Source organism: Hermetia illucens, chromosome 2, assembly GCF_905115235.1.
Source record: "Hermetia illucens chromosome 2, iHerIll2.2.curated.20191125, whole genome shotgun sequence".
Lineage (NCBI taxonomy): Eukaryota > Metazoa > Arthropoda > Insecta > Diptera > Stratiomyidae > Hermetia > Hermetia illucens.
The window spans coordinates 181,685,865-181,830,043 of record NC_051850.1 but is presented as its reverse complement, the minus strand read 5'-3'; the positions used below and the strand labels follow the sequence as shown (position 1 = coordinate 181,830,043).

Below are 144,179 nucleotides of genomic sequence, written 5' to 3'. Positions count from 1 at the left end.
GATTACCATCTCTGTACTTGCGAAAGGTGGTTACACCTGGGTATCAGCTCATAGCTCTGCGACGTAGAGCAGAACATACTGCGTAGCAATGTGTGCCAGTAGCTGATTTATGAACGAAACTCTGCTTAGATTTGCTTGGAAAAGCTCATCTTTAAGTCGAGCGTCAATCCAAGATACTTAACTGTTTTCTTTTGACTTTATTATCGCCGATCGATATGGGACGCAGTTCGACATTCTCTTTTTGGTCTCTGGTATTTCTGTTTATTTTTTCAGCGCAAGGCAATCATCCATCCGTCTTCCCTTCTTATCATGATTGCGAGTCTACTTTGCGCGTGATCAATAGTGTATCTGGCAACAACAGCCTTACTATCATCTCTATAATTAACCGGGCACACCTTTTCTGGTAAGTTGAGTCTTAGCAGACAATCGTAAGAAGCTTTTCAGAGGTCTTTGGAGGGTTCTTTGTACTACCCCCAACGTTTTCTTCATCTTCCTCTGGTCCTCTAGAAAGGGGTGGGAGGAGTGGTGGACTTGGCTCCAGAGGCAATGCTCTCTGGCAAGTGTTCTGCCATGGCGACGGTGGATGTAAAAAATGCATTCCGCCAACTGGGGCCGCATTAAGGAGTCATTGACCAATATTAATGCACCTGGTTACTTAGCTAAGCTAATCGAGAGTTACCTGTCCGGCAGAGCTCTCTGGTACGGGACGGACGACGGGCCTAAGGAATACATTATTACAGCGGGGGTACCACAAAGTTCGGTGTTGGGCCTTCTGTTCTGGAAAGTGATGTATAACGGGGTGCGTTTACTTTCCGTTGCCCGTAGGAGGCTGCAAAGGCCACCACAGCTCTTGCCAGGATGATGCCAAATGTAGGTTGGTTAAAACAGTGTAGTAGGTTGCTGTGAGGGGGGGGGAGGGGTCGTGCGGTCCATATTATTGTTCGCGTCGCCTGTGTGGGCGGAGGTTTTGGACAACACACAGACAACATACAGAACTGTAGGAAGATAAATTCTGCCTATCGTCTGATTACACTGAAGGTGGGATCCCAGAGGACCTGGAGCATGTAGTGTTTGAGTGCCTGAGATTCCGGGAGGAAGAGAAGAAGTCTGACTGAGACCCTGGGAATCGGCGCGACCCCCAAAACTTAATACGGGAAATGCTTAGGTCAGAGGAAAACTGGACTTCGGTCATCCACCTAATTGTGCGGATGCAAACCCAGCTCCTGAGAGAAGCATGCGTAAGAAAAGCGTAAAGAAATGAAGAGTCTGTACCCTAAAGGCAGAATGGAGCTGCTGAAGAAAGCCAAGAAGAGGAAGTCTATAGATGTGGAAACATGAAGGCCTAGGGAAGGGAAGCCCACCCCGCGAAGCAATGCCTAAATGGTGGTCCCGTGGGGCAAGGGCAGGAGAGAGGTAGGGGTGTTCTTTTAGTGGGTGCGAATCCCACACTACATCCTTATCAGCTTTGAGGAAAGCTGAAAAGGATGTGTCTTTCTAAGATTTTTTAACAGCTCCGTGGATTAAAAAAAAATCTAGCCATGTTAGTCTCTATGTCTGCTTCCTGTACTAAGGACTTTTCCGTATGGTTTAAGAATTTGTCGGCGGTTATATTTTTGAATTTTTAGAGCTCCGGCATAAGAACTTCTTTCTTGGTCAATCAAGTTTTGTTGACATTCCCCCTCACTTGGTAAAATCCACATTTGCCTTAACTCTTCAGGGAATATTGGGATATCACCCTTCACTTCGTTTGGAGATGATGATTACTTCCCGGCGTATTTCAATCTTATATTTTCTTCTCTTAGATTCCACGTTTCTACAGGTTTCCGCGTCTTCCCTTCTTAGGTACTGGGGCTGCATATACTCGTTTCGTCTGCAATTTCAACTGCTTTCCTCACCTGTTCTCTTAGTTGTGATTTGAGTCCTCGCTTTTTTAGAGCAAGCGATTCACGTAGTCCTTTTCTCGGTTGGTTTCGAATGGGTGTATGGAAGGCTCTTGATTTGTCAATGCATCTTGCGTAGCTTACCAGAATTTCCTTTTTTCGGTTGCACTGTTGGGAGGGAGAAGCACTGTCAATCGTGGGACTGCTGCCCGTAATTGGGTTAGTATGAAGGGTTGAATATCCTCTGAACGCGCCCACCGACGGAATCAGTTTTACTATTTGTCGAGCCCTTGCATTATTAGCAAAGACGTCTATTACTGAAGTATTCGCTTCGATAAACATCGGCGACCTTAGTTTCTCTATCATCACACTAAATGATATGGAAGCGATAAGGCTACAACAATGGGACATCCATGACCAATCCAGATTCCACCCCGAGGTAACTTAAGAGGGATGATGACTTCCAATACATTCGGCCATTGGCTAGTGAGATAATACAAGGAAGATATGAATGGCAAGGACTCTGCCCAGTTTTTGAAGTAACAAACAATAAGGTCCATTGCAAATCTTATCAGATATCCCAGTATCCATTTTTATGGTTTTGAGGTATAGGAATTCTTTTGAAGCCACTATAGAAGTGGTCTTGGTCCTTACTTATCCACAATTCCTGGCGCATATCTGAGGAGGGAGACTTTCTCACATCCCCTGCACTGAAACTCTGGTAAGCCATTTAAATTGCTTATAGCCTGCAGAAGTGCCAAGTAAATGGATGACCCAAGATTTCCATATTCTGCAGAAACCATTAAAAACGTTGACACTTTTTAAGAGCAATCCCATGGACTGGAGACCATGAATATGTTCACATATGCAACTGGCTATATCCGAATATATTCCATCAAATTGAATACTCGCCGGCTCAGTCAAAAGAAAACCGAAGCGAAAAATCCCCTTAGCATAAATATATTATTCACCTTGAAATTGAAAAGGGTCGAAAATTTTTACCATTTTGTCCGTAGAAACGAACTCTTCAATTATCATATCAAGTTGACAACGTTATTCACAGAATTTTCTTTCTTTCCTAAACATCTCACGCATTTCAGATATCCAATGATGAATGATATTATGTGGCTGTTGGGCTCGAATTCAATTCTATCGGAGGCAGACATGCAGTGAAATATCCCAAGTTAATCTGGGTCAACCTAATTTGTCTACGCCCAATCGATTGTTATGTTAGATCTGAATTTTATCAAAAATTGCCACTTGTCATTGCAGTGATTTCACCATTTCGATGTTGTGTATTATTCAAATGACCCGCCCTGAAAATATTATAGTAATTTATGTTGCAGTCGAGATAGCCGTGAAAAGTGGACCTGGAGGCATTAACGAGGTCAAAGTTTAAAGTCATATGTGACAATGATAGAGGTCAGCTATCGGCGGGTATTGTGGCTCAATTTATTTTTAAATTTTGTTGTCAAACGTTTTTGATATTCAATAAAATTCATATTTTCGAACAATGCCTATTCGTGAATAACTTTTGAGTGAGTAAGATTGTCAGTGTCAATAGATAGTTCGCTTGAGTTTCTGCAGGCGAAAAAGCTCAAAGTATCTTTTATAAATGTTTTTTTTCGAAATGCCTGATGGTTTGCATAACTCATATTTGTATTGGACAAATTGGGTGCCAGGCGGTCTTTACGACATCGTGCTGACATGCAATACATGCATTTCATATACGTCGATTGGTTGCACTGTAGGTCAGACTGACGTTTAAGGATTAGACTCCTTTAAGTATCAACTCCTCTAAGCATGGACTCAAAGAGTACGTCAAACTTTTCAAAGGTTCAAAAAGTGGATGACCAATTGCAAGTAGCCTTCTGAAAGTTATTTGAGTTTTCACAGTATCCATAAACACAGTTAAGGTCACAGGAGACAGGAAACTCTGAAAACCAGGAAACTCTGAAAACCAGCATTAATAGCTCTGAAGGAGGAAAGCGTACAGCGAATGCAGAAAAGTTGACCAGTGTTGCGAAGCCCAAGACGAACGGAAACGATGGATAAACTAAGGTGACGAGCAAAAAAGCGAAAGGAAAAGCAAAAATGCCAACCCGTCCAGAGGCGGTTTTTATCTCCAGTAAGGGCAATCTGTCCTACGCGGAGATACTCAGAAAGGTCAAAGCGGATCCCGACCTAAAAGATCTGAGGGAAAATGTGGATCGAATACGAAGAACCTAGAAAGGGGATCTCATGTTCTAGCTAAAAAGATCCAGCGTGGGCAAGGCTGATGACTTTCGCACTCGGGTGAAGGGCTCACTTGGCGAGAATGCCGCAGTGCGTGCCCGAAACAATGTAAGGATCTCTATGAAATAACATCGAAAGGAGAAATTTGTACTGCTCTGAAGGAGCAATTCAAGTTGGAAGAACTTGCCGAGGAGTCTGTTGTGAGTTTACGAAAAGCCTATGCCGGTACTCAAACGGCCACAATACGAGTACCAGCGAAGACAGCGCAGAAGTTGTTGGCGGCCGGAAAAGTTCGGATTGGATGGGTTGTCTGTCGTTGAAGAGAACAGACTTTACTAAAGAGGTGCTTTAAATGCCTCATGTTTGGGCACTTCACCAAGGTATGCACCAACAGCATTGATCGATCCGATCGATGCAGAAAGTGTGGGGAGAAGGGCCATATTGCCAGAGAGTGCTTGATAATCTTGTTCTCAATGCAAGGGGACGAAGTCCAAAGGTGATTGCCGGTGATTTCAATGCTTGGGCCTTAGAGTGGGGTAGCAGAGAATCAAATGCTAGGGGGCGCAGTTTAATAGAAGCTTTTGCGCAGATGGACATAGTTTTGGCTAACGAAGGTGCTGTAAACACCTTCCAGATAGGGGGGTCAAGCTCAGTTGTAGACCTGACCTTTGTCAGCCCGTCGCTGGCGCGTAGTATGTCCTGGTGCGTCAGCGAACGCGTCAACCCTCAAGCTCGCCACCCAGCGAAGCAAGAGGAAATGCTTTAAGGAGCTCTGCTCAGAAGGGAACGTAAACCCGTGGGGAAGAGCTTATGGAATCTTGATGGGACGATTCAGAGGCTGCTCATCTCCGCAGATCACGTGTATTCCCCCAGCAAGAGGAGACCACCGACACATTCCAACCACCTCTGAATGTGACGGCAATCCAGCCAGTCACGAAAGACGAGCTGCTGGGGATATGCAGTAGAATAGGAGACAATAAAGCGCCGGGCCTGGATGGAGTACCGAATAGGGCCCTTAAGCTTGCCGTGAAATCCAGGCCGGATATGTTCGCTAAGTTGTTCGAAGCGTGCATGTCCGAGGGAATATTTCCAGCGGCATGGAAGCGACAAAAGTTGGTACTTCTGCCTAAGCCTGGTAAACCTCCAGGTGAAATATCGCCATACCGACCCATATGTCTTTTGGACACGGTGGGGAAAATGTTAGAGCGGGTAATCTATAATAGATTACTCCCTGTTGTTGAGAGCCAAGGCGGCCTTTCAAATCGGCAGTATGGGTTCCGAAAAGTCAGATCAACCATTGATGCCATCAAATTGGTTACTGGCTTGGCTGAAGATGCAATTCACGGAAAGGGTAATACCAGCAAATATTGCGTGGCAGTAATCCTGGATGTGAAAAATGCATTCGATTCGGCCAATTGGAATCTAATTCGCAAATTCCTAGCGAAGGTTGGTATTCCCGCCTATCTTGCTGCTATCGCCGATAGTTACTTAACTGAAAGGAGGCTCTGGTATGACACCTATGACGGACCCCGGGAGTACGTTGTTTCCACGGGTGTTCCACAGGGCTCCGTATTGGGCCCACTACTGTGGAACATGATGTGGTGGGTTACGCTGACGACATAGCTTTGGTTGTTGTCGCAAAGCATCTCGAAGATGGTGAGTTATACTCAAGCGAGGAAATTTGTGCTGTCAAATGCTGGTTAGAGAGCTCTGGTCTGACGCTTGCGGAGGAAAAAAAAGAACCGGTCTTCATCACGAAGCGCCGGAAGAGAAATTGCGCTTGTGTTAGAATCGGGAATCATATCATCGCTTCGAGGCCGACCATCAAATACTTGGGGGTGGTGATAGACAGGAAGCTCAGCTATAAGCAACACGTACAGTATGTTTGTGATAAATCATCCTGGCGAGATCGATTCCGAACGTGGGAGGGCCACGGCATACCTCTAGGTTGCTTATAGCCAGGGTGGCGACCTCGATCATGCTCTATGCGACCCCAGCTTGGAGCGAGGCAATGCGGATGTCAGTTTACACCAGCAAGCTGAATGCAGTCTACAGGAGGACAGCTCTGAGGGTATGCTCTGCCTTTAGGATTGTCTCAGATGATGCAGCATTCATCATCTCTGGAATGATGCCGATTGACATCATGGCAGATGAGATGGCGAATATATACCATGCAAAGCCAATCTCTCCCTTATTGCAGACGAAGAAGGCTGAGAGGGAGACATCCATAAATAGATGGCAAGAGCGGTGAGAACGCTCGGGAAAGGGTGGGTGGACTCACAGATGCCATCGAGGAGTGGTTGGAGAGACGACACGGTGAGATTAATTATAATCTCACCCAGTTTCTCATGGGACATGGAGGATATTTCCAATACCTTCACAGGTTTAAATTGGAGACCTCACCCGACTGTCCAAATTGTGATGGTGTCCCAGAGGACCCAGAGCATGTATTCTTCCACTGTCCGAGATTTGTGGAAGAAAAGAGAAATCTAGAGGAGACTCTAGGAGAGGTGCTGGTATCAGGAAATCTGGTGCCGAGAATGCGGTCAACTCCATGATCGCATCTATTCAAGATAAATTGCGAAAGACAGAGGAAAGGAGAAAAACGTGGTCACGTGCGACGCGTATAGAAGAAATGGGATTAAGGTAGAGTGAGCTGACTCCGCCCCGTGATGTAATACCTTATGGTGGTTCCGCGGAGCAGGGAGGGAGTCTGGGGTGGTTTTAGTGGGTAAAAATCCGACACGCTGGTGTGTCCAGACCAGTGTCTTTTGAAGATTTCCACCTTCACAAAAAACAAAAAAAAAAGATAAGGTCACCCTTACCAAAATTATGCGCATACTAGAAGTACCAACAGCAGCAGAGCTTATTGCAGTCTATATAAGAAGCTGTAGAATCCACAAATTATAACACCCTTTCAAAACCCAATGCTAAAAGATGGAATCAGTAGTGAGCAGGTAGTGGATGAAATGAACTGAGGATATGCGGTTACAACGCTAAGGGTAGGTACGACATAACACCACTTCTTGTTGTACCAAGGATTTATCGAACGTTTCCTTCAATACGCGCAGGTGGCTGTAAAGTGGGTTTCAGATCGGCAGTGGTTTAGCATTTGCAGTGACCCAATTTCAGGAAGCATGTGTGGCACGAGGTCGTAGCAGAAGTGAGTCGATGAGGGCAGAAGGGGTACTTTTTTACTGTCAGACTGCAGTCTCCTGGAAGATCATTTCTACAACGTATGCTCCTTTCGACTAAGCAAAAGTATTATTTTGAGCGAACTTGAAAGCTTTATTAGGTTGACTTTTCAAGGCCGAAACTCTGCTTTTCCATATACTGCTATGCATTTCCAGAAGTTTTTATCTAATTATTGCGGGAGCTGCTATTACCTTCAAAAACTCTGAACCTAGCCATGATTCCTCCCTTATATGATTGCCATTCACTCTTAGTGTATTAAATATGAAAATGCATCATTGTTCGCGGCACACTGAAGCGTCTTTCAGGACTATCCGGACTCTACTATTCACCAAGTGCTCTTGGAGTAACCTACTCGTCAGCCATTTGGGAGAGGGCCCTCCTATGACCTATCCACTGCCACTTCTATCTTCTGATCACATCGATCACGGGTAACTGGTCGAGTTCTTTGTTGGGAATAGAATCAGGCCACCAAACCCAGATAGTACGACGTAGACAGGTGTTGACAAACGCTTGGAGCATTTGAGTAACAGTAGGAGTCACATTCTATGTGTTATTCCCATTAGCACAGGACAGTCTCGACTTAATTTTCGTGTTGAGATCCATCATATGACGTTTTGATAATAGCTATTAGTTTCTCCAGAATGACCCTCCTGCGTAGGACACTCTAGATACACTCCCTTTTCAGGTTATTGAAAGCTTCCTCGAAATCAGTGAAAAGCAGGTGCAGCAAAGATCTATACTCGGTGCACTGTTCCAAAATGATTCATAGGGTGTTGATGTGGTGAATCCAGAAGGATCCAGAGCGGAAAGCAGCCTGCTCTCTGCCGCTTTTGAGATGTTCTTTTATGCGTTCCAGGATTAGTTGAGCAATTATCTTTGCAACGGCAGGGAGCACGTAGATATCCCTCGAATTGTCATACTCAAAACGGGTCTTCTTCTTTGGAATTTTGACGACCACCCTCTTCTTCCACTCTCTGGAAAAAGTCGCAGATTCCTTAGATATAGGTACGAGTGGAAGCAGAAGTCTTTAGGGGAAGAGTATCAGGCACGGATCAAAAAGTAAGAGATTGTCATACATTGTAAAGGCATGGAGGGGAACAAGGAAGCCTGTGAAGCTCTAAAAAATAACTTGATTCACTCGGTTTGCAGGGACAGGTTAATGTCCAATAGTCGGTTTGATATATGTGAATACCACTTTGGTGAAAAGGACGGTGTGTACTATATTCATAGCGATTGTCAGGCAATTTTAATGTAGAACCATATGGTGGGGTGCATTCTCAGGGGTCGGAGTTGAAAATCATGGTTGGTGTGAAAAGGGTATGCGTTTGTAGAGATGAAATTGGGATGGCATAATCCTGACTTGTGGTCTCAGCCGAAGTGGCATAAATAGTGAGGGGCATTATAGGAGCATGCGAAGGCCAATTAATATTGGTTGAATGAAGTTGCGTTGTTTCGAGCAGGACGAGTCTGCCACACTCGTTTCCAGTCCGCGAGCAATTGGGTACTGTGGCAGTTAATCTTTCTGTGTTTATGCTTAAGCAACACTTTCATGAACTTATGTCTGCTGACAGTTCCAAGACCCATCCCATTTGCGTTGCCACGCAACTCAGACCTTCCCGCATTCCTGCGTCCTGGGATCATGCCTGCCAGCATCAGTACTGGCTCATTCGACATGCTTCTGAAACCACTGCAAACCTTCAGAGCTATCTGCCGGTGAACCGAATTCAGCTGTTTTCTTCTCAGAGAGTTTTCAGAAGCCTGCGCCCGTCCTTTCTACAGTGTTTGGCCCCAACACAAAATTTTTGGATGTATCTTAGTGGCGCTATCTGCCTTTTGATATGCATATTCTAGGTGCTCCCTGGAGCTCCATTTGGCACCAATTATCTCCCCCTGTATTTGGATTAAAGGTGACCGTATGACCACCAACTTGCGCCCTTACAGCGCTTTTCTCATCCATCAGGATAAGCCGGCCTTTTCCAGTCAAACCTTTACCACTTTCACCGTCTCTGCCGCGTAGACTTTCATATCCTTTGGGTGGGCATAATCTTTTGGACACGCTGTGAAAAGCTTTAAAGCGCTGTTAGCAATGCTGTCCAAACCTTATTGTCATCGACTCTATCACATATTTCCCACAGCTCTTCGTCTGTAGAGATATTACGCATTCGCTGACCGACCGTCCATCGTTTGTAACGCTGGCTGGAGTAAACGCTGTATTCCTTTCACCTTCGCTCTGACGAATCCTACCTCCAGGTTATCCTGGGAGGGTTGTTATCCCCAAGCGTATAGTGGTGCTTGGACTGTTAGTTCATTAACCTAAATACCGCTACCGGGATTTCGATTTGGCTCACTTATTAGGGTCACGTTTATATATTTCTCGCGGATGGTTTGGAAGACTAACATCTGCGCTGGCTGGAAGTGGTTCAGGTTGATTGGAATTAACCTTATCCGCGATTTGTATTTAGAACTCTCCTGTATTCGGAGCACTTGCGGCTGCCTGCAGCGCACCGATGGTTCAAGCTCTTCTTTCCTTTGCATAGTAGGCAATTCGGGTCTGCTGGCCTTTCGCTTCGAGCTATCATCCTCCTTGGTGCAGGTTTTCGCGGTGTGACCGAAGCCGAGGTAACTACTGCACCATTTCAGTGCCACTCGTTACCCAAGACGACACATGACCCAGCTTATTTTTATTTTTCTTTCATCCAATAGTTTGAGTGCTGCTTCCACTGGAAGGTCTCGGGAACCTCAGCTAACTGTCCTAAGGACTTTCTAATGTAGTTTAAGAATTTGTTAGTAGTTACATCCGTGGGTTTCTTGAGTTCTAACGTAAGGTCTCCTTTCTGGAATGCCATAACATTATCTCCCAAACTGGCCAGACCTAATCTTCTGGGGAACATGAAGAAACTGAGAGTAGTTACTTCACTAAGCTTCAGGGAAAGGACACTTTGTTAGATAAGGGTGATTGACCTAACCAGCCTTGATTCTTCTCATGACGAGTGTGATGTATGTAGATTAGGATCCTTGCCCGGTGTTAAAACAGGGTACGATAATAGCTTTTTCAGATGATTGAATTATGGTTCCCGTTGCAAAACAACATGTAGATTAGAGGACCTGCGGTTTCTTCCAGAACATAGGCGCCTTTGGGGGTAAAATATCTTAAAGAGTTGCAACGTGCAAAGAAAGAGTTTGTTGATCTCATGAAACAAGGTATCTGCAGACTTTCCAATAGGTGTTGGTCATCTCCACTCCATATGGTCCCAAACCAAACGGCAAATGGAGATTGCAGGCATTTGAATGCTCAGACAATTTCAAGCCGATACCACTCATCCATCCTTTGGGTATTCACTGACAAACTACTATGTTTTCACGAACTTGGATCTAGACAAAGCGTATCACCAAATCCTTGCTGTTTCCGAAGACATGTCGAAAACGTCGATCTGCACATCTTTCGGAATCTTCGAGCTCACCAGAATGACATTTGCCCTGCGCTCTGCCTTACGAGACTTGGACATCTGTTTCGCTTACATGAATGATGTTTTGGTCGCCTCCTGTAAACGTTGACAAATGCAAATTCTACAACAGCAGTTGAAATTTCTCGGCGACACGATCACCCCTGACGGAATTCAACCAGACACAGAAAACGTTGAAGCAATCGAAAACTTTTCCTTGCCAACCACGGTGAAGGATCTGCATGGTAAATTTCTATCGCCGTTTTCTGGCCAAGGACGCCCATCACCAAGTGATCCTCAACGCAAGGTTGCGTGGACTACTGAGACCTGCCGGGCGTTTGAAAATTATACGGTAATCCCCAAGGCACTTCAGAGCCTGAGGGCAAACTCCTGATGCAAATTCCAGGAGTTTCGTATTTTCGGCTTAAACTCTTACTTACTCTGCGAGACCTCAGATAAGGTCATTTATTTCGGCTGATTTTCGCAAGGGAGTATTTCACGCAGTAGATGATCTTGCGCATCCAGGCATCAGGAAGACGAATCGGTTAGTCACCGGAAAATACTTCTGGCCGTTCACGAAGAATAACGTAAATTCTTGGGCCAGACAGTGCATCGCGTGCTAGTACTGTAAGATAAAGAAGCATGTAGAAAAGGAAGGAGACATATTCCCTCGGTCGACCAAGCGCTTCCACACTATTCACCTTGACATCATTGGCCTTTTGCGAGATTTGCTTGGATACAAGTATTGCCTCACAATCATCGCCATTACGGCACAATCATGTGCCGAGGCCCTCTGTCGAGAATGGATTCCGCGCTCTGGTGTACCATCCGGAATCAGTAATGTAATTTGAGTCTACTCTTTCCTCAGTGTTAGGCAAGTACCTGGCTTTTCAACGATCCAGGACCAATGCAAAGGTTGCCTTAATGGCTCGTGACAAACTGTCGTGGTCACAGTCCTTGCCTTTCGTTCTACTCGGCTTTTGCACAGCTCATCGAGAGGAGTTCACGGCTAGCTCCGCGGAGATGGTGTGCGGGGAGAATTTGCGCCTCCCAGCCGACCCTGTGATAGATATCAGAGCAGGGTTTAGGGACTCGGGTTGACTCTTCTTTTCGGGCAGATGACGCTGGAGGCCGACACCTCCAGGGACCTGGAGACATGGTCCTAGGTCCTCATTAGGGTGGACGCTCTTTGGTGGTCGGTGCACCCCCTACGAGAGCGCCTTTACAGTCCTAAAACGGCAGGAGCACTCCTTCAAACTCGAGTTCATGGCGAGCCCAAGTGGGTCTCCCTGTCGAGGCTGAAGGCTTTTTCCGGGTAACGCTCCAAAAGCACGTCCGCGAAGCGTCATGTTGCTGAACAGTTTCTGATCTGAATATATGTAATAAGGGGGTAAGTAACACCTTATAAAATTGGGTGTTCGCTCAAAACAGAGGAGCCTGTGGACCGAAAATAGTAGGAGAAAATTACACAACAATTTGTCCGGTCTACCGTCAAGTGGATGATCCAAAAATGTAAACCTGAAGATTTTGAAGCGTACGCAAACGTGCAAACGTGGAGATCGTCGAGCTTAACCTAGCGGAATGAAGCATTGGAGCGGTGTTTAGGTTGGTCATGTACTTGGGGTGATGATTGCCACGATCATGGCGCCTGAACGACGCCTGAGAGGAAGTAACAAATACAAGCGAATCGCAAATTCGGATGGTGTCTAAGATTGTAGCTCAGAGATACAGCTGCAAATTATGTTTGGCCGAAGTGTTGCGCTCTGAACTATATTGAACCTATTTAGGAGTCCACACTCCAGTAGCGAGGAGAGCACGGAGGATGGCAAATACGTGGTGCCGATTGGTAGCTCTGAGGGCATGCAACGCCTTCAGGATAACCTGAGGCTAGGAAGTCTGTATACTGAGTTCAGGTGCCACTGAAAAACTGGTAATAACCATGGAATGATTCGCCGAGGGGTTGCTCAACCTATACAGTGATTCCTCGTGTTGAGAAGTGGATTTACCGTCAACATGGTGAAATTAAATACCACCTGGCACAATTCCGAGGAAGTGTCGATTCCGATATAGTTTGGGTGATTTTCCTTTTTATCCTGACTGTGATTGCACATGTGAGGACCAGGAGCATGTCAGTTCTACTCTCCGCAATTTCGCTCAAAGAGTAGGAGCCTGGAGGACTCTCTGAAAATCCCCATAAACCTACAGAACTTTGTTCGTTAATGCTGAAGTCAGAGAGAAACTGGCATGAACTCCAAAATAAAGAGGATTCAGGTTGAACTTGGAAAGCGGAGCGCACAAGGAAGGATTCAAGATTTGTGGTAGCTTAGAGTGGAATCATCTTCGTAAAGTAATGCTTTGCATTGGTTCCGTGGGAAAGCAAAAAGAAGAAAATAGGAGTGGATTCACTGGGTAAGAACCCTACTTCCAAGATTATCACCTCCAAGCCTTAAAAATCAACTCTCTATCGTCCTATGTCAATATTTCTGGCGCATTACGTAGAGAAGAATTTATTCAGGAGTATTCGTCAATGGCAACATATCTGATGCTATTTCTGTAAAATTAGGAAAACATTATTTCCGCAATGTCAAATTTTTGATGCTTCCTAATCCTTGAACATTTCCCTATCAAATTTTGGGATGAATTGATTGTGGCACGGGGCTTGTGCTAGTAATAATTTCTAGTCCAGCAACACACAAATAAATTCTAGGCTATTGGTTCCCAGTGTAGTTTATTAAAGTAGGAGTTTGAGGACATTCATGGAGGACCAACTCCATTCAAATCGTCGAACCATTTATCATATAGACATGGATATCCGCATTTAGGCCTTGAATACACCAACAAGAAGCAAATAAATTGAATATGTACCACCCACAGAGAATTACTACGTTCAAGGCAGATAGAAATTATCCTAAAACTGGAAAGCTGGGTAGTGATTGGTAATAGACTCATCTATTTTTTTATATCTGGTATTTTTCTTTCGATTTCACTCAAGCTTGTCAGCAGCAGAGACCAGTTCTTTAAATGGAATGCTGCGAAGAGTCCTTTCAGCTCTACCTGGAACTGCTAAGAGTCCTCATATTATTGCTTTCAGTCTAGCTGGGACTGGGATATCATTTTATCAAGAAACTTCCTTTCTATTTATTGTTCAAATTTCGGCTGCAGTGCTGCTTTCCAGCATCTTTCTGAAGTTCAGATACCTTTGGAAGATTTCGACAATCTTTAGTTTTCTGTCCTTATTGAAAAATTGTCTTAAAGTTTAACCAGGTTTGAGTTAAGTGGCATCAAGTATGATATATTTACTTTCATCTCTCTCATACCTGGCAAGAGAAGGACATGACTATTTTGATATCCTTGCCTGCACAGATTCCCAATATTTTTTCAGATTGTTGGGTTTTTGAGTATTTTCAATTTCAAGAAATCGTCCTTGAGAGAAGGGTTGGTCGCCTATTTATTTTTCTCCGTTATTTACGATGGGTTCAGTATTTACACTCATCTCTCCAGGGGTCCTATCCCATTAACCATTTTCTGACTCAGGAATCATCTGGTACGATGTGTATCTATATTCTCCACATTAGAATAGACACATGGTATCTATCGATAAGGCTCGGAATGGGAACTGCTTCCAGATTTTTTTATAATGCCAATTGCGGTGAATCAATATCTTTTCCTGGTTCTTACCACCAAGAGGACTTCATAAGTGCCTGACAAGTGTAATTTTTACCTCCTTCCTTTCGTGCAAGAATAAAGTATGTAGGTGTATCCCACTGCGTTTCCGGAGATAACTTCCCTTTTCCACCCCAAGTTCATGCACGTGTTACTCGTATTATTTTCTTTGTTGCCGGAAGGTCTTCCGAATCTTTAATACATTCAGTTGGGAACAGCCTCAGATGAGTTTAAAAAGTTGCTTCCAAGTCAAAGGAATGTGGAATTCATGGTAAAATTTGATTTGCAATTTTTGCCATGTGCCTTGCCCAGCTCTTCTTTGGAGTTCTTTGGAAATTTTAACTCCCACCATATTTGCCGCCATGTCGCTGCTGATATTATTGAGGATGTCCGAATATCTATTGGAAATCGCAACATGTGTTTGGATTAGGTATCTGGATTTTATGCATGCTTGGCTATGGACCAAAAGATGTGATTAGCATTTTCATCGATTATTGAGATGCTTCCTCAAGCAAGTTGGGCGGATTATGGAACGAGGTGGTATCAATCATTAACATTTTCTGCAAAAATAAATCCTTATTGAGATCGATTCATTATTTCTCTGTCTGTCTATCCACGTTGGTGCTCAGAGGTGGCGGCGAGGAAGATGGGGAGGCAACCCTATCAGCCAAACCAAAACCAAGTGGCCGAGGAGAACCTCCATAGTGGTGGCACCGGGAGACGCTGTAATCACTTTGGTTTGCCGGCCGTGATTCAGTAGGCGAATGCTCCAAATGCCTAATCAGGGCGATCAGACCCGAGTCTGCACGGGGACTCATCTTAAGTGGCAAATTGGTCACGCAACTTTACCAGGGGTATACCGGTACCATGGGAACCGGGAAAGCCCCTGGATTCACATACTTCGGGTGAACTCCTGTTGTATGTGAGGACAGCTCGGTTATTTGCGGTTGGCCCCCCTAGTGGGAGTTTCATGGTGGTTGTAGTTGTGCTCCAGCGAGAAGAGACCTTCGAGCCTCGACGTGGTGTTGCGTATCAACATGGGTGCCGTACTCCATAGTTCGGTAGAGATTTAGGTAATTCTTGCATCCACCAGTATGAATGCTAAGCCATGCACTTGGCCTAGACTGGTACCGTTGTTGCTTGTCTCAGCGAGTGTGGTCACAAAATCAATCCGTGTCTTAAGAGGACCGTGGGATTAAGTCTCACGACAGGTGCCTACGTAAAACACTATGGGCTTCACTGTCTATCCACGTTTATTTCAATAATAGGAAGCTGGAAATGTTCAAAACTTCTAAATAGAGCCTCTTTTAAGGCTATGTGAGACTCTTCCATATTTACTCCTTCCTCTTCGTTTAATTCCTGGAAATGTTTAATGCTAAGGCCCACACCGGGGCTGCATAAAGCAGGACAAGGCTAACAAACCCTTGAGATGAATAGCCGATGTTGGCTTTGGTACCTGTGTTTGGTAACATTGTAACAAAGACAAAATCTTGACGCTTTTATCGGAGGAGGCCTGGATGCTATAGTAGGCCTTATATATGTGACCGCAGCTTTATCCAGAAGACTTGTTTGGTAAGTCAATGAGGACTATACTCATAGTGACCACCAGGAAAACCAGGAACACCAGGAAAAGGGCGAATTGACCTCGAACAAGATTTTTCGCAGAAAGCAGGGGTTTTGGTCGGATAAACGGCGAAACCTTTTGAGAAGGACCATTTCCTGCGGCGCAGGCTATCTAAATGGTGCGGTTACCTAAATTACCAGGGTCAAACAGTGCACTGGGGCCAACCTATCTCTGAGAGTGGATAGTTGAGTGGATAGTTTGCAGTTGCGGGTAACTACTGCATCCGAACGGACCCTCACTGTTACCTGGTCGCCTCAATGAGTAAGTTTGAACTTACCGTACTACAACTACAACCAAACAAGCGGAGCCTCATTCCCCACGTAAACTGGTCAACCAGGCGTAGGCACATTTCCGAAACACTGAGAACCAGGCGATTATACGCAAGAAGGGACGTCAAGCAGTAGAGCTAATGTCAACATTGGTATACTGCGAGGACAACAACTAAGAAAGACCACTGCTCAAAAAGCAGGGACAAGCAAAAGTAGGTCTGAGATCAATATATCAGACGTCAGGAAAAGGTAGGTCTCAGTGGCGAAGGTGTTAAATGGTACCTGTGTTTTCCGAATGAAGGCCTGAAACAAGAAGAGACCCTTAAGATGGCTCAGGACAGACCTAAGCCATCTTTATTGGAGCCAAGAAAGCGGGGAGCAACGGAAACTAGCCCCCATGAGGAGAATGCTACAAAAAAACCCAAAACCTGAACCCAAGAGAGGAAAGACCCAGGTATGTCTGGGGTGAAGGCAGGAATCAGGAAGCCATTCATTAGCTATCCTAGTGGGGTTAAGGGCATTCGACTGATCATACCGCCAAATACGTTTCCCGAGCAAATATTGGCTTGTGAGGAGAAGGAAACTATCGAACTTGTCGTCAAGTAGGTGTGCAATGGATGAACTATGCAACTTATGTTCACCAGGACACAATTCCAACTATGCGGCGGAGGACACTGCAGAGCGGCTTAAGACCACAGCTCTCAAATTTCCAGGGTGGGAAGAAGCAGAACTATCGATATGGCCTGGAGATGATATCCCAGGAGTACATATGGTGATAGTGTTTCTTCCGAAAGCCGCAACAACGGAGAAGCAATGGAGACGGAAGATCCCATGGGTCTCCTGAACGCTCAGAATGAAGTTCTCCATACGCAATTATGGAGTGCCGTCAGAAGCAAAATGAAGGGCAAGGGTAGATGACCGATTTCTGGAGGTAATCAAACGTCATAGTTCCCATATTGACTATCGATTTGGCAACCGACCTACGAACGTGCACAGGGAAAAGCCGAGGAAAAACATTTCGGGGGATACATCGGGTGGAAAACTTATCGAGGTCCCCGAAGGAAATTCGGAGGCGATAGAGGCAGAAAGGGCTGTATCAGTCAGGGAGGTAGGTCTGTTCCGTAGTGAAGAGCAGAGGATGGAGGACTTAGACATAGATCTTCTAGAGCTTAGGGTTAACAGCGACGTGCAGGAAAGCGTAATGTCGAAAGAGCAGGGTGATACTCCGACAGTGAAGAGGAGCTCCAAACAATGACAGAGCCAATGGCCAGTATTAAGAGCCCAGATAAACCTCTACCATGCGAAAGTTGCACCTGCGGGAATTGCAGGAGCAAGTTCCAAGGAGGATATTGGAATAGTACCGACTCAGGAGCCCTGGGTGAACCGGGGGCAGATTTGCGGTCTGACCGGCACCCTTGTGACCGTGCATCGGGTTACTTCCCAGGAGGCAACATCCGGATCCCACCGGAGCCAGTCGCTAAAATGGTGAAGTGCTGTGAGAGGAGGGCGCTACTATTGCCCATCGGCTACGATGTCAACGCCCAGCACGAAGCAACAACACCAATCGAAGAGGTGAGTACCTTCTTGAATTTATTTTGAGTAAGTAAAGTTAGAAATATATAACATAGGAAACACTCCGGAAATTGCAGGGGGGTCAGATGAGGTCTCTATGTCTGATCACAGAATAATCAGATTCGACATCGAGGGCAACTTTAAAATAAAAGGAATAATAAGGAATTCCAGGGGAACGAATTGGGATTGTTTGTGTGGGTCTGTGTTTGAGGTGGGGGAGAGCCTCTGAGTACTCAGACCTTAGTGGTCGATTGTACTCGATTCCCCCGTCTAACGAAATATCCCGGATTCGTTTATGTATCGCAGGATTTCTGTTAGTGCATGTGATGCTATCCGCTGAAGTTGGAGCACATCACCACCAAAAATTTTACGTCTGATGCGTCCGTAAGCGGGACACTCACGTAGAAAATGTTCCGTGGATTCCGCTTCCTCATTACAGGATGGGCACGTATCATCTTGGATAATTCCTATTCTGAACATATGCCCAGCTAGTGAATTATGGCCAGTCAGAATGCCCACAATATTTCTGCAAGTCTTCCTGCTTTTCGACAGGACAAACTTTGCAGTATATTTGTTTGGTTGTGACAGGAAGAGTTTGGTCTATCTAGCAGCATTAAGGCTTCGCCACCTGTCATTATGGGAAGGTTGTACCAGTTTTTGATAGCAACGTCAGCCACGAATTGGGATTACTATGTAACGCACCTGATCAACAACATGAGTCACCTTCAAGGGGGCGGCGTCATTAGGAGCGAACTGGAACTAGAACCAGTGGTGGAAAACCTCAACAAAGTCGCCATTAATGCATATGAGGCTAGCTGTTCGGCTAAAACAGTTAAGCTATCAAGGGATTTACCCTGGTGAAGTAGGAACCTAGCTAGAATGAGAACAGAGATATGAAAAGTCTTTAACCGGGCAAAACAAACCGGAGGCTGGCCGAGGAACAAAATGAACTGACTGCGAATTGCAACGCGATCAGGGAAGCAAAACGGAAAATCTTCCAAGTTTACGTGGTCGACATTATTAGGGGCAAATATGAGGATACCCTATGAGACAGAATCCAACCTAGATTAAGGGTTACTAGTGTCTGGTAGAGGAAGACGGGACTGTGTATCAATCCAGCCAAAATCACCATAGTACCATCCAGCAGAAAACTAGCGTATCGCATTGAGCTAGACCAAAATTACTCTGGAAGACACATGTCGGAAACGCTTTTCGGAAGACTGGTGACTTGTAGGGCCCTAGCAGGAAAAAAATGGAGTTGCACCCTGAAGATGCTACTTTGGATTTACACGCACCCTCTCCATTTGCATATAGAGATAACCCCTTTCCATCTACACATAGAGATACAGGCAAGTAGGGCAATCTTCAGGATGGTCGGGAGTATCAGTGAGGCGGGGAACTGCCTAAATCGGAGGAAGATTGATATTCTTTCTAAGTGGTACCCCGATTTATTGACACCAGGATATAACATGACAACGAGGTTTCACTTCGATAAGAAGTTTGAAAAACGTTGGAGTAACAGGGAAAACTGAGAGAGCGTGGCTGTGATATACGGCTTAAGTCAGTAACTGATTACTGATACCGATATGAACTTGGATCCAATGGGTAACCACACTAGCATATTCCAGGCGGAAATATACGCCATAGACAGATGTGCCTTTTTTAATCTCCAAAGGAACTGCAGGGAGCAGGATATTGCTATTCTGGCTGACAGCCAAGCAGCGATCGAGGCACTTAGGTGTAACCAGGACTGGTATGGGAATACCTTGAGAGACTGAATGCACCCGGCTCGGATGATAAAATCTGCATACTCTGGGTTCCTGGCCATGTTGAGTTGAAAAGCAATGAGGCAGCGGACGAACTGGCCCAGAAGGGAGTAGGGGCGCCTCTACATGGGCCAGAACCCTTCTGTGGAATCTGAAACGGGTTCATGGAATGAAGAGGAACGGCTGAGGGAACTTATTCTGGGCGAGCCTAACAGGAATGGAGCAGCCCAGGGTGCTTACTGGGAGATACGAATCCAAGGAATATTTAAACCTTACCAAGGAGAACCTTCGAGTTATATTGGTCATTAAAACTACGACTAGACGACCAAACTATCACCTAGGGAAGCTAAGGATGTCTACGGACACTGTCTGCAGGTTCTGTGCGTAGCGTGTTGAAACGTACACGTTCTGGACGTTCTTGCAAAGTAGGCCGAGGCACTTGGGAGAACACTTGATACCAGGTCCAAAGTTGAGTTTGGAAGTAGAGAATATACTAAAGTTTTTAACGGATATAGGCTTGTTTGACGTATTGTAGTTAATAGGTACACTATAATCAGTAAAAGGGGCACAATAGTTCTTTAAGGACGCGGTGCGTTGGTTAAGACAACTTCCACCGCCTGTTCGATCGTAGATTTTTGAGTTGTCTTCTGGAAAAAGGACATATTGCCAATGAGTGCAATAGAGACCCCAAATGCATTTTCTGCGAAGGAATGGAGGGACGGGATAACCGGCATGTTGCCGGAAGTAGTAAATGTTCGGAATTTAGGAAGGCGTTAACTGCAGTGGAAAGATGAGGTTAATACAAATAAACCTCAATCATTGTAGGGTCGCACAAGATTTGTTTGCGAAGACCACTTACGAATCCGCGATGGAGATTGCTATCATTAGTGAGCCGTACAGAAATCTTGACGTTGGTGTAGGGGTCACAGATTTGACTGGTGGAGCAGCGATATGGGTGTGCGGTCGTCAAGCCATACAATATAGCACGGATCAAGCGGCTATTGCATTTTGTGCTGCTCCGCCTCACCGAGCCTCACATTGTCTGAGTTTGAAGACCTGTTAGGCGATTTTGTTCACGACGCAAGGGGACGAAGTCCAAAGGAGATAAGCCGGTGACTTTAATAGGTGGGCCATCGATTGGAGCAGCAAAGTGACTAACGGAAGGGGGCGGTGCTTATTAGAAGCATTCGCCCAGTTGCATGTAGTTCTAGCCAACGAAGGTGATGTAAGCACTTATCGGAAATAGGGATTTGGTTCAATTGTAAATCTGACTTTTCTCAGTTCTGCGTTGGCATGTGACATGTCCAGTTAGCGAGGACTTTACGTACAACGACCACCAGGCAACCTTTGAACTAAGGACGGAGCCACAAGGCAGAAGACACACACCCCGGAAGCCGAAATACAAAAGAACACCAGGATGGTCTGCAAAACCGATGGATGAGCAAACATTCATGGAGGTATGGTTAGACCTGCCTAGCAAAGCAGGCACCTCTAAAGTATGTGACGCGTTAATGCCTAGGATATGCTCATTCCCCTCTAGAAGACCCAATTATTGGTGGAATAGTGAACTTGCCAGCCTTTAATCGATTTGTCACAGAGCCAGACGAATGACTCAGAGAGCAATAAGTAGAATCGATCAAGGGCACAAGGAGCACGCCTATGGGGAAGCTCGCAAGAACCTCATGCTCGCTATCTAGTGGAGTAAAAGGGAATGTTTTAAGGAACTCTGTTTCGAAGTTGACATAAATCCGTGGAGTAGCGCCTACAAAATGGTGACAGGACGATTCAGAGGCCGATCATCTCCACAGATCACGCGCCCTACGCTCTTGTTGAAAATAATCAAGGAGTTATTTCCCTAGCAAGAGTGTGGTACTGACCGCTGTCAGCGCCCTTTGAATGTGGCAATGATTCCACCAGTTACCAGGTACGAGCTGCTAGAAATCTGCAGTCGAATAGGCGATAGCAAAGCTCCGGATCTGGACGGCATACCGAATAAGGCCCTCAAACTTACCGTCAAACGTAGACCGGATATGTTCGCTGGGCTATTCGAAACGTGTATGTCCGAGGGTATCTTCCCTGCACTATTGAAGTGGAAGTTTGTGCTACTGTTTAAGGCTGGCAAACCTCCAGGGGAACCGTCTTCCTATAGACCCGTATGCCTTCTAGACACTATGTGTAAAATGTTGGAGCTGGTAATTTATAATAGGTTACTGCCAGTCGTCGAGAGCCAAGGGGGCCTTTCAGATAGGCAGTATGGGTTCCAACCAACCAACCAATAACATCAAACTGCACTGGTCAGAATAAAGATGGGAGACTACAACTTTGAGACCGTTGATAATTTCTCCTATTTACGGTCGAAAATCACAACCGATAACAGCTACGATGATGAAATCTGCGCACGGTTGTTGGCAGCCAACAGAGCCTATTTCAGCTTACAAAAACTGTTCCACTTGAAACGTCTCACTATAGGGTCAAAGCTCTTACTGTACAGGACAATGATTTTGCCAGTCCTCATGTGTTCCTCAGAGACTAGGGTTCTTAGCAAGAAATATTGCGAACCCTTGGCCGCGTTCGAGAGACGAATCCTTCGAAGAATTTTTGGCTCCCTACATGAGGATGAACGATGCCGTAGCCTACATAAGGATGAAATCTATGAGCGATATCACGACGTCAGGTTGTGGATAAAATCAGGCTCAATGAGTTACGTATGGATGAGATGATAGAACCTGGAAAGTGTATAAGGGCAATAACTATGGTAGGAAAAGAAGACGAGGTGCACCCTGCCTGAGATGGAGCGATGACGTAGGCATAGGGATATCGAATTCGTGGCGCAAAACCGGGATGTCTGATATTACTTATTAAGGCAGGCCTAGAACGGACACCGCTTTTTGCGCAGTTGATGATGATGATGAAAAGCTCGTCCCGTGATTTTGTGGAGCGGAAAATTTTCCCTTTTGGGTTTCTGACTTCAAATCGCACTTTAGTAGATTGCAGTGCTTCCAGGCACTGTCCACTTTCAAGCTGTAAGAAATGGACGATATTGCTCTTATTCAGGAAGATGTTCGGCAACCAGAGGCGATCCACTGGTTTTCTGGGAATCTGGCTATATATGGCAACTTTAAGCTTTACGCTTTCTTAGGCCTTTCCTGACCTTAGCGACACATAAATTGAGAAGCACCCTGGGGAATTGGCCCTCGTATGTTTCGACGTCAAACCCACGGATCTCCTAAAGGGAATTAAAGCACCGTATGGCCTGTGAGTTGGAGCTCTTCCATGCTTGTTGTAAGTGGCGACTAAGAGGAATAGAAATTTGTGGACTAGCAACTAGTAAATTTTGAAACTCTACTGCTACCGAAAGGTCAATAACACCTCGGATAGGAGCTAACCTTTCGGCAACGACCTTTAGCTATCCAAAAAATTGGACACCTAATTGTCCAAATTGCGACGGGGTCCCAGAGGACCTAAAGCACGTATTCTTCCAATGTCCTAGGTTCGTGGAAGAAAGGAGGAACCTAGAGGAAACTCTAGGTGAAGTGTTATCACCGGAAAATTTTGTCTGGGGAATGGTAGCCAGGGGGGCTAGGATGCGATCAATTCCATGATCGCAGTAATCCACGATAATTGCGAAAAACAGAAGAAATGAGGAAGGCGCGTTTACAAACCCCGCGGGTAGACGGAAAGAGACCAAGCTGAAGTAAGCTAACTCCGCCCGTGATGTAATATTTAAGGGTGATTTTATTGGATAAAAACCGCTCCCTGCTCAGGCCAGACTCTTCTGAAGATGTCTACCTCCTTGTAAGATCGCTGCTTCTCTTCCTGGTCAACCTGCTCTTTGGCCCGATGGACGTCGATAGAAGATCAGACAATTCACTTTTCCACCAGCAATTGGTCCTTCAACTGGGGAAAGTATAATGTCTAGGCATCTATGTGTCGCATGCCGTTGCGATACATTCCGTGATGTGGAAAACTCCTTCCGAGGGTGTGCTGGTATAGTGTCCTTTCCCAACCACAGATCTACGGATGTTTGCTCGTCAATTGCTTTCGCAGACAAGCCTGATGTTCCCCTCATTCTTGGACGAGGAGATTTCCAACCTCTTCAGGTCAACGACTATTGCCTGGTGATCACTGTGGGTACAATGTTGACTGGCGTTCCAGGACATATCGTGAGTTAGTGAAGGATTGATAAAAGTCAGATCCACAGCCGACTTGGATCACCCCGGTAAGTGTTAACCTGGCTGTCGTTGGACAATATGTTATCTAACTGTGCGAAAGTCTCCAAGAAATAACGCCCGTTTGCATTCGTCAGTGAACTTCCTCAATCTGTTGCCCATGCATTGAAGTCACTGACGATGACTTTTGGTCTCTGTCCTTTTGCGTCCAAGACAAATCTGACCAACATGTCCCTGAATTCAGCCAATGTCACACATTATTGTTCGGGTTTCTATAGGGTTTGCTTATTGTAGTCACTTGGACCTTTGATTCATGAGTGGGGTGCACGAGGAGGTTTTGAGCGACCAATGCATGCAACAGGGGGCGTAAATTTTTTTCCCAGAATATGGTCGTGTGGGGTATCATATGAAAGGGCTTGATTAGTACTTTTTGAAACTAGCCTTATTTCTCATATTAGGGGGTTTATATGTTGGGGAAACATAGGGGACTGAGGGCTCAAAATATATGCCTGGAAAAGTGTAACAGGTCTCGCTATCAGAAGCTATCCAAGGGAAAAATCTTTAAACAATTTGCGGATACAAACCACACTTTCTAACAAAGGAATGAAGACACTGTCCACCGAGCTATAACGCTTGACAATGGTCTCCCAGCGGTTCTGGATTACGGTGAAATAGTGTACAGATTTCACCATTTCTTTGCTTATAAAGAGGCCTCTAACTGACGGTATCTATGTATCTATTTTTATATTGTGGGTTAACACTTGTGCTTTAAATATCAGTAAAATTTGAATTTATCTTGAAAGTAACTCTAAATAACTGAAATTGGCAAATAGCTCTACACGAAATACCCCGCAATGCAAGTAACCTTCAGATAATAACGTTATTAAATCGGAAATGGACGACAACTGACTTAACTCCAAATTCCAACATATAAAATTGAGTGTTTAGCATAATTTTCGTAAAATTTGAAAACCATCAAGATTTCATTGCTCTTCGAAGATAATTTGAATAAAATGCATTGAAACATGTTTGAATCTTCATCCTCCCTCCCCCATGTCATCTGAAAAGATGTTCCACTGAAACGTTTTAGTGTCAACAATCACGTCCACAATTGTATCTTATGACTTGGTAGTGTATCTTAACTTTGTTTCTCAGGCAAGATGTGCGTCTTGTTTGGGGGCGACAAAAATTTGAACTGAGAAAAGATCATCTGAAAACGCGTGGATTCACCTGGAAAGGTGGTTGTGGTAGACAAAAAATATAAGATTTTGCACAGACTGGGCGAGGAGGCTGTTGGTGGAAATGAGAAAATGATCGAGAGTATCTGTGGCGCTCTGTTCACTTGTAGTAGTTTGCTCGTTTGGCGGATTGTCGTGAGTGGTAGCGTTTTAGAAGAATATGATGCTGGTGATCATCACTGATCATTGACAACATTTTTAATGTCATTTATTTATTTATTTTCGGGTTTTTCTACCCATACCCCGTATGAATGAGAATCTATCACATACAGATACTGTACACCAGTCATATCGAATCAAAGCGGTCTTGCTGCATAGGTGTAAGGTTATTAGCCATATCAAAAAGATACAGAGACAGTCTTGCTAACTGATTTTTTGTTTCGAATGTTGTATCTCATATATAGGAGAGGATTAGCAATAAAGATAGTTTAGTAGGCCTCACGGATCGCCATTTAAATTGAAAACTTTTGCAAACTTCGTCTTCAGTTGCTTAAGATCGGCCGAAATGAAACGGTCGCTTTTTTAGTTACTTCTGTGGAGTAAATAATATTAAGTAATTCTTGCTGGGATACCGGGTTGAAAGGATACCGGACGGATTTAGATTTGGACTATACTTTTTTCGACGTCCGTCAGTGGTGGACTGATATTCGTTGTGATTGGTTGGATCAAAAAGGATTAAGTGATCAAGAGTGACTATTTTCAAATTTTTTATTTTTTCGAGTAATTACTTAGTTGGAGTAACGGCTGTGATTAAGTGACAAAAGCGATCAAACTATCTTTAAAATGCGGATTCATGCCGTTTTGTGCATGGTGAGTGATTTTTGGAAATTTTAACCTGATTTCGTAGTTAGGATGGATGTGAATAATTTTTGGTGATTTTTTTGGAATCTGGCGATTTTTTATTGAATTTATTTGAATGAAAGGACAGTTCTTATTATTAAAAATTAAAATAAATTAAATTAAAAATGTGCTGAAATGTCAAACCAGGAATAGATAAATTTCACCGAATAGTGCAAAATACATTCGAGGATATAACATCGATTTGCTGATCAAACAAAAATAGTTTACGTGAATTTAGTGAAATAATTTTAAATCAGGACTATCTTTTGAGGACTTTCATTCAGAAAAGGACACATAATTAACCAATTTAGAGTGGATATCAATGATGCTGATTTTTAATGAAATAAATAATGTGAAGCATTTGATAGAAATGGATGATCATGCGCATCACAATGAGATCCTTGAAAAATTTTAGATCCTTTCGCCTAATAAGGCCCTTTTTACATATTCCCTTGCTTCGTTCAGGCTTACAATGAGTTAGATTGGGGAGTTCTGGAATTGCATCCAGAACTGGTTATTCCAACAAAGCTAGATATATTACCTTAGTCCTGCCCTCATTTATGAACCCTAAAATTGTTATATCTATTTTAAGAAATTAACAAAACTATCCATTCAATCTCGTGCATAATTAATTCATTCCTGAGACGCATGCATCCAATCAACATTTCCCCCATAAATGATATATATAAAAACAATTCATTTTCCTATATATTCCCCATGTGAGCTTGAAATAAACATTATCAACATTACGCAACAATTTGCATATTCGATTATCTAAATACTCGCAAATATCTTGGTGGGTTTTTTATTTGCACTTTGAATCTGAGCCTACGATGAATGGGAGACTGGTCAATAGTAAGATGACTTTCCAATGACGAGTTCATAGTACTTTTAGGAGGTGAGGTTAACTCTTGATGATGCTTGCTAACGTCAATCCGCTCATATTGTCATGTACATATTTATGGATGGTTTTTGTATCTTAAGTGATTCGATCTGAACCGATAATTGAGACGTGAGCAATTTGTAGCTCCTTTGAAGGCTTTATGAATTTTTGCATATTAATGAAAAGTCTTGGACATATCGATGCAAGGCGAGCTTAGATGTGGTAAGCAACAATATTGTTGATTGAAGGAGAGAATGTGGATGATTTCAAATTTGTTTTTCTAGACAGAAAGTGAAAGTTGATACTAACGTATTGTGCTTTGAATTTGAGATACTTCTATGTTCTCAATGTGCTTAATCAAAGTGCATGTAATTGTCCGCTGCTCATAGTTATGAGCCTAACAATCAACTCAAAATATCACTTCTGAATTTAAAGATCAGAATCTCAACCTAATTCTATTGAATCAGTTCCGGTTAAGATGGACTTTTTGCATTTCTTTTGACCATAAATGCATATATGTATTTATTTTTCATATTTATGAATGCATTCATTAAATTGGGAATGCACCCAAGACAATATTTTATGGAACTGTGTTATTGCTCCTTATTTGTAAGAATCAAGTATATTAGGAACAAGTAAACGACAAATACAAACCACTTTCCCTTTTTGTTGTTTATTAATATCCACAGATTCGCGGAAAGACAAGTGGTTTTGCATGTTGAGTGACATCACCGTTAAAGAATTGAAATTTAAAAGGAGAAAATACCTTTTTTTTGGGAAATTTAAATTGAGCCATACTTAAAATAATAAAATTACAAAAAAAAAACAAAAATAATTCCATAATGATGCAACTTCCTAAGGGTTTTATTACAGATTATTTTCATACATATATATATATATATATAAAATTGATTGTATAATATAATTGTGTGGATAGCATAGGTCAACATTCTGAGTTCTGATCATTTGCTATTGGGATAGTCTTGCAAGAATTCACGTCATTCTTTCATTGGCTTGATATGTAGCTTATTAAAAAGTTTGGGACCTGCATTTGGTCCCCACCATTAACACCGCATATTCAATCTGTACCTGGAATTTGAATACTTTATATGCCCTAAGGATTTTTTAGGGTTTTTCTCTATATCAGTATCTGGCTAATTTTAAGACTGCTGACATTGGGAAGGTTGCCAATTTAAGAAAAAAGTTTGATGCTTTCAAAACTATTTAGTTCTCCCATTCACAACACACAAAAAGTACTTGTGATCAAGCACACAATGGTAGCAGCAAGGGTATATAGCTCTAAATTTTAAGATTTTGTGGAAAGCACTGTCACCGTCTATCTGTCTATCCTCACACATACTATTCTCAGAAACGGATATACCTATTAATACGAAATCTAGTGGAAAGATTGCAGCTGTGAACCCACACATATGCAATGAAAGACATCATTCTATGTTCAACTTAAGGCAGGAGGGTCGCCATACATACGAAAGAAGGGAGGGGTGCATTTTGTTCACGGAATATAGCCACGTGGGGTATCACATCAAAGGTTTCGATTAGTACTTTCCAAATAGGCTCTTAACGTTGACGCAATTTTAACAGAGTGCGGTGAGAGGGTCAGAAAAGGGTCACTAAATTAAGGGGCTATTCTCAAAAAATGCCATGGTGAAAATCATAAAAAACAAGTCGGAATGCGGGAAGCTGTGTTAAAGGCTCTCCTGTATTCCGGGCACCTGCTGCTGCCTGCAATGTGTCGATGATCCACACCTTACTTCCCTTTACACATTAGGCAATTTGGGCTAGCTCCGCAGTCCTTGTTTTTATGGCCTTCACTCCGCATCCCCTGCATTGCTTTGACCTGTCATTTGGACTAGCGCATGCTTTCAAAATTTGACTGAAGCCGGACAGCATCGCTTCAGCGCCACCTATTCCCTAAGACGACACATAACCCAGCCTATTCTCACTCTTACTGCTGCTAACAATTTGAGTGCTGTCTTTATTGGTATGCTGATGATGGCGGTTTGTGTCCCATCGTAGGCTTTCCTCATCGATTTCACCGCTGATTGTTATAGTCAGGCAAGATCGAACTGCTTCTCCAACGCTTTGCGAACCTCCCCCTTCGTCGTGATTTCATCTATATCTTTGCAGATAATAGTGATCTTCGGCCTGCTAGCCCTTATGTCGGCTTCCTGTTTTAACGATTTTCCGATTTGACTCAAGAATTTGTCAACAGTTTCGCTGGCAACTTTATTCGTAGTTCTAATATGCTCCGCCTTTTTGGGTCTTTTCGGGGCTTGCTGCCTGTTGAGTCGTTCAGTTTTTTGCGCAGTCTCTTCCCCGGTTTCTCCCCTTTGGTATTTCGATCAGGCGTTACTTGGGTCACCTGATTCACTTTTTCAATCAACGGCTTTCCCGTTTTGAATTGGGTTGAAAAATTATGAATTTGACTACCAAAGCCTATATATACAATACGAACCTAATATAAAGGGAACAGTTGAGCATCCAAAATTCGTACATAAAAAAATCAAAAAAGCCTTTTGTACCTACAGCGCCAATCCGTCATTCAATTTGTTTTAATTATATTGCAAAAACCTTTCATGTATCAAAGGGCGCCATTCGTGCTTACACTATGCTTACTTCCTTTTCGAGAAAATAATTATTCATGGTGGCTGCTGTAAAATGTTTAACTATATGGAGACAATACAGGTTTTTCTATGGATGTTGCGCCTGCCTAACCACAAGTCATCTGGTATAAAGAATTCTGACCTCCAATCACAATGGATGAAATACCAAATTTCAAAAACTTTTGGTATATTTTCTCAGCAATTGAAATTCTTACAGAGTCTACTGAACCTTCGTTATCAGTCTGGTATTGTCGGATAAAGAAAAGATCTTTGTAGGATCTGAGTTATTTGGTCTGCTTTTGACAGTGCGTAATATACATGCCAGAGATTAAGGACACTATGGTTTGGATATGACACCAAAAAATCAGATTGAGAGTATGTTTTTCATCTTTTCTAAGTTCAATAAACTGATTACCCATGATCCAAAAATTATTTTCTAAATATTTTTCTTGAGAGCTGGGTACCAGGTCAACTGTACCATAGTTCTGCTACCAGATGTGCTGTTGTCTATTAGTCAGTGGTTTTGTAAACTTTGCATGTTTTCCTACTTCATATTGTTCTATCTTTTCATGTGTCCAAAGTAATCAGAGATATATGACTTGCGCTTTCTCAGAGAGGATCTCTGGACAGGGCAATGAAGTGTTATGCAAAGAACTGGAACGCTAGAGTCACTCATTCGACTTACTGACGTTACTTTAATATAGTGTCATATTAAGCCAGTTGGTTTCGGGATACGAAAATCCTGGCAAGATTTTTCAATGGATAAATTGTCACATGGATGAAGTTAGAGTGGTAGTTTTATCTATGTACCCAATACAAGGAAGAGACGATCCTGCAGTTTATATGAAGTTTCCGAGCTTTGTGAAGTGACAGATGAAGATACCTGGGCGGAATTTTTTCATTGAATCTGCGGCTTTGTGCATAGGAAGCTGTCTGATCAGCTGAGAACTTAGACAAAAGGGGTCGACAGAAATGAGTTCAGGGTATACGTCCTCCGAACTCATCCTCAGGTCTAAGGTATCCTTTCTTGTTGGGGTTAGGTTAGGTCTAAGAAAGCCGGGTAGCCTTTCCTCTTTGCGTAGAGGGAGATTGCTAATCCGAAGACGTCGACTAAAAAGCCAAGACCATGTAAATTCTTCTTTGAAGAAAATTGGACAATTACTTCACAAACTTGCGCATATAAAGCAGTTTCTGAGAAGTTCTACAACCTTCTGATAAGGGTCAGAAGAATGAGTGATCATTTCTTTGTTTTTCAAATGAAAAGAGAAGGACTTTGTTCTCCTTGGGTTCTTCTCGGTGTAATGAAATCTTCCCGAAACCTTCATTAACGCTTAATTTTTGTTGCTGATTGATTGGTTTCGAGGGCCATTCTGTACACATACCCCTTTGAGGACATTTGTGTGTACGAGGTCTGGTGTGTGATACGATTTTTAGCTTTTGTATAAGATTGAGCAAGCTCTAGCTAAATACCAAAATAAGTAGCAGACAACCGGTGAACTAGGTGAAAGAGTATAATACATAGGCTGCCTACCCCTATCCTTCCCAATCGTGCATCATTTCATCCCTCGTAACTTCTATTTAACTAGAAAGTGTGTCAATTACTCCTAGAAACCTGAAAGATTGATGAAGCATTGCATGACGTAAAAGAAGTTATCCTAAAAGACATAACAAAAAACTAAGCTTGCTTATGCGGATGTGGATGATAGTTTCCGCTATTTATAAGGCGGAGTAAATCCTTTTTCAGGTAAAATGGCGAAACCAAAGTTGAAAAAGTTTGCTTCTTTAGACTTGCCTAATGATTCGCAGAGCGCCCCTTAATTTTATGGTTTGGCAGTTATCCTTTCAGTTTCATAATAAAATGAACAAACCCCTAAAAGAATATCTTAAGGAGTATAATGACATATGTGAATAGGATAGCGTGAATACCATTTTAAGTGGTCGAAGTGCTCCGCTAACACGTGCTTGTACACCTCAGTGTCAGCCAGGCTCTTCAATTCCGCACGTGTCATTTTGCAAAAAATCAAAGGTCCTTTCCGATGCGTGGGTCCGCGGCGGATTCTGAAAAATTAACAAAAAGGAGATTCACGCGGGCCTACCAGACCTACTTAGAATGAAAATAGAAAAAAAAATACCGGGTCTAGAGCGCGCGTAGAACCGTAAAACTCCGGACCCGAGTGCCGTGAACAAAAAGGAGGATTCACATCGAATCACATCCCCCATCAATGTTTTCCCTGCCTAGGATGTATTGTAAGGCACAGCCTTCGAGGTTCTCTCACTACCTTGGCGTCCTCAGGCCGTTTTATTCGAGGATGCCACTGTTTATTTATTGGGACCCATGCTTCGGAAAGGACATGCAAATTTTTGTCAAATGATGCGTGAGGAATCGAAGCTTTCAAAGGACCCATCCCCTTCACATTACCGGGCCTGGCTAGAAGAAATGTGTGCAAGCACGTGTCGACGAAGCACTTGGAGCGAGCTTCAGTAGTTACGGGCCGATCTTCATGGTCAATTTCGCTGTGTTTTTAGGTTTTTGGGACAACTCTCCCCTAGTCGTCGCCGCCCACTAAGGATGGGCTTTGACCATCTTAATTCCATTTTGTCATCACAGGAGTTTGCCACATATGGCGCTTTTGACCGTTGCATAAGCCAGTTTTATTGACAACAGTTTTGATCACTCTCTATTAAATTTACACTGTGAGTGTCGCAGCGACCTAAACCATATCAGTATGAGACGGCAATGGACCTCTTAAAACGTGTTGGCATCTGGCTCCCTGTTTATATTTTTCCACGATTTTGGTAGGGGTCAAATTTTTGGTCCCCCCCTCTTTGAGCGGATAACGTTCTTGCTTGATACCTCGTTTTTACTGCTGACATTGACCAAAGGCCTCTGGGGCCCTCACTCTACCTTGGAAACTCTCGGCCTAAAATATAGAGTTGTAAATCAGGATTTTACTCGTGGTTGCGAGGAAGATAAGGATAGGGTTTAAAAATCAAAATCAAAATGAACCGAAAAAATAAAGCTGAAATCAAAATAAATTTTTTAAGTACAACTCAGGAATCTCAGTAAAAAGAGGGATAGAAAAGCACTGGGATTAAAAAAAAATGAATAAGGAGACGGAGATGAGAAAAATTTGATCTCATGCCGTTTAGCTAAAAGAAATCTGTATCGTAGTTATCCGTAGCTTCTATCAATTCTTTCCCAGTGCCATCAACCTTACGATATTATGGCTCCATAATTACCAAAAATCCTGACCGATGCCATCGCTCTATCTGAGGAAGGGTCTGCCACGTCTTTAATTTTAAAAGTTATCATACCTGAATATCGCTCCCTATCTGGATGAAGAATTGTAGTTTAGTTATCATAAAATGGTAAAACTTTAAGATATGTACGGGGAGCTCATGGGTCGGAATAGGTTCTTCTCCCAAGGATTGTTTAACTTCGCGGGCTGATATCGTGGTTCATATTAATGATCAGATTGAAAACCACGAAAGGCAAGCGGACTTATAGAAGCTGGATTCTGGAATTGTAGCGTCAAGGGCGGAGACGGGAGAGAAATTGGTACCTTCATTCGGGCCTGGAATTTTCTCGAGGCTTGGAATACATACTTTCCCGAAATTGGATGGAAGTTTTGGTAATATAAAAGGGCCCTAGTTCTCTATGGTTCTAATAATGTATAAATATTTTGCGAACGCATGCAAAGGGTGTTGGTCGGTCCGGTTCAGACATGTTGGGGGTATTAGCAACAGGTACGAAACAAGCTCAAATTCAACATGAACATCTGGTCGTCAAAAAAGTTCAAATTGGGTGAGGAAGTTTTATGTTAGCTTTAGTAGGTGACGTATATGTACTGCTGCTCCTGCTCCAAGAAAGCACAGTTCAGTGTTAGGTTTTGTACAGTTGGCCATGGTACTAACCAACCAAAATGATATGAATAAGTATCGAAAAAGTGGTTCCAGTTGTCCGACTAACATTCAGCGGGTCATAACATATCTCACCACTTTCGTGGAGCCTATGTTTACAGTAGTCATTAGAAAATTTTAGGAAGGAGACTGCCCACGCCCAAAGTGGGGAGAACTTCGAGCTATTTACCGAAAGCGATAGATCAGCACAGTTTTGAAGAAGTACTGTAAGAAGACTACATACAGGAGGAGTAAATCCTGACTCTAGGCGGTACAGAATGTTATTGGAAAGTTAGGTACGAAATAGCTATCTGCCGGGTGCGACGATGACGTCTAGATAGTTTTCTTGTATATATTTCCCCATCCGAAGCCAATCACGACGAGCCGATCCCGCTTGTGAACGGGACAAAGGCTGAAGAAAAAGAAGAAGATTTCCCCATCCGAAACATCAGATATACTAACATCGTCAAAAAGATGCGTGAAATCCATTACTCGTAAGTGGTTGAAGACCGTCGAACATGTGCAATGCTTTTACTCCATCATATAAATTCAAGCAATGCGCCGGGAAGTGAGTCTCCAGTATGTAGTCTTCTTGAAGTGCTGTTGAATCATTTCTACAGAATAAAATTCAACTAAAAGTTGAAATGATACACACTGCAGAAACCCAAATATTGGTGAAGTTGGGTCACCATCGAACGGAACAATTGCCTAGAGGGCGACAGGTCTGGTTGAGGAAGATAAGATACGAATAAGCCTATAAAGTTGTCTATAAAAACGTCAAGTTTTTTGTGCACTGTATTGTGGGAGACTCGTGAAAATACTCTGTTCAACGACGAATACAAGGTTTTGCAGGGTTTCTAAGACTGGTAAACTCAAAAACTTTACGAGGGACCATATGCGCTTATTTTGTTATTTTTTCGGGGTTATACCTTCAGCAGGACTCCAGCCTCATGCCATAAGAGATTTGGAAGAGTAGTAATCAGAGAAGGGATACTGAACATTTTCAGTAGAACATTGGGAAAGAGGGCTTCCGGTCCAGAAGGCGGACCTAATAATGCCGGATATGCTTGTGAAGTTGTACGAAGCAGTTCCCAGCATTATCGGAGTGATAAAAGCTTGAGTTGGTGCCTATCATCTTACTATCCCAAACATATTTTAAGCTCTTTTGGGACATTGCTGAAGCGGGTCATGATTTCTCTGGGTAGTCGATGGTCTGGAAACATTTTAGATTTGCAATCTAATTTTCGTGAAGCGATTTCGATACTGAATGATTTGATATTGACGTAGATGAAAATGTATGGATGTGAGAAATGCATCAAAGACAATCAATTGGTACAGAAGCGAGAGGTTCTTTATGGCGTTTGTTAGCGATTTCCCGGAGCAAGATAGTTCTGATACGACACTGAGGATGGCCTCAAGGACAATTAGTCTGGTTAAGCTGGTCGATATTTGAGAACGGTGATAAGCGCAATGTTAAATTTTGGTTATATCCTGTATTTTGCTCGTTATAAAACATATAGTGACCGTGTGACCCAGAATGGTGTGTTGAAGGTATGCGGTATGGTTTTAGATTGCTCAGGTTTGAGAAGAGTTGAGAACAAGCACTGATAGAGAATTTCCTCGGAGCCCGGAATTGAGTCTCATACGTATAACTTGGATCCTGGGTCCAGATTTTTTCCCTATAATCCTGCTGCTAGGAAACTGCAGTTGTCTTTCGTGCGGACGTTTTTAGGGTGCATAAGCCCATTTTTAAGTTCCAGTATTTTGAATTGTACTAATTTATCAAAGGACCTTTTACTAGAGAGAAAATCGAAAACTTTGGTGAGTTCCAAATTACATTTTGCTAAGTTTTAATCTAACAGTTTTTCATTTCATCTGGGTAATTTTAGTAAGGGTTGTGTTTGGACTAAAAATAAGCTTCAATTTAGGAAAAGCGAGGAAAAACTGTGAAGGTCGGTGGAGCTTTATCGAAAAGGCTGCATAATGTTAACTTTGCTCGCTAGAAGCTCAAGGTGACCTTAAATTGGAAATGCTTCGTTTTTCGTTTGGAAAACCAAGCACAATGAAAATTCTCTACAAACCTCTGGGTGGAATATGCAATATTTGCACTTCAAACTAGTTAGCAGCTTAAAGAAAGCAACAAATCGGTCTGTCTGCATTCGTGACTAGCCATTACCCTTGCCATGCCTGTTAATTGCTATAATTTATGAATTACAATCGCTCAGAACGACTCCTACATGAATATGCGTCCGAAGCAATGCAACTATTTACACCTCAGAGGTGGCGCACTTTATTGTTTCATTCATGTTACCCTTCTAACACCAACAATCGAAATTATCTATTTTTTGAGCTCTCAGTTTTTCGGCCCCCAGTCCCAACCTTATTTTGGTCTTACAAATTGACTGAAGTTTTCAGGGCATATCATAATCTTTGTTTTATTTTGATATCAACCTCTCTCGGCCATTGGAAAATTGTTTATTGAACTTTATTGTAAAGCCATTGCTGATAAGCTAAATGTACATTTGAAAATGGAGAGACCAAAATAAGTTAAGATTGGCGAGTGGACAGAATAGCATGACAAGTGGTGTCATGTGCAAAAGTAAAAGTCCTCAAAGAAAACAAAAATTTAAAAATAAATTCGAAATGGTAAATTGGAATTGATGTATTGTGCGCCATCGGCAAGGTATTCCATTTTTATTGAGTCCGTCTAAGTGCTCGTGGAGGCACTTTTGTCCATACTATGGATTATAAAATAACAATCATTTACTCAACCTTTGAAGCTGGTAACGAGCGCATTTTGTACTTGATGGCTTACAAATGATGTTATTTTTGATGCAAGCTATTCAGGCGAATATTTGGATGTCCAATTGGCCGAAGGCACTTATTTTGGTGATTTTATTCTATTTTGGTGCCTGGAGTTGATGGGATGACGATGGTTGTTCGATCCATTTTGGCTGCTTTCGGCTGTGGGAGTCTGAATTAAGCTACGTAATAGATAGGTCTGGAAGCATACTGTGGTGAGCCTCTCACTATGATACCATCCTTACTTTATCCTTCCTATAATGAATACCTCGAAGGCAGATACATATGACCTAAATTTGTCCCCAAGCCCCGGGGCTGAAAAATAAACTATTCATGATATTTTGATCTTTGCCTTGAATACAATAATTTACTTAATTCGCCAGAATACTTGTATCTCGCAGATATTCATGAAAAAGGGAAATTGCCCTGTTCTATCAAATCATATTCATAAGCATCAATAAAAGTCTGGGTACCCATTGAGATTGTCTCTCTAAAATGCCTTTAAATAAACTCTTACAGCAAATTATGTATGTGTCGTACACGTTAGACGTAGCGATTTTCACAGTCTGGTAGTCATTATGAATGAAAAGATAATAAATTTCTGGGGAATAGGGACTACATGAAAGAAGTTTATCTTAAGACAATCTTAACCTGTTGATATGCGAGATACTCCGTGGCAGCATCTTTCGTATGTGCATATTTAGCTTTTGCTACCGCTGGCGCTGTTTCTACCAAGCCTTCTCAACATTAGACCTTGAATGACTCCGGTAAATTGTGTTTTCTTGAGGTGAGAAGGCCGCGAAAATGATGATGTGTTAAGTTCAAAGCGTTTACTTACAAAATAGCTGTAGAACCTACGAAAATCGGGCAAGGAATGAGTAATAATACGAATGGGAATTGGAATTTAATGTACGGGGTGGGTCCCTTGGTTTGAATAAAATGTAATTGGAAGCATTTTATTGGGAGTTTTATGTGAAGTAATATTACAATAAATTGAGTATCTGAATTGGCTTGAATAATTTTCATGGAAAATATGATCGATGATCGTAAATACGTCAACAGATATTACGCAATTGTCAGTTGCCACTTATCCCTGTCGTTCAAGTAGAAGGAAAATTCTATAGTCAAAGAAAGATACATATTTCGAAGTTGTTCGCAGGACTATCTGTTGATCCTAGTAGGTAATAGCGGTGTGATGACCGAGGGGGCTGAGAGTCAGCCTTTCAATCCGTGTGCCCCCGGGTTCAATCCCAGGTGTGGTCATTGTTTTTTATGTTCGGCAATCGTTATGATAAGGAAACTGAACCGGTCCTGTATTCCCCAATGATGGGATCAGTTAAATTACTTTTTTCAGGGAAACATATAACAGCGAAAATTTCATTAGGTTCTTTTTCATTTTTGGATGATTTTATTTCGGTTCTTCGTTCGCCCGGAATGGTTTTTAAAATTTCTTCACATCATCCACGTTAACCACATCTGAGCGTTATCGCTGTCGATTCCTGACAATATGTCTCACCTCTCACCAGAGTCCTGACAATATTCTTTACCTCTCCCCAGAGTTTTCCCAGAAGTGAAGGGTGACACTCTCTGGCCAGTCAAGGATATAGTTTTCTATTGCAAGTTATGGATTTTTTTGCCCTTTCTTAACATGTGACCTATCCACTGCTGCTTTCACTTTCTGATCGACACGGCCACGGGTATCTGACTCTACATCATCCAAATTTTTCAATTGTTGTATATGGACATGGAGAACATGGGGTAGAAATGAGTTGATGAAAGTTTGAAGTTTTTGAGTAACAGTGTTGGCCAGTTTCCATATACTACCTCAATATGACAGCACAGAGAGAACATTGGCGCGGAACCGTCACAACTCGATGTTAGTGTTGAGATAGTTGCATTTCCAGATTCCGGACAAAAGAGCGAAAGTCAATTTAGCGTTCGGCGAATACAACGCGGTCTAGATATACCAATTGTTGGATGTCTTCAAATAGCAAATAAGAAGAGTGCCATGACCAGTAAGGGTAAGGATCTTGATCTTGTTGGTAGATAATTTCAACCGACTCTGCTCGTCCCCTTGTCTATTTCCAGAGCTATTTGACTAAGATCCATGACTCAGCAAGCGAGCAAGCAAATGGCACGAAAGAGATGACATAGTGCACTAAAACCCACCACCTTTCCTACAGGACTCAGATTTAGACATGATGACAAGTTGAAAAACAGTCTGACTCTCCGCTGATCAAGTGTTCGAAGTATTCCTTGACGCATTCCAGTATAATTTTAGCTATTGATTTCGTGACGGCAAAAAGCACGTATATACCCGTCCAGTCATCGTTCTCAAGATGTCCTTTCTCTGAATCTTCGCGGCCATTTGCATCTTCCACAGATTTTGGCAGACCTCAGGACTGCCAGGACTTAAGAGTGAGTGGAGGTTACAATTGTGCAAGGCCTGCAGTGTTGGCTGTATCAATGATGATGAAACCAGGTACTTCCAACAACAACTTCGTGTGACACTGCTAATTGAATAATCCGCAGTCGGCTATCCTTGATATCCTTATGTAAGCTATCGGAGCCGCCTCTATTTAGCTATTAAACCACCAAGTATGATTTTGATATCATACCTGAGACAGTCTTCGAGATTTCATTCTACTGCCTCGTAGGAGGTATCCTTCTCCTACTCTGCAGTCTCCTCTGTAGGGGCGTGAATGTTAATGAGGGTTATACTTTAAAATTGCCTCGCAAGCCCAGAATGGATAGCCGTTCGATTATGTTGGCTCTTATTGTGGCTTCGAAACAATTTGTTTTCCGTCCTACCCAACCCCCAACCTGCAGGACCAGGTAGTACAATTTGTCCCGTTTTTAGGCGCGGGAGACTTGCTTTCATCCTTGTCCGCCTGCAGCTTTTCGTTAAGAAAGAGCTCCCAGCGGTTACCACGTGGAGGTCGAGATAGTATTTGGTGTTGGTTCAGCAGGCATTTCCCAGGTTTTATGCTCCATCGTGGGTACAAATCCACGTTTCGCCCCGGGACCTATACTACCTTTTGACCACCTACACATGTAAAATGTAAAAGCGAAAATTTCACCGAGTCCCTTTTCGTCTTCGGCGGAATTTTATTTCTGCTTCTCCTCAGTGAATTGTCCGGAAAGTTTTTTTTTTAAATTTCTCCAGGTATTCGTTGATATGTGGTAAATATTTGCGCGGTTGCCATGAACATCCATACAGGACATAGTGCGTCAAATACGTCTAGCCGCTAACGCTTTCGGATTCTGTGTGCTTTACGTCGCCCCAGCACCTTTCGAGAAGCTTGCACTCCTTTTCCATTGCTCTCCGACACGTAGGTCCATGATGATCCGCTCCTTGGTTATCCCAGGATATAAGTTTCCAATGCAGGCACAAGTTGCAGTAGAATTATTGCCCTTTTTATGAAATGTGACCTATCCACTGTTGCTTTCACTTTCAGATTACCACGCCCATGGGTATCTGACCCTACGCCAATGAAGTTCTTCATTTGTTGTTGAGACAAACTAAAATATGCCTATGACATGAGGTAGACATGAGTTGATGAAAGCTTGGAGTTTTTGAGTAACAGTGTTGGTGAGAGATTAGATTTTCTTCTGCTACTTGCAGTTTAGCCTTAAATGAATAGACAAGGGATAGCTTCTTCTAAACTACTTTAGCTACTTTAGCTTGGTCCTGAAGAAATTGTAGTTTGGAGGAACCTACCCCTTGTCTACTAATTTTAGTGTTGGCCATTTTTCGTTTGGGGTAGTACAGTGAAAGCGACCAGCAGAAGAGCAGAGAGCATTGGCAGGAGACAGTCATAAGTCGATGTTAATGTCGAGATAGTGGTATTTCCAGATTTCGGGCAAAATACCGAAAGCAAATCATCGTTTTTAATACGTTTAGCAACATTGAATATGTTGCTGGCTTTCTGGTAGATACATTGCAACCTAGATATATGAATTGTTCGACTCCTTCAATGTTCTGTTCCTTGATGCAATTAGGAACAGTGCGATCACCAGTCCCACTGAGAATCTTGATCTTGTTGATAGATAATTTCAGCCCATTCTGCTTCCCTCCTACTCAATGTCTAGAGCTATTTAACCAAGATCCATGATTCAGAAAGCGAGCAGGCAAATGTTATGAGTCCACTGGAACCCACCATTTTTTCGTGACCACCCTGAAACTTACATTTAGGCTTCATTTTTCCATGAGGCAACTTATGATATTTTGTTTTGTCACATGGCATCCAGGTTGAAAAAGAGCCTGCTCACTGCTTATCAAGCTTTCGAAGTATTACTTGATGTATTCCAGTATAATTTTAACCAATGACTTCGTGACGGCGAAAAGCACGCAAATACTCAAGACGAAATCTTTGCGGCTATCTCCGTCTTGTCCACTAATTGGGAAAGATCTAAGATTGCCTGGACGTAAGAGTGAGTGGAAATAACAACCCTGGAGAGGCTGGAGGTTCTGCACGGAAGAATTTCGCAACGGGATTATCAAGCTCGGAGGCTCTGAGCCGGTTGATGGTCAAGATAATTTTGGGTTTGGAGGAGCAGTTGACACCCACGTGTCATGGTGGCTTGCCAGAAGATATGAAGCTTCACTGGTTATTATACTATTTAAAATCGTGGTGAAATACTTTTCACGTTTTCGACTGCTCTTGACCGTGGGCGAGAAACCTACCACTAATGTCTCCAACCGAACTATTGAAAGACGTAGGACCACCCGCAAGCTATTTCGTGATGCGGTATACGGTGACGAAATCGTTCTTTTGGCAGTCTCTGCTTACCTCGCAGACCGAATAACACAATGGTGGGTTAGTGTTTGTTTTACCGTGCATTGCACTCCAATTTCCGCATTTTTTAACTATAAAAAGACTTCAGCATCGTATGCTGACTTCCGTCTGTTACTATTAACAGAGAGCTAACCTCTTTAAGCTAATTGATCTACCTCCACGCTTCCGCAGTCACTAAAGTCTTGCTTTTGTGGACGTGGTCCTTAAATCCATTTGCAGAGGTGAAGGCAACTTCATAAAAATCCAGTATTCACTAATATTATCGAGGGGGTTGTTTAAGCTTTGTGCTATTTACCCAGTAAAAAAGGTTCTGTTACTGGTGGATAACAGCCGAATTGCTGAAGCGACCCATTCTGGATTTGATAGCCGAAACTCCATTTCCTTACGAGCAGATGTAGTTCGCTACTGCTTGCTGTATGGCGTCCTGATCTACGCCATCGTTCCATTTCACGCAGGGTCTGTCTCCTCTTCCTTTTATACCATAGAAATCAACTCCATGGACTTTCCGGGCTGGATCATCTCCTTCACATATTTCATCTGGCCTTAATTGATGTGCAGCCCAGCCTTGCTCGGGTCGTTTCTCCCATGATATCGATATCGCCAGCATTGCCAGTAGTTGGGTGGACTCAGAGGATGGTGCCGCTCGCAATAATCTAAGCATTACGGATCACTTTTTCCAGGGCCAGGTTGAAGAGGACGCATGATAGGGCATCCCCCTTGTCCCTTGTCCCCCCCCCCCTTGTCTTAGACCGTTGTTGCTTTTATCTGGCCTCGCACATTAGTCAGGGTCATCCTAGTCAGTCTTATTAATTTCGTCGGGATACCGAATTCTCTTATGGCTGTGTAGTTTTACCCTGACTATGCTATCAAAGGAGGCTTTAACTGCGTTATATCTTCTTTTTTATGTTTGGGACAAATCATGCCTCGTTGCCAGTCGTCATTCAATGATTCGCTGCCCTAAACTTTACGAATCAGTTGATGAACCACATGGTGTAATTGGTCGCCTCCATATTTAACCAATTCGGCTGTAATTCCATCGGCTCCTGGCGACTTATTGTTTTTGAACAGGTGGATTGCACGGATGGTTTCTTCTATGCTTGATGGTGCCAGTATTTGTCCCTCGTTTTCGTCGGTGGGACCTCCAACTCGCCGATATTTTGGTTGTTGAGCAGTTCATCAAATTACTCAACCTATTGCTCCAATATGCCCATTCTGCCGGAAATCAGATTTCCCTCTTTGCCTCGGCAGGATGAGCATCTCTCTGTGAGTGCCCGCGTTCTTTGAGAATGCAACATTACTCGGTATTCTTCTGTTCCCTTGATAGCTTACATTCATCGTCGAACCAGCCGTTCTGACTTTTCTTACGGCTGGGGCCATCTGCCTTATATTGGGACAGAGTATCGGCTAGCTGCTGAGCAACATTTGGTCTGTATAGGGAACGCAATTTGTCCCGTTTTTAGGCGTGGGGACTTCATCCTTCTTCCTTTTCTTTAAGAAACTCCCAGCTATCATCACGCGGAAGTGGAGATGGGATTTGGTAGTAGAACTGTTGGTGTTTGTTCAGTAGGCGTTTCCCAGGTTTTATGCTCCATTGTGGGTACCAATAAATGCGGGAAAATCCCTTCTGGGTCAATGGTGTTCCTTTTTGTATCATCAGATCTTCGTTCATTTTCGCAGTGATGAGGATCTATTTTTTTTTGTTGGCGTTGTCTTTACTTAATAGGTCCATGTACATCCGATAAATGTTGGAATTAAAAGTAGTCATTTATGGAATCCATGAATGATTGGAAGTTATTGCCTTCCTATTCTTGTTCATTATTTGAATGCCAAGCAGGAGCTCTTGAGGTTCTCTCGTAATATTTCATCCTGAAAATAAGTTTCGTTCCTACACGGGGGGGGGGGGGGGGTGGCTAATTTCATACATTGGCGAACTTCTTTCTTCCACGTATACGAGCCTTCTATCCTTTTAAGGAGTTTTTCCTCGAGGTTGTACAACTTCTGTAGGGAGAACCCCAAGAACGGAGTAGTTTTCAAATGCAACAATACTAGCCTCATGTCGTTTGCTATTTCCTTCATTTTCTCGGAGACCGTCATAACGATTGACACCAAATTTTCTAGGAAGGTGGGAGCTGTGAGTGCTTACGCATCCAGTGAGTTCCATCATTCTATGTTGAACTTAAGGGGGGTCCCTATAGATGCAAAAGGAGTTTCCGAAGCCGGTCTTAGTATTGACAGTTGTTGGAAAGTTGGAGATTGCTGGGAGTCGAAAATGATGATTTCGTTAACGGATCGATTCTTAGAAAGTATTCAACCGAAAAATCAGAAAAAAAATCAGACGGCTGACACTATATGGTGCCTAGGCTCCTCTATATCAATATCTGCTCAAGTAAAGTTCATCTTAGCACCACAAATTTCGAGAGAATCACACTTTTTCTCCAAACACTTTCTTTTTTCTATTATCCTTTGGGCTTTGAGTGGCCTGAGTCTTACTCCATTTAACAGTGACCAGCACAAACCGTGATGAAAGTCCCACTTTATTTTTGGGGAAGGGTAGGACCAAGAGGACGGATTAGATCGTAACTCACCGATGATTTGGAAGTGACGTGATCACAAGTCGCCAGATAACTTTTTTTATTAATTCGGAAAGACGCCATACTGGAAAATTAAATGCATCCCGCGGCTGCTACTGGGCAGATTTTAATTGACTAGCCACCGTCCCTTTTTGGATTTAGAGAGCCCTTACTTCGAATCTATTTAATGCTGAACGTGGAGGCAGATATCTATTAGGTTTTATTACGATAAGCCAATGGAAGATGACCTCTTTCCGCTCTTCCATTCCTAACTTCATTTTGATGTGTTGAGTAGAAAGGTATTAGCTCATTAACGATGTGCTCGGCTAGCTCAGCCGGTAGAATCTCAAGGTCCTGGGTTCGTCTTTAAATTAGGCGGCATGTATACTGGATCATGGATTTTAAAATGGACAAAATGTCGCACATGTTGACCAAGATCAATTATGTGTGCTAAAATCACACATGTCCTTTAATCTAATGCGCCGGACTGCACTGGGACCTGAAATTCAAAAAGGTAGTATCACCATCATCATCACCAACGGCGCAACAACCGGTATCCGGTCTAGCTCTGCCTTAATAAAGAACTCCAGATATCCGGGTTTTGCGCCGAGGTCCACATATTCGTCTGTCTGGCGCCTGGCCTATGTCATCGCTCCATCTCAGGCAGGGTCTTTTTTGTCTTCTTTTTCCACCATAGATATTGTCCTTACAGACTTTCCGGGTTGGATCATTCCCATCCATACGGATTAAGTGACCCGCCCACCGTAACCTATTGAGCCGGATTTTATTCATAACCTGACGGTCATGGTATCGCCCATAGATTTCGTTCTTCTGTAAGCTACGGAATCGTCCATCCTCATGTAGGGGGCAAATATTTTTCAGAGGATTCTTCTTTCGAATGCGGCCAAGAGTTCGCAATTCTTCTTGCTAAGAACCCAAGTCTCCGAGGAATACATGAGGACTGGCAAGATCATCGTCTTGTACAGTAAGAGCTTTGACCCTATGGTGAGATGTTTCGAGGTAGGTAGTATCGCGTTAAGTTAGTGTAAAACCGACAAATGACAAGGTAATTTTATAGAAAATACTCGCTAAACATTCTTTTGGTTTATATTTAAGTTTTTTTGTTGATCTTCTATTTGACTCAATTAAGTTTGAATTGGCTGTGGCTTCGCAGCGGAAGCGGGTTTTCATTTGCCTTTTCCGGGATTAATTTGTATTGGGTAACTTAAATTTCGCCGCATATTGGACATTATTTAATGCAGTCGGGCGAATTGATCGTGACAAAGGGGAATGATTTGCTGCATCCGTCAACGCTACTGCGAATGTAACTGACAATATGAACACTAGAAGTTCGATGTCAGGTTTGGCGAGACCGGCTGATCGAGAGACCGCAGATGGGCAGAGGAGATCAGTTTTGGCTGTTGATGAGGAGGAGGATTTCAACCACGAGAAATCACACTTGGAAGTGAACGAAATTGGGAAATTTTATTGAGAGATAACTTCCCGAAAAAATGAGAGATCGAAACCGCTAAATTTCGGTATAAGGAGATATTTATTTCGGATCGCTAGGGAGCCGGTTGCTTGTTATCCATTGAGAAGTCGAGCTCTTCGGTTTCTAGCGGTGTCGCAACTGAAGCGGAAACCGAACTCCAAACGGTCGACTAGGCCAGTCGTAGTGTTTGGATGTTCAGCAATATATAAGGATGTGGGAAAAACAAGAAAATGAATAGAGAGGCTAGTGAAAAGAAAGGAGAGTTGGTTTGCATATCCATCGATAAGTTTGTTTTGCTAAAAGTTTTCAAATAAATTTTCGGGTTTATTGCGTAAATCTGATTATACAGTACAATGGAACACCGAGTGTATCTCAAGAACTGAGTAGATATTATGCCTCGCCTCCATTGGTTACCATTGGTTGAAATAATCGTGCAGGCCCAGTGTGTCGGCTGATTGTAGTATTTATAATAACAAAAATGGAGTTTTGAACATTCATTTGTAGGAACGTAAACACAACAAGACACAGAGCTCTGGGGGAATCCGTTTTTATTTTTTCTTAAAGTTTTCTTACCTATCCTTCTTAGCACCGCAAAAACTAACACATTATAGGGACATCCTCCTGAATAATGGCCGGATGGTGTCAAAAAAGAGAGGGAACTTCAGAACGTCTAACACAGATGAAACAGGGATCGACACTGTGATCCGTTGTGGATCTTCCGTCTCGATCGGGACACTCAGAGATTCACAGCTCGGTGCGTGTAATCGAGCCCTTTGTTTTTTTTATTTCCATTTTTCAGGTTTGGTTTACCTCGTTAGGCTTAGGCGATTCCTTATGTTCGTGCGATTATTTTCAAGATCCGGTGCGGACCCACGCACTGGTATAGGCACGTGAATTTTGAATAATAACACGTGAGGGATCATAGGGTTGAAAGGACCCCCCCCCCCACATTCCCGACTCTGATTAGAACAGAAACGTGCAAGCACATCTCTACCCAGCGCTTCGATGCACCTTCAGAGTCAATTTCACCAACTTTTTAAGCTTTTTGGGGTAGCTTTTTCTTCTAGGTCATTTTCAGCCACTCATGATGATCGTTTGGCTATCACAATACGCTTTAGTTCATTATAAACTGCTAACTCGGTCCTCAGTGCTATTATTAACTCGTTATCTATTAGGCTCAAAATTGAGCCAGTCTATTGATTTAGGTGTTTTTTTATTTAGTATGCACCAAGACAGTTTTTTGACTGAATGCCTATCTATGATTTGGGTAGTGAGCGAATAGAAATATGGAGGAAGATTTGTGACTCTAGCGCAACGCTCTGATCATATTTGACACAGGATTGCATATTGTATTTTGTGGCAAAAATTATGAGGAAATATTTTCGAGTTGAAAATGGTAGATTGAGCCAGAATAAACCTAATATCTGATAAGGGATTCTAGGTATTATGTATTGATGGGACGAACAAATCAAGGAAGGAAGAGTCATTTTTACTTTGCAGTAAGAAAGGTTATAATCTAGAGTACCATATCGGAAAGTTTGGTGGAAACACTTTCCTTATTAGCAAAGTTTTTATAGGTCTACTTTGCCGCTTTCGCCTGAAACTATTGCAATTTAAGGCATGAAAAATGGGGATCACATTAAAGTGAATCGTTGGACATACTCGATGCATATATGCACCCTCGTGCACCAAAGTATCCTTATTCAAAAAAATCTACAAAAATTTACAACCTTGCGTGGAACTTCTGGTTATCAATTGGTTTTTTTTATTGTAATACGAGCAACAACTTTCATTTTATTGCAGGCCATGCAGTGCATAAATTATTGACCATTATTTTAAGGCCGTTGACAAATTTTGCGCAGGTACTGGACCTTACCAAATTTAGAATTTCCATGATTAAATAGAATTATGTCATCATTGACCATTCATTTTGCAATTCTCCTTTGTGGAACATAATAGATTGCGGTTTTCGTGTGAGATCTTACTCATAAATTACACTTAAGATACCATCCAGCATTTTTCCTACATGCTGGAGGAGCCAAAGTGTTACATACCATTTTTGGTATCATATTACTCCGCAATTTTTCCGTTTTAGTCATTTCGCTATGTCACTATGCCATTTGTTCTTGTATCTTGAATCTATTCCGGTTCATTACTAATCTTCCCCAAAATTCGCTTTAAACCGGTTAATCAGCTGCAGAAGCGGTTTAAATATGTTAGCATAAAATAAATATAAAATAAAGCGAAAATGTTATTTAATACTTCTTTTTTTCATCTAACTTCTACAGTTATTCTTAAAATTCACTATCTACCATCGATATTGATGCAGATAATAAAAATGCTAATAAAATGCCAACTTTAAAGAATTTTCAACGAAATTGAGAAGAATTTAACAAAAGTATCTTTTTCTTGAAAAGTTATATCACATGTTCGCCCGGCCTTGACGACTATTTTCAGAGGATTTCTTGGTTTAAGAGGTTTTCTATTATTTTAGAAAAAAAAGATAAAATAAAAAAACAAAGAAGAAACGGAAAAAGAATTTGATTTTTTCTTAAATTCCGTTTTGTATTCAGACAAAGATTGAGAACTCCCCAAAAAATCTTTGTGGATCTACGAATAAAAATGAATACGCTGTAATTTAAATAAATTAACATTTTGATTCTAGTGACGTCCAAATCTGGAGAATCTGGAAGAGTGACTTTATGAGTGGAAATTGTAGATTTTTTTTTTGAGAAATGAAAACGAAATTTTGAACAGTTATATAAACTATCTTCAAGATGAGGAGGAGGAATTATTTTATTTTAATTCCATTTATTTTTTATGGATACATTTTAATATTAATATATATTTTTATAAACTGTACATATATTTTCACCGCAATTTACCCAATTCTAGATTTGTCTGTTATTCATATTCATGAATCTAAAACAGATTAGATTGCATTAATTAATTTATCTTTCCCGACTGGTGTACAAGTAATTATATATTTAAAATTTTCAAAAAAAATACAATGATTTTCACGTATTTAAGGGTTTGTTTTATAAATATTTATCAATATTTATACGAACCACATATGAATAATCTTGTGCCCATTTAAGAGGAACTTCATTAACCACTTCATTAGCGATTTTTTTTTTCGGATTCGGAAATAAAGTATGTTCAATCTATGTATTCAGATACGTGTCAAATAAGAAATTCAGGTTCGAGTTTTAGTAGATATACTCACGGATCAATATGCTAATACTAAACCTAATCCAATTTATTGCCTATAATGAAAATTTTCCGCCTGTAAAGATTAGTTTTCGGCCTTGAATATATAATTTTAAGGTCTCATAATTATGTACATAATTAAGATTCCTTAAAAGGTAATTGTTTTCGTTTTAAAACAATAGAAATTCGTAAAGATGAATGGCATTAACGAATGTGGTGTTAGATAATATCTTATCGCTGTGAAATCAATTCCTTATGGGAGCATAAAGATACTCATTTAGAACCTAGAATGTCGATGATTTGTCAAAACAACAAGGGACATTTGTAGTTTTTTTTTTATTTTCCCAAGGCTTCAGTTCCGGGGTATTACCAAGGATTTTATTTTTGACATACTTTCATATAGGTTCTACTGTTTCAGGACATCTGACAAATTGACTTCCAGAGAAGTAAACCAACTCTTGAAGCTTCCTTTGGGTCATGCAATTTTTTAGTAGTACTGAATCACCAAGCCGAACTTTCCCAAGTTGGGGTATTATATATTCCCTTTCAGGATAAGTCCGAATTAAATTTGTCCTTACAATAAAATGAGGCCAGGAAACACGCTCTACTAGATCGTCTTTCAGTGTTACTACTTCTGGGTGGCCCTTCTTTTATAGACCTACCATGCCTTTACCTTCTGGTCTAAACTCGGGTCTATGCGTTGACATCTTGATCTTCAGGGCTTTGTTGAAGGTATCCCCGAAATTCTCCTGGCGCCTTAAATTGCTTAATCATTTCCATATCGATAATGAGATTAGTACTTGGTCTATCTGCCCCTGCTTTTCGACTGTTTTATCCCCTGAATTCTCAATAGGACACGTTTGGTGTTCCCTTACTTCGCTGATCAACAGAAATTACGTTTCTGATAATCATCATATTGTCCCCTAGATACAATCTTCCATATATCGCTCTCATAAGACAGTACAGGATTCGTCCCATTCGATTTGGGTGATTGATCCAAGTCTAGTTATTTTGTTTTCCGTAGGAGTCCTGGGTTCACATCAAATTACTCCAAATCTTCGCGGCAATACCCGTCTATGGAGCATGGACTTCATATTTTGGAAGGACAACTAACAGTTTTCAGAATTAACAAACTGAAAAAAGTGGGACCTTGTTTTGCACTAACAGTTCGATCCTTAAAAATCTGGAATACTTTGTCGAAAACATTTGACTTGGGCATCGCATATTGAGGGTGCATTTTTCTTTGATCTGAAATGTCTAATATTAATTTTTGGATTATTCCGTGGAATTGTAAAGCTATTCGGATATAATTTTTTGAGGAGAATTGGAAGAATTCTAAGTCCGCCACCTACTTGATGCCAGTCTTCTTCAATCCTCAACAAAACAACAAATCTGAGCTATATACGTGAACTCCTTACACTTCCACTCTGATGAATGCCTCTTCGGGGTGCTCCATTATTTCCTGGAACGTTTGCTGTCACCGAGTTTATAGCGCCGCTCGGCCTGTTTGATTCTTGACCCAAATGCCACCATTGCAAGATAGCTTACAAATTATAGTCTCATCGATATCTCCATCGCGAGTAGTTTGCGAGAGTGAATCCCACTTGAATTCAAAGCCCTTGTTGTTGTGGCATCTCCAGCATTGCTTCGACCTGTGCAAAGCCAAGGAATATTGTTTCAGCACCACTTGCTCTCGCAACTTATTCTCTCTGTTGCCACCGCAGGCTTTCCGTAGTGTTTTTTTCCACTTCACGTCTTTTAAAGTCCAATAAGGTGGTAGTCTTTTCCAAGGCCTCGCAAAACCTGACTTCCTGTAAATTCTTCCAGACTATAGACATCTCCGGTTTGCTAGCCTTTATATCAGCTTCCTGGTCTAAGAACTTTCGAATTTGATTCAAGAATTTATCCACAGTTACATTCTTCGATTTGTTGAGGTCCTCCATAATGTATCCTTTTCGGAACCGTCTAATATGGCTTAACAAATCTCCCAAATTGGTGCGGCCTAAATCCCTGGGAAACAGCGTATGGCCCACCTGTTCGTATCTTCTTTCCGGCATAGTGACGAAACTATTCTCCCACATAACGATCAGCACAAACAGTATAAACAAGAAAGTTGACTGATGGTTTCGTCGTTCGAAAAATAGGAGTCCGGGGAGAGGAATTAAGTTGATTCCCAAGTGCTCCGGTCCGTCATCAAGCGGATGCAGTGTCAGGACTCCTAACATCCTCAACAGAATAAACAAACTTTGCACGTTTTTACCATACTTGTGGTATCTGACGAGAAATTTGTGGAGATTTGCCGGATAATTGGATATTATAAAACCTGTTTTTTGGATGGTCTTCCCTAAAAAAATCCTTAAGCTAGTAGTTAAGGTTAGGTTCGACAGGTCGACAGTTCGACAGTTCATCAACATATTTCAGGTATGCATGGTAGAAGATGGCAAAAACTAGTTTTGCCACAGAAGTACAGGAAACCCATCATTATACCGCTCGATTTGCCTTATAGACACAATAGGACAGATGTTGGAAATGGTTATTAGTAATTGACTTCTTCTTGCCATAAATTGGAGGGACTTATCGGAGTGACAATTCGGTTTTCGTCAAGCTTGTTGAATGATCAACGCACTACACGTGATTTTGAAGCTAGCTCGCGACGAGATGCGCTCCAATAAATTTTGTGCTTTGACGATGTTTTTTTTTGGGAAGGGTAGGTGAGTGAGTGTTGAACTCCCGCAACAGCGCTTCATCGGACGTCCAACTAAACATCTCCCCTTCATCCGAGAATTGGCCAGAAACCGTCTGGTAAATTACTTTGAGATAGACCACCCGCTCTCTACCGGATTTGGGGGGCCTTCAAATTAGGGAATTTCTTTCTCCAACGAGAGAGAAGAAGAGAAGAGCAATTGTTCGCTCAAGGAACCTCCTGTCACCTGGTCTCTTCACTGGCCGAGCTCATTCTTCTTCCTAACAAGAAGAACCTCGAACGAAATGAGCAAAATAGCTCCATATAACAGCGCTCCTCGGCTTATCGCCGACAACGTTATCTATTGAGAGCTCCTCTGTACGTCATGGAGTTATTGACGAATCGCACCATTTGATTGGCGTCGTCCACTACTTCCTTGCAGAAGACACAATCAGAGTATCGTGCCTATCCAATCTCATGTAGGAAAGGCTGAACATCATAATGACCATTTAGATGTTGGGTAAGGAAATAATCAACCTGACTATGCTTTCGATTCAGCCACGGATCTATATCAATTAGTCAAAGGGCAAAGTTACGGCAGCGCTTGATAGGTTACTTCTGTCCAAGTTGAAACGGTCAGTCACTACATATCAAATTGAGCTACCCAGACTCTCATTTCCAGTACCCTTCAGTTCTCTGGACTAGTTTGATCTCTAGATTTTCTGGTAAGCCTTTGTTTTAGATGCGCCGTGTGATCTGGAGCTTGTCAGTTTTCATTCAGTCCTCATATATTCAAAAGGGGGGGTATACATTTTTTTCCACCAAATATAGTCATGTTGGGTATCAAAGGAAAGGTCTCGATTAGTACTTTTCGAAGCCAGTTTTGACATTTGTTCTAAAGGCGGAAGGTCAGGGGTCGAAAGTTATGATTTTTTTAATGGACCTATTCTCAGAAATTTTGGTGTCCAGGTTTCAAAATACTCTCCTCATCGATATTTACTCAAATTAAGTTCAGAAGTGTATATTACTACGCTTTTGGGGATACTAACTAGAAATTTCCCTTAAGTTTATCCATTACGAGCTGCGTTCAGCACTTAGACACAGTTACGTCAGAAACAAATGAAACCTTTTATCCCTGAAGCGCCGAGCTTTTTTTCCGACTAGTTTCTCTCTCACAGCAGCAGGACAGCAACCAAGAACACAAACATTAATGACCAAGCAGGATTCGAACCAGGGGCAGGGAAACCGAGAGGCCGACCCTTAACGAATTCGAGCACCATGCTTGCTCGGCGTAGAATTTCGAACTGTAGTATGCAGCTCGCTCAGCATGCCGATAACTTTTCTTACTTTGGTTGTCTCATGTTTCATTTGAGCTCAAGAGTTTAACATGGGGTCAAGTATTACGGCTAGATGATAAAGTCCTCTTTTCGCAATCAAGTTATGAGCTAGTATTGGATTTTTCGGTGTTCTAGCCATGACTGAGTCCTTAGCATCACCTGATTTAGCCACCCCTTCGCCTCTCCTATATTATGCGCATATGTTTCGACTGGAATATTGTGGACATTCCCGTAAGCGCTGGATCGTCGTCCTTATGGTTTTAAGGTGTTTTACTTTTATAATAGTATCCAGCTGACCCTTCGTGAGTTAAGGGTGTTCAGTAGTAACTTTTTTTTAAACTTCAATGAGTTTGTTGAGAAGTACATCTCCCTGTTAACTTGACTTGTCAATCAATATGGTACTAACGTAGTCACATACATCAGATTTGAAAGGGAGCGCTCACCAATTGACACTAAATTTAGGGAGAAGTTAGGAACTGGAAACGCCCACTCATTTAATAAGTAACATCGTTTTACGTTGAATTTAAGGGGGGATCCCTATATATGCACATATGGGGGGGGTGTAACTTTTTTTCCACCAAATATAGTCAATAAAAGGTCCGGCTTCATCAAGTATCTCTACCTTTCTACCTGATGCTATTTAAGGTGCCTGAGCCATAATAGACTGCACCTACACGTTTCATTTTTAAGCTTTTGTTTCAGATAAAATTTTATTAAAATCGGTTCACCTTTTGCAGTTCATTATTACCTCAGCACTTTCTCCCTTTTTTCAGCTCTTTTTAGTTAAGAAAAGTTAAACTAGTACCATGCGAAAATCAGCCTCTTTTGTTGCCATGGAGGCATCTCGGACTATTCTGGTCACAATGGTTAGTTTTTTTAGTCCCTGCCAAAGTTCCCGCTATTTTGGGGCTGCTACCGTGCCCCGTCTAAGTGCTTAGAACACACACAGGTTGAAGGTTTTGATAGCTTAACCGACGCCGAGACTTGCTTTGCGAGTCACTTTTTTTGGGCCATGGGGCACTGATACATTTTTTTAATTTTATCCAGCTGGCCTTCTTATGAGCTAATCTGGGAGGTTGTGTGACATTTCGATTCATGGGTCTTGGCGTTCGTGATGTCAGGTGTGGTAAAAGCATAGGCCCTTATTGGTCACAAATGGCGCCTTCGAGCCCAAGGCTACTACGTCAAACTTTTGGGTGCTAATAACTCCTCTGGGTAAATGGGTATTATTTGACAAAATCTACGGAAGAAACCTTTTCTGGATCTGCCATATGTTTACCAACACCTGCCATACGTTTAGCTGATTCACCTTGGCATTACTAGCGAATTTAAAAGTAATCATAAAAAACCAAAACAAAAACAAAGCGCAATTGCTGATCTATCTTGATATACATTGTTGTGCATAGTGTTCAAACCGGCTTACCAGGGGTGAACGATCGTCCTCTGCATTTTTGGACGGAGGCAAACTGAAAAGAGGCAGATGTGCCATGAACTTCATCTAATCCGGCGTTGATCTCATTCTGTCGCTAGCATATTAAAAAGGAGGGTCTACATGAATCTAATTTTATTGAGAATTTTTTCAAAAAAATAAAAGTTGGTTGCTTTACTCGACACTGAATGAGTATAGTTGAAACAGCCACAGTAATTTAGCGGGGGATGCTACTGACTAGAAGTGAACCTTTTCCTTTCATGCAAGTGCCATGTCTTGGGTTCTTTAATGAGTTATCGAGGTTACTAGGATACTTTTCTGATTTAGGTCGAACTCAGCGAATTGAAGTCACAATACAGACTGTAAAGCGCACTGGAGAAGAAAGTACCTGTTGGGTTTTTAGTTTCCTATCGAGCACCTCTATCGGTGGCAGTTTGGGGAATACCTATTAGATATAGGACGGGGGAAAGAAAATACAGGGGCGAGCCAAAAATAGGGAAATCCAGGTGTGATAATATCATATTGAGCATCTTCGTTATCGACAATTCTCTATATTAGGAGCTGCTGTTATTTCGCTGACATGCCCTTATATAGGGCCTTCGGCCTGGCCAGAAGAGTAAATACGAAAAAGAATCCGAGTCGCAGTATAATCTTGTTCCTAGAAGAAATCCAGCAACGATGCGTACAATGTCCTTCAGAGCCTCTAGTTTGGTTAGAGTATCTACGATTTTCGTCTACCTTGCAGTGTTGAATGTATTTTTTATATTGAGTGTCACCCCTGCGCAGTATTTGTCATCTTGCACTGCGGCGCTAACCAGGCCAGTCACCATGTTGATTGCATCGACGGTTGATCTCCACTTACGAAACCCGAATTGCTTGTCGGATAGGCCTCCTTCCTTTTCCGCAACAGTTTACCAATAGCATTGACCAAACATATCGGTCGATATGAGGAGGGGTCACCCAATGGTTTACTTGGCTTTGAAATAGGTATCAGCTTTTGCAGCTTCCATTGCTCAGGGAATTCTCCTTCTCTAAGGCATGCTGTAAGAACTTGGGCAAACATACCAGGTGCTGTCCCGGCTGTCACCATTTCTTTCACATATTTGGGTTCATTATATAACATAAAAATTGTAGGTCCTCAAAATATTTTTAATTTTGCTCTAGATTCATGTGTTAAGCCATTTTATTATCATTATCAACGGGGCAATAACCGGTATCTGGTCTAGGCCTGCCTTAATAAGGAACTCACCAAAACTTGTCTGACGGCCTGACCCACGTCATCGCCCTATCTCAGGCAGGGTCCGCCACCCTTTTTTCTTCTTTTTTGATAGTAGACATTTTTCTTATAGACTTTCCGGGCTGAATCGTCTTCATCCATACGGATTAAGTGACCCGCCCACAGCAACTTGTTGAGTCGGTATGAGCCGATGATGTTCTGGGTGTATGGGCCTACTTGGCCTAGTAAGACAGCGGCGAATATCTCATAGATAGTACTTAGTGACTTGATACCTCTATAATTGTTGCACTGCGTGATATCCAGCTTTTCATGTATGGGGAAAATAGTGTCTACTTCCCAATTGACAGGCGTTGATTTCCTATCCCACACCTTGACCATTAGTTGATGAACCACTTAGTGTGGTTTGTTGCTTCCATATTTAATCAGTTTGGTCGTTAAGCCACATATTGGGAGTTTCTCCGATCAATGTAGCATAAATACCAATTTTTTGGAGGGTAAGGTATTCTGCGACTGGCTTCGAGCATACTACTAGCAACGCCATGGGTGGAAGGAGACGTCGCAGCGCTATAAATAAAAGCAAAGTTCGCGGCTGGCAGAACTTTGTTAACGAGGTGAATGAGGACCCGTGGGGACTCGGCTATAAGCTTGTCACCCAAAAAATCGGGGCTCTGCGAAGACCCTGCATACTAAGTGCCGACCAGATTAACCGCACTATGCGGGGACTGTACTCCAGACATTCTGTACGGGTTAATGTCAATAGCGCGGAAAGTGTCGAGAATTGCCTTGTTTTCACAATGAGAGAGCTCAAAGAAGCGGTTCTCACTAAGAAAAATAAGAAGGGGCCAGGTCCTGATGTCATCTCGACGGAAGTTTACAAACTGGTATTCCACCAACGGCCATGATTGCTGCTTGAGGTGTTCAACGCTTGCTTGAAGGAGGGCATTTTTCCTTGTCCCTGGAAAGTGTCCAGACTCGCACTGATCAATGGTAAAGCACACCTGGAGCTGTCGTCTGCAAACCGACCGCTGTGTATGCTTGACACGACCGGGAAAGTGCTCGAGAAGCTCATCAACAGTAGACTCGCTGAAGTGATCCGTGCTACCCGGTACTTATCCCCAAGGTAGTTCGGGTTTAGAATAGGGAGATCCAAAATGGATGTTGTTATGAAGGTTGTGGATGCGGTTCATCTAGCCGAGGCACACAGCCGTCGATCTCGACGGATTGTGCTTCTCATAACACTTGATGTCAGAAATGCCTTCAATTCCGTAAGATGGTCAGATATGCTAGGCACATTAGAAAACTCATTCCACGTGTGAGGCTATCTCTTGCGGATATTGAGGGATTATCTAAAAGGCAAATCCCTGCTCTATGAGACGTTGGAGGCCAAAGGCGGATGGAAATCATGTCAGAAGTAGCCCCGGGGTCCATCCTAGGGCCGGACTTCTGGAACGCTTCCTATGATGGTCTGCCGAGACTCTGTATACCCGAAGAGTCGCGCCTGGTCAGTTATGCAGACGACCATGGCTGCTCACAGTTTCAGCCTTGGGCTGGAAAAAACCAAAGCAGTCGTCTTACCAGAAGGAGAATCCCGACCCTGCTTCCGATATTGATCGGCGAGTTGATTATAGGGTCAAAAACAGCGGGTAAATATCTTCGTTTAATGCTCGACTATGGGAACAACGAGGTCGGTTCTGCTTTATGGCGCGGAGGTATATGTTGATACCCTTAACAAAGAGGTGCACCGTAAGCGCCTTGCTCAAGTGCAGATGCGGGGAGCTCTGCGAGCGGCGTCTACTTTCGCACTGTCTCCGAACCGGCGGTGGTAGTGATCGCGGGAGTGATCCCCGGTGTCCTCTTTGTCAAGGAGCGCAAAGCTATCTATCGCCGTAAAAGCGAGAACTTAAGAGAAATGGTTGCCCGTGAAGAACATTCTTGGCAAAATGACCCAAGGGGCAGATGGACTGCGCAATTCATCGACAACTTAGACCCCTGGTTGAATCGAACGCATGATGAGATTGATTACTTCCTTCCTCAGCCTTACCTACATAGGGTTGGGAAGGCGCGATCTTCTGATTGTGTGTTCTCCAATGGAGTGGCGGACGACGCTAAACACACCTTTTTCTCTTACGAGAGGTGGAACGGCTTTCGTCGGCAGCTTTATGCAGACACAGGGGAGCTCTCTTCAGACAACATTGTCAGAGAGATGCTGTAGAACGCTGGCAGTTGGAATTGCATTGCGCATTATGTTGGCCTCTTCTTATTGTGAAGAAGATTGAACTCGATCGGCGGAGGGATCGGGGTTCCCTGAATTAACAACAAGTCGCTTCTTCCCACCCCTCCGGTTGGTGAAAGGGATTCCTTGACTTCAAAGTTCCCAAAGCTAGGAGAGCGGGGGGGGCTAGCCCGAAGTAATATGTCAAACGATTTCAGGCTACTTCTCTGATCACAGGGAGGTGTTTAGTTGGTAGTCCGACAATGTACTGTTGCGGGAGTCCAACGCTCTGTGCGTAAACACATTCATCTACCCTTCTGCCAAACAAAGAACGCCAAGGGGTGATGAAAAATATTCTTAGTTGCCAAACCTAATTTGTTGAAAATCGGGAAAAAGGTGCAGATTCTAGAGTTTAGAGTGGTGGTAATCTTGTAATATCAATTTCCAAGAATTTGGATGGATAAGTGGATTCAAGATTGAATTTAAATTAAATCTAATCCAATCTATTTGCGGTGCTAACCACTAGATCTCATTATCACCGCTCATCAGCTTGGGAAAACCCATTCAGTTTGGGAAAACCCGTTGAGTGCTAATTCCTTCTTATATATTATATAATAATATCTTCAACACTTTGTTAATTGAGCTCGATACTCTGCAATAGTTTTGGATGGTTTTTTTATTTTTGTGGCTTGAACATCTAGATAGGTATCTTATGTGAAAATATGGGGATAATTTTCAGAAACCAAACCAGGGATGAAATATAAAGTGATAGAAGATTGTCGGGATGAAGGATTTCTGTGTATTCGAGGGTAAGATAAGGCATTGTCAGTCCCAATACCCTGGACCCTGGGCTAAGTTAAACAACTATATGAAATTTACGAGTATCTATTATACAATCTTCCTCCAAATTACGCTAAATCTGAAGTTAAGTATGTTTCAAATTATCAACGTACTCTATTTGCCACCTTTGGCGTATCTGTACACAAAAACCCAGCCTCAATCTCAGACATATTTTTATTCTGATCACAACCTAATCTCAGACAATTCAATGCTCGCCAAGCGTCATGACCAGGATGTGTGCATATTAAATTATTACTATCCAACGCTGGCGTGATTAAAGCGAAACATGAGTAGCACAACATACTTTTGGTGCCCCACAGAAATTCACGGTTGCATTCTAAGTAGATTCTGATTCAAAGTCAATATTGTCGCTATTTGTAACAGTCAACATCACCTAACATCACTTGAACAAAATCGAAAGTGATATAAAAAAAATTCTCGAATTGCAATTTATTATGGCACTTGGTCCAATGACATTTAACAATTTCAATTCGTATCTTGATCACTCATAAATTACGCACAAGATACATTCAAAGAATATGCAAAAGAATGGTTGCGTTGAAAAGGGAAAGTTGAATGTAAAATTCAGGTCTGGATCGATATAAGTTGGGTGATCTTTTTATGTAAATTGATATTGATTACATCATCGGCTTCGTGAAATTAAAAGTGTCCAAAATACAGATATGTGGGCTGTGGAGTGCTTTCAATTCAAAAAAGATACAATCTTAACTCTGGAGTTTCAGCATGGCTTGACCTTATTGCAGATTTAGGGCTTTTTAATTTGGTCCTTGCGTAGGGAGATCGTTTGACTTTTTGAACCTTTTCATGGTCGAATGGTGTCTTGTGGACAATTTTCCTTTTAATCTTGGACCATTGAGGAACGGGTGAAGCCTTTAAGATACAATACTTTGTATCGTTAAGTGTTCACCTGAGTTGATCTTCCCGTGGTGATCATAAATCTCCAGACTCTACGGTGGGTTAAGTTTAAACTTTTTCATTACTCTTACATCGTTTTACCACTATATCAACTTACAATATGCCACTGTGCGGTGACAGATAATTACTTTAAGATAAAAAACGATCTCAAGTTCATATAATCCGGACAAGTAAAAAATTGCGGTAACCGAGCCCGTGGGACCACTTCTTGCATAATTTGTATGCGAACCAGTCAACCTATAAAACCCAATTTACATTATCAATGCACTCTATCAAAAACCCAATTTACAGATATATCTAGATACGCAAGTACATTGATTTTATAATTATTGTCATTCTTCAAAAATTATGCGATCTTTTACTGATTTCATTCGCACGAAGTAAAATTTAATCCGCCTGAAAGGCCGTACCAAGTTTGGGCGATAAAGTGGCTCTAGGTCGAGGCTGGGAAAGTATCTACAGCGCCGCTTCGCCAGTTTGTTGTTGTTATTATTGTTGTTGTTGTTAGGATTAAAATACAATTTTAATGTGGAAATTATACAAAATTAAATCTTGAACTTGTGCGAAAAATTCAGTACGGCAATGGTCTCGATGGTCGTTAATCATATTGTGCGGATGAATTGTAAATTAATTTTTGACATTGTGACGATGAGATGAAATTACCATAAAAGAATTATTTTAGAGAATTGGGAAATCAATATTACCTTAATTAAAGGTATGGATTACATGTGGTGTGGGCAGTATCATGATTACAGGTATTTTGCAAACACGTGGATTTATGGTAATCAAAGTTATGCGGATCAGTGTAATACGCGTTTGGTGGACCCATGACATTTGATAGTGCCAAGATAATCTGAAATAACTTAGATTTCGAAAATGTTTTATTTCTATTGATGAACTCACAATAAAACAAGATTGCGTCGCATTGTTATGAAGAACAACCCACCGTTCCGTCCACACACCAAACCGTATTGAAATCAGTATCTTAATTTTAAATGTTTTGCGTTTTTAAATGTTTTGAATCTCGGCTGTTAGGGGATTGAGATTGATAGAGTTTGGATATCGTAGACATTGTTTGCAACTTTTTGGGTAATGCGTGGTTAGGTAGATAGTGTATGGGTAAGCAACCGCTCCGGGAAGACCAATTAGTACGGTAGTGCACTGTTTGAACGCCACAAACTCCTGAAACCATGACTGCTGTCGAAAGGACAAGGAATGCAAAATCTTCCGAACTGAGACCTTCGGAGCCAGCCCATAGCATGTATGAAGGATAGTCGCTCCGGCCTTCTACATTCGAAGATTTCTTTGCCAAAGAATTGCTTCCCGTAATTCTGCGGCCTCGCTCTAGCTAGAGCTTGACAAACGTCAAAGAAGTGCCTACGTCAAGTTTTTCAGATTAATTTTTCCTTTCTTAATACTAAAATCATGCAAAATATTTCGTGGTTGCCATAAATCACTATATGCGCAAGTTCCATCGCTGTCGGTCTCCGGAAGTGAGCTTCAGCCGCCTTCACGATTTTTCGAGAAGCTTGCACTCTTCGCCGCATAGTTCTAGGACGACTCACTTCCGGGCCAACCTGGGAGAGTTATCAGATTTCCTTAATATGTGACCTATTCACTACCATTTTCGCCTTCTGATCAATACGTTGATGGGTATCTGACTCATACGTCGACCCAGTTTTTCATTAATGGCTAGGCTATCCCGATGACACGGTATACACATGAATTGAAAGGAAAGCTTTGACGTTTTAACCAATAGCGGTGGTCAATTTGCTGGAACTGCCCGCGGAACAACCCCAACTTGGAGTTGTTATTGAGAGAGTTACATTCCTAAATTTAATACTAAACAGTAAAGGCAGATTAAGCCTCGAGGGATATCGAATTCAGTGCCGCCGTTGGTCGAATCAACGAGTCCTAGATATACAAATAGCCAGGAATCGTGGCTAGGTGAGAGAGTAAGTAGACAAGATTTTCAACGTCGTTGAATCTTTGTCGACTTGGAGGTAATAAACAGGTTCGCTCACCAATTATTCCACGATTTTGTATTTTTTTATTATTAAATAAGCCGGAAAAACGACACACACAATGAACCAGCTAACGCAGCATGGAACCGATAATGACAAAAGAAATATTTCTAGCAATATGGAACTCTCGAGGGCTTCGCTTCAAATTCCTCTGGGATCTTACCTCGATGTTGCACGTAACATCTGGTGCCATCATAGAACCTCCATTCCGCGTAAAGTATTCCAAATACACTCCATGTTAGCCCAATCGAAAGCATTCACGAATCATAGACTGCTCCGTATTGATCCACAGGGAGCTAATGCAGTCGGTACAGTAAGATCCAAGGCGAAAACTAAACAGCATTTTGTGACCAAGCTGCATTAATTCTTTGAGCCAGCAGGAAGCACGCATATACCCCTTCAGTTGAAATCTTACAATGATGCCTATCTTCCACTCACTGGACAACGATTCAATAGTTAAGGATATACGAATAAGAAAACGTAATAACTGCGCAGTCAATGTAGGGACTCTGCCGGAATAGAGCCCACCGACGAGGGTGATTTATGGTTCACCATCCACAAAAGCGGGAACTTCATCGGTTGTTCCGATTCAGAATCATTTTGAAGTGTTGCGTTCACCACTAAGCTAGCAAGCATGGTGAATGAGAAGCCTAACAGAAAGGCTTCACTCATGGGACTATCGCGCAGGACTCCCTGGAAACTGTTTCATGATGCCATTCATTCAGCAAAGTATGCTGCATTTCGCGTACCTTCCCATGATAACGGGGGTCCAGTTTGACGGACCAACCATCGCTCGTAGCTATCAACAGAGCTCTCCGTTATCTGCTCTCATCAATCGGCCTCCACTTTGGTCCAGTTAACCACTAAACCAGATCTTGTAACGTCCTTTTGGATTGTAACCCACAATTTCCTTCCTTTAGTAGAGATAAAGGTACCTTTTGATGGCAGCCCAGTGCACATCAATATTCTTGGATTAAAGCTTGTGTCGTTTGCGCAGTAAGAAGCAATGGAACATGGCGACGCCCCTTCTAATTTTGGAAATCAGGCGCTCTACTTTCTTGTGGGCAGACGAGGTATTGACATGTAAGCGAGAGTAAGCGATCATCAGATAATGGTCCTTTCGGGGCTGATGTCTGCACCTCTTTTGTTGTACACATTCTGGAGGCATCTCCTAAAGTTACCGTTCACCGCGTCAAAATTCAACTGACCTTCTGGCAGGTGCAGTATACGAACAGTGAGCCACTGAAGGGGGAGTTAAAAAAGTTTCAGAAGTCTACAAATTTCTCATCGTGGTTTTTATGACCAATGAGATCGGTTTTCCTCGCCACATGTCTGGTCAAGATGTTGATATAAACCACTTCGGTATTGAGATATTCCATCTCGATTCCAATGTGGCCTTTAGGAAACCTTTCATGAACTACGTGTAATTGCTAACAGCAAGCATCCTTCTCCTGTATATTGGAAATCACATTTGGTGATGCTCCAAAACCTGGCCTGAAATCCGCCAACAATCTCACACCGGATTCGGGCTTGCAACTACTATACTTTCCAGAGTACAAGAACACCGTGTCGCGGAAGGGAGAGCAGTATTTTCCGAGGCTCTATCATCTCAATTCGCATAGACCCAGAATGTCCAATTTATATCGCAGGAATGTTCCCTCAATTTGGAGAAAACGATACTATTGTCGGGGAAGGTGTACAAATTTGAGAAATTGGTCATAAACAGTCTTTAATAGTCAGTAGCAGTGGTTGTAAGGTCAGCCCCTATGCGAGGCATTTATTGATGTTTCAATGTCAAGAGAGTTTCGAAATTTGTAAAGCAGGTTTCGAAGATGCGACAGGTATTGAATCCTTGACTTCCTTGTAGATCATCTTTATAAGCCATGTTGTTCTGCTTTTGGAACAGCAGTTAAGACTGAAGGCACTATTAAATAAGGGACATGATAGCAGATTTCGGCAGCTCTTTGATTACTTTGCCGGTAACAAAGAAAAGAACCTCCTTTAGAATCGATGAATGATTCTTGACAATGAAAGACTTTGTAATAAACCGCGGTTACCTGAAATACTCTTCAGCTCCCCCACGACATCATGAGACGCTGGCACTCCTTCACTACTGTTCTATGCCAAGTGTCATTGGGGCAACCCATCCGTCGGCCATCTTGGGAAAGTGAATTCCACTGCATGGCGTAGCCAGCAATGCTACTTCATCCCTTCTTAATGTGTGACCTATGCACTGCCACTTTCGTCTCCACAGTGTGTACGAGTGGTAAGCCTGTGGTCTGACCAAGTTCTTCGTTTTAGATAGTGTCAGGCCAACGCATTCCGATGCGACGACACAAGCAGGTATTGACGAAAGTCTGGAGCTTTTGGGTTCCATGTTGTTAATGTGTGTAAGATAAAACCTTAACCTTAGGATTAGTTTACTGTCTGTCTGTCCGTTAAATTGTCTGCCTGCCTATCAATAGGTCTGTCTGTGTGACAGCACCTTATTTCTCGGAAACAGTTACTCCTATTGATACGAAATTTGGTAGAAAGGTGGGACCTGTGAATCCCATTGCATGTAGTGAGTAACATAGTTCCAATTTAAGAGGGGGAAGGATTCTCATACATAGAAAGGGGGGGAGTGGAGTAAAGCCATATAGGATATCAAATGAAAGGTATCGATTGGTACTTTCCGAAGCCAGTATTAGTTTTGACATTGGTTGTAAAGGAGAGTAGTGGGGGGTTCGCAAAAGATTAGTTTCTTCAAGGACCCGTTCTCAGAAACTACCTTACGTAGTGCTCCATGCGCATGGTATCTGTACTTCAAAATACTCTCCATATCGATAATAGTATTTTACCATATTTATTACAAGTATATTTTTTAGGAATTGCCTGGGAATTCCCTTTAAGTTTATGCTGGAATCATCAGCTTTTGCAGTAGTACGTCAGAAAAGGTGACTTTTAGGGTGAAATTCTTGTCGTCTTCAAACTAGTCTAAGACCTAAAATGACAAATGTAAACTAAGCGAGTGCAGATGTACCTTCAATTATTGAGTTAATTGGACCCTGTATGTGGATAATGTGAGGTCCTTGTGCAAAATTCGCATCAGGCTGGTGCCTAAAATGTTGAGCTGTTGAGATCGATGGCTAGTCGGTGTTCCAGGATTGAGTCACAAACTCTCGACTTCGGCAGCCATATTCTTGTCAGTGCGCACCCTCCGACAGCAGGCCAGTTTGACGAACTTGCGTACTGCAAGCGCCAAAGTAGGACCGAAAACTTTATCGTCCCTTCAAAGTGGGGCGTGATTTGACAATGTTCTCTGATTTTTAGTGTAGTAGGAATAGTAGTTCCACTAAACCACAGTGAAACCAAGCCATTGACCATAATTTTCAGTGGTTATAAAATTCGGGTTTAGGGTTCGTTTCTGTTGCCTGACTTTTGTGGACCATTTTCTGGAGATACTGGATGTAGTGATAGGGGATAGGGAATACTTTTTAAAATTCCTCAGTCTCTTGCGTATATTTCAAAAACAAATCTAGGCTTTAAGTTCCACATCATCAAGGTTCTTGACATTTTTCTCGTATTCCCAAATTCTCCCAATTCCAGCAATCATCATTTGAATTAAAACTTCAACATTTAACAAGTCAATTATATAATAATAGAACTCTTCTTCCAGGATTTTCCACTGGTACATATTTCATAGAATGCCTCCAAGTTCGTTCAAATGAGAACTCCTTAAACTTTTAAAAAGTATTTTCAATACCTCTGCCTTCTCCGGATGAAGCCAAATCAAATCCCTTTTTATACGGTTTCAGGCGAATATCCTTGTGATGATTGAATACAGAACTTTCGATATTTTATTTTTCTATTGCCATATTTTCAAGAATTTGTATGTACAAGGTACAGGAATACATATGACACATAGACGACCTTCAAAAAAGTAGGTCCTTATGAAAATTATTGGGGATGTATAAATGAAAAGGCCCGGAAAGGTAAGGGTCGATTTAGGTTGAAGTGACACGAGGAAACGATAACGAACGTCCGCCGGATGAAGACCGACATACGCACGTTCATATTTGTATTCTGAATGGCGACAATATTATACAATTTATCGCTGAAGCATATCAATAACCTTTGTGAATTTACATCAATCAATTTCTACCATATAATAGTTGGCTTAGAGCAGCCACCTTTTTCAGAAAAGTCTGCATTGTATGTCGCATTATTGAATCGTTAAGGTTTCCTTTTTGAGTTTGCCTACTTTCAAAGAAAGTCCGACAAAAAGCGTTGTGGTTACCAAGCAGTTTTTAAGGGTATTCCAGACTGAATCCTTGTTGCTGGGCTCTTTGATTACCGAGATGTGATGGCGTTTTGATGTGTATGGTTTTTTTTGGTCCTCGATAGTTACGATGTGTCATTTGAATGATTTCTATAATGAAATGAAATTAGTCCATAATTGATAACCAAATGTCCTTTGTGTTATCAAGTGACATTCAAACTTTGCCTTCAGCTTCGGATGCTTAATCTTCAAAATTCAAAATGTGTCTTGCTTTTTAATCCAGGTTAGGGCAAGGAACTGGGAAGTACCTACGACTTCGGAATTAGGACCATTGAACCATTCCTGGAAATGTCTATTTGGATGGTTTCCTACTTCTGACGCTAAATATCGAGGAGACCAAAATTATCGATTTGACCATCAACCTATTTCGTCGGCAATGCCACTTTTGCTTTGAGAGACTTTACTTGGACTAAAGGCAGTAGCATAGCCAACTTTCCAATACTATCGATGATTGGTGCTCAGAGGTAGCGGCGAAGAAGATGGGGCGACAACCCTATCGGCCAAACCAAAACCAAGTGGTCGAGGAGAACCTCCATAGTGTAGGCACCGGGAGACGCTGTAATCACTTTGGTTTGCCGGCCGTGATTCAGTAGGCGAATGCTCCAAAGGCCTAATCAGGGCGATCAGACCCGAGTCTGCACGGGGACTCATCTGAAGTGGCAAATTGGTCACGAAACCTTACCAGGGGTATACTGGTACCATGGGAACCGGGAAAGCCCCTGGACTCACATACTTCGGGTGAACTCCTGTTGTATGTGAGGACAGCTCGGTTCTTTGCGATTGGCCCCCCTAGTGGGAGTTTCATGGTGGCTGTGGTTATGCTCAAGCGAGAAGAGACCTTCGGGCCTCGACGTGGTGTTGCGTATCAACACGGGTGCCGTACTCCATAGTTCGGTAGAGATTTAGGTAATTCTTGCATCCATCAGTATGAATGCTAAGCCATGCACTTGGTATAGACTGGTACCGTTGTTGCTTGTCTCAGCGGGGCTCTGATTGTGGTCACAAAATCAATCCGTGTCTTAAGAGGACCGTAGGATTAAGTCTCACGACAGTTGCCTACGTAAAACACTATGGGCTTCACTATCGATGATTATCGCAAAGCAATTCTCCTGGAGCTTACAATAACGCCCTTTGACATAATGGATCCTTCGAGGATTTTGTTTGTTCTCTAAAATTGGTAACTTTCTCCCGATACGCTTTCACTGTGATGAAAGTTCTCCTGGAGAAACATTGCCCTAGCCGGCGACCACCTTTGTATTAATATCTTAGAAGCAGTCGTCATTTTTGTTAGCTACTGAAGAAGACTGACAAGCCCAGCAATATTCCCCAGGACACGTTATTCCATTAGTTTTTCGATTGTTTACATATATTGTTCGGTTTTGTAAGGGTAAAAATAGGATTGACTCTTACTCCCTGATAGCAGGATTTCTAGCATTTGTCAGAGTAATGTCCTTGCCTAGTATCGGCTCCACTCAGTGAAGTGGCGACATAAACATTTTTTTGTTCTCTTGTGCTGTCTGTCAGTCACACCCAATTTACTCGGAGACTGCTGAAGCTATTGTCATAAAATGATATAAGCCAGAATACCAGACAGTTTTAGGGATATCGAATTTGTGGACCTCGGGCCTAAGTGGGGATGTCTGGAGTTCCTTACTAAGAAGAGAACATCAATGAATGTTGTTGCGCCATTGATAGTAATGATCCCGGGAGTTACGACCCAAAATAGAGGCACCACAAAGTGTAGCAGACAGTGTTCTCGGAACCCACTTAAGCGAGATACCTGAAATCCAATTCCTGAAAATAAAATCACGATAATGCACTTACATGAAATGAAAAAAACCCCTTAACATAAATAACAACATAAGGCATAACGCTGGATAGTTATCCTATCATTGTCAATAAAGTTCTAGCTTCAGATTTCCCGGTTTTGGGGTTGGTTTTTGCTCCCTTTTTCTTCTATCCATTTAGCGCCCGTGTGCCTGGTGGGGCTAATAATGCCTTTTTCTCAATTTTTTTTTTGTTTTACTTGAGGTTTCCGCTTTCTTTGAAGGTAAGGCTTTCTTCATTTTCTTCTCACACTGGAAAGCTTTGTTAGAATTGCCTGCGCTGAGTGAACTGTTTTCCAGATCCGATTTTTTGGTGTCTACTGGCAATCGTATTGAAAGGGGTAGGAAGGCAATTCCTCCTCTGCGGTGTTGCGAGATCAAGGGGAGTATGGCGAGGTTCAGGTCCCGCAAATCACCTGACTAAGTTGGAATGACTGGGAAGATGTGAAAACCATTGGGTCGTCCCATCTCATGTTCAGTCCAGTATTTTTCCTTGCTTTATGGAAGATTGCCACAGTTTTTGAATTCCTGAAGTCATCAGAAAAGGATAAGAGTACTCCGCGGTTCTACAGGGTCATACCTATTCCAGTGACTGAGAGCCTCCGAAACGCGTGTTGTCCATGGGAGGGCTATTTTGTTTACCAGGAGGAGGGGGCTATTTCCCTCCTTTTTGGGAGACTGCCATATCTCTTCCAGTGACTGACAGCTTCCGAATTGAAAGGAATACCAACGACGTCTTAATGCATGTGACAAACTTTTTTATTTGTTGTGCTAACAAATACGTCCGTGGAACCTTCGGTCTCTAATTAAGTTTGACGAAGTTCATTTAAAATATTGAAGAAAGTGACAAAATCGGGAGTCGCTGGGCACATGTACCCGAACCTGATCGAGTTGAGGACGCTTTTAGTAATTTAGTATCTATATTGAGGAGTGTGTTGTGGTTTGGATGGTGCCGAAGCATGAGAACTACTAGGTCCATACATGTGGAACAATTTTTTTGCATGTTTTACTTACAGATCCTCTCCGTTGAGTCATTTGTGATGGCCGTGTAGTCCAGAAAACTGCTCTACGCCTGTTAGTGGGTGGGGTTGTTAGAGTGCTATTGTTGGATGTTCTTCCTCTTGATCTAGAGGTAGTCCGACATTTCGTGTACTACAGGTTCAGGAGAAGCGTACCTTTGTTACAAACCGACTTAGTTGATGGTTTCGACGCTTTCGGCCGAAAGGTTGTTTCCTGAGAATATAAAATTTAACTGGCACCTTAGATGGAACAAAAGTGGGAAAGGTCGGGTCATATACAGGATGAAGCGCCACAAGTAGATAGATTACCAAATTGAATAATATTTTTCCCTCGGATTTTATATTTTTCTCTCAGATTTTTTCCTCACATTTTATAACAATGGAAATCTAAATTTACAAAGTTTTAGGTAGTATATCACTCACTCTCTTCGTATACAGTGTAGTAGCTTTTTTGAAAGTTTTCGTGCACTCTTTGAAGCAATCTAACAGGAATTCCTGCGTTGCTGACTTTTATATTTTCCTTGAGGGCTTTCAGGGTCCTAGGGCGACCATTGCAAACTTTGGACTTGGGGCATCTCCACAGAAAAAATTGCAAGGGGGCTTAATCACAGAACGCTTCTACCAGTTCACGTCCGGCGAACCTTGCTATCAAAAAGTCCATAACAATCCTTACTGTGTGGGCTGTGGCCTGGCCTGGCTCCATCCTACTGAAACCAGACGTCTTCCAGTCAAACACATCTAATTCAATGGTTGTGTATCGAGCTATTAGATAAGGGTCGATGATCACACTACCTTCCCAACCCTGCCGGAGTGCAGAGGTCTCTGATAGAGCTCCCTGTTACACTCCCATAGGGCATATTTTGTTTATTGACCTATCAACCGAGGTGGAAATGTGCCTTCTCCGAAAATGAAATGAAGGCGACTCGCAGGAGCGCAACATTTTCTGGGGTAGTAACGGTGTTCTCATGGAACCTGGACCCTTTTCATTGATAACACATTTCCAGCAGTCTGGCAGGCATTTACCCATGAAACAATTCCATTTCGATGAGTTGACCGCAGTGGGCAATATTGAACCTAAAACGAAAGGCACTCTGTACTCCATGTTGGCAACCGAGTGGAGTCACAACAAAGGCAAGCACCAACATCTGCTACAAAAGGGATTCCTCCTCTCTCAAATCCACTTGTGAGTAGCATTCCACCGTGTATAAGTACGTAAAATGTGTTTGCCAGAAGAAGTTCTGTCGTGGACTTCGGGCTCGAATGGTCTTCCTCCTGACGGGGCATGTTAGCTTGAATGCGTTTCTCTTCTCACGAAACCTTGTCTCCAGTCAGGGTTGCGTTCTGTATAAGGGCAAATGTGGAGGACTGATTCCATGTTCTTTTTATCTCTTCAGCGTAGTGTGGCATCCGAAATCTAGACGACATGGGCTTTCATGTAGTTATCTGGTACCATGGAAACTGGGATAGCCCTCTGAGAGTATATGTTCTGGGAGAATTACAGGAGGCAATGCTCTCGGAGCGGTTATCTGGTGCTGGCTCTCTTGTCGGGGTTTCATGGTCATTGTGGCCATATTTTAGCCAGAGCACATTGCGGGCACAAGCGGGGATTTGCTCTGTTCAACTTGGGCGTGGCACCCGTTAATTGCAGCAGTGGTATTAGGTAGGCTTCTACTTGGTTCTTTCACATAGATTTTCGCTCATCCTTGGGAATTAAAATTTCTCCGTTCGGCTGTGTAAACTCTTGTTTCTCCACCCTGAAGTGACAAATGGGCTTTATTATGGATGCGCCCATTGAAAACACAGGAAATTTGACACTTCCTGTTGAACAAAGAAATTGAAATAATACTCATACCCGGAAGTCGTCTCACTCAAAAAAGAATTTTCAAGTGGATGGGTGTTGCTGCTTCTTCTAAGGAATTGGTCAGACCAAGTCGATTGCTTCATGAAGCTCTCAAGGATCAGTGAGGAAAGGAGTTCCAAAGGGACTTACGAAATTTGTCGTCTACCACGTCAAATGATGTTTCCCTGAGGAAAGTTGCACAATAAGGACCGCCACTGAAATCGCAGGTAACGAGCGGCTCTGCAAGAACATCTGGAACAGGCACTGTTCTCCCATTTGCTGCAGATGGAGTCAAGACTTCCAAAAATATTTATGGTTATGCTGATGCTTTCTTGTTTCGAGTCAAATAAGGAAAAATGTTGAAGAAACTTTCAACTTCCGGACCCACATAATTCATATATTCATTGCAATCGTACATGGCGCCTATTACCCAAGTTTTAGAAATTACCACGATTTCTAAATGTGGGATGCACCAAACGCAGGATGTATCCTACTGCCCCATAAATCTGTTATTACGCTTCTTCTCAAAGATGCCCGAAAAACTGTTACTTCAAAAATATCACCACATCTAATGGAGGACAAAGTGATTTTTCATCACCAGATTGGCTTCAAAGAGAAGTACAGCACAATCGAGAGTTGTCTATAAGATAAGGAGTGCAAAGTGGCTTACAAAATGGCGAATTCGTTTCAGCAAAACCGAGCGCTGTGATGCCATTTTCAACTTGAAGCGACAAAACTGCGCAAAGGTCTCAATCAATGGTGTAATCATCTTTCATTAGAATAAGGTAAAGTGTATTGGTTTGAACCTGGATAGGCGAATAATCTAGGGTTCATTGTGCACACCTAATATTAAGTTACTACAAAGGGGCAAAGTCTTGGGTATCATCGGTGCACTTTGGTATGTAGGACGGACCGTAAAATTGCGACAGTAAGAGGGATATCATTTCTGGTCACGAAGTATGAAGGAAGGTTAACTTCCTATTGCAGTAAGGCTCGCTGAGTATGACAGCTTCGATCCCCTTCTTATAGATGGTCTGCGAGTGAAGGCCTGGCACTGGCTCGCAGTGGTTGAGGTTGATCTGTACTAACCTCATTTCTTTGCTACATTCAAGCCTCTCCTAAACACTGGGCATCTGTTGCTCCCTACAACGTGCCGACAGTCGACACTCTTGTTATCGTTGCAAAGCATACATTCAGCCTCAGCCTTACATTCCTTGAATACATGATCTTCCTCCCTCTATTTTCTGCACCTTTTTGATCTGTCACACATACCGGTGCATTTCGCCGCCATGTGACCCTAATTCAAGGCATCTAAAGCAACGCTTGAGGGACTGCTTCCTGAGTCGGCAAAAACCCAACCTATGTTCACTTTATTGCTAGTAGTTTGAACGCTACTTCAACTGGTAAGCTTATAGTTGCCATTTGTGTGTCTCTGTATGCCTTCCTCAGTCCTTTGGTCGCGGAATCTTGCAAACCAAGTGGTTCTAACTGCTTTTTTAAGGCGTCGTGGATATCATCTTTGCTCGTGATTTCATCAATGTCCTTATATTGGATGACAATCTCCTGCTTTCTGACCCGTACTTGTGCTTCTTCTCCTAAGGACCCCCCTACTCTGCCGTAGACATTTTCAACCCTTTTGCCCGGAGACTTCTCTAGTTTCAACATCAAATCTCCTTTTTGGGAACGTCTGATTCGGCTGACGTTTTCTCCAAAGCCCATCAGCTCAGGATCGGATTTGACCTTTCTGAGGATATCGGCATAAGTCATATCACCTTTTTTCGAGATGGTAATCCTTTCGGGCCGTCATATTTTTTAATGTGTCGCGTTTTTCTTTCCGCCAACCTTGGTCCATGCTTCCTTGGTTCCTTTTTGGGGTTTTATGTCCCTTGGGCCGATTTTGTTTGCCTTCCTCTTTGCCAGTAAGAGGCTTCTTTGCCTTTTTGCGTCCTGCGAGGATTCGAAAAAATTGTTCGTACTCTCTTTACTTCTCGTTTCAAGCTAACCTCTCTTTGGATTTTGAGGCGCCATTTGCGTTACTTGGGTGACGCTTAATTTCTTCTAGACCTTTTGTTCATCCTTGACACTATTGTACAGTACACGAATGGCTCGAACCATGCTTTTGATGGCCTCGTGTACATTGCGTTTGTCCTTTATGAATTCGGATAACTCTATTATTTTTCCTGCTCATCTGCTGGGTTTTTCCCACCGGGCACTTCCGTATTTATTAGCCTTCCGGGAGCTTCCCTGATTTCCTGAGTTTACCAACGTTGATTTCGGAGGAGATCGCAGGATCGTCGAGTTTCTCTTAAACTGCCCAAACACTTGGTCCTGCGACATCTCCTGGCCCCACTAGGGGCTGATGAATGACAAGTTTGTGAGGCACCTTTCGGTGTTTTTTGAACAGGTGTTCTCGGAAGTGATGTACTCCTTTTAATGGCTCTTTCTCGAGGTGGTGGACCTCGGCGCAAAACCGGGATGTCTGGAGTTCTTCATTAAGGCAGACCTAGAACGGATAGCGGCTGTTGCGCCGTTGATGATGATGACGATAGCATCCGGCCAAGTACACCTCTCGTGGATCAACAGCTGACTATCATAACATGCGGATTCGAACTTCTTCTCCAAATAGAATTCAAACCACCTTGGTCATCAATGCGCCCATGGAGTAAGCCACGGGGCTCAAATCGGTTCATAGTAACCTCTGCAGTTGCCACAAACTTCTTATTTGGAAATCCTGAAAGAAAAGAGTGAAAAAGTCTTGAGTGCCACAATTGGACGGGTAATTGGGTAACGTAGCAATTGGTGGCTCTGAAAAAATTAGAATGAAGTCTTTTAAATTATCTCTGATGCAAAAACCTCGGCGGGATTATGGTAATGAATTGGAACCAGTTTTCGCTAATATAAATTCTATGAGTGTGCGGTATGCGAAGTTGGGTGCTCGGATGCGGGTCCTGGACCGAAGTTAAAAGCGAATGAGGGGCTTCGTGCAAACTACATGCTTGAGCTTCTAAAAAACACCCTCATCAAGGTACGTAGCAGTCCATGAAACTTTTCTAAAAAAAAAACTAAAGTTGCTGGGAGCTTAGGCGACAGCTACTGGGAATGCAGCACTAGATCCCCTCAAAATGACCGTTCGAGCCGGCGCAATTACCTAGTTGATACAGGCGTCAAGGCCTTGGTTTTTCCGAATTCCGCAATCATAATTTATCACAGCAATTATCGTGTTTTGACAACAATTTCTTTGTACCTATGACTATAGGCAGGTAGACGTGAATCTAGGAGTTCGAAGAGCGGTCAGAATTCCCATCTTAGGCGCTAATTTTCTGTGCAACTAGGGTCTCTCATTGACACCATACAAGGTCCCTCAATGATACTAGAACCTCCCTTAAGGCATCAGAAAGAATCTCATTCAGTACGCCCAACAATCTTTCTGTTTCAGCTTTGAAGACGTTGTCGCCCCACGTATTTGCGAACTTTTTTACAAATAGCTGCCTCATTTCTCGAAGCAGCTGGCTGCGAGTCCGGTCGCCTAACGTCAGCTCATTCAGCAAGTGATTAAGCTCCTTTCATCACTTACTGAAAGACGCCGAATCAGCTGCTCCTTTAGAAGGGCGTACGAGCATTCCTCAAGGACGCCCGAAACAAGTCCGGTGGTCTCTTCGTCGAGACCGATGATGGTGTGGTTAATTGGCGAAACTACGCCGCCGGATTGCGTCGTCAAAACGGAGGCACCCTAACCGTGACGGCCGGTAACGGGGTAATCACGTCTCCTGCGGTATTGTCCTGGCGCGATATATTCAATTATTTAAAGGAGAGCGGAAAAGAGGTGGTATACCACCACCAATGCTTGGCACTTAGTGCTAGTAAAATTCAGCATCTGCCGAGATAGTGACAACTTGGAAATCAAATATATAAACACAACACGGCTTTAATTTAACTTCTGTCTTCAATGTCACCTGGTAATTCCTAAAATACTTTTCAAGGACATTTTTGCCAATCTTTGGTGCGCCAGCAATTATAATCACCGACCAGGAAATGCCATTTGAGTCCTTTCTCAGAGTTGTGTAAACTCGTTGGATTCAAATGCCACCGGGCAGCCGCGCACTTTCCGCAGTCCAATGGGATTCTTGGAGGGTCACACAGTGAAAGCCGCTATAATGACCTAAAACGGAGTCCACCCATTCTTTCTATTTGGTCTCGGATAGCCAATCACGAGGAATCTGCTGGAAGTCCCGTGGAGCTGGTATACAGAGAGAACCTGCGGCTCCAGACTGATCCTGTACTCAACATTAAGTCGGGACTTGACATCACATGGCGCAGTGGTTTGAACGCCAGACTGTCGTACTGAAGGTCGTGGTCCAAGTCACACTGGTGCGGTGGAATTTGCATTCTGACTGGATATCGGATTCAACTTAGCTATGAATGGAATGTGACTCAAATCAGGGTAATAACCACTGACGAGCGCAATTCTGGGTCCTGTAATTGCACAGGGTACGGTGAGGTTATTAAATAAAGCTTCAAGGCTCAGATTCAGTGGCTATTATTATTAGCACCATCGGTTTGCCAAACACACGAGAAACGTGGCTGACGTGCCCAGAGAGCTCAACTCCTAATTAGAATTGATGCCTCGTCAAGGCCGCTGGAGTCAACTTACGAAGGCCCACACTATTTTAACCTTAAAATTGGAGGCTGTGCGTCTGGTTCCTCGCTGAAATCCTACTTAATTTAAGGTGGTTTAGTTGAACGCACACGATTGCGGTTGAGTCTGCAATGACTTCGGAAACCAAGCTCCTCCGGAAGTCCTTGAAGCAGCTGAAGCACATTTTAACAATCTGGCAAATATTGTGGTAGACCTGGTTGATGCGCTTTGTCCCATTCAGGTGTTAATGTCACCCACATAAACTGACAGAAGTGGAGAAATATGACCAAAATCTATGTACAAGGTTAGATAGTCGTTATTATACAGAGATACTGACCGCCTGTGCTGGGGTTCCGAGTCTCTACAAAGTAAATTTTTCTCTCCTTATTGATTCCATATTGGCTTCATATTCTGGATGTCCTTCCCATAGTCATTTTTGTCCACGGATGGGTGTTTTCCTCCCGCCATGCACGCACACCCCCAAAAGCGTACAAATAGATATTCTTACGCATCTGTCAAGCATTCCCTTATCTGCACGAAGAGACGCCTGATGGGAGAGCTGGTAACTCCACGCAGATCTGTTTGTCTGTCTGTCTGTCGCACGCATTTTTCTCGGAAACGGTTATAGCTATTGATACCAAATTCGCTGGAAAAGTGGGTACTGTGAACGTTCACACGTAAAACGAGTGACATCATTCTACGTTAAATTTAAGGGGGGGGGGGGCGAGTTCGCATATATGTAACAGGGGGGTGTACATTTGTTTTCACCAAATATAGTCATGTAGGGTATCAAATAAAAGGTATCGGTTAGTACTTTCCGAAACCGAAATTAGTTTTGTCAATTGATGGAAAGGTGGGGAGTACGGGGGATCGAAAGTGATCATTTCTTTAACGGGCCCATTCTTAGAAACTACCCAACCGAAAAATCTGAAAAAAATCAAGAGGCTGCCATTATATGGCACCTAGGCTCCGAAATGCCTTCTATGACGATATCTTTTTAAATAAAATTAATAAGAGTTTATTACTAAAATATAGAGCATGATCCTACTAAGTTTGGTGGGAATCGCACCATTATTAACAAGTTCGTAATATGTCAAAATTATCGCATTTTAATTTTGCTGATTATAAAAAAGATAAATGAAGGTATGAAGACATGATTTTCTAATAAATTCTTTTCTTTTCTTTTCAGGTAAGTGAGAAAATTCCAACCTAAAATTTACGATTAACTCAGATAGTGGTTATGAGTAAGTATACTTCATATATGATATCTCCAAGTAGTATTTTTCTCAAAAGTGTGATTTATAATGCATTCCCGACAGTCTGGACATTTGCTCGAGGAAGGTTCGTTATTTTTCTCAATTATCGCTGAGTTTACCTGTGAATAGATACTTGAAATCCCAATCATTTCAATTCTCACCTTTTAAACTTTTCCGCAACAAATCGTGCAGAAAAATCAAAATATTTCATTAAACAATGTTTTGACATAGACAATCCAATAAGATACAAGTATCTTCCCGACCCTTTTATCATTCTCGATTGGATCGAGCTCATCAGATAAGTGTATTCATCATGCAGATATTGACATTACGGGCAGCATCCTCCTCATCTAATCGTTTTGACTACGAATACCATTTCTAGCCTGTGTAGTGCTCGGATTCTTTTTGTATCTTTTTTGAAGCGTTATAACGATGGGCTTGTCACAGATTCGCCTATGGATGATGAACGACTGAAAATATCTTATTTTTTTTGCAATAGACAGACTCAGTGTCCTTGTACCATTTCGATAGTATAAACGCCAGCAGCTAGTTCACAAGAACTGAACACAGATTGACTTTATAGTGATCTGACATTTTAGTAATGCTAGATATTAAGACATTATTCATAATTTTAATATCAATCAATTATTGCTATCGTGCTGAAGGCAACATTGCCACGTTTCTTGTACTGATGGTATCTTGATGTCATTCGGATGGATTATGACCGTTTGTTGAGTTTAATGCGGAGGAAATGTTGAGACCATGCCAAGGGGCTACTGAATGGATGTGATAATTGGAATATTACTTTTTGGCTAGTTGGAGCGTGTTTTTGGATGTTTCAGATGGAGTAGGTACTTAATCATCATTAAATTGGAGTCATTGGAGGGTGCCTGTTTGTGAGTATTTTCAATTTGTTGTGACCATTTGTCGTGATGTTCATTTCGAGGTTGATACTCGGTGATAACAAAGTCAAGATGTTTTTGAACTGATGATATGATATTTTCGTGATAACTTCAAAGAAATCTTTTTTTTCTTCTTTTTCTTCAGCCTTTGTCCCGTTCACAAGCGGGGTCGGCTCGTCGTGATCGGCTTCGTCACTTGGCTCTATCGAATGCCTGATCTGGCTGCAATCTCGAGGCTTTCAAATCCCCATCCAGCGTATCAAGCCATCGTTGTTTCGGCCTGCCTTTTGGTCGTTTACCATCGACTTCGATGTTCAGACCAACCTTGGCAAGTGAATTCTCGTTGGCACGAATTGCGTGACCATACCATCGAAGACGCCTCTTTCGCAACTTTTCCACAAACGGTGCAACCCCATAACGATCGCGGATATCCCCATTTCGGATGTGATCTCAACGTGTGACGCCACTAGTCTAACGTAGTATCTTCGTCTCTATTACCGCAAGACGTCGTTCATTGTCTTTTATAGTCGGCCAACACTCAGAACCATAGAGAGCGACTGGATGGACGACATTGCGATAAATTTTAGATTTGAGACGTTCGTTGATACGTCGATCACAAAGAACACCAGTTGTGGAGCGCCATTTCGTCCAGGTTGCGTTAATGCGCGAAGCAATTTCATAACGCAGTTCTCCATTGGCTGATAGCGTTGATCCGAGGTATTTAAATCGCTCAGTTCTGGGCAGATCACTGCCGTTGACAGTGATTGTGCCTGTTTCATGGAGATCGGTCGTCAAAAATTCAGTTTTGTTTAAATTCAATCTGAGACCGTGCTGCATGAGGCGATCATTCCGTGTGACGGTGTCCATAACAAGGACAAAGAGGAGTGGTGAGAGGGCACTTCCTTGATGAACTCCAATAGAGATACGAAGCGGTTTTGATACACTCGCCATACTTCGAACTTTACTTTTCGGATCTTGGTAGAGCAATTGAACCTAGCGCGCGAGTTCTTCTGGCACGAAGTGTTGTCGTAAAGCATCCCAGATGAGTTCGTGTGGTACACGGTCAAACGCTTTCTCTAGATCCAGAAAGGCAATGTAAAGAGGATGATGCTTCTCACGGTGTTTCTCTATGTGTAACCGCGCAGCGTGTAGTGCGTCAGTAGTTCCGCAGTTCTTAACAAATCCGGCTTGATTCACGGTTATTTCAACGATTTCGCGAATACGGTTGTCAAGAATGCGTTCAAAAATCTTCATTCTGAACATTCTGCTGGGCTACCTTTCTTTTTCCACATTGGAACAGTGGTACTTTCTTGCCAGTCAGATGGTGTTATTCCTTCCTGAATAACCCGGTTAAAGAATTCACTGAGCCACAGTGTTGGGTCCCAGATCTTCGCTTTCCAGAGCTCAGATGCGATGCCGTCAGGTCCTGTTGCTTTCCCCAATTTCATTTGTTTTACTGCTTCCTCGATTTCAGTTGCACTGACTGAAGCCCATGGTGTTTTATGTAGGCACCTGTCGTGAGACTTAATCCTACGGTCCTCTTCAGACACGGATTGATTTTGTGACCACAATCAGAGCCCCGCTGAGACAAGCAACAACGGTACCAGTCTATACCAAGTGCATCGCTTAGCATTCATACTGGTGGATGCAAGAATTACCTGAATCTCTACCGAACTATGGAGTACGGCACCCGTGTTGATACGCAACACCACGTCGAGGCCCAAAGGTCTCTTCTCACTTGAGCATAACCACAACCGCCATGAAACTCCCACTAGGGTGGCCAACCGCAAATAACCGAGCTGTCCTCACATACAACAGGAGTTCACCCGAAGTATGTGAGTCCAGGGGCTTTCCCGGTTCGCATGGTACCAGTATACCACTGGTAAGGTTTCGTGACCAATTTGCCACTTCAGATGAGTCGCCGTGCAGACTCGGGTCTGATCGCCCTGATTAGGCCTTTGGAGCGTTCGCCTACTGAATCACGGCTGGCAAACCAAAGTGATTACAGCGTCTCCCGGTGCCACCACTATGGAGGTTCTCCTCGGCCACTTGGTTTTGGTTTGGCCGATAGTGTTGCTGCCCCATCTTCCTCGCCGCCACCTCTGAGCACCAGTTGCGCTGACTGGTGGAACTGTTCCAAATGTCGGTAATGATTGTGGAAGTGGAGTAAATTCTTCAGTTGAAATCTGCTCGAAGTATTCTCGCCATCTATCCGTTGCAGCTCGACGGTTGGTAAGCAAGTTCTTGTCATTAGTGTTCGACATCCTCTGTGCGTTCATTGCGGCTTTTGGCAAGTCGATACAGATCTCTCTCGCCATCTCGAGTGTCCAGTTTATCGTAAAGATTTTTAAAATGGCTCGCTCGGGTGACAGCGACCGCTTTCTTTGCTTCCCGGTTGGCATTCTTATAAATTTGCCAATTAGCAGGCGTTTTATCGTCGAGAAATTTGTGGTAGAGGCGTTTCTTTTCACGGACCTTCATTTTAACATCATCATTCCAAAGCCAAGTATCTCGGTTGATGTACCGCTTACCCGGCTTGGTGACCCCGAGGGTTGCAGAGGCTGTTTTGTGGATTGTGTCTTTCATTTGGTTCCATGATTTTTCCACATTCGTATTGGTCGGCAATCGTATGACTGAGACCGTTTCTTGTTTCTTCTCACCAAATCGCCATCATTTAATGCGCGGCGGGCCAGTGCGTTCCTCACGCTGTTTTGTCGGTGGTCTAATTCGCAGGACGGCCATCAACGGCCGATGTTGAGGTGCGATGGTCTCATAGGGAACGACTTTGCAATCAGTGACAGTGGTAAAATGTTGGCGTCTTATGAGAATATAGTCGAATTGCGTTTTACTGTTCGCACTATAAAATGTAGGAAAATGAGACAATCGTTTGATGAACCATGTATTCATGAGTACAAGGTCATGGGTGTCCGCAAAATCGATTATACGCTCGCCACCCTCATTGCGCGCTCCGAACCCTTTTCCCCCATGGCACCTGTTACCGTCTGTCTTTTCACCCACATGACCATACGAGTCAGCAGGCACGTGACAAGTCTTTTCATCGAGAAGTTGCCAGAAGGCATCTTTCTCGGCATCAGGTCGACCTGTCTGTGGTGCATACGCGGTGAAGAAGTGTATAGTGCGATCAGCTGATATAATGGTGAGCTTAATCAGCTGATCATCAAATCGTTCGACTTCTTTAATGGCATCACGGAAACCCTCTGAGATGGCAATGCCAACACCATATGGAGTGTGTGTGGGTTACCAAAATAGAGAAGTTTGTAGCCATTTTTACCGCGTTCACGTTCAATGTCGCAGCTTCTGGCACCAGACCATCGGGTTTCTTGAATTGCGCAGATATCAATACGACTTTTCCGAAGGGCTCTTGCGAGTTCCTCGGTCTTTCCACCAACATTTAGGGTACAGACACGTATTTGTTTTGTTCGTTGTGTCCGGACTAACTTGCTTATGTCCTGACGCCGTCCACACGTCAAGAACCCTTGCCCATTTCTCGACAGGACCGGGGCCTGTCCTGCCGCGTCGACTGAGGTGGACACCCTAGCATTTCTCCGAGGCTTGTGACTCAATCCAATCATCATGTTTGTAACGACATTGTATGCATTTTCTTGGTCGACCTGTCGCGGGGCCTGTCACCAAGGGAGACCAGGTAGGATAACTCCAATTATATTCTATTTATCTCCTTCCCTGATCTCAGCATTTTATTTTTGTTTTACTGAGGATAGTACAGAGTACGTTGCCTCAAACCCTCCTCCTTTACCTGGGCTTGGGACCATCATACTATGTTAATAGCATGGCGGAGTTAGCGATAACTTCAAAGAGATTTTATGGTCATGGCTAAATGCTATGGCTATATTTGGAATCATTTGGGATTGCTGTAATTTTCCTGATCCCAACATCGAAAATATCTTTTTCGAGCATATCTCCCTCCCGCATTCCCTCTTAGTTCTTCAGCTCATCGCATTATTCAGTTGAAGTTCGTCCTCTTCCAAAACTTTCAAGATAAACCCTAAATGCCAGTTCTTATCTTTTGTGTTATTGGAATGATTACGTCTTTTCAAGGAGTCGTGAAAGCGCAATATTATATTTCGGTATCTAAACAGACCATTCCTTTATCTTTCACAGTTGACTATTGATATCAAGTCTCAATCGCGACCTTCGGACATCCCCAACGCTTCAAATGAAATTTAATATTCACAAAAGCCAAGATTAAATCTGATATCATTATGAATTTGATTAAAGACGACTGACCGTCTTTGACTTATTCTTAACAATATATTTTCCTTAATTGTGTGAAACTTGATGCTAAATTTAAAAATATCTTTTTTTACCTCTTTGAAATTTGGTCCCCGCATGAATGAATGTAAATATCTTCCATCATTACATCGATTCGTTATAATAGGAGAAAACATCTTTTGATACGACAATAAATCAAAAAAAAAAACTAAATTTCCACCGCTATTACCCTTGAGGATCCGCGGGGTGTTAAAATTCATGTACAAGTCTCCAAAATGTATCTTTGAAATGTTAATATTTGTGAAGGCGTTTGTGTGCGAAGTAGTTTACCTTCAATAACGCTTTTGACTGAACACACTGGAAATTAGGTAGAAGTGATATCTTTTTTTTTGTTTTCTTCCGGCTAACATTTAGATGCTACCAACAAGTTTGGCATAAAATATAGATGGATTGAGGTGCATGCATAAAATAAAATCTTAAATACCAAATTGGTACCATACATTTGACTATCGTCATCTTGATAGTTTATAGTTTTTTGTCAAATGTTGCAATCCAATTAATATTATATCTTTTATCTGTTCTGGATTTTAAGATGAGATTGAGCACTTGCATAATTAACTGAATGACATTTAGATAAGGCTCTGGTTTTGATGACAGGGTAGCTGGTTTTTGAAGGATACACACTTTCGTTTCGTTCAAGGCGTTTAATGGGAAAATATTCGTGAAGGTGGAACAGTTAAAATTGTTCTTGAGAAAGGATGAGATGATTTTTATTGATTCCTAATTTGGAAGTTTAAGTTGATGAAGTATCTTTTGTTGTTATTCATGATTAGCGCTAGTGTATTTGTTATAATTGTTGGGGTAAGTTTGAAGTATCTTTAAGATAGTTTTAGTGTACAACGTTTGTTATATTTTTCCTAAATTTCCCGCTAACAAATATCCGCCTTGCTTACACCTTCAATAGATAAATACTTCTCCTTTTCTTCTTTCAAGGGACGAACGAAACTTTTCACTCTTCTTTTCCCTTCTATGACTTTAAATGGGGATTTATTTCTTTTTATCTTTGATTCATGGCTCTTCTCACTTCCAAACTTGATAATATCTTTCCCATTTCCAAAGCATTTTCTTTATGAGTTTACACCTTGCCTTCTTTTAGAAAGTTGCCTTGATGTTATCGAATATATTTTGTGTGTGGGTTCTCTGCAGTTGCCTGAGATGGGGGGTGGCTGCAGTAGAACTTTATTTAAGTAAAAATCGAAAATTTGAGTAATACATTTCTTTTTCGAAATGGGAGTCTTTGGAATCAATTTTATATTAAATTCATAACAACTTCAAATCCTCATTCTAACACTTCTACATAGGCCTGACTGGATTCTTCGTTGTTTGGGGGGCCCGGAATAGAAATTTCAATGCAAAAAAGGATAATAAAGAGGCTCACATAATGCTCAATCCAGATCCGCATAATTTTCACCCCGGACTCCGTTCTCTGCATAATTTTCACCCCAGGCCCCAATTTCCCCTCCACGGCTCCTGTTTTTGAAAGGATGCATTCGTAAAGTTTGCTAGAGGGCGAAAGAAAGAGCTAAAAATATCATTCACGTGCCCTTCGTAAGGGAATACTAGTAAATTCTTATAGCGAACTAGGGAAGTAATAGAAATTCACTACGTATTAGTTTTTCTGCTAGTAGGATACCCTATTCCTTAGATATATGGCTAATAATTTCTTTTTGGATAACACAGTCTTAATAGGTCGGCCTTCGCTTCGCCTGTATGTAGAATGACGTCAAGACTTAGCCTCTGAGCACTCAGTCTATAGTGGTCTATCTATTCTATTCGTCGTTCCTTTCTAAAGGAATATCCCAGATTTAGTGTATGTTATACTACTCGCTACAACTGAAATACATTAGCACCAAAAATCTAATTCCTTCATTTTCGTTCGTACACAAACGTTAAAAATCGTGCAAACGTCAGAGCTTGAGCGAGAGCATTTGGGACGATTCCCGGTCTTTCCAGCCTCAGCCCTGCTGAACCACCATTGAGGCATTAATATGAGGAGTGGTTTTGCCTTAAGGTACTCACGTTTCTGTTTCTTCCTATAAACTTACGATTGGGAAGGAAACGATAAACCAGTTCTTCTTCAACCTCAGCATCTTCGCAGCTATATTCTCCGGTTGAAACATCACATCCTCTGAATCCAAAACGGTGCAGATACTGCCTGTAGCAGCTACCGTGTCCTGCGGAAAACTTCGTAATGTGGAAGTCGATCTCCTCGTATTTACCCCTAGACGAGCTTGTGGGTCCATCGACCCTTTGTAGAATCGTCCCATTTGCGTTGCTAGAGATCGAATGATCCGCGCCCTGTGTGGGCCTCTATACTTCTTGCCAGAATGTTGACTGGGATCATGACTGCACTACCAGTACTACATTATCTAATAAGATTCTAAAACCGCCGTAAACCCTCAGAGCTCTTAGCCGATAAAGCGAATTGACCTGCTTCCTCTTCTGAGAATCTCCGCCCACACATGTGATAACTAAAACAGAATGGATTGCAGCACTCCGATTGCAAGCAACCTACTTCAGTGTTTCAGCCCGCCCATATTCGAAAACATTTCTGCAAATACCGCGGGGCATTAACTGTTTTCGACGTGCATGGGGAGAGCAAGCAGCTCATTATCATGACATTTGATAGCAGGTGACCCAGTACTGACTTTTGTGCACCTCCGCTGTGACGATGTACTGATAAGTCTCTCTAACATCTTCCCCCAGAGGCAGATGGGTCAATAAGATACTAGATCTTCAGGAGGCCTATTGGACTTGGGAAGTAACATCAATTGCTGCTATTGCAGTAAATAGAGAGTATTCCTTCCTTTAGGAACGCCTTCAAAGTGTTCGCGAAAAAGGTTGGGTATACTGTTCACTGCCACTCTTGAAGCTCTGCTAGCGATGTCTCCCAAACCTGACGCTTTGCTAATATCGACGCTATTACATGTTTCCCGCAGCTTCCCCTCAGATGTTGGAGGTATTGTGCACTCGTTAAGCTGGACATTATTTTGGGGGTGAGGAAGCCAAGTGATAACAACCTCTTTTGGAAGGCGCGGGTAGTTCACTTACAGTGATCTTTGCAGCCTTTTCACTATTACTCTCTGAGAACCACTCCTGGGGTTTGTAAAGACAAGATGCGATTGGCAAATGGCAAACGCGATCTAAATGGAAAAATGAAACAAAAAAAATAATGGCTCGATCGAGTCGATTGAGCCATAAAACTTCGGACTTGCCTGCCGCGATTGAAAGGGAGGGTCCATGATGGATGGCATCATGAATCGATGCATCTCCTGCGCCAGATGTGCAATAGGGCGCGGACATTAAGGTTCCCTTCCTGTCTCAAAAAGGCATCATCCAATAGAATGGTCCTGAGGATGCGAAGGCATGCAGGTAGCCTTAAAGGCTGACTTGTCGGAACAGCACACTAACGATATTCGCCCATATGCGGATGTCACAGTCTTCGGTGAACGTGTCTGACGATTGATTGATACCGGAGTCATCGTTAGTTGTTGAGCTTTGCGGGGAGATATTACGTGTCGATCTAAGGGCGGCCAACGGGCTACTCGATAGTAGGCAGAATGTTGACTGATATCACGATTCGTGGTCGGACGGAATCCATGTCGTTCCTCTCTATCCCGTCGTAAGCCTAAAATTTATACTTTGATGTTGATTTTGTGTGCAAGGTCGAACTCGCACCTACCTTTGCACCTTCAGTTTGTTCAATAGACAATATAGACAATGTGAACCAACACTAATTGACGACACATCAGCGAGCCAGGTTCGGTGCTGTCATTGGCAGTTTTCCGCCTTTCGAGCCGGAAAAGTTCCTCTATGAAGAGATTGACTGGATGCTGGCTTTGGGAGTTATCGAAGAATCGCAAAGCGTCTGGTATTCCTCGATCATCCTTGTGGTGACACCTGGTAAAGTGCGTCTATGGCTTGATGCGCGTAAGGTGATCAGTGCTACCGGGAGGGGCATTGATATTTTGCCTCTCATCGAGGGAATTTTCAGTCGTCTCAATAAGGCTTGATTTGTTACAAGTCTTGATCTGAAAGATTTGAAGAGCTGGATGAGGCGCCTAAGGATTAATTGCCTTCACAGGGCGTTCACTCTATCAGTTCGTGACCACGAAGTTTGGGCTCCGCAACGAACTTCAAGTGATATAGCGACTCATGGACAAAATCATCCCTGCTCATTTGCGCAGTTATTTTTGTGTGTCCTCACAATCACCGCTATCGGGTTTTCCCCTACGTCTTGGGTGAAACCACAATGCCTATAAATATGCAGCTCTCAAAGTTGCTATTTTGTTGTTTCAACAATTGTTGTTTTCCCAATTGGGGAGCAGTAGCCTTCTGGCCATAATAGCATGGTATGCTTCTGCAACCCATTGAGTCATTTGGGAATTTTTATTCTCTAGTCCGACCATCAGGCTTGAGCACTACGAAAAACGTGTGTCTCTCAAAAGCTTTCACTCTTTTCAGAGCTCGACTTGCACTTGCCTGCTGGTCACCTTGAATATAGTGCGCACTGACTTGGCGAGCAATTCCAGTGCCTAAAGTGGGGCTCATCTATGTCAGGTCTACTATAGACCACCATGACTGTGTATGAGATCGCAACATTCGCAAGCACCATATCTAGCTCCGGGAATACTTTGAGCAGAACACGTCCTCCTATATTAGTTGACTGGTTGCCTCATTCAAGAGCTCCCTTCCCTTCTTCGCGACAGGATGGATACGTATCATAATGTAATATTTCCATTCTAAATATATGTTTAGCCAGCGAGTTTTGGTCAGTCCGAGTGTCTATAGCATATTTTCCCATTTTTCCACAGGAAGACTTTGTAGTATGGCGAGTTGCATGTTCCTGGACAGTTTTTGGGGGGGGGGGGGCGACCCACTAGACAAGGATAAGATTCAGGAGCGCTATGAGAGCTTCAAAGTCGTGAATGTGAGGCAAGCCGACAATTCCGCGTCTAGTCCTGATCGCTCTCAGAACTGAATTCCGCTAGCCTATAAGAATCAATATCAAGAGGTGGCACTGGTCACTGGGTCACTGGGTCACTGGGCTTTCACAATCTGGCCTCGGATTGAGCAAACAGAGGTCCAAAGTGGTGTGCTGAGAAAAAAGCTGACAATAGCTGGTTTATCGTCCATATAAAAGCCAACTTATGAGTGGTAATTAAAGGCCTACAGAGCAGGACACCTGTGGGGTGTATTGGTACAGCAGCTAGAACTACTCCCCGTTATCGTGGTTAGCTTTCCAGTCAAGGATACCTTGCCGTGCTGCGTTAAATTGGACGAAACATTTTGATACTGCTACTTCTTGTAATAGGAACGTTTCCAGATCAGATTAGAAGGTAGAGAGCGAGAGAGAGTAGGAGGAGTGACCCAACAAATTAATCTCGGGCAATATATTGCTCACAAATGTGCCAAAGGAAGCTTAATCGTTATCGTTTAATTTAGAGGAAAAGTTGCCTGTATCGGATGCCGACATTCAAAGCCAACCTAACAGGCGAATATAGGTGACCCTCGATAACTAGATAACTAGCATCCACGCCAGGTGCCTTTATATGTTTCATGAATAGTATAACACCTCTTGCGGTTTCACTGGTAACCGTTCTTGCATGTTCCAGTTTCCCTTTTACTCTTTTCCTATTCAAAAGTTTATAGAGACCGCGCTGACTCAATTTTGAAGTTTGTCAGAGCCCCATCCCGTTTCCTAGAGGAATCGACTAATTCTGCTTAAGGACGAGCCTCTAAAATGCACGCTTTGAGTTCCTGGAGTTTATCTAATCTATTCCTAAGCGTATCTAATCTCCTCCTACAAGTAAGATTCATAAGCAGTCTCGTCAATTTTTCGAGTTTTTGCAGTTCGTGATTACTCCAGGGAAAAGTTTTATTGCATTTACCTCAAGTAACAGGGCCATCCTCTTAAACCTTTCTAGGGCATGCGAACCAGGGTTCCTGGTTGAGTTTCTAGAAAATTACTGTTTTCCTCATTGTAGGCGACTGTATAGCAGCCAGTAAGTGTTGCCTTTTCACTGAAGTGGAATGCATGTCTCCCATCGATTTTCCTGTGGACGAATATAAAGCTCTTGTGGCATTTGAAAACCATGTCACGCCTGCAACTTGATTTTTCAAAGTTGGGGTATTATTTGGGAGTTTCTACCACTTGAAGAAAACAAACCCTTGGCTTTCACATTCGTATTTGGACACTACTAGTGAGGCTACCCAGCCATGTGAAGGTAGTGTCCAAGGGGAGTCGAGACTTAATCATGGTGCGATGCTATTTCAATTGATAGTTAATCTCTTGTTTGCAATATCTCTTCCTTTCGGATTTCGGACTAGTCGTAGACGAAGTTGAAAATGGTTCGGAAAGACTCGAACTGACTCAGCTCCCCACTAAATGGGAGTATGTTAGGCACGGCTGGGCTGGGTCAAGGGTTGCAGGATGCTCATCCCTCTGCTGGGTGCCTTTCCAGACCATAATTATCACGAGGTCGATGGAACTTGCTTGAGTCTCTGTGCGTCAAATTGTCTCCGACACGGAAATTTGTACTTCTTTGAAACGCAAGTTCAACTTTAGAAGACCCCAAATTTGCCCACCTTTGGTTATTGATCTTGATCTCCAACTGTTTGGCTTTTTCTAGGGCAAGTCCTCGGCATCAGTGATGATGTCCTCGTACACTTGAGATATGAATGTTCTGGCTTTCGCATATGGTTCCATCATCATCGTTTGCCCTTCGGAAAGTATAGCAAATCTTGTGAAGCATGTTCCCTGAAGAGGAGATTATGGTTCGCAAAGAAATCTTGATACGTCTAGTGGATTTCCCTCAATGCGGACCTGAACCGTTTTGTTGTCCTTTTCTTTTGCCTGAGCTTCACTGAAAATTCCGTCAGCGGCTTCACTTTTTTAACCCATTCCTATTAAGCGTCGAGGATAGCATTCTTATCCGTATTACCTATGGTTGGAAGAAACTGCGGCCGTTGACAATATTTTTAAAGATGGTATCCAGTTCGAAAAACCACTTTGTTTGGGAAGTTAGCTAAAATTTCGGGAAGATGGTTCTTATTGCTGCCAGATCAGCTACAGATAAATAGATATCTTCATTGAATCACGATGGTAGTATCTTTCTGTTGCATTTGACTGAGCACCTTCTTTAAAGTCGCAATCTATGGCTCTAGGGGTGTTGGTGCCACCAATAGTAGTACTGGGAAGGGTAGCCCTAATGACATGACTACACTTCCTCCAGTTAGTCCTCCTGGGGCATCCTTATTGTCAGGGAGTCTCTATACCAAGGTTCACATTTATTGGCATTCCAGTGTTTCGAGAAAAGATCTTTGATTGGATGGATATTCTCCAGTTCACATCCCGAAAATTTGATTGCCTGTGAAGAAAATTATATCAAAGGACCTCTGCGTAACTACTCCTAAATAGTAATTTCTGGTTCGTTTTCTCCCAGGTATTCTTCATTAATAAGGGGGGGGGGGAAGGTGGGGGGAGAAAGGATGGACTATTATTTTGGGGAGTAAGCAGCTCTAGGTTAAATGTCCTGTAATATCGCCAGCCAGAATTCGATGAGACAGGAATTTCACAGCGATTTGGAGGCGGTAATTTCTGAACCACCGAAAAAATCTAGCGACAAGCAATTGTAATAAGGCGAGGTGCCTCAGGAAAAAAAGGATATCCTTGTGTAGCTGGGCGCGTACGCTGGTCAACCTGACGATACCAATGCTATCCGTCCACGACCCTCTACAAAATATGGATACCGCGGTCGGGCTATATAGAAGGAACTGGGAGACTTAAAGGTGATTCGTGGAAACCTCAGGATTGAAGTCGACTTTCCAATGCAGGGGATGATCAAGGGTCGTCAAGATATGGTGATCGTGCATGATCAGTCTAGAGCAATGTGCCGAGAAACTTCATGGGTTGCGTCAGCCAGATACTGCGGTGTCCTGTTGAGGTATCTACTATTCAGGGATAAAGAGATCATCTAGAGGAAGTGTTCAATGTCTCGGTAGTGAAGAGACAAAAGGAGGAGGTCTCTTCGCAACAGCGAGAAGCGTGTTTCCCAGATCCCCTGATCCACTTTGCTTCTCTTAATACCAGAATGTCCTGGTGATGTGTGTTATTGAAATCCTCGTCGAGGTTGGCGAAAGTCAACATTCTAGGAAGCTTCGATTCTACATTATGGAATTCAAGGATAAACGAGGCCTGTGGAAGTTCGAAAATTGTTGGTTGTTAGTCCTTACATCTTTGTTCAATTTTGTCAGAGGAGTCATTACCTGAGGGGTTGCGGGGGGGGGGGGGGGGATCGGGATGTGTTCCATGTGCCATGTTAACAGTAGATACACTTACCATAGTGTGGGTAGAGTCACCTTTCCTACGCCGTGAGACCAGTTCTTTCCTCACTCTCTCTGAGATAGACTTGGTATCGTCTACGGCGAAATTAAATGAAATTGGGTATGCAAATATTTGGATTAAATCAGTTAATCCTTTGAATATAAGCGCTTAACATTATTTTCCAAGGATAATTTTTTAAAGTACTTCCAGGAAGTGTTTTTCGCATTGATAACGGGGGTCTATGGGAAAAATTTTCTGTTGAATTCCTTGGAAATTTCAATTATTGATGAAGGTACTCTTTTTTAATATCACTTAATGCCATCATGTTCTTCCCTGTAACTGGAATTCAAGGAGTAGAAACAATATTTAGATTGCTATCTAAATTATTCCAGAAAACATGACGCTAATCTCATTATGGAAATGCAAGGAATAACAAATGATCGCGGTGGGCGTGTGTACCTTTTTCAATTTCTTGTAATACAATCGGAGGCAATAAGAGCCTCCTACATCACACTCTCCTGTTCCTAAAATAAATGATGAAACCTCCAAAACCAGATAAACGCATAAGCGACATTTTGTAAGATTGAAGCCCAAAAATTCTTATGTATCCACTTGACCTAATCTAATCCCGAGACTTAGCGATTCACAAACGCTTTGAAAGTTGATTTGTTTATAAAAGGTTTGTGGTAACTTCAGGGAAATTCTTTTCCAACCCATTCCAAGTAGTACCGCCTGCGTACTTTTGTAAGAATTAAAGAATCTTTACTTGTTGCTTTTATGCGCTCGAATTTCATGCTTTCAAGTGGAAAATCTTCAACTGATGTCGAGACTTTTCCTTGGACTTTATTGCGCTGCTCCTTACTTAGATTTGTCTAGTGAACCCTAGAAGTGACGAGGGCTAAGTCGCCGTTGGGATTAAAAGCCCCTTCTTTGACAGGAAGGGATCATGACCGCAGACAAAGTTTCGTTAAAGGCATGCATCGGTTTGAGTGTGATAAGATTTCAATTAAAAGTTTTGAATTAAACAGAAATTCGTTGAGAGAAGTTAATGAATGCCAGGCCAACAAGTTACTAGTCAATAAATTTCAGATGAATTTTCAGCGGTTTCAGATACAACTCACATGACCTTCTGAGTTGGATGAATTTTGACAATTGATGAGTTTTCCAGGCAGATATTTGTGCGTAGATTTTCACACGAGCCATCTTCATTCCCTCCTCTCGTTTCAAGTGTAACATGTCCTGGAAATGGTTGGTAATGTGTAGACATTTAATATTTTCACTAGAATGACGACGGAAAGAAGCTGGTGTGGCTTTTCTGAGAATCTTCTGAAGCAATTCCCGTGTTGTGGTATTTAACACGGAAAACGAATTATTTTGAATGTGATCCTTGAAAGTTTTGAAAGTTGGGACGAGTTTGCTTCACTCCGTCGATAGCTAATGGCACTGAGAACACCATCGTTATGTACTCGTTGCTGATTGATTGCCCAACATCCAGGTGAAGTAGCTTTCTGGGAGATTCTCCCAATTCTAGTGTCATGTTGGTTCGGAAAGCATTCATCACGCTCAATATTATATGTAGTCTCCTCTATATCTATCAACCAGGGCTGGAATTCATTATGCTTGATTCGTTTGAAATTCCTCAATGGGAAGAACAACAAATAGCTTCAGGAAGGAGTTCCTGAGCCTGAATCTGCTACCTCGTTCAGAAGATTCATCGTAAATTCCGGTAGTAGTAGGTACTATGGGTTTTGACTAGATATGTGTGCCATATTGTTCGAACATTTTCAGGATGTAGTCTGCATGTATATTTACTTTCAATACTTGCCTTCATCACTTATTAGCTCTGACCTTCCTCTGAAATGGGTTAATTCATTATAAAATTGGATTAATAATAGATTAATGTTACGCGTGGATCTTACCGCCTAGTTCTTAGAAGCTTTGGGGGTTGTTATGGTTTATTTCTCCACCTCCTCTGGAAACCATATGCCAATTAACATCAACGCCAAACAGGCTTTTCTTGGAGTACCCATTATGAATTCTCTACTTTGTAGCAATGGAAAGTATAGCATTTTCAGAAGTTTGGAGGTCAAAAGTTTAAATGGCACTGGCAATCAATACCCCCGCATTGTTTTGCCTTATAACATAGAAATTAGCGGGAAAAACCTGGACTTGTCGGTGGAAAAATAGGCATAACCCTTATATGCGCGTTAAACAAGATCGGTATGATTCTATTGTCAGTGCATCACTCTTTCTAAGCGATCAATTTTCATCCCACTAAGGTAAATAGGCACAGGGCTAGGTCAATTTTGCTCCCCCTTGGACACCACCTTGTGGTGGCGGCGGAGCTTGTGGTAGTTTATTACTACACTAAGGGTGTCCAAAAACACATGAAAATGGAAACAAAAGATTGTAACTCTCCAAGTGGTAAGAAGTCACAGACTCCGAATCGACCCGCGACTTTGAGAAATCAGGTTGTGGCCTAGGCACGGATTTTGAAGGCCTTACCTAATTCATGTTCCCCCACGGAGAAATCTCCACTTCAGTAGAAAACCTACACCCGGTCTCTACGGCGCGATCAGCCAAAAATGATGATACAGCAACTCTCTTAATGAGAGAGCTGCCGGCCTTTCGGTGACACTGTTACCTAACTCTTCTAAAATACGAGGGAGGAAGGCTCAGCAGAAGGAAACTTTAGCCTCAAAGGAGGAGGGACTACAGGTTTGCCTGTCAGAATCTCCTCCTCTACTTGTACTCGGAGAAACGGAAGAAAGGGAAGGTGGTAATAAGGACGCAACTGGTTTAACGCCGGTATCTGAAAATAGACCCATGCAGCCTGGATTTTGCGAATCTGGGAGGACTTCTAGCCGACGACAACGGAAGCCACTGCTAAAGAAGACGAAGTTTCTTGGGAATGAGGACATGGACGTTGCTATACGACCAAGTGTGGCGATATCCAGAGAAATCGGACTGCAGAAAGCGAAATTTCAGGCAGAAGGTGAGGAGAAGCTGGTATCCCCAGTGAGATCCACACTAAGCTTTCCAGCAGACTTTTCAGTTAGCGGCAGTTTTCATATTAGACTGCACTTATGGCTACAAACATAAGAGTTAGTCAAATCAACCTGCAGCATGCCAAAGCTTCTTCCTATTTACTGGCGGCAAAGCTGGCAAATTTGCAGGACTGTCCTTATATATTTCTGGTTCAAGAGCCATAGGTTCATTTTAAGAGAATCTGTGGTATTGGATCAGTCAAGGGGACTAGGATCTTCTCCGACGAAAGACGAAAGAGGGCCTGTCTTCTGATGTCAAAATTGTTAGAGGCAATCATGCTGAGACAATTCTGTTCCCAGGACGTTGTTGCGGTCAACCTAGAATACCAGGTTAATGGTAAGAGGAGAAATATCATAGTTGCCTCTGCTTACTTACCCTATGATTCTTTCTACCCTCCGACGACGCAAGAACTAAGGGATCTGGTAATGTATGCAGAATAAATTGGCCTTGTATTTTTAATAGGTTGTGATGCTTACGCATATTTATTGGGGCAGTAGCAAATGGAATCCTAGAGGAGAGAAGCTGTTTGATTTTATCACTTCAGCTGGACGCAGGGTGCGCTCCTGCGTTCTTGGGGCTAAGAAGAAGTGAAGTAATTGACCTAACGATCTGCACTTCAAAGTAGTTAGAGTTGATTAGAAACTGTCGAGTGCTAGAAGAAGTCTCATTCTCATATCACCGTTACTTAGAATTTAGACTAACTATTGCAGGCGAACAGCCTGTAATACAGAGACGGAATCTTAGGAAAACCGATTGGATGAAGTTCAATGAACTTCTTGGCGACAAAGTTGAGCTCCCTAGGCGACTAAGGACTCTTTTGGCGGTAGAAGATCGATTGAAAACTGTGAATAGCATACTTTTGGAGTGTTTTGAAGAGGCTCGTCCTATTTCCCGAGGTAAAACGGTTCCATGGTGGAACCGACAACTGTAGAGACTCAGAAAATCTTTATTACAAAAGTAATAAAGATAAAGACTGGCTAAACCTCCGGAATTCACAGCATGAATCTAAGAGGTTCGTAAAACGTTCGAAACGCGATTTTTTTAGAGGACAGTAGTGAGGAACTGGAAGGTGAAAGGGAGACTTCCAAGTTATGCAGAGTCCTTAATAAAGATGAGTCGGCCAAGTTGAAGTCTTTTAGAAAACCGGATGGTACTTGCAAGAACTCCAGAGTTGAGTCTCTACAGACTCTTTTGGAAATACGCCACGTGGCTGTGCTGGCTGTTGGTCAAGATCCCGTAATGGTGTGTAGAAATACACAACGCTCCGTTGATTTGATTGACAGTTGGTGTCTCAGGCATGGATTTTCAGTAAATCCAAATGCCATGAGCACCACATCCAACCCATCTAAATGCATTACTCAATTTGCAGCCCTTGGATTTGATTATTCAGAACACTGCAATCAGAGCAGCTCATAGACGTGGCAGACCCAGAGCATTGGAAGAGTCGTTGGGAGAACTGAATCCAGTTTTGCAATGCCTTCCGATTCTCAGATCCCCATACATCTGTTTGGTTGAAGATATGATGTTATCTTGAAACGAAGAGAAAACTGGAACGAACCAGAAGAATGCGTGTCAGGATATACTGATGTCTTCTAAACCGATGGCTTAAAAGAGAAAATGATTCTGGAGCAGGAGTCTACATCTCGAATAAAACCCAGAAGTGGGCTTTTCCCTTGGGGAAATACACAACGTCTTTCAGGCTGAAGTGTATGCGATCTTAAGGGCGTCAACCTGGATGATCGAGGAGTGGTTAAAGGGCAGACGCATTGCAATCTGTAGTGATATTCAAGCTGAATTGAGGGCGTTGAGTAGTACTACAGGAATCCGCGATTGGGGTGTCGGTAGCATTGGCTGATGCTGCTATCAAAAACTGGGTACAAGCTTCCTATAATGACAGGTGGCGAAGCCTTAATGCTGCTAGACAGAGCAAACTTCCTGTCAGAACCAAACAAACATACTGCAAAGTTTATCCTGTCGAAAAGCAGGAAGACTTGTAGAAGTATTGTGGGCATTCTGCCTGGTCATAATTCATGTTCAGAATAGGAATTATCCAAGATGATACGTGTCCATCCTGTAATAAGGAAGCGGAATCCATGGAACATTTTCCTGCCTATGGACGCACCAGACATCAGATTTTTGGTGCTGATGTGCTCTAATTGCAGCGGGTAGCATCGCTCCACTAATGGAAATCCTGCAATACATAAACGAATCCAGGATATTCCGTTAGACTGGGGAATCGAGTATAATGGACCACTAAGGTCTAAGTGCGCAGAAGCTTTGACTCTCCCCCACCTCAAACACATACATATACACACAGGTCAATTCTGAAGATGCTTCTGTCAGCTTTTCTAGCCTTTCCTCTTACTTCAGACCTGCCTCACAGAACGATGAAAAGCAGAGAATGCTATGCCCCTAAGAACGGTTTTGCATTGATAAAAGAATGAAGATTGCATCTTATATTGGAGTCATCTTGGGTTTTTACCCGAGAAGTTATCAGCTTTCCTAGAGTATCTTCTCAGTTCATAATGTTCCAAATAATCACATATCCCTGGATGGGGCCTAGCTCTGGGTCCTTTGGTACAGGACCATGTACTGGTGATATCCTCCTTATTGATCTCACCATGCCTTACCTGCAACTACTCCTTGATATCTGGGGTCAGCCAATGTCTCAACCGGCTCCTCGCCGAGTGTTTCTAACGCTCTTAAAAGTACACAAACCCTTCTGTACCCGAAAAATCGAGCTTTCAATCTCGGACTTCTTTACTATAGGGTGTCCAGCAAGAACTGAAACATATCGATCTTCAAAATTACGACCCTTCCTTTGAAGGCGTACCATGTTGATAAGAAAACTCACCTTTTTAATGGCAGTATCAATTTATTACGATAATCAGCTGTTGGACTGGAGGAGGAGCATTGTAGTTGGCTTGATTTACTCCTTCAGGATATCGCCTATCATTAACAGCGCTTGATTCGCTTTTGTTGCCTTGTCTCAAATGCGGATATGCAATTATAACAAACCCAAGATCAAGCTGAGACTGTTTTGTGCTAGTGTTCTTCCTGTGTTTTGCTGAATGAGAGTAGCAAATACGAGGTGACCTCGACTGTCACTTGAAGGCTCCAAGCCTTCATGAACACCTGTCTGCGTCGTAAACCCCGCAAACCCAGGGACTCATGCTTTCCGTACTTCAAGCTTTCTTTCTCCTTATTTCCTTCCGTAGCTCGTTGTGTTTTTACAATTGCGGGGGAATTGTAGATCAGTTCCCAGCATCTCCTCAAATATATTCGGGCCCATGGTACTTCTCAGCGTTTGATTCTGAGTTCTTCCAGTCATTCTTCGTATCAAACCCTGAACAGTGAAACATCACCTGCTTCACATCCTCCAGAACACTACTGTACACTGGACAATTCGGCAAATCATCTCGTTCAAAGCAGTACAGATGCTGCCTGTAGCAAGTACTTTGTCCCGTGAGAAACTGGGTAATGTGGTAGTTGGTCCCTCCCTATTCAGCTCAAGGCAGACCCTAATGTTGCTTAAAACAATCTCCTAAGGTGTGGAGCCTGTAGACATTCAGAAACGTTCTTGCAAGTGCCCTGGCGCCACTAACTGCCTTTTGCCACTAACTGCCTTTTGCCTCGAATATCACCCCAGTATTTGATAGCCGAGTCATTACCTTCCTTTGGATGGTTAGCTTTACTAACTATAGCCAGGTCATTGACAAAACCAAAAACCGTAGCTGTCCTTGGAATGGGAGGCATTAGTACTCCACTGTACATAACATACCACAGCAGGGAATCCAGTACCCATTTCTGTGGTGTGCCCGTTGTGACAATGTACTTTTTGTGGGCCTCATCATTTCCGCACCAGATAGTTCTCTCTGGCAGGTAATTTCCGACTAAATTTATCAAAAATCCAGGAGCAGCATTACGCGTTTATTTCGGTTTCAGTTGACAACGTTGACATTCCGTGCCAACATGGCACAGTAACCCGAATTCAGTGCGCCTTTTGCCTGCTCACAGCATCGTGCTTATTGTATCTACCTTAGGGTGGGGTCATCGAAATCCACACTGGTGTTCCGATAAGCTATTGTTGCATTCGGAAATGGGTGTTGTAGATGGCTCTCTCCATCATCTCCGATTGACGATATGATATTGGAATTCCAGGTGGCGTAAACCAGGACGCCAGACAGCTTTTGGGGATATCGAATTGGTGGACCTCGGCCCAAAACCGGGGTGTCTAGAGTTCCTAATTAAGGCAGGCCTAGACCGGATACCGGTTGTTGCGCCGTTGATGATGATGATAATGAGATGGTCTATTGTGCTTGGGAAGCAACACCTACTTTGCTTTTTTACTAGGTGGGGAATATTCCTTCTTTTAGAGACGTCAAAGGTCATTACTAGTCTTTACTGCCAGCTCCAAAGCTCTATTAGGGATGCCATCTAAACCCAGAGAGCCTTAATGTAACCAATTCTCTCACTCAGCTTTTCCACGATAACTGGAGGTATCACAAACTAGTTGATCTAGACTACAACTTGCTTTTCGCTCTTTTGGTGTTGAGGAAAGCAAGTGGTAACAATGTCTTTCAGAAGGCGAGGCCCCGTCAGCCGAGGTAATCATCGCAGAGTTTTATTGAGATAATCTTCCCAGCCTTTGAGGTAGTTTTCGCAGTCTCTGGTAAAATCTCCTTATCCAGAAACGTGCTCACAGATTTGCGAGTTCTTTGTTTCAGCAATACTTAGATAGCTTTGCATGCTTCCACCATCCATTGGGTGATCTGATTGATTTTTTCAATGACTGTACTATGCAGGGATATGTCAGCCACGTACCGTAAAGAGCGTTCTCTCTGGAAACTTTTCACGGTCCACTCTGGTAACCTACCTGCCACTCTGTGAGTACTCTTTTGGGAGTCAACTCGACTTTGATCTGCAGATTATCTAGTAATCACTGTGTGTGTAGTCCTCACTAGCCTGCCAAACAACTTTACTGTCAAAAGCGGGGTTCTACCATGCCGGGCCCTTTACTATGAAAGTGTATGAGGCCCTGATATTTTTGAGTACTACGTCTAGTTTGCAGGCATATATCACTAAATTTGAGACTCTTTTCTTATAAATTTATGGGGTCATGTTGGACCACATGTTGGGGGGTTGGACAGTTTTGTACTTTAGCGAAGCTACCAACATTGGCTACGTGGGTCCTTCATGAGAATACCTACCATTTCACTAGATACTGAGCTATTCAAACCGCGGCGAATTGGTATTTTTCATTCCAAAGGATTTTCCAAATTTCCCAAATCCAAAAAATTCCATTAATTTCGCGCATCTTGATCCATTTTTTTGGTAGACGCAAATGCTCTCATCTTATAAATATAATTATCTAAAATTGGAATTCCGGTTTGGTTTGCGAAACTGTCTGTGCTATTCTCATCATTTGTCTGCAAAACCAATATTCCACCTACCCATTCACCTATTCTTTTCAAATTTTACCTTAACAATGAGTATCTACTGGCATTTCGCAAAGAAGCCTACACATGAATTCGTCAGATTCTCAAAGTATCTCGGTGACTTCATGGCCCATAACTAATCATCCCGTCATAGTCGGTGGGATCTGTCCTCAACTCTGAACATTTAATAGTTACAAAACGTTCCCTTCATAAATTTGTCATCACCTCAAACGCTGGAAATCTTCTGAAACTAGATTCACCAGAATGCCACGGATTCCAGCACAATTAACATTTTCGAATTACCAACAAATCATATTCGAAGCGAATGCACGGCAAAACTATTCCACTATTGGCAAGTGTTGAGCCGACAATATTTAGATACATTTTATGAGAGTGCTTGAGGCATCGACATTTGCTGAAAGTATTTGAATTTAGTGAAGAGGCTTCGATGTCGTGCCTGGAACCTCTTGGCAAGCGTGCAATGTTGGTCTTCTTCAAAATCCGCTTGAAGATGCTATCGACAATCTCTCAGATGGTAAATTATGGCAAGGTCGCGCATAGTTTTATAGAATAATTAACGCGATCGCTGCGTGATCTGCTAACGCACTTTTACAGATCCTTTTATGGAATCAAGTGGCTGGTCTTGGAATTCATGGGTAGATCGCTGTGATTTAAGATACGACTTGGAGATTGTCCGTGGAGTTTGAGTAGCATCTTTTAGGTTTATACGAGTATAATCGATTTGACGTGAGATATTAGTGCAACCTAATTGTGAAAAGAAGGCACATTTAGTAGGTAAATTATGCGGTAATATTAGTCTAGATTTGTTGACTGACGAGCTAGATATTATACATACTGCGCGATTGGCTCCAAGTATCTCGATAATTGGGGTAGTCAGGGACATTGGATTCTATGACATTTAATAGATGATTTTATCTGAGGAGTTGGGAGCTAGTTGACTCGTTGGCCTCATACATGGTGGAAAGAGAAATTGATAAAAATATCCCAAAAATTTAATTTAATCCTTGCACCCAAGGCAGATTGTCTTCGCGATTCATATCCCTGCTCCTGTATCAGAAAATTGGGACAAATCTTCACTTGACAATATCAACCCCCAAAAAAGATAAAAAGGTAGTGATATGTGTAGACATATTAATCACATTACCGAAGTCCCCCACAGCGTCCATACGTAATATTTAATATGTACATTACGACAACCTGAAGATTGAAGATGAAAAGATTGCCTGTATCTTTAACCGTAGTCGCTGTGCAAGATACAAGTACGCACATACGATGTCTGGATATCCATGCTTCAATGCTGGGGAAGAAAGTAAAAGGCGTTGCAGGCGTGAAACGCCTCTAGCATTCAGAGTTTTTCAATTACATTATATGCAAAAAGAGTTTGAATGAGTTGTGAGTGGAGTACATGTGGTGCCGGAATACTTAATAATGATGAGGTGTCAGATATTTGCTTTTTAGATTGAGTTTTATGATGTATGATGCGTTCACTTTGGGTGGATATGGTCTTTTATTTGTTTTAGTTAGGAAAAATTTGAATATTTTTGGATTTTTATTGCTGCAAGTGATAGCTGTACAATTTGTAATTTTAGAAATAAAACTCCATAAATGTTTTTCGGTCATGACCACAACATACTTGTTTCTCTTATTTTTGGCTATCCGGGTCTGGTTTTGAAGTTTGATTTGCCAAAACTCTAAGACTTTACGTAATTTTTGTCTGCCGCGTTGCTGACCCAAGGCCGGACTACTATATTGACTGTGATTTTATTATATATATTTATTTATTCTGTACTTAGAATGGTCAAGCAATTACCATGAATGAGGTCCATGAAGGCCCTTTTATAATTTTTTGCAACCTCATCGTAATATGTCCCCTTTTGTCCTACTCTTATCAAACGCTTAGGCTACGAAAAGTATAGGAGCTATGTTCCTTGGCATACTGTTTGAGTTTGTTTGGTGATAGAAAAGCATTGCGCATGTTCGATGTTCTTCATTCACTTGCGATCGGACAATTGCGCGCATCTTTTTGATGGGGTTAGTATCGTATATATTATGCATGGGATGGGGAAAAATACGCAAAAAATCACATCAAGTGTCATCGTCCCATGCGCCAGTTAGTTTTCTCGTACCTAACCTGCGTATAAGCAATGACGAACCATGCTGCATATAAACTCGATTTGCTTCTCCTGTATGAAGTCTTCTTTATAAGATCCTATCTCAATTATGACGCGTTGGATCTTACCCTTGAGCTCTGAGTTCATAAACCAGGGATTTCATAAAACTTAGAAAAAATGAAATCGTGCGGTATTAAAAGGTAGGTGCCTAGTTGAGAATTGAATTTCAGTAGATGAATCGGTCTAGAAATCGTTTGTTCTAATAAATTGGTTGACTTATCCCGGGTATAGCAGGCGATGCCGTCCTTTTGAAATATCTCTTCCAGATTCATACCAACCAATCGAGACTACGAGAAGCATGTTCCTGTTAAGGAATGTCATTCACAGTCATAGCATCTCCGGTCTCATTTTCCAGGAAGTATGATCCCATTACACTGCCTGACCAAAGTCCGTACCAGACAGTTACTCCTTCTGAGCTCATTTCTTTCGCATGAATCAGTTGCAGATTTTGGGGGCACCAAATTGAACGATTTTGTTTATTGACGAACCCATTCAAATGAGAATGTGCTTTCACTGGAGAAGATAATTTATTTTAAAAAATAGGCATTAATTTCACGTTACTCTATCAACACCACTGGCGTCCACTTCCCCCCCCCCCCCACAAGCTTGCTGTTGTGAAGAAAGAGCTTGAAGACTTGATGAAACAAGTTATCTACAGACCAACCAATAACTGTTGATCCTCTCCACTTTATTTGGTCTCTACACCAAACGACGAATGGCGGCCATGTGGAGATTATAGGCATATTAATGCTCAGACAGTTCCAGACCGATATCCCATCCCACTCATCCCTGATTTTGCGCAATCGCTTACGAACTACTGTATTTTTACGACCTTGGATCTACCCAAGGTGTATCAGCAAATCCCTGTCGCCCCCGAAAACATTCCGAAAACAGAGTTCACTAGAATGACTTTCGATTTGTGCAACGCTGCGCAGGCTTTCTAGGGATTCATCCACTCCGTCTTAGAAAACTTGAACTTTTGCTTCGTCTACATAGATGATGTTTTGGTCACTTCCTCTTCACAATCTGAGCACTTGGAACATCTCGAGTGCACTTTTCAACATCTCCTTGAGGCCGGACTTGTCCTAAATGTTGAGAAATGGAGATTTCCCCGGAAGTAGGTAAAATGTCTCGGCCACTTGATGACCCCTCACAACTTGATCCAGACAAGGTTGAGGCGATAAAGAGCTTTCCTCTACCAACCCCGGTGAAGGATCTGCGAATGTTCTCGGGCATGTTAAACTTCTGCCGTCGTTTCTTGCGGGACTCGCACGGATTTAAGCATTGCCTCACAATCATCGACAGGTTTACGCGGTGGTTTGAAGCAATACCTCGGTTTGACATTACCGCACAATTATGTGCCGAGGCTCTCTGTAGATTCTGGATTCTGCGCTTTCGTGTTCCGGCCGTTATCATTACGGACCAAACGGCACGCTTCAAATGGCATAGAACTACTATATACCATCCGCAGTCCAATGGTATGCCGACTCTGTGCTGGATATCAGAGCAGGGTTAAGCAATTCTGGAATGCTGCGTCTGCTCATGGACGTGGTTTCGAAGCTGCGACCGACTCCACCTTCCTGGCACGCGACAACGGAGGTCAAAACCCTCAGGAACCTCGAGGCGTGTTGAGTGACCGGACAAGGCGAGAGATGTCAGAATGACAGGAAAAAAGGAAGGCTTTCGCGGAGGCAGTCGTGTCAGAATGTTTAAAAAAAAATAAAGTTAAAACACAATTAAAGAAACGGGGTTTTCATTTGGGATTTTGGGAAAGCTGATCCGAAAACTCCATCACTTATTGAATGAATTACTGGTGCAGTGTTCAATTGGGTGATTTTTGCTCATGACTGAGCTGAATATTTTAAGGGTGCAGGTGGCGGTCTTTTTTCAAAATTCATTACGAAATCCTGTTTGTACTGTTGTCAATGATGCCGAACTGTCAGTTTTTGGCAACACTCATTTGTATGTACTGACAATGTTTTTGAGGAAGTGGTCGTTATTTCGATGCCGAGGAGTCTTAATTTGCTAATCACTCGTCAAATTGTTGATATGTAGTCGATATAGTGCTAATTAAAATTTACTTACTGAGATTGGCGTAAGTATCGAGAGTAGTGAGAAACGGCTGAAAAAGTTGACCGAAAGAACGATGGCTTGACATGCCGGAAGGTGATTTGAGAGTTTCCAGACTTCATCCAGATCAAATCTACGATCGAGACAAATGGTGCATTCGATTAAGTCGAGTTGACCCAGCTGTTGAATGGGACAACGGCTAAAAAGGAAAGGAATTTCAGAAGTCCTGAGTTCGTCTTCCACTCGATAGCGGATCGGACCAATTGGAAAAACACGGAACACTCTTTTCTGGGCTAAGACCCAACTTTGTACAAAAATAAGGATTTTACGGTTTTGTCCAGGGCAGAGGCAGCTCATCAAACGTTGTCTTACCTCTCACTTGGGAGCAGCGTGATTGACGGTATATGATTCATACTAATGTTGCTTATGAGCTTAAGAGGTAACCACGGTGCTTCCAGATCACAGGCGGACTTTCGACGATCTATGTGAATTTTTGTGAACAGAAAAAGTTTTCCTTCGTGGACTAATAAAAAATAAATGGTTATGAAATGCAATAGGCCTGACAACGAGTTCGTAGTCTTCTTTCCATGGACAGAGATTTCTGATAATGACGTCACACGAGATCCTTTTGAAAATGGAATAAAAAATAATCCCTTGTAGGAGATTTTGTCCTCAGGAGCTCCTCTGCTATATATTGCCCTTCGACTTTCACTATGTCCTTGGAACAGTTTGAATCTCGTTTGAGACACTTGGTAGCGGATATATCGCAGCCGGATATAACGATATAAAGTAAACCTGCTCGGGCTTTAAATTAGGTACACGCAGGATCAAGAATTTGCAAAACATCGTAAATTCCGGGTGGTCTTGAATTTTGCGTATCCTGAATAATATTATCTGGTCAACAATTTGCTTAACTTTTTGCGATACAAACTCTGATCATTTGTCACTTTTTCTACCATACTTAAGGCTATCTACCAATATCTATCAAACAAGAGCATAGTGTCATTCCCCTAAGATTGCCAACCAAATGATCAAAGGGGCCATAATAGCGATAATATAGGTCACCTTTGGTGAAAAAACAGCGGAAAGGATAACCACTTGCAGAAAAATGAAAGAGAACTCCTTTAGTAGAACTATGAAAGGCTTCGGAATAAAAGGAAAGGTGACGGCCGTAAATGCCTTCTGTTCGAAATCTGGATTCCATTGTGATGTAGACCAATTCTTCCTACAAGGCATGCCTAATGTTGATCACCAAGCCGGATGTCAGACGGTAGGTAACTTACCTCGAAGTGATGTCGGAAAGAGGTTCGATTTGACTCAGTACTAACAAGGCTTACTTCAGCTAAACAACCAGTCTCTAGATTAGCAGCTTATCGATTTCCTGAAAAGATTCAGCCGATCCATCTCTAGATTACCGCAGGCTTATCAAGAAGTTGAAGATTAGCCCAGATAATAATGATCCCGAAGCGAGGTAAAGAACCAACACCTTATGTGACGCCGGTTTTTGCTGCAATTATCTGGTGGTGATCACCTCCGACAGGCTTGCAATCTGCGTGGATATTGTTATCCGTAAGGCTTTATTTTAGCCGACTAACACGAGTTCCATTTTCTATACTTTTTCGACTGTTTTTAAATTGTTTGGCCCAAGTGGGCTTTCGGTGTGGTGTCGTTATTCGTACCAGGGCATGTGAGGCCTATCTGACAACTCTACCGGAATTAAACAGTACGGTCTCCGAGTAGTAAAGCCTACAAGGAACTCTGTCGATGACATGGGCCCAATTAAAGGCACTATGGAACTCCTATAATAGAAGTGAGCCAACCCCAAATATTCACATCGTCCAGAAGTTTTGCAATAGCAATGCCAGATTATCTTAAGTCAATCAACTGAAGATGGCTTCTACAATCCGAAAGAGACGGTCTTCTCGAGTTTCCGTGAAACTTGCTCTATTTCTTAAAATTGATGAAGAGTAGTAGGAGCATTCATCTACACTTCACAAACTACTTCAGTTGTTGAATTCAAGATGGATGATCTTCTTCCCCTTTCATAAGGGGAAATCCCAACTCCATAGAGACCTTTTAGATCGTTGGTTTAAGTACGCTTGTGTGTGTTGAAGATAGAAATAGCTAGGATTCCGAGAGTCAAGCCAATCATGTTTCCAAAAGTTATTACTAATTCTAGTTTTAATTAGGAACAAAGCCGACGGTAGCACTTAGATTGAGCGACCGATTTCAACTGAGGCTACCCTGGCCTATGACCTGGATATTTTTACAATGAGTAAAGATTTTGCAAAAAAACAAGAACTTCTTGTTGTGACAGTTAGTTTTTTGATTTGCCACATTCCGCAGGGATAAAGAGTGGATCCTAGAACGGTTTTGCTATATATCCAAAAGAGCGCCCAATGTGGGGTCTGAAAGTCCAAATTTGAAAGTTTCTCTTTTGGATTTCCAATTGAAACCAGAGTCGCTCTTTAGATGAAACCAAGATGTTCAGCTAGAACTAAACAGAGAGTTTAACAAAGCTAACTATTACGAATTTCAATATTTTGATCTTTGATTTCGATGCGTTTTACAAGGGTCAAGTGAAAGTCGGGTATGTATAAAATTAGAAAAAAAGCTTCACCAAATTTGAACCTCACCCCTAAAAATAGGAAATAAAATCTATAAATACCGCGTTGAATAAATTTCTTCAAACACCAGTGTATCTAGTCTAACTCAATTAGCAACCACACAACAGGTTTTCTTATCTAAACTCTTTAAGATCGCCGATGACCCTCGACACAGAAGCTGTTGGTCATCTCACGCATCATTTCAAATCAGTCCCAGCCCAATCTTCAAACTTCTTGTTTTTGACGGGGTAATGTGCCAGTAGTTCGCACTCTGACATTTTTCACTCAAAGTTTTAACCTTAAATTATGAACCAACCTCCCATTGAGCCCGACAAATATTTACAATTTTAATAAACGTCGCCATGTATTTATGATGTGGTTATTCTAATAATCGTCGGTCGTTTTGGCGGTCAGAAAATGAGTTCGAAAACCGGTCATTCATATGATAATGAGGTAAAAAAGATTTGCAGGTGGTATTATGGGAGCTTACGTACTCAGATAAGTAGTTAACTGGGGTTGGATGGGTATCTTGGCGTTGGACCAGGCCACGGAAGATAAATAATAGTAATATTGGCTAAGGTATCGCCTTAGAGGAAATGAATTCAGGTTGAGTCATTGAGAATTGTAATTTTATAGTGTTCCTAGTCATATGTTCATGTACTATAAAAGCTCGATGAATCCACTTTTAACAATTATTCTTGCCTTCTGGGAATCTCATGAAATTATAGTAATTTATTTGAGCAAATGTTTGTTGTTCTATTAGAGGTCGATGAATCAAGTCTTGCGCTTGGTATCTTGGCAGGATCATCATCAGCCAGTGCAACTGACCGTACCCAGTTATTATTGTAGATAACCGAAGTCATCATTAATCATCCTTTATTATTTTCGTTCTCACCAATAGTGCGAAGCTATGGTCGATGGCGTAATAGTCCAGGCGTGAAATGATTACTGCGAATATGGAAAATGTTGTTTTATGTCGGTCGCATGGGGGTAAGATGGATACGTAGTTTTGATATTGCGAAAGAATCAAATGAAAATTTACAATTAAGCAATCTTAAACGTTTAATGTATCCGGAATTGTGGGTGATCTCATTCAAACAGATTTTTAGTGGGAAGAAGCAGAAGAAACTTTGACCAGTATCACATCTTCTAAGACAGGGAAATGAACAGAAATTTCCTGGAGTTTTCTTCTATTTTTCTTCTTCTCTGGAAAATATCCTGTAATAATCATAATGAATAATAATTGTTCGAAATTTAATTGAACTTTCCTTCCAAGTAGTACATTTACTAGAAGGACTTTCCCACTTGGATAACTTTTAAAAGTGGGAAGAACAATAATTTCAAACACGGACTTATTAGCAAGAATAGCTTCAAAAAATTCGGATCATTATTATTTGACCTTTGGCGATCAATCCTACGTATCAAATTGGAAAGAAGATTTCCTTCGCATTTTAGAGATATGACGCTATCTTTTGTAATAATTCAGATATTGAGAGAAAATTTCCATTCGGTTTTTCTATTGTTTTTTTTTTTTTAATTTTAAAATTAGAAACTTGTCTGGAAATCAAAGAGCATGAAATATGTATCTTTTACAAGCTCTTGACAAGCTAGATTCAAGGAATCTGTTATTCTATTGTTTCCATCATTTATCATCACATATGAAGGAAAAAGGATATATATTCCCTCTCAAATCCCCACTAATGTTCGGATAATGCATTATTAAATATTTGTTTTTCTATTTTTGGTCTTGTCTTAGCTCCGTGTTTCCATGGAAAGATTGCATTATTGTTTTCGTTTGCCTTTATTCAATATTAAGGACGCTTTTATGGAGCGTGAATTGTGTTAATGTAAAACCACAATAACAACTCCGAGATTCCCTTCAAGATTTCACGTTACAAATTTAAAGGAACAATGTCGTCCTCAAAAGGAGTTCATTGGAAGTGGTTATATTCAAAGAGGAGCCTTTGAAGTAAACTACAGTAAAGGGGTCAATGCTTATCTTCCCGAACAATACATATAGCATACGGAATACCCTTAGAACTGATTTTTTAAAGGAGTAAGAGAGTTGGTTTCATTTTCCCACGAAACATGAAACAAGTTGTCCACAGAATGGGGGAGCACTTACATAAATTAACGTAATGAATATTTTTTTAGTTTTATATAACAAAATTCATATCTTTATTTATTAAGTGCAATAAAAAAGGAGCCCATTATTTTGTCGACAGATGGCTTTAATAATCTGTATATCGTGTTTTTTGAGTCCGATCAGGTTGCACTAGATGGCGTTCGAAAGATGACGTTTCACACTAAAAACACTTCAGTGATAGCATCATGATTGATTGATTCACTTTAGCTCGAGTGTGTGCCAAATCTGGACACGAACAAAGAGAAAATATGTCATATTTTGCAGTTTTTCTTCGAGGAAGGCGAAAACTCAAGGGGGTGTTTGGAAATGTGAAAAGTGTTTATGATGATGGCACTGTAATAGCGAATTATGCGCAATTTTGGTTTGGTTGATTCCAGTCCGGTATTTTTTATGTGAAAAATACACCACTTTCTGAACAGGTATTTGTCGAAAATGTCGATAAAAACATGGAAATCGTCGAATTAGATGGTTGGCGCTGCTTCCACTGTCGATGAATCAAATATTATACAAAGACTGGATTCAAAAAGAAGTTCAACATAAAGTTACCTTGAGATGAGCGGAGAATTCTCTACTATGAGATGCTCGCCCAATAATGGAACCATGTGGCGGAATAATCGTCCAGAAGCGGTTAGTTTTAATCAATGAGAGAGGAATTGTGTTACATAAGGGCAGCAATAGGCTACATATATCGACAGTGACTCGTCAGAAGCCCTGAGAACTTGGCTGAGAGGTTCTTATTCAGTAAAAATATTACTAACGAAATCATGCTTCGTCTATATTAATTGAAAAGTTAAAGACCGTGATCAAACCGGTTTGAGTCCAGTTGAATAATATACTATATACGTTAGCTAATAGCTCTTACGAGCATTTCTTTTGGTAAGGCCTTTACAAGCAATTCGGATGCTGGTCCTGACAAAAGTCTGTGGCTACACTTTTGTAATATCATTTTCCCAACCGTTCCTATTTTTGAACTAATATTAAATAATGCAATGTGCAATAATTTCTTAGATTATCAGAATTTGACTGACTTGAGAAAGGAATGAATACAATGCTATGGTTCCATGGCCGTCCATTTTAAAAAGAGCGTAGGTACCTATCATAGAACCTATCTCGTTAACATTTACAAAGGAAATTTAAATGTGTAAAGAGAAAAGGTTAGTCCTAAATAACTCAACGGTCCGTACGTTGTCCTGACGAGCAGCCCTTTTTGAGCAGAAGACCGCGAGCGAGCTTGCAACCTGGCGCCCAAACGCTGAGCGTTCATCGTTGCCCTCATTTCAGCCATACTGGCCACTAGTGCGGCTATCTTATGTTTCAGCTCGTCAAATTCGTCAGAAGGCTGCTGAGCGGCCGCTGTGGTTGGACGCGCGTGCACCTTATCGGCCGCAGCTGCCAGCGCCTCCAAAAACCGGAGACGCACGCGATGACCGTTTGGGTACTCTCCGGGAGTCGTCGCAGCCAGAGGGATTTCAGCAAGTCGTCGTCGATCTTGCTCCCACCCAATTGCCTCATTTCGCGAAGCAATTGACTGGGAGTTCGATCACCCAACGTCAAACCTGCTAGCAAGTGATCCAACTTAGCTAACTCACTTACTGACAGGCGCTTGATCAACTCGGTCTTCAACAGTGTGTAGGAGGCCGAGTTCACAATGTCGGCCACCAGAAGGATGGACTCGTCATCCAGACCTACGATCGCGTAGTTAAATTTGGTCGTGTCCGCTGTTATACTGGACATCTGGAACTGTGCTTCCAAATGGACGAACCACAGCTCCCAATTCCATCGCCAAAGTGGAGGGACGCGCACAGCGAAGGCGGTCACCTGAGGGTCCGATGGTCCTGCCGTGTCTTTATTGTCAAACGACATATCTAAAGCTGATTTTCCGACGCGAGTTTTTGTCGAAGCCGCGGCGATACCGAATTCTCTAAGGCCCTACTTTGACCGTGGCAGGCAACACCCACAAATGCCCGCACGAGCGAAGCAGAGGCACCAACGACGCACCCCGAAGCGGACGCCGTATGCGCAGACCAAAATGAAAAAACACTCGCCACAAGAAAGGCACCGAAAATATAGAAATCGACCAGGACATTTTCTTGACAGCTTGCCACTGGTCCACAATGCCCACCATCCTGGTGATCTATAGGCACTTCACTATGATATCTAGTATGTTGTGAATGATTTTAGGTCTCATGGCTCACTTGCCTTGCCAATTACAATCAGTTCCATTTAACCTTCGTAGCCGAACCCATTTCTAGGTGTTTTGTCTCACTTAATAGCGGAAAACGTTCACTAAGCAAGGTTGAGGGGGGGGGGGGGTGCATAATTATTCTCACTACCCAAATGTACTTGAGTCAGCCTGCCTTCTAGTAGTGATTGTAGAAGTCTACATATCGTGCCTTCTATACTCTGCTTCTTAGCAGCTGACAAATTTGATCCAAAAGAGGTGTTAACAAAGGCCCATTATCAGGTCCACCTTGTCATCTCCCTTTCATGTTCGATACATTCTGAAGTTCCTAGTGTCTAGTTTGGCTCTGAAATCGACCAGGTGTTTGTAGGGAGGCCACTATAACCTGCCTCCAAATCGGCACTATAAAGCCCATTGCAACACTGAATATATAGGTTTTAACTAGATGCTGCTGTTCTACAAAATCCTCTGCTTCTAGAGAACGGGGTGGGCTTAATTTAGACGGTTCGAATGGATTCATCGCCTATTCAAACTGAAGTTTTTGAATTTCCAGCCATCTCTATTCACCTTAAATCGTTTCATCCAACCGAATCTCGCTAACCGTTCTTATTTCAGACCCTGCAAGGTGGCTTCCTACAACTTTCTATTCCCGATTTTGTTCATGTTGCGTCGCGTCTTTTCAGTGTCCCAACAGGATTAGCTAGATCTTTATCTCTAGGTCTGCCTCTAGACACATTCCCTCTGGAAATGTATCTATTTCCTCACTCACTCCCTCTCCCCTACGAGTCCGGTTTTCTAGATATCTTTGTTATATCTTCTAAGCCTGAGGTTATATTTCTCCTAAAGTCCTGTTCTCTTTGATCTATTGAATAGGAGGCTTGTTTCTGCAACTGATCAGCTAGATTATGATGCCATTAGCTACCCTAGAACTTCTTTGCAGTCTACAGTCAAACAGAGTGATGATTGCCCTGTTCAGCTCATCCATAACTACCTCAATGTCATACGCGGTTTTGATCACCTTATCTCTTGGCGCTCTTGGTGTTGCGCCAAGCCTCAAGGTGCCTACTTGGACCATCGCTAATGACCGGGTACTGCATTTCCTTTGTAGGTGATCCTGCGGATCACACGGGAAATAGGCCGTTATTACTAAGCGGTCTTGAGCATTCGGATTCGCTCTGCCATCCTAGTCCTTGTTGTCACTAAATGACTGGAAATAAGGTCACTTATTTCAGATTTGGTTATTATGCAAGACTTGGGCTTGCTAGAGGACATGACATGTATCAATTTATTTCGTAGTTTTTCCCGGTTTCCACTATGTCCAGACTCTCAGCTTTGACTAGCTGTGTGATTACCGCCGTCATAGCTTTACTGTGTATGTGATTTGAAGGCTAACTAATGCAGTCCAAAGTGACATTCCATTCGTTGTCTTCCAGTACCTTCAAACTATCGTTATTGGTTTATTGTGTATGCATTGCGATTGACTCCCCATCTTAATTTTTGAGACCTGCATTCTATGCCTTTAACAATATTTCTGGACCGCCTGTATCTAGGATGTCTAGCTTTGATAACCAGGCCACGAATTGATTTCTATTTTGACCTCCTTGTTCTCATCAACCCATAGGATAACGTCATAAAACATGATAACGAGAATTATCGTGGTCTGTAACAAATTTTTAGCCCATTCATTTGGATTGGTTATAAATTAGCCCCTTTTCTCAAACAGATACTCATGAGCTGAGACGCTGTGGACAGTTTACTACTCTACACCCCAGAAAAAATAGCCTTTGTGTCATTTCGCTTTAGTCGGCATTCAGCTTTCTCCCGCGAATTTTTCTAGTTCAACCGGGGGCTGGGGCTTCTCCTTAGGCTCAGATGTGCTTTTGAGCTGTTTGAAAAGAGTGTTTAACCCGTAAACTGACAGCATTTTCCACTCCGGTCTACCCGTTTTTATTTGAGTTGAGTTCGATTTCCAGCTCCGGTGTTTGATGGGCGGTTCTATTCTAGCTTGCTCGATTGGTTTTCTTTTCCCACCAGATTAGAGACAGGGTCTTTCTGAATGTGGTTGTCTTCACATTCTGGCGTGGTTGCATCCAAGGATTTGTCTGCAGAGTTTGGGTGTGAGAGTCGGAATTTCGTCTCACCTCGACTGCTGGGTTTCCTCGAGGCCTCAAAAATTGTTCTAGTCCTTCCTGTGCATTAATTCCTCCATGTCGCTGCTCCAGTTATTTTTTGTATTTTGTATTTGTACTGCATGGTGCAGATGTGACCTCACAAGTATCGTAGCAGTTAATGGTCTACGTATCCAACAGGTCGTTCGGTATCCTAGAGGATGGGCTTTTTTGATTGCTGCTTGGTTTTGTTGTTTCCCAGCAAATAGCCTCTACTGAAACCTTCTATTACGACAAGGATAGAGGAAGTAACCGCAGGAGAGTTCTTTCCTTGTTACTGATCAACCAGGAAGGAGGAAGTGAGAGTAATGAACCATAAAACTACGTAAGGTGGTTAAAAATTCGCCTGATTTTTATTCCCTCTTTTTTTTACTTTGCTTCCTGCCGTAATAAGGGTTTTAGTGTCACTGGTCTGCTCCGGGATGGTGCGTGCCAAGTTCTAATAACAATTCGGGTTTCTTTCTCGTGGTTGTTACTGTTGAGCCAATCCAATCTGAGGCCTTATTTGAGGGTGTACAACTGTTTCTTTTTATGTAACGAGTCCTCTGCCTCATTGCCCAACCGTCAACCTGCTGCACCGTGTCAATGATTTTGTCAAACTTCTTAGAGAAGAGCATGGTGACGTTAACCCAGTTATTCCGAGCGGGTACGTACACTTTCTATATAAATGCCTGCCTGATATTCTAAAATTTAACTTGGGATATCATTAGAGACGCTGCCTCAAACTTAGGACTCACAAGTTTGAGTAGTTTACAAAAGTTTGGGGGGGATATCCTTCTTTGGCTTCCTGCTTTTCCCCATTTCTAATAGCCCAGTTCATACCTATTCCGATTAGGTAAAGTAAGGGTAAGGTTACTCCCTAAGCTACATGTTTCCCTGAGTGAATGCAGTTTTCATCTGTGGATGAGCCAGCCATTAAGTTATCTGAAGAGTTCATCACAAGGATTTGCTCCGTAGACTAACTAGACTTTTTCAATATTTATTTATCTTTTGCTTTCGTTAGACCGCTTTCATTTCTTCCATATTTACTCCTGTTGGGAACATATCTCCAGATTTAAATTATTATAAAACCTGGACTACGACTTGACTTTTGTGTCCAAACGAACTCCTGGCCTTCCAATGTGGTTGACACCGTTTTAAACTCCATGTTGACCCGGTGTCTCATTCTGTTCGTGTGCTGTAGGCATCTTTTATAGTAACCTATTCGTCTTAAATATCTTCTCTCGATTCATATTTAGCTTTAATTCGGTATAGTTGAACAGTGTTAAATAGATTTCAGTCAATAGGCTTGACACTATCATATTAAAGATTTTAACCCGGACACTGGACGGAGTCATCAGCGCTTAGACACTGGTCACCTGTGTGAAGTCCGACCGTGTGGGGCTGAAAACTTGAAATGATTATCAATGGCTTTAACTTAGGGAATTAGTCACACCTGACATTCAATCACTTCACGTAAGATGATGGTAAATTTCCACCCATAAGAGGCTGACGGTCATGTCGTAGTTGCGTAATTATGTAAGATCAATCACGTACCTAATTTGACTGATAGGAGACTTTCTGTGGTTCCAGCACTTATACCCATATGGGGTGGAAGCACGCGCCGAGGTGTCTACATATACGTAGTTCTTGTGAATCTGGGAACAATTCTTATCTATCAAAGCGCAAACAATCCAATCCCATTCCGAAAAAAGTCCACCTAGATTAATGCCCTTAACATCATTGGAACGACATCAAATCCATTATGTTTCTTGTGATTATTCTTTTGTTAAGCCAACAAACGAAATGAATGCCATGAAACGACCCAATCAACAAATTTGTTTTTCGAGCACAATCGAAGGACGTCCGAGCAATGGGTCCAGATAGACATAGTGCACAGAACTAACTAAAGTACGTTTTCAAATGTCCTTCATGTAAATTCTGCTAGTTTCAAAGATACCGAAATGGTATTGCGAACATATGAGGTCATGTTGGGCATGTGTACATAAATTCCATATCGAAAAATATTGTCAAGAGAATGAACATGCATTTCAATGGCTCATTGTGTTAGATCTTATCGAATTGTTTATGCTGGAGATCGGAATTTTAGGTACATGGATGATGCTCGGTTGTGGAAGTGCAATAGATTCTCTGGTGACCCCGTTGAAAATTAGGTGCGTTGAAGCGAATATGGATAATGCGGTGAAATGCGTGATTCATGTTACAATTGATGTGATATGCTTTTAGAATTGGGTTTAATGCTATGTTCACATACTCAGTACTATTCACTTGCATAAAAGGTAAAGAAGAAGTGATGCAAAGTTCATTCATGTTTACGCAGATACCTATAATAGAATAAATGTTCAAATACAACCACCTTGAGCCCCTGTTATATGAATCAATTCTATGATTTTCGACTCTCAATAGTGAGAATGAAAATTAATATTGCACGAAAGGCGCAAACAGCCTACTGTTGGGAGGAAGGAGCTATTAGAAATCAGGAAGCTTCGCCTCTAATTCATCAGAAAAAAGGCAATAAGGATGGGGAGACTGTTGCACAAATCAGTGAAAAGGCGACATTAGCGTTCATTTACTTACTTTCAGTTAGTGGGGGCGTGGAGAAAGGCAAAAAAATTACATACATAAAGATATATTGGGGCCAATGAGGAGATTTGAATGTAGTTTTGGCAGCCCCATCAAATCATGTCTATCCCTGGGGGGCTGGTTTTTAAAAAATGCGAAGGAAGGATGAATTTAGAAAGGAATTTAGGAGTCTGGAGGACCAAGAAATGAAGGCTGAAAAATGAGCTACTATATGTCCTTCTAACATCAGCATCATTGTGGCACTATAGCCTGACGTCGGGTCCAGGCCGCCTGGATCGTTGTCTTCCATTTATCTCGGTCACGTGATCGCGTTTTTCCAATCTTAGAAGCCCAGTAGCTGCTCAGCGTCCATATATAATGTACTCTCCCACTGTGCTCTCGGTCTTCCTTGTAATCTCGTTCCGTTGTCACGTCATCCGTTCATAATCTTTGAGGGGAAGGGCTTCGTTCTTTGCGGTCATCGTCAAACCAGTCAATTCTTGTTCGCCAGATTTACATCCCAGATTCTTCTCTGCGACTACCTTGATGGCGCCTTTAAGTTCTCTCCAGAATCCGTCTACATCGGTGTTACTGATGTCATGTAGCATAGGTGAAAGTTTTTCCTCCAGGACGGCTCTATATGCCTGCGCCGTAGCATCGCTCAGGAGTTTACCAGCAGCGAAGATTTTGGTAGGCTGATTGCCGATTGGTGCATTGAAGAGATTCTGCGCCGATATGCTGCTTTCAAAAAGTGATGGTCTAAATCGCAGTTTACTCCTCGGTAGGATCGTACATCCAATTCACTTGACGTCCATCTTTTACCAAGGAGGACGTGGTCAATTTGGTTGACGATATATACGTCTGGTAATTTGCTGGTTCGTTTGTGAATGCACCGGTATGGGAAGCATTTAGAACTTACGATAAGATTTCTACCTTTGGGCGAAATCAATTAGTCGTTGACCGTTATGATTGTAGTCCTCATGGAGACTGTGTCCTCCAGCAGTTCCCCGATATCAGCTTCCGTTTCCGATTTTCGCACTAAAATCCCTTAACAGTATTTTAACGCCGTTTGTTGGGAATTTGTCAAACAGTGTCTCCAGGCATGTGTAAAACTTGTATAGCACTGTATCTTCCTTGACTTAACTCGGGGCGTGCACTCTGATGAGCTAGAAGTTGAAAAAACGAGTTCTGATGCGTCCATAATCTTTTGTTGATAGGTTTGAAGTCGGTGGCGTGCGGCTTGGGCTGTTTGTTCACTAAAAATGCAACTATAAACTCCTTGTGACCACATGGTTTGTCTCTTTTGAAAATTGTGTTCGAATTGATATCGTTTATTTTGCTACTAATCCAATTTGTTTCCTGGACTGCAATCATGGTCAATTTGTAAGTCTCGGAATATTGAAGGAGGGTCTTGACGACCCCTGGTTTGTTCAAGGACCGTTCATTGCATGATCCGAAACAGTAGTCCATTAGACGTTTGCTTGGTCATTGTCGTCTATCCGTCCAATCCGAGGCAAATTTTCCAGGTTTCTTGACATGAAATAGTTTTTGCATGGATGGGTCGTAGGTCCATTGTAAAACTCTATCCAGGGGTGATCTCGGGGATAGCTGCTTCAAATGGTTAGAAACGTGCAAGAGTTCACACAACTATGTTGTAGGTCTAGCTACGTAGTTCATGGCACCCTACTCACCTGAGACGCTTAGGTGTAGCTCAGCCATTCAGGCTACAGCTATCCCTCCCTCCTCTTTTCTTAAACATGGCCTGGAGTAGGCTACGGTGGAGTTTCTGTATAACATGACATTGGAAAAACTGGACCGAAATTCTAGACTGAGGGTTATCATTTTCATTAAGTCAACTCAACCATTGGCCATTGGACAGCGGATCCAGACCGTAGATCAGTTTTTGTCAACAGATGACAGATTCCTAGAAACTAGCTTTACCACTTACCTCTAAATTGACAGCCTGTCTAATCACATTTCCCTCTTCTTCTACCCTGCCTCTCAAGTTCAAGTATTGGTTGATTGAAGCATAATTCAATGCTGAAAGTGAGGGAGAAACAATGAATTGATGATTAAGGCCTCCCGACTAATTCAGTCACAAAATGGTTCACAGTGATTTCGCCAACTGAAACCAATGATCAATAAATCACACCGCCTAATCTCGGCTGTTGAACTCTTATGCCAAATATGTATATATATATATATTCCAGATGAAATTAACAATTTTTCAAATCAAATAAACGACCATCCACACCAAATTCACGGTTTTCCAAATCAAATTCATCATCATTATCAACGGCACAACAACCGGTATCCGGTCTAGGTCTGCCTTAATAAGGAACTCCACACATCCCGGTTTTCCGCCGAGGTCCACCAATTCGATACCCCTAAAAGCTGTAAGCCGTCGCTCCATCTCAGCCAGGATCTGCCTCGTCTTCTTCTTCTATAATAGATATTGCCCTTATAGAATTTCTGGGCTGGATCATCCTCATCCATACGGATTAAATGTAACCTATTGAACCGGATTTTATCCACAACCTGAAGGTCATGGTATCGCTCATAGATTTCATCGTTATGTAGATTACGGAATCGTCCATCCTCATGTAGGGGGCCAAAAATTCTTTGGAGGATTCTTCTCACCAATGCTTTCCACTCGACGGAGTTCGTGATAAGGCTCTACGCGTGCCCGCGTTCTTTGAGAATGCAACATTACTCGGTATGCAGCATTTTTCCGTTCTGTTGCTAGCCTACATTCATTGTCACACCAGCCATTCCGATTGTTTTTGCGGCTGGGGCCAAGTATGTTTGTTCCCTTATCAATGATAACATTCTTCAGGTGATTGTGAAGATCATTTGTTGATGCTTCATCTCAGCACGGGGTCTATTTGGTTGAAAGTGGTCCCGTCTGAAGAGGCCGACGTATGTTTGTGGACCGCTTTCCGCGCAAACCAGGTACTTCCAACAACCATTTCGTGCGATACTGTTAACTGAATAATCCGCAGTTCGTTATCATTGGTATCCCTATGCAAGCAATGGGAGTCGACGTATCGCCTGAATACGGGCTCCGTCCCTACTTGACTGTTGAAATCTCCAAGTATGATTATGATATGATACTTTGGACAGGTTTCGAGGGTCCGTTCAACTGCCTTGTGGAAGGTATCCTTCACCGACTCTGCAGTCTCCTCTGTAGGGGCGTGAACGTTAATGAGGCTTATATATCTAAACTTGCCTCGCAAGCGCAGAATGCATAGCCGTGTACTTATGTTTTCAAAGCCGATAACAGCAGGTTTCATTTTTTGGTTGACTAAGAAACCTACTCCGAGCACATGGTTTACAGGTTGGCCGGTATAATATATGGTGTGGCGGCTCTTCTCCGGGAAACCGGTCTCTGTCCATCGCAGCTCTTGCGACGCTGTTGCATCAGCCTTATATTGGGACAGGGTATCGGCTGACTGCTCAGCAGTATTCGATACAGGGAGGGCACGTTCCATGAGAAAATGCACAAATCGTTAATCCGTTGTCTTTGCCGGGTTCGTCGTTGTAAAATCCAGCCTGTCCGAGGCTCCTTCCGTGGCTTCGTAACATCGGTTTTCCGTGTAGGGTTGTCAGCGCTAACCAACGTCCAACCTGTTTTCAGGCGCGGGTGATGTGATTGGCGATACTAATTCGGGCATAATTTTGCTCCGAGCGCTTTCTGATAAGGACCGCTTCCGTTGCTCCTCCGCAAGTGTCAGTTCAGCGCTCCCTAACCAGGCCTTGACAGCACTGATTCCTTTGCAAGAGTATAACACAGCATTTTCTACATGCCTTGTGACCACAACCAACGTTATGTCATCGGCGTAACCTACCACCGTGGCGTCCTCCAGAATCGGAAGATTGACTGCGACATGGTACTTAATGTTCCACAGTAGTGGACCTAGTACAGAGGCCTAGTAGACAAACGCAGATACAGCGTACTTGTAGGATCCGTCATCGGTATCGTACCAAAGCTTCCTTTCTACTAAATAGCTATCGACAATAGCATCGAGGTATGTGCTAGGGTTTTCCGTATTAAGTTCCGACCGAACTGAACGCATTTGCTGAAACTACCATTTCAGTGAATCGTGTTCTCGGCCCATCTAATAACCAATTTGATGGCATCTATGGTTGATTTGGCTTTACGGAACCCGTACGGTCACCTTGGCTATCAATAGCCAGGAGCAACCTATTGTAGATTACCACTACCGGGGGCTCCTCCAGAACCGGAAGATTACGTACATCGTTGTACAGTACGTTCCACCGTAGTAGACCCAGTACGTAGTCCTGCGGAATACCCGCGGAGACAAAGTACTCTTGGTCCATCATCGGTGTTATTCCCGTGCGTCCGTTCTTGCAAGTAACCATCGACGATAGCAGCAAGATAGGTGAGCACACCAATCGACGCCAGGTTAACTTTGACCAAATTGAATTCATTCCTTACGTCCAGGACCATCACCCCACAGTATTTACTACTAATACCCTTTTCATGGGTTCCGTTTTCGGCCAAGTCAGTAACCAATTTGATAACATCAATGGTTGAGCCGACTTACTTTCGACAACCGAGAGTAATGTATTGAATGCAAATCACCCGCTCTAACATTTTCCTCGTAATGTCTAAGAGACAGGATAATGGTTCACCTGGAGTTTTTGCCGCTTCCGCGTAGTAAATATCCCCTCGGATATGCATGTCTTGAACAACTCCGGGCACATGACTGGTCTAAACTTTACGGTGAGCTTAAGGGCTCTGTTTGGTATGAAGTCGAGCCCCTGGGCTTTGTTGTTACCTATTCTGCTGCAGATCTCCAATAGTTCGTCTGTGGTTACTTCAGAAATTGCCGTCACATTCTGAGATCTCTGAAATGTGTCAGTGTCCCTATCTTGCTCAGGGAATAAACCCTGGATGATTTTCAATAAAAGAGCAGGGTACGTAATTTGTGGGGATGATCGGCCTCTAAGCTGTCCCATCATAATTTTGTAAGTGCTCTTCTACGGATTTACATCTGCTTTCGAGTAGAGCTCCTCATTTCCTCTTACACTGCTGGATGGCAAGCTTGAGGTTTTTGTGGGCTTCCTTGTGAACATGCACGTTTTTTCCCTGATAACTTCAACCTATTACCCTCTAAGCGGTTCCTCTGACAGGCTGATCGGAGGCTGTTCATTTTACTATTCTATTAGTACTTCTGGGGAATTAGTATTTCCTAGGCATGCCTTCACGATTAATTATCTCATGTGGAGAGCTCTCTCCGTGGGACCGCTTGCCTTAGTAGGTTGGTCTAGCCACATTTCCAAAAAGCTTTCCTCATCCAGAGCTTTTGTAGGCCAACCCTTGATGTCCTTTACTTTACTGAGACTGAGACTTTATTGAGACAACTAAGATTTCCTTGAGTGATGCGGTGGGAGTAATTGGATTCCTGAGCAAAGTCCTCAGAGAGACTCCCAATAGGAGAAGTAGTTGATCAATGACATATCATCTCAACAGATTTGGACAAGATTTTGGTTGGCACTTATGTTCCTGATGGTCAGAAGGGCTGTGTGATAGCTCTTGTAGTTCCTCGACCTAAAATATTTTAGCCACGAAATGCAGAAATGGCACACCTGCCTCGTAGATGCTGTCAATACACTCCTTCACCTTCTCCTCCTCCTGGATCTCCACTAAAAATATACGGTGGCGTATGGTCCTTTCAGGTCACTTGAGTCCGAATGTTGGACAGCGAAGCCTTGCGACCATAGTGATATCCTAGATGGCTTTCCCAACGGCCTACGTTACATGCAAGCGAGCTTTAGGATGAACTTTGCTATGGACTTTCTAACCAGGGTAGAGTGGAGGACCTGTGAAGTGTTGCAAAGTTATGGCACAGTATTCATCAGGGACGGATCAAAGATGGCCTTTGGCGTCAGCGTGGGGTTTTTCTTGGATACAGACAGAGTAGCCGAGTCGTATGGTCTTCCAGGGTTCGTAGTGTATTCCAAGCGAAAGTACTGGCGATACTGGATGGTAGTCGACGGCTGGGGAGTGATCAGTGAACATAGTCATTTTAACCGACAGCCAAGCCGCTATTAAGGCTTTACGCTCACTGGTGACATCCTTCAGACTAGTGGAGCTAGGATACTAGCTTTGTGATTAGATGCCACAGGAAGCAAAGGAAGTTCAGAGGTTCGAATTGAAATGCACCTGGAATGTTTTTTGGGGAAGATTCAAGGCCAAGATAGTACTGAGCTGGGAGGAGACGATTCTCTTCCTCACAACCTTCTTCTCTTGAATCCAGATACTTATATCTTTGGTAATACCATTCAGTACTGCTGGAATGTAATTTTTCTGATTGAAGTCAGTGAAGGTTTGCGATTTCTACAACAAAAATTAATTTTCATTCTGCGGATGTTAATGCATTCATATATGAATTCAATGCAGTGGAACCAATCCAAAATTTCATGCATTCAATCCATGCAATCTTCCAAATGTCCTGCATACCATCGATGCCAGACTGATTTAACATCCAACGGAAGTTTCAACTCAGTGAAAAAATCCATGAACCCCATCCACGTAGGCAGCTATTTCCTTGCATTTCCTATTTTTTGTATTGTGCATAATTTTTGCATATCGTGTCCATTGGAAGTGCTGAATTTTGCATGTCCTTTACTTGCTCGTCCTTTGAAAAATCCGTTTTGACATTCAGGAAATTAGCTTTAACCAATTTCCAGAATTTATGATCGAAGTATTAATTAATTTCTTGCTTGATTCGATTTCGGTGTTGTGATTTTTCTCGGCTAGACTATGGGGATGCTGTGATTGGGGATGTAGGGTTGATGTGGAGGGAATACGGAGCCATTCGTTGAAAGATACTTTTTTTTTACAAATTCTGGAAATTACGAGGGATAGGAGTGCGGGATGGGAGGGGGTGCATCAAGGTCCTGCAGGGCTCAGGGAAAGAAAGTTTTTGTGAGGTATGAAAATTAGTAGGTTAGGTAACGAATGTTAGGGTTATTTCGCGAATAGTAATTGCGACCAACTCGGTGTAGGGATGCTCACGATTAAGATAGTTGTCAGTGCTGGAAGTCCTTTAGCGGCTTGCATTGCCAGCAGAAACACTTCACTTTAAAACGCGAAGCCAACCCCTATATTAATCGTGGGAACTAGTTCGCTACGGGGCCTAAATTTCGACTCTTTGCTCTTCTGAACAGATAACACCGCTATCTATTTATCCTTGACTCGGAGCACTTAGCGGACTCGAACTAGCTAAATACGTAAATCCCACACAGACCCTGATATTTTTAACTGCCATCTTCAAAAACCTTTCGCTCAATCGTAATTTTCTCGACCCAAATCATGCGTGCGGGTGTCTTGGAATCTTCAGCTAACATTCCGTAATTACCAAAGATTTTTCCGTCCCTCATATCTATAAAGCGAAATAGTTGAATCTTCATGGGTATCTAGATCTGGTCCATGTGTAATTTAGAAAATTTCAGGGTCGACAGCTTTTATGATGAGGATTTCATGAACTGTCGTGACAAATAGACTGAATTATTGCGCGAATTACTAATTTTAAATGCCAAAGATATTTTAGAGCCTTCAATTGCGAATTCATCTCAATTAAGAGCTTAAAAAGATGTAATTTTTTGGGTGTTGTTTTTTGGTAATGTCTAAGATAACCGGTTCCTAATTTCCAATTCATTCGACTAAAAGCATTTGGGCCATAAATATCTGAAATAATTTGACATAATATGAAGCACTAAATGAGTCCATCTTTTTTTTCCAGGTCCTCGCTGCCATCTTCTTGCAGGAGGCATACACTGCAGAAGAACGCAAAGAGACGAAAAAGCGAGAGTTGCTCATTAACATCGAAGACCCACATACCCACTATTTTTCGGCCGATTTTGATACCAGTACGTATCCTTTAATCTTCCTCCATCGTCCTTTGTTGTCCTTTGAACTTTTCATTAACCTCCACTCTCCATTTTAGGTGCTTACCGTTATGGCTACGACATCGGTTTGACTGGACATTTCCATCATGAAACTCGTGGTCCGGATGGTGTTACCTACGGTTGCTACGGATGGATTGGACCAGATGATTTACTTCGTGTTGTTCACTATGTAGCCGATGCTTATGGTTACAGAACAGTTGAACCAGAAAAGGATGTTGAAGTTTATCCGGATACCGGTGATCAGACCCTTCAAAATATCGATGAAGGTGGAAAACCACGAACTGGACATAAAGTAAGGTGGCAGGATCTCTATTTCCCGAAAGGATGCGGTAAAATTGAGGGTGGTGTACGACCAAATATTCCAGTTATTAAATTGCCAGAAGGTGGATATGTGAATGTAAGTATGCCGACAGTCCCTACTATCGAATGGACATTGATATATCTTCATTTCGTTGATAGACTGATAGCCCCAAGGTAACTGCAATTAAGGGAATTGGAAGCATTGGTCTAGGTGTTTCTAGTCGCCCAGGAAGTGGCTCACTCCCTGGATCCTCAAACAGTATTGCTGTCGTTGGAACTGCTGATTTATCACCCTCAATTCCACGGCCAGTAGGCAGCGGTTTCGGTGCAGGTGGAGCAGGTGGATTTGGCGGAGCAGGAGGATTTGGCGGAGCAGGAGGATTAGGCGGAGCAGGTGGTGCTGGTGGCCAATACAAACCAGACAACTCTGGACAATACCAACCTGATAATTCTGGACAATACACCCATGTTGCTGGCCCAAGTGGACCAGGAGCACAACCTTATCTTCACGTGAAAGGTCCAAGTGGCGGATTCGGTGGTGCTGGCTCCGGCGGCGGTTTTGGACCAGGTATGTATTCTCAGTAGAATGTACCTTGAATTTACTCTGTTTAATTAACCTGTTATTGTAAATTTTGTAGGTGGTCCAGGCGGTCCAAAGGGTCCAGGAGGACCAGGTGGCCCATTCGGCCCAGCAGGACCTGGAGGTCCAGCTGGTCCAGGAGGTCCTTTGGGTCCAGGAGGCCCAGGAGGTCCATTCGGTCCAGGCGGTCCAGGAGGCCCAGGCGGCAAAGGCCCTGGAGGTCCATTAGGTGCAGGTGCTTCATTCGGATCAGGCGGTAAAGGCTCAGGAAGTTCATTCGGTGCAGGTGCTTCATTCGGTTCAGGCGGTAAAGGCCCAGGAAATGCATTCGGTGGAGGTGCTTCGTTCGGTTCGGGCGGTAAAGGCCCAGGAGGACTTGGTGCGGCTAGTATTGGAATCGGAGCTACCCTGAAACCAGGAACTAGTGCCGGAGGTAAATTCTGAACTATGTTTCTCAACAACCTTGACAATTCTTCGGTGGTTTATCTGATGAAATACACATTATAATGTTAGATTCTTTGCAATGCGTCCGCGCCTAGGAAACACTCCTTTGTGTTCAATAGTTTCAGGGAGAGAATTTGCCTTTACTTGAATTAAACTTTTTGAATAAATTAAAAAAGCTGGATCATAAAAAAAATGATTGAAAAATTTCAGGAGCTTTCGGTTCCGGAACCGGTAGTGGAAATGCATTGGGTGCTGGTGCCGGATTTGGCGCTGGTAAACCAGGCTCAGGACTAGGATTTGGCGCTGGAAAACCAGGTGCAGGACTTGGATTTGGAGCTGGAAAACCAGGATCAGGAGCTGGCGGTTCAGGTCAGTACGTACCAGGACCACAAATCGGTGGCGGTAGCTACAAACCTGATGATAGTGGAGCCTACGTACCAGACGACTCTGGTCAATATCATCACGTCCCAGGACCAGACGGGCCAGGAGCTCTTCCTTATCAACATGTAGTTGGACCCCAAGGTGGATTTGGAGGTGCTGGTGGTTTCGGAAGTGGTGGTGGAAAGGGACCAGGTAAGGAAATTTTGATAAAATTGAAAAATTTGAATATTAATTTTCGCTTTTTGCTCTAAAGGCGGCCCAGGTGGCCCAGGAGGTCCAGGAGGTCCAGGTGGCCCATTCGGACCAGCTGGTCCAGGAGGTCCAGGAGGCCCAGGTGGTCCATTAGGCCCACCAGGTCCACCAGGCCCACCAGGAAAATTCCCACCAAGTCGCCCAAGCCCAGGATCACCCGGCTCTCCAGGATTACCAGGTTTTGGTGCTCCAGGCTCTCCAGGTTCACCAAGCTTCTCCGGATCATTAGGCAAACCAGGTAATTTTTTGTCGGTGTAAATGAAATTATTACGAATTTTTGACCAAATTTGTTTTTTATAATATTTCCAGGATCACCAAGTCGACCAGCTATTGGAACTGGCACTTCCCTCAGACCAACAAGTCCATTCTTATCCGGTCGTCCAGGATCTGATAATAGCGGTGCTTATAAACCAGATGACTCAGGTGCTTACCATCACGTTGGAGGACCATCCGGTCCAGGCGCACTTCCATACCAGCATGTAGTAGGAGCACAAGGGCCAGGAGGTCCAGGCGGCCCAAGTGGACCAGGAGGTCCAGGAGGTCCAGGAGGCCCAGGAGGCCCAGGAGGCCCAGGTGGCCCATTCGGACCAGGAGGCCCAGGTGGACCAGGTGGCCCATTTGGACCAGGAGGTTAGTATAACAACAGTGATTACAACATTATATATTTTAAGGTTTCCTAAATAAGTCCACAAATTCATTCATAAGTTTAAGGCCCATTTGCTTGGAAATAATTGCGAGATTTTAGCATGTCTCTGCTTTACAATTGCATTTTTTCGAAATTGGTGAACCATATTTCGCTCGATGATTCCGAAATTTTCGCTTGGATAAAACGCTTACCTTTGGTATTTTTTGCTTGGGAAAGATGAATCGCTTTTGTCCTTTTGAAATTGGTGAAATGAACTGCCATCGCGCACTTTCAGAGTTATGCATCATTTTCAACGATTCCATTGATTTGCTTTTATTCTGATAAGGATTAAAAAGGAGTGTCAATTGAAGAAGATTATTTGGCTAGCATAGCTTCAATACAACAATTGCTCGCATGGTGCCTACTCTAATTCGCTGCCATTTTCATCTAAAGAGAAGCTTTTGCTCATACAAAGGTTTATATTCCATCTATGGATTCCATTTTGACTTAAACTCCCTTCACCCTATCAATTTTTACTCCACCCGGGGATTCGGTGTTTTGGGATAAATTTATAGAGTTGGCGTGAAATTAATCAATCAAATCTTGTCAGGTCCATCAGGACCTTTCGGACCATCAGGTCTTCCAGGCAAATTCCCAACCAGTCGACCAAGTATTGGCTCACCAGGATCACCAGGACTTCCAGGTTTAGGTGGTCCAGCTGCACCAGGTGCGCCAGGTAGACCTGGCAGACCAGGTAAATTTGGGTTGAAACACTTCATGTTCAATGATTGTGACTAACAATTACATTTAAACGGATCAACTTTGAAGGTTCTCCAAGTCGCCCAAGCATTAGTATTGGAACAATTTCATCCAGTAAACCATCAAGCACTATTTTCGGCAGTCGTCCAGGATCTCCTGGCAGTCCAGGTGATAGTGGCGCTTATAAACCAGACGATTCAGGCCAATACCATCATGTCGAAGGACCTTCCGGACCAGGCGCACTCCCATATCAACATATAGTAGGACTTCAAGGACCCGGCGGACCAGGAGGTCCAAGCGGGCCAGGAGGACCAGGAGGTCCAGGAGGCCCAGGAGGTCCAGGCGGTGCAGGAGGTCCAAAGGGACCAAGTGGCCCATTCGGACCAGGTGGACCAAGTGGACCTGGAGGTCCATTTGGCCCAAGCGGCCCTAGTGGCCCTGGAGGCCCATTCGGACCAAGCGGACCAAAGGGACCAGGAGGTTGGTATTTTGCCTCACAATAGCGCTTTGTGGCGTGGCATTGCAATATAGGTGCAGATCTCATTACAATAACAACATGCCAATATTCTGGAAATGATTTAAAAATTTTGGTTACTGCAAGACGAACGAAATTTAATCGCCTCTCATTAGTTTAAGTTATTCTCAGTTTGGCAACCTTTCACGAGCAGTGAAGTGAATTCTTTGCTTCCTCGAAGAGTTTGCTTTCACAAACTAGACACAAACATATTCCGCTTGACAAGATATTAAATAATAGAATAAAGCTTAAGCTTCTGGAAAATGGGGTCATAAAGCAAGGTTATCATTTGCAAGTTGGAAAAAACTAGATTTCTATAAACTGATTCGCTACACCTTTATAGGTCCCCTAGGACCATCAGGTCTTGCAGGAAAACTTCCCACCAGTCGTCCCAGTTTGGGATTACTCGGCCCATCAGGACTACCAAGTTTAAGTGCACCAGGCAAACCAGGATCTTTAGGCAGACCTGGTAGCCCAGGTAAAATTCAATTCAGTTCTTTACATGAAAATATATTTAAAATATTTTTACGTATATCGATGCACATAAAGGCCTCCCAAGTCGTCCAAGTGTTAGCCTTACAATTTCTTCGTCATCAAGACCATCAAGTCCACTTTTGAGCGGTCGTCCAGGATCCCCAGGACCCGATGACAGTGGCGCCTATAAACCAGATGATTCAGGCCAATACCACCATGTTGATGGACCTTCCGGACCAGGTGCACTTCCATATCAACACGTAGTAGGACTTCAAGGACCTGGTGGACCAGGAGGTCCAAGTGGGCTAGGAGGACCAGGAGGTCCAGGAGGCCCAGGAGGACCAGGCGGTCCAGGAGGTCCAAAGGGACCAAGTGGCCCATTCGGACCAGGTGGACCAAGCGGCCCATTCGGACCAGGTGGACCAAGTGGCCCTGCAGGACCATTCGGACCAAGTGGACCAAAGGGACCAGGAGGTCTGTACCTTACATTCTAATAATGCTTTATGGTGTGGTATTGCAGTATTAGCGCCCATCTCATTAGTTTCGGTACATTTTCGAAGTGGTTTAAAATTTTGAGTTGATTTTCTAAGGAGCGTTACATGTTTTGGATCATTAGAAAATTAAGGTTGTTGTCAATTGGCAAAATTTTCCTATTTTTGGCTGATACCAAGTTAAGGAACTTTCCGCTCCTTGCTTCTTCCAATTAAGTTGGTTTCGAGAACATAAAATAAGACACACAATTTCAATTTTTTGATTGGTCCACGAATATGCGTCTAAATTTCGATTCAGAATAAGACATAAAAAAAAGGGTCTAAAAAACGAAACTGACGAATTCATGTCAAAAGATATTTTTTCTGCAAAAAAAGTATGCTATCTTGGTTTGACTCAATACATCTTAATAGGCTCACTAGGACCAGCAACACTTCCGGGAAAACTTCCAGCCAGACGACCCAGTGTTGGATTGCTGGGATCACCAGGACTGCCCGGTTTAAGTGCACCAGGCGTACCAGGCTCTTCAAGTATACTTGGTAGCCCAGGTAAAATCAAATTCAATTGCTTGCATGAAAATAACCGCTGGAATTTCTTTAAACTTTAAATATATTGACACACTTGACCATGGCTTCACAAGTCGACTAAGTACAAGTTTTGACGTTGCCTTATCACTCAGTCCATCAAGTCCGTTTTTGAGAGTGGTCGTACAGGTTCTCTTAAAAACCATGTGATGACAATAGTTGCAAAATTAGACCCACATCTGATTGGACCACAAGCTCCCAGAAGTCGAGGGGGGACTACGTGGTCAGATGAATCAGGAAACCGAGCAAGAGGGCCAGGTGGTCCAGAAAATCCATTCGTGCAAGCGGACCATTTGGTGGAGGAGGTTGCTAAAAGAAAAAGAAAACGTTTGAGACTAGGATCTTCGAAATATCGTTCATTTCCCTTAATTTATGTGTCATACTTTTTGACATTCTAAATTCAGGAAAATTGACTCTAGATCGGTATGAGCCCCATTGAAACCACTGAAGCCTCCTGATAAGCCTCCAACTGACCGTCTCTGCACTAGACTATGAAGACTAAGCCTCCCAATCATCCTCAGTATTTCAAAGCTGGAAACTGAGAAAACATTGATTGTCATCCTTTAATGCCTCTAAGTTTGCTTGCGATTTGTCCTCACTTATTTTCATTTGAATTTTATTTCACCATGTCATTCATTGCTTCCAAACTAGACATATTCAGGTGAATGAAATAATTTGCTAAATATTAATAGGTCCAGCAGGACTCTCAGGTAAATTCCCAACTAGCCGTCCAAGCATCGGATTGCCAGGATCACCTGGACTTCCAGGTTTAGGTGCTCCAGGTGCCCCAGGTGCTCCAGGTACCCAGGGACGTCCAGGTAAATTTCAATAAAAGTTAATTGAATGGAAATACTTATTAAAGTTTGTTGACTATACGAAAGGCTCCCCAAGTCGACCCAGCATTAGTCTCGGACTTCCTTCTTCCCCGAGACCACAAAGCCCCTTCTTGTCAGGTCGCCCAGGATCCGCTCCAAGTGGATACAAACCAGATGACAGTGGCTCCTACAAGCCAGACAATTCTGGAGATTACCATCATGTTCAAGGACCTTCCGGACCAGGCGCTCTACCATATCAACATATAGTAGGATTACAAGGCCCAGGAGGTCCAGGAGGACCAGGAGGCCCAGGAGGTCCAGGAGGTCCAGGAGGCCCAGGAGGCCCAGGAGGTCCACGAGGCCCAGGTGGTCCAGGAGGCCCAGCTGGACCAGGAGGCCCAGCTGGACCAGGCGGCCCAAGCGGACCATTTGGACCCGGAGGTGGGTTATATATCCGAACGCAATCACCTTTTAGCTTGAAGTTCGCAAAATTATAAATCATGATCGCAAAAGGAAGTTATGCATCTCACATATCATGCGCTTGTCATTTTGGTATTTCTAAAGTTTTCCAAATTGTCAAAATTTTGCTGCAAAGAAGGTTTTTCTCGTTCGCTGGTGTATTTATGAAGTTGTTCATTGGAGTTTCGATATGTCTTTTATGAATTTTGAACGAAAAAAACAATACTCATGGCTTCATTCTATTGAAAAATACACGCTACTTAACATTGGCCCCATTACCTGCTTTGGTTCCTAAAATAAGTTCTTGTTAGCACAAATCTCTGATCATTCAACTATCAATAGGTCCATTCGGACCATCAGGACCATTAGGTCCAGCCGGTTTACCAAGCAAATTCCCAACAAGTCGTCCAAGTCTTGGATTACCAGGATCCCCAGGATCACCGGGACTTCCAGGGTTAGGCGCCCCAAGCGTTCCAAGCATATCTTCAAGACCAGGTAAAGTTACCCGAACACTTGTCGGACAGAAGTTTGGTTTAAAATTTGATAGCTCTTTTCTAACAAATATATTACTACAAGGATCTCCCTCGCGCCCAAGTATCAGTATTGGTATTGGTTCGTCTCCAAAACCATCAAGCCCATTGCTCTCTGGCCGCCCCGGATCTCCTGGAAGCGGATCATATAAACCAGACGATAGTGGTTCATATCGCCCCGATTCTTCTGGAGATTATCATCATGTGAGTGGTCCATCAGGACCAGGTGCCCAGCCATATCAACATGTTGTAGGTCCCCAAGGTCCAGGAGGTCCAGGAGGACCCGGAGGTCCAGGAGGTCCAGGAGGTCCAGGAGGCTCAGGAGGTCCAGGAGGTCCAAAGGGTCCAGGAGGTCCAGCTGGACCAGCAGGGCCTGGAGGTCCCGGAGGTCCATTCGGACCAGGAGGTTGGTATATGGCTGCCTTCATATGCAAACGCTTTGACCATTTTTCATTGGCAAAAGACGATCTAGAAATTGATTTAGAAATCTTGCCACATATGGCGTCCAGGAAAATTTTGGAAAATTGAATATTTCATGGACATCTCTTCTCATTTAAAAAAGTTTTTATCATTTTTGTGCTTCAAAAGATTTGCTTCTGACTTGAAGACGACACACTGATAGTTAGCCTCAATGCATTCAATTAAATGTTTTGGGTATGCTTTCACTAGTGCTCCCTAGTGTATTACAATCGCAATTAGGGTGAGCTTGTCATTTTTAAAAAAAAATGAGACATCCATCAGTCATCAAACATCCCACGATCATTAATTTCATGAGCTGCGTTTCACCATAAATAAAACAAACAGAATTTTAGAAATTTAAACACCCAATTGTCGTTAGGTCCTTTCGGACCATCTGGTCCATCAGGACCATTAGGTCTTCCATCGAAACTCCCAACAAGCCGCCCAAGTATTGGCTTACCTGGATCACCCGGTCTTCCAGGTTTAGGTGCTCCAGGGGCTCCAGGCAGTCCTGGTAGACCAGGTAAATTTTTGTTTCCTTGATCTGTTTACACAATACTCCGAAAGCAAGGTTACATATTGAGTTACGTCTTCAAGGTTCACCAATTCGACCAAGCATTAGTGGTGGAATTATTTCATCATCTAAGCCACCAAGCGCATTATTAAGTCCACGCCCAGGAGTCTCTGGAAGTGGATTATACAAACCAGATGATAGCGGCGCTTATCGTCCAGATAACGCAGGACAATATCAACATGTTGTGGGACCAGCCGGACCAGGTTCAAAACCATATCAACATATCGTAGGACCACAAGGTCCAGGCGGCCCAAGTGGACCAGGTGGTCCAGGAGGTCCAAGTGGCCCAAGTGGCCCAGGAGGCCCATTCGGTCCAAGTGGTCCAGGCGGCCCATTCGGACCAGGAGGTAAGAACTAAGTAGCGTCTGAATAGTCTGGGGAGTTGGAAATTAAATAAAATTAAAATCTCATAATTCAACCCCTCTGTTGGGGGATAATCCGTTTACCTTTCACGTAAGTGAAATTTATTTCGTCTTAAGCGCGATGGCAGGAGTCCATTCGTAGTCCGACTTCTCAAGTAGTTAATAACAAAACCCCCTAATTTCCATTTCTAGGTCCATTAGGCCCATCAGGTCTCCCAGGCAAATTCCCACCTAGCCGACCAAGCCCAGGCTCTCCAGGACTACCCGGATTAGGAGCTCCAGGTGCACCAGGCGCACCAGGATCTCCAGGCAGACCAGGAACGCCAGGTTTGCCTTAATGCCATTATTTTCCAATCCTGTCTAATGAATTTCGATTTTAAGGTTTGCCAAGTATCAGTATCGGCATCACTTCATCATCACGTCCGCAAACTCCATTGCTGCCATCACGCCCAGGTTCTCCGGCTGGCGGATCATATAAACCAGATGGTAGCGGCTCTTATCAACCAGACAACTCTGGCGATTATCACCACGTTGAAGGTCCGTCCGGACCAGGCCCTCTACCATACGGTCATGTCGTTGGACCGCAAGGACCTGCAGGACCAGGATCACCACCTTACAAACATGTTGTAGGACCACAAGGGCCAGGAGGCCCAGGCGGACCAAGCGGCCCAGGAGGACCAGGCGGTCCAGGCGGTCCAGGAGGTCCATTTGGCCCAGGCGGACCAGGAGGTCCATTCGGTAAACCAGGTCCAGCCGGCCCACCAGGCCCACCAGGACCATTAGGCCCATTCCCACCAAGTCGACCAAGTCCAGGATCCCCAGGCTCACCTGGAACCCCAGGTTTTGGAGCACCAGGATCACCAGGCTCCCCAGGTTCACCAGGATTCCCCGGTCTCCCAGGAAAACTACCAAGTGAATAGATTTTTTCATTTTTTTCGTGTAAACACAGATTGATTTTCATTTTTCAATTAAGGTCTGCCAAGTCTTCCATCCATAAAGCCAGTCAGTCCATCATTTTCTGGTCGGCCAGGAACCCCAGTAGGTGGATCATACAAGCCAGATGGCTCAGGTTCATATAAACCAGATGACTCAGGACAATATCATCATGTTGATGGACCAAAAGGCCCAGGAGCGCCGCCATACCAACATCTTGTTGGCCCACAAGGTCCAGGCGGTCCAGGAGGCCCAAGCGGACCAGGAGGCCCAGGCGGACCAGGAGGTCCAAAGGGTCCAGCAGGTATGTATCAACAGTTTTGAATATTCCGAATTTGATCCATTCGAATAATAAGGAGAAATTATTTTAAAGAGTATGACCAATAAAGGGAGATTAATATTGTATTCATTACAGGTCCATTCGGTCCACCAGGACCACCGGGCCCACCAGGACTACCAGGCAAATTCCCAGGTATTTTTATTTTGACTTCTTCAAGATTCAGATCCATTAATTCTGCCTTTTTTTCTGAAGGTTCCACTGTTTCTCGTCCAGCTTTCGGAGTATCCGTTAGTGTTGTACCAGGTGCAACACCAAAACCAGTAATTCCTTCCGTATCTAAACTACCAGGCTCAACAATTATTACTGGTGGTAGCCCTTACAAACCGGACACCAGTGGAGCTTATAAACCCGATAAATCTGGTGAATATCAACATGTAACCGGACCAAGCGGCCCAGGATCAAGTCCATATGTCCATATTAAAGGCCCGCAAGGAGGTTTTGGTGGCGTTGGAGGTTTCGGACCAGGAGGACCAGGAGGTCCAAAAGGACCAGGAGGTCCAAAAGGACCAGGAGGTCCAGGCGGACCAGGAGGCCCAGGCGGACCAGGAGGCCCAGGGGGACCAGGAGGTATGTAGATTGATGATAGGTTGCGATGTTTGGGGTATGTTTTGCTGTAAAATGTTATGGTTCCTTTTTAAGAGCGGAAAAATAGAAGTGGCAACTTTTCCGTTTTTGCGTGGCATTGTTTTTTAAGGTCGGGATTCAAATCTCACTGGTGGCAATGGAATTTGTATCGTGATTTGACGTCCGATACTAGCCGACTCAACTGTGAATGAGTATCTGAGTCGAATCAGGGTAATGATCTCGGGCACCACCTATGGGGTACTGTAATCCTGTACCGTTACGGTCTTGAATGACTAATGCTTTAACACACTTCAAGGCTTTGATCCAATTGGATTGTTGCGCTAAAGATTATTATTATTTTTATTGTTTTTAACGGAAATGACTTAACATTTTGCTTCGAATAGGTCCATTCGGCCCAGCAGGACGTCCAGGAAAATACACACCAAGTTTACCAAGCCCTGGTTCACCTGGATTCCCAGGTCGTCCAGGCACTCCCGGTGATGGCTCTGGTTCTTATGTTCATGACAACAGTGGTGACTATGTACCCGATGACTCTGGCGAATACCACCATGTTGAAGGACCCTCTGGACCCGGACCGGAACCGTATATTCACGTCATAGGCCCAGATGGACCTGGACCCGATCCATATAAGCATATTGTTGGACCACAAGGCCCAGGCGGCCCAGGTGGCCCAGGAGGACCAAACGGACCAGGAGGACCAGGCGGACCAGGAGGGCCAGGCGGCCCAGGAGGTCCAGGAGGTTAGTAAAAATGATGGCAAGTTATGTTGCAATATCAACTTTTAAACATTCTTTTTCTTTGATAGGACCAAAGGGACCACCCGGACCACCAGGTCCACCAGGACCACCAGGACCCCCAGGACCACCAGGATATTACCCACCACCACCTGGTGATGGAGGATCTTACCGCCCAGACGGAAGTGGCCAATACGTCCCAGACGACTCAGGCAAATATGTTCATGTAGTTGGACCAAACGGACCTGGATCTGAACCGTACAAGCATATAGTTGGACCACAGGGACCAGGAGGTCCAGGCGGACCAAAGGGACCCGGAGGACCAGGAGGACCAGGAGGACCAGGCGGACCAGGAGGACCAGGAGGTAAGCAGTGTATTTCTTTCAGCTTAGAGTTCTCTGGCATGGTGAAATGTTAAATTCATTTTGTGTGCTAGGACCATTTGGGCCACCAGGACCACCAGGACCCCCAGGACCACCAGGACCACCAGGAAAATTCCCACTGGATAAACCATACAAGCCAGTTTTCGAATCACACCGTATCACTCAAACCTATTTACCAGCCAAAGAAGGTCCACCAATCATTGATACTGGATCCTATGAACTCCTTCCTCCTACACCCGTTAAACAATACCCCAACCGGCCATCTCAAGCAGGTAAACCCTCCCCAGGTTATTATCCTATTCCCGAACCACCAGCTAATTCAAACTTACCCAAACCAGGATCCCCAGGAACGGTGATCGGAGTGCTCCCCTCGACACGTCCCCGTATCCTTACTTCAGTTATCGGGTTGAGTATCAATGATAGTAGTGTTAATAGTAATAGTAATAGTAATAGTAACAGCATAACCACATCTGAATCTAAAATTCCTCTCAATGTTATTTCAATCCCATACTCATTTCAAAATGTCCCTTCAGCTAGTTCCTGTCCGTGCTATTTGGTCAACCCCCAAAATTCTTCAACCACAACCACAACCACACCACAAGCTTTACCGTCCACACTTCCCGTCTATCCACCCAAAGCCGGCTACCAACAATCCTATTCTTTGGACAAACTACCGAAAGGAGCAGTAATTGGATTCATCCCCGTTATATTCTTCCCCTATTGCCCAGAAGCTGATGGCTCGCCCACCGCGAATCACGAAGCCATCAAGCCATCCTTTCCCAGCGCGCTTCCAATACCCTATCCTTGCTCGCTATGCAACCCATCCAACAACAAGAAAAAGCGTTCTGTCACCACTTTCGAGGACATCCTGTCCTCCCTGAAAGCAATCGAAAGTGAGAATGATGACGCTGCTCCTCCTAGTCATAAGGCAAAGTCTGAGATTCCCAAAAAGGTCGAAACGAGTTCAAAGTGATCGTCGGCAGTTGAAGAGTAATTTCTTAGATTTTAGATTTTTTTTTATTGCTCGTTGAATATTCTTTTGTTTTTTTTTTTTTATTTAATCCTTTTTCATCGTAATTTAACTGCCAATACTCATTAAAAACGAAAAATTCGATTTATTTATTTTTCCATAAGCAAAGGGCTCCCGGCTACGGCCACAAACGTTCCTTCCTTTGACGAGACCAGCACCAAGGTACTGACAACCTGTCGGGGCCAGGTGTGGTCAAAGGACAAAGGACTTCGGCGACCCATTCACATACTCGTGAAAAATTTGTTTTAATTTTAGGACTTGGTGATAAGTTATGTTCCAGACTCCGCCCAAGCGGAGACTGGGTCCCAAAAATTTGTTATGTCGATTTGTCGGAATTGTTTTTTTGTTTTGGCGTTAGAAAGTATGTGTCGAAATATCTTTTATCTTTGCCACCTGAAATTTTGCTCGTTTTGGCCTTTTAGAATCTGAAGACTCTCTCCTAACTATTTTATGTAAATTTCTCTTATTGTTTTGTATTTTTTGAATGTTTTAAAAGTAAATATGACAATCAGTTTTAAGTTATGAAAATATGACACAAATTGCAGATATCGCGAAATGTCTGTCAAAATATTATAGACAAATTTTGAAATATGAAAACCAATAATGAAAAGAAGGTCTGTGCGTTGTTATTGTTATTTTGGATGCAGATAGTCCTTAGTTGGGCTTGGCCCCGAATATTTGAACAGGAAGGCATGCCAAGCAGATCAAACCTGGATGATGGAATCCATATACGCCATAGGTACGAGGTGAGTATCACCACTTGAAACCAGAGAAAACAATAGGCCCAATCGGACCCTTCGGTATACCAGGCACAGCCGGTCCAATTGGTCTACCAGGTCACCAGGACCATTGGCTTCATTCCCCGTATAAGGCTCCCCCTCGCAGCATCTTGTCGTGGTGGGGGAGCCTGTAGTAGTTTACTACTACACTAAGGCTGTCCAAAATATGAATATGGAAACGAAGGATATAAACTCTCCAAGCGGTAAGAAGTCACAGACTTCGAATCCACCTGCGACCATGAGCAATCATGTCGCGGCCGAGGCGCGGATTTTGGAGGCCTCACCACATACATACTCGCCTATAGATCAATCTGTAGAAGGCATGCTTTCCGACTCAGTGGAAAGCTTGCAGCCAGAAAGGAAAGTACGGAAACTCTCCAATTGGGAGAAACTGGAAATCCGACTACGGTCGGCCCGTCCGCGGTACTACAGCCCAAATCTACCCACAAACGGAAGAGGAAAGCCCGGTAACAGGGAACTTCGGCCACTAAGGAGGGGGGACTATAGGCTGAATTCTGCCTGTCAGAACCTTTTCCTTCATCCTTACCGGGAAGAGCGGAAGAACGGGAAGCTGGTGACGTGGATGCTACTGGTTTAACGCCAGTATGTGGAAATGGATCCAAGCGGTCCGGACACCGTGAAGCTGGAAAGGCCCCAGGCCGACGGCAGAAGAGACCACCGCGAAGGAAGATGAAGCACCTTGGGAATGAGGACATGGACGTGGCTGTACCACTAGGCGCGGTAACGCTTAGAGAAATCGGACGTAAGGAAGCGGAATCTCCGGCGGAAGGTGGGGATAAACTGGAAACCCCGGTAAGATCCACACTGGACGCACCAGACTCTTCTGTCAGCGGTTATGCCCGCAAGAAGTGTAAGACCAACACATCTGGTGTGGCCAACGCTTTATTGTGCTCCGCACCAGGGCTTATATCCACGCGTCTCGCGAGGATTAGGACCGGTGTGCCGGGAGGTGATCAAATCAGCGAGAGAGATCTCAATGAAACTGATCCCTCCCACAGGAATACGAACAAGAAGGCGGGAAGGAAGAGGTATGCGCAAGCTGCAGCCTCTGTTCTGACTGTTGCCGTGGGAGTTTTCTCCAAGGATGGCAAAATGTCTGAGGGACAATTTACCACCCTCCGGGAATGCCTGTGGAAAAAAATGCTGGAGCCTGGAACGAAGCCACGATATAACAATCAAGGTCTTCGTGATGGGCTTCTCCATTTGGAGTGCACTGACGAGGCTGCCTTAAAGTGCCTCCAGCAGGTAATCCCAACTTTGAGTTCCGGCGGTCGGCCCAAGTTCACTATTGTGAACACTGAGTTACGCAGGACAGAACATGTCGGATGTTGGCTACCGGGCCCTAGAAGGAAGGCAGAGGACATCATCCGCATACTGGGTGAACAGAACCCGGGCATGGACTTTGGACACTGGAGGGTAAAGTTCATGAATGCCAGCAAGAACCAATTTATAAACGTGGAGGGTTTCAAATTGGTGTTTGAACTGGACGACCAGAGTCTGAATGTGCTCAGGGGAAGTCACCATATGGTGCTGCACCTTTTCCTATATAGACTGAAATTCAGTCATATTAGGAAACTGTAGGGCATCATCTCCATTTTGAGAGCGAAGAACAATGATGGTCTTCGACTCACACAACATAGAGCAAATTGCAGCATCTTCGGTGGGCTCTCCCACAATGGAGCCGCGCGCGGAGGATAGTGCATACAGGGGCGGATACCCGTATGGGGGTTCGCAATGGAGAAGGGACTACAGAGTGAATCCTACCTGCTAGTAACTTCTCCTACACCTTCCAAGGAACAGGCGGAAGGAAAGGAAGCCAGAGACGTGAACGGAACTGACTTGATGCCAGTTCGAGTGATCGAATCTATGCAACCCGGACACCGCAAACCAATTAATCGAGTCTCTGGCGGTACGGTGTGGGGGAAACCCCGTCACACACGGACTGCCGTTCGAAAAACATAAACATTCGTTAAATCAACCTGCAGCATGCCAAAGCTCTCTCCTACCTGTTGGCAGCGAGACTGACAAAGCTGCAGGATTTCCCCAATATCTTTCTGGTGCAAGAACCGTGGGTTCGATTTACCAGAATCTGTGCCATTGGATCAGTAAAAGGGGCTAGGATCTTCTACGGCGAAAGATCCATAGGACCGAGAGCTTGCCTCCCGATATCAAGACAGTTAGAGGCAACTATGCTGAGACAGTATTGTTCCCAGGACTTAGCTCATCATACAATACCAGATAAATGGCGACAGGAAAAACATCATAGTTGCCTCCGCTTATTTACCCTATGTATGATTCTTTGTATCCTCCACCGACGTAAGAGCTTAGGGATCTGGTGGCGTATGCAGAATTAAGTGTTCTCGAGCTCTTAATAGGTTGCGATGCGAATGCTCAACATATTTGTTGGGGCAGTAGCAAATGCAATCCAAGAGGGGAGAAGCTATTTGATTTCATCACTTCAGCTGGTCTTATGACTGCAAACGTAGGGTGCGCCCCTGCGTTCGTGGGACCGAGAAGAAGCGAAGTAATTGACCTAACAATCTGTACCCCAAAATTTTTAGAGTTGATTACACACTGGCGAGTGCTAGACGAGGTCTCACTGTCAGATCACCGATATCTAGAATTCAATCTGACTATTGCGGGCGAATAGTCTACAGTACAAAGACGGAACCCTAGGAAAACGGATTGGACAAAGTTCAATTAGCTTCTTGGCAATAAAGTACAGTTCCCTAGGCGACTAAGGATTCCTTTGGCGCTGGAAGATGAATTGAAAACTCTGAACTGAACACTTTTAGACTACTATGAAGAGGCTTGCCCCATTTCTGGAGGCCAAAAACTCAAAAAATCAACCAGACGACTTCTGAACCGGGCTTGCAAAAGTAATAAGAACGAAGACTGGTTAAATTTCAGGAACTGACAGCGAGAATATAAGAGGCTCGTTAGGTATTCGAAACGAGCGTACTGTGAGGAACTGGAAGACGAAAGAGAGACTTCAAGGCTGTGCGGAGTCCTCAAAAGGGATGAGTCGGCCAAGTTGGATTCTCTTAGAAAACCCGACGGTACTTTCACGAGCTCCACACTGGATTCAGTACAGACCCTCCTGGAAGTACACCACCCGGGAGAACGGGTGAGAGAAGTGGTAGGGGGAGGGTTGACGGTTCTTGCAATCCCTTCAACACGCAAGTGTTGCAAGGAGAACTGGAACGCTGCGAGAGCGGTTGTTACCCATGAAAAGGTGAGAGCTGCCATACTGTCCTTTGAACATTTCAAAGCACCTGGCATGGATGGCATCTATTCGGCAATACCAAAGGAGGGTATGGAGCATTTAGAGCGACCTCTAAGAAATATTTTTCGAGGATGTGTTGCTCTGGGCTACGTGCCTTCTTCTTGGCAACAGGTTAAGGTAGTTTTCATACCGAAACCTGCGAAATATGACTATTCTAATCCAAAGAACTTCAGACAGATCAGCTTGACTTCATTCTTGCTGAAAGGTTTGGAGAGACTGGTGGAGCGTCACATTCGTGGAAACGCACTTAGGTCACACCCACTTAGTGAAAATCAACATGCTTACCAACGTGTAAACTCCTGTGAGTCTGCTCTTCATTCTTTGGTCACAAAGATAGAGGATGCAACTTTAAATGGTGAGTACGCGATGGGGGTGTTCGTGGACATTGAAGGGGCTTTTGACTGTGCGCCTTTTCAAAAACTTTGTGATGCCGCCAGAGCGCATGGTGTTGATGATGCTTTAATTAAGTGGATCCATGCTATACTAACGCAGAGATTGCTGTGCGCTGAGGTAGGTGTCGATCGCTACCTGACTGCAGAAGCCACGAAGGGCTGCCCCCAAGGAGGTGTACTTTCGCCACTTCTGTGGACTATGCTGATCGACTCACTACTATGCGAACTGCAAAATTTGCAAATACACGCTCAAGCTTATGCTGATGACGTTGCTGTTGATCGGGATCTTGGAAGGGTGTGTAGGAATATACAACGTGCCGTTGATTTGATAGACAGCTGGTGCTTCAGACATGGTTTGTCAGTTAATCCAAATAAAACCACAATGGTTTTATTCACAAAAAGGAAAAAGCTGGATGGACATTGCCTCCCTGAGATGAGGGGTACTAACTATCCTTCAACTCTTCGAAGAAGTGAAATATCTGGGTGTCACTATAGATAAAAAACTTCTTTGGAACAAACATGTAGAGGTAAAGATGAAACGAGCTCTCACAGCTTATGGGCTGTGCAGACAGATTTTTGCCTCAACATGGGGACTCAGGCCTCATGTGGTAATGAGGATATACGTTGCCATCATTAGGTCGATGTTCGTATATGCATCCGTAGTGTGGTGGGTGAAGGTGAGACAAAAAGGTTTCCACCGTAAACTAGCCGCACTGCAAAGAACTGTTTGTCTGGGTATCACTGGTGCCATGAGCACGACATCCGGCGCAGCTCTGAATGCACTACTCAATTTGCAGCGCTTGGATATATTTATTCAAAGCACTGCAATGAGAGCAGCTCATAGACTAATTCGATTAATCTATGGGGAAACAACGGATGTGGGGGGCACAGAGCATTGGGAGAGTTACTGGGAGGACTAAATCCAGTTCTTACAATGCCTTCCGATTCTCGTGTCCTCATACATCTGTTTGGTAGAAGATATGTAGTTACCCTGAAGCGTAGAGAGGACTGGGAAGACCCAGAGGAATACGTGGCGGGAAATACGGAAGTCTTCTACACCGATGGCTTAAAAACAGAAGAGGCCGAAGTTTATGCGATCCTAAGGGTGGCAAACTGGGTGATTCACGAGCAGTCCTTTGATCACCTCGAAAATCATTCAGGAATGCAGAAACCGTTTGAACTCTATGTCTAGATTCAATACTCTGGGTACCTGCACACTGTGGCGTAGGGGGAAATGAAATCTCGGACGCTTTAGCGAAAGAGGGGTCAATCTCCCCTATGCCGGGACCGGAACCAGCAATTGGAGTATCAGTAGCATTGGCTAAGTCTGTTTTCAAAAACTGGGAACAAGCTTCCCATAATGGCAGGTGGCAGAGCCTAAATGCTGCCCGATACACCAAACTTTTCCTGCCAGAACCGAACATACGTACCGCAAAAATTTATCCTGTCGAAAAGCAGGAGGACTTGCAGGTGTATTGTGGGCATTCTGACAGGCCATAATTCACTAGCTGGACAAATGTTCAGAATAGGAATTACCGAAGATGATACGTGTCCCTCCTGTAATGAGGAAGCGGAATCCACGGAGCATTTCCTATGTAAATGCCCGAATCCGGAATATTCCGTTAGACGGGGGAGGCGAGTACAATGGGCCAACACGGCCTGAGTGTTCAGAAGCTGCAGCTTCTCCTCCACCATGCACACACACACACACTCCGTAAAAGGAGAAAAGTTTCGATTGTGTAACGGCTCATCTGCTGGAGAGACGTCTCTTACAATTTCTGTCTTCCCACATTATTTTGAAAATAAAGGATTCATCCCTTACCGTAAAACAAAAGTCTAGATGATAGCAAAATCACTCTTCTAGTTTCACCATTAGGTTAGCGGTGTTGACTTGGTTGAAATGGACTCCTCACTAGCACCAGAACCTGGCTCTGATCAGAATCTGTTGCAGGGATTTGTGTCAATCTATACTGGATCTTCTAGCTTGCATAGGTAGTCACACGAATCATCGAAGGTGATTCAACAGAGATGGTATCTTCTACAAAGGAGGCCAGCTCCGGTGCCCAAATGAATTAAAGGACAGGGGATAGTGGAGTTAGAATGAGGAAGAGAACGGCAGAACGAAAACTAAGAGTTTTGAGGCCCAGAAAAGAGTGTCGCCATCTCGTCTGACATCACAGAAATGGTCAGAAAAACGATGGCATGATCCGAGCTATATAATGTACCCACGTCAGGAAGAACTGTGCTATAGTCGTCCACCATCTAGCGATGGCTGGTATCTGCATGAGTATATAGAAGGAACGAATGAGACTGGACATGTTCCCTCCCGACCTGAAGCACGGGACATCTTTTTGCGGAGGCCCTTCAAGAAATCAAGTGAAACCTGGAAGACGTTTTTGTAAAAGTCAAGTCTATCCTGCGAACTTTACCCGATGATATACGCGTCCAACTTGGATCGACAAAAAGAACTCAACCAGCGAAGTAGCCCGGGGCTGCCTTGAACGAACATAGATTTTTTCAGCCTCAAAACAGCTTACTCCGTTGAAATAGAGAATCCCCTCGTGAATAAGGGAAAGGTAGTGGAAGCGATTCAATCATGGGGTGACGGTAGACGCTGATGTTCCAACGCCGTGATTGAGAGGACATTATCAACGATGGGTAAATTTTCAAAGTCTCTCTCAAGATAGGTACTGAACCCCAAGACCTTCTCACAGATAGAAAATTCGCTATTGAATAACTAGCCTGAAACATTTTACAGCATCTTGCGTAGTTTCAGTACTCAAAAGGAGACGTCTACGCGGGAAGATGCCTGTGTGAGACCCGTAACGACAATGGTGAAATGTTCATGGCTTTCTGTAGCTTAAACCGCCTCGTCATTGCCTAAGACAAAGTTTGCCATAAGGTCAGTTGGGTTTCAACTGACTCGCAATGTATATCTAATCAGATCGACCATATCGCGGAGTAAATTTTTGGATTGGCTGCGGAAGCCTTCGGCTTTGTTTTGGTCGGACCTTTCCAGTTCCAGCATGAAATCTCCTTTTGGTTCCTCGGAATCCGACTGATATTTTGCTCCGAGTCTTTAAGATCAGGATGAGCTTCTATCTTCCTTAGTATGCCTGCGTTGAACATTCCATCAGTGCCAGAAATGTTGATAGCCTCGGGCCAAGTCCGGCGCTAGACTTTTGGGAACTTTTTCCCATCTATTGACGTTTTAGCCCCTACTTGGCAGTGGGCAACATGTCTTTTCATTTTGTGGGAATCTGCTGGTTTCTTGAGTATTCCTCCTTCTTTTCTCGAAACCTCTTCGTCTACCAACTGCAAAGTGATCTCCATTCTTGTTTCTGGTCATTTCCAGATGTTTGGGAAGATCCTTCCGTTCCTTTACCATCTTGAATATTGGAGAAGATCTCTTAGTCGTTGAGTTTCGATTGTTGAGCGATTTGACTCACGATCCTGAGAAACCTCTCCCTTACGCTCGGACGTGATTGGTGTCGTTACTACTTGTCACTTTTTCCGTTTTTGTCTTGAGTGTTCTATGACCCAGGGTCCTGGATTTAAACGCCTCGTTTTCTAAACTGCTTGTACTCATTTGCTGTTCTTTACGGCCAATCAACTCCCTTAAATTTTCGCGCTTACGGCTGTAGATGGATTTGGGTTCCTTAGCAAGGAGGGCAACGGGGATCATTCCTGCAATCATAATCACGCTTGGTGCTGAGGCAGCGCTATAAGCAGACATCACGCGCACAAGCTACCCGTTTTTGTACTTGGGCAAGGCACTTACGGTGCATCTCCTTGTTAAGAGCATCGGCCCATACCTCCGCCCCTAACATTCGCCGTTTGTCGACCCAATGCCGAGACTTTAACTGCACCCTTTTCCGCCTGTTCAACAATACGTCCGGCAATAAGTGCCGCAACTTCGTCTACATAACCGACCAGGTGTGGCTCTTTTCGCTTACTAAGTCTTAGCAGAAGAAGTGTTGCAGAGATTCGACGCTGGATTGATCTGTGAGCTATTCCCGACGCGATCTAGCTATCTCCGCAAGAGATAGCTTGGCACGGGGAATGAATTTTCTAAGGTGCCTAGAATATTTGCGGAATTGAAGGCATTTCTGCCATTAAGCGTTATGAGGACTCGAAATCGATGGCTATGGGTCTCAGCTCAATGAACCGCATCCACGACCTCCATGATAGCTTCTACTGTGGATCTCACTGATCTGAACCCGAGCTGCCTTGGGGATAAGTCTCTGGCAGCGCGACTCCTTTCAACGAGTCTACTCCTGATGAGCAATTCCAGCACTTTCCCGGCCGTGTCGAGCATACACAGCGGCCGGCATGCACACGGCAGCTCAGGGTCTCCTTTTCCTTTGCTGATTAGCACAAGTCTCGCCACGTTCCGCCTCCAATTCCCCACCTTCCACCTCCTTCCGTAGGTCGGCAATTTAAGCCGTTTGTCAGTACATATAAGGCTTATCACGGCTGAGGCTCCTCCGGGGTATGGAAGCCTTACACGCTGCCGTTATCAGGCTGACAGCGTCAGCCCTCTCTCCTCCAAAGAGAGCGACGAGTTGGTGCACGCCAGCAAGTAGCGTGAACCACTTCGAACGCTATGTACTGAACTTGCCGAGAAGTCTTCTAGGATTCGCCACCTGTTCACCGAAGGTGTCGGAGATTCCGATGCAAAAGTTATATCAGGGATGCTTCCCTCGCAGTCTGAGGGACGGCTTGGATACGGTGCTTAAAACTGTAAGCCCAGTTCTCATGGCCACTTCCAGGATCCGTTTCTCTCAGGAGTTTTGTTGAGGCAAGTCTTATTCAAAGGTCCTAGCATTAAGGTCACCGCTTGCCAGGATTCGCTCCTCCGTTCCCGAAACGGTGCCATTCAGAGCATCAAGCCGACGCCAATAGTCCGGCATCATCTTATTTTCAGCCAAAAACGCAATTCCTAAACCCCGAATCCGTACAAACAAATTCCCTCGGGCTTGGTCAAGAACATAAAATCGGATGTTATCCGGCTCCCTGTTTCAATATTGATCGCTGATTAGCACCCCATCATCCCCATGGTCTTCATGGTGACCTACCTGACCGCATATGCAGAATGCTGTCCTCCTGATGGGTCGTTTGCAAGTTGCTGGCGTGCGTCCACAACCCAGACACCTGAAGCATTTGATGGGGATTATCCACATCTGTATTCGGCATACTGCCATCCAATTTTGATTTTCCTGTTAGGTTCTACCACAGCGAGTTTTTAGCATTCACAGCAGTGATACTTATCCGGGTATTCGAGCCGTATGGCCTTCTCCACTTCTGTGAGGTAATCTTATCCGCTAATCCGCGCACGGTTGTTGTCAGCCAACAGAGCCTATTTGAGCTTACAAAAACTGTTCCGCTCGAAACGTCTCACCATAGGGTGAAAGCTTTTACTGTACAAGTCAATGA

At 43.2% G+C, this 144,179-nt stretch overlaps 1 protein-coding gene across 18 annotated transcripts; it reads left to right on the top strand.

Annotated features, from left to right (window-relative positions):
• The first annotated feature begins 25,489 nt into the window (after positions 1-25,489).
• On the top strand, positions 25,490-134,878 carry LOC119649925 (collagen alpha-1(I) chain-like). 18 transcript variants are annotated; one of them, XM_038052335.1, is made up of 30 exons: positions 81,653-81,784; positions 121,494-121,620; positions 121,698-122,056; positions 122,119-122,527; positions 122,598-122,972; positions 123,194-123,556; positions 123,618-123,854; positions 123,926-124,246; positions 124,852-124,995; positions 125,070-125,480; positions 125,858-125,992; positions 126,064-126,462; positions 126,891-127,025; positions 127,754-127,879; positions 127,943-128,317; positions 128,678-128,830; positions 128,912-129,271; positions 129,704-129,847; positions 129,922-130,245; positions 130,453-130,587; positions 130,642-131,172; positions 131,234-131,497; positions 131,609-131,665; positions 131,726-132,028; positions 132,065-132,100; positions 132,502-132,858; positions 132,924-133,217; positions 133,289-133,507; positions 133,574-133,640; positions 133,769-134,878. In XM_038052335.1, exons 1-30 carry the CDS (start codon positions 81,725-81,727, stop codon positions 133,770-133,772), a joined length of 7,224 nt encoding a protein of 2,407 aa, XP_037908263.1. In that variant the 5' UTR covers positions 81,653-81,724; the 3' UTR covers positions 133,773-134,878. The 18 variants fall into 18 exon arrangements, with proteins under 18 accessions (XP_037908260.1, XP_037908263.1, XP_037908265.1 ...); XM_038052332.1 differs by lacking the exon at positions 81,653-81,784 and adding an exon at positions 25,490-25,864 and having other exon boundaries at positions 131,726-132,100; XM_038052337.1 differs by having other exon boundaries at positions 123,618-123,647; positions 124,175-124,246; positions 131,726-132,100.
• Positions 134,879-144,179: the final 9,301 nt, after the last annotated feature.

What these genes read in the sequence shown, in the direction of transcription:
- LOC119649925 (XM_038052328.1), top strand. Translation starts at nt 81,725, where the DNA reads ATGAAGTATCTTTTGTTGTTATTCATGATTAGCGCTAGTGTATTTGTT. An exon ending in CAGAAGGTGGATATGTGAAT is followed by an intron (nt 122,057 to 122,118) that starts GTAAGTATGCCG and finishes TTTCGTTGATAG; the next exon opens with ACTGATAGCCCCAAGGTAAC. An exon ending in ACCAGGAACTAGTGCCGGAG is followed by an intron (nt 122,973 to 123,193) that starts GTAAATTCTGAA and finishes GAAAAATTTCAG; the next exon opens with GAGCTTTCGGTTCCGGAACC.